At 39.6% G+C, this 113,327-nt stretch overlaps 1 protein-coding gene across 3 annotated transcripts; it reads left to right on the forward strand.

Moving 5' to 3' along the window:
• Positions 1-5,338: 5,338 nt before the first annotated feature.
• On the forward strand, positions 5,339-76,429 carry LOC117406786 (rho GTPase-activating protein 20-like). Of its 3 annotated transcripts, none has more exons than XM_034011098.3 (15): positions 5,339-5,801; positions 42,366-42,448; positions 53,980-54,150; positions 59,025-59,174; positions 59,340-59,381; positions 59,952-60,036; positions 62,267-62,344; positions 62,811-62,877; positions 63,299-63,490; positions 64,091-64,269; positions 69,314-69,475; positions 70,308-70,417; positions 71,272-71,461; positions 72,905-73,019; positions 74,177-76,429. In XM_034011098.3, the coding sequence occupies exons 1-15, from the start codon at positions 5,712-5,714 to the stop codon at positions 76,030-76,032; spliced, it is 3,570 nt and encodes a 1,189-aa protein (XP_033866989.3). In that variant the 5' UTR covers positions 5,339-5,711; the 3' UTR covers positions 76,033-76,429. The 3 variants fall into 3 exon arrangements, with proteins under 3 accessions (XP_033866989.3, XP_033866988.3, XP_058884762.1); XM_034011097.3 differs by lacking the exon at positions 5,339-5,801 and adding an exon at positions 38,975-39,417; XM_059028779.1 differs by lacking the exons at positions 5,339-5,801; positions 42,366-42,448 and adding an exon at positions 39,310-39,417.
• Positions 76,430-113,327: the final 36,898 nt, after the last annotated feature.

Raw genomic sequence — 113,327 nt, forward strand, 5'->3', positions numbered from 1 at the left:
TGTATTTATACAGTCTGGATAATTAATTCACTGCACAGTTCACAGGTACCCAAACTCACACTGAATCGTATTTCTTTGAAGCACACAGATCTTCTTAGATGTCTCTTTCCTCCATTGCTTTAAGCATGCTTACACAGATTGTACTCCGTTAATACATCTCCCAATACCTTTGACACTCAGCTGGTTGAAATAGAGTGCACAATATTTTGCACAAACAGGAAATCTGTGTTAAATGAATTAGTATTATAAGAAGTAGGCCTAATTTACAATAAGCGGCTGCTAAATTTGGCCTGGGTATGTAGAAAATTAGTAATTGCAGGAAATGTGTCTAATATGAGTTTGTTTTACCGAGAAATGACTGTAATTAGAAAAATATTCTTGTATAACACTGAGAGCTTCTAAAGCTGTGAGGACATTTACAGTGATTAGCTGAGACAATCTGTAAAGTTTATGATATTTTATGGTTGCCCAATGCCATTCTCTTCTGATAGTAAAAACACTGTATAACCAAACATGTGTTTTCAGTATGTAGAGTAGGTCCAGGCAGGATTAGATTATTTTACAAACGGTAAAGTACTGCAGCAATGCGAAGTGGGCCATGACTTATCCAACATTAAGTCTTGCAAAATAACTATAGCTTACAAGAGCATGAAGAAACCTAACTACTGCCAATTAGGGCCAGCTTCCAGTTGACAAATGTATCAATTTTTACACATACTTCACTTCATTCTTCAGTACTTCAAACAGTTTTTTTTTTATTTGGCTGGAAACTGAAGTCAGTTTTCCTACTTTTGTTTTTAGTGTTTAATCTAACTGTTGTATGCATTACTGCTGCTATTTAATGCAATATTAATTCTGCTGGTGTTTTTCCTCAAGGAGTATTAGTGTTGATCTTGTTGAGGTCACTGAACATTGTAATGGTCCAAATAGAACCCTAGTGTGGTTTTATGCATATGTCGGCCAGTGGGGGCCAATATTATTATTATTATTATTTGTTTATTTAGCAGACGCCTTTATCCAAGGCGACTTACAGAGACTAGCTAGGGTGTGTGAACTATGCATCAGCTGCAGAGTCACTTACAACTACGTCTCATCCGAAAGACGGAGCACAAGAAGGTTAAGTGACTTGCTCAGGGTCACACAATGAGTCAGTGGCTGAGGTGGGATTTGAACTGGGGACCTCCTGGTTACAAGCCCTTTTCTTTAGCCACTGGACCACACAGCCTTAATGCAATCAATGTACAATAAGAGATTTAGTCACCAAATATTATTATCTGGCTTAAAGAAATGACACAAATAAATGTTGACAAAATAAAATGGAAACTTACCAGCACATATGCAAAATGAACATTCAGAGGAAATCTGGGAGGCTTCAGGACTTCTAGCATATTAGTGCAAACTTTTTACATGCTTGTTTTTGTTTTTAAGTGCACAGCAAGGTACTATATTTCCCTGTTATTTTCTCCTCCAATTTGAATGTCACCTCATCGTTATAACCCATGTACAAGCCTAGAAGGACTGAAGTTCAATGGTCTGCATCCCTGCTGTCAAGCCTATCATCTCGTTTCACCTGGCAGACCCAAACAACGGGTCTTGCCCAACTTTTGAACCCTGACTGGCCAATGAACCCACAGCCCAAGGAAGCACAAAAGCCAATGAAGACCTCTTTGGAGGCCCCTATTCAAGATCAACAACGCAGAGTAACTTGGATTCAGACCAGTGAGCCCCTGATCATATGACCCAATCCTGTACTTCTTGGGGATATGCTTTTACTAGAAGAGCACACATGTTTTGGTTTTGAGGTTGTGCAAAGTTTAAATTTTGATATGAAAGCTGGCTGTGCATTTCGACTTCAGGTTTGTCATGTCGGAAAATATATTTTGCACACCTTTGGAACCAAAAATTGACATACAGGAGATTAATTTCTTTGTAAACTAAAAATGTACAAACTACTGAAACAGACAAATCACTTGCCATCGACTGTCATTATTACTGTATTCCACAACACACATAGGTGCAACTTTATCTATTGTATTATACAATTAGGTATAGTCAAAACTATTTTAAGTTTACCTTGAAATATTCAAATATTCAGATTTGTCTCAAAAGCAGTCATCCTGGTGATCCATGAATTGGGCACCAGTGCTATAGCATAATACTGTTAGTTACTTGAAAACCTTCACAAAAAAGTAATATGATATTCATTTCAAATGTTTCAACTACAAACCCAATTCTGAAATTCTAAGGGCCCAATTCACATGTCCCAAAGGCAAAGATAGCAGGGAAACTTGGTAAAACCGCCTTGGAGACCCATCAGGAATGCCACCATTTTGAAGTCTCCTATGACCTTGATGCCATCTCAGAAAAATGCAGATATGTATCCACTTAGGCAGCTGGAACTAAACTGAACTGGTGGGCTTAAGGCCCCTGTATTTATACAACTATTTATATTACTGGAAAGTTCTAGAAAGTTCTAGAAGTTACTCCAAGTTTACTCAGCACTGAATCTATCTGGAATGTTCTGGAAAATAGGTAAATTTCAAAATATCACTGTCCTGGTCACAAAAGCAAAGTTTGTGGGGAATAATAGCCATTTTCTATACTTTTGAGGCAAAAGCAATTAGGAAATAACACTTACTACCCAGGAACCAAAAAAAAAAAAAAAATTTTACACAGTGTTATATAATCCATGCAATCCACAAAGGTGTAAGATACCTTCTCAATGGAGCATTATTAAAACCAGGAGAAGTCATCTTTAAAAAAAAAAAAAGCTATTAACCCGTGACAGGGAACCGGGTCGCTGGTTCCTGCGCAAGTGTGTGCCTGTAGAAAATCAGCTGTTGGAGACGCGTTGCTAAGCAACCAGTTGAGTGGCAGGCTCGTCCTGAGCTAAAGTGATCGGGAGGTCTGGATTGGCTGGGGGGCGTGCCTGGGGATGCTGCGCAGAGCTCAAAAAGCGGCTGCGCTACAGCTCGGAGCTGCTGCAAGGCCATTGCTGAATAGACGGGCGCTGAGAGAGTTTGTTTACATCCAGGCGGGAAGCGTCCGCTCTGCGGGAACAACTACTACGGAGCCCTTTAACTGCAAGACAGGGCCTGTGAAGGCGATTGCCCAGCCAGGACCGTCAGAATGGCCCGGAGTCGCTGGGAGGCCAGGACTTCAGAAATAACACAACAGAAGTAGGTCAGCTTAGGGGAGGTGAATCCCAAAACAGTATAAACAGGGTTACCGTAGAGTAGTAGGTTCCTGGAGCGGGACGTTCCTTTTAGTGGGACTAGCGCTCGTCATTTTGTGTGGCAAACTTTTATTTTTAGCTTTTTTTTTTTGTTTGTTTTTATTTGCTTTATTAAATGTGACACGACTAGGTCTACCATCGCTGGTACCCTAGTGTCAGTTCGGTGTTAAAATTAAATCTGTTTAAGAGGTGGTTACAGTGCTGCCTTTTCTGTAATTTTACAGAATGTTTTAAGTGTATGTTATTTCCTGTTACAATTATTCTAATTCTTGAGTCAAAATACTACACAATCCTATATAAGAATGTCCTATAGAAGGTCTATAAGCCACACAAATATCCTGTTTCCACTGTCGTACCCGACCCACGAAGAGCCGTGAAAGTTCAGTTTTAGGGTGCCAACCCTGAACCAAGCCATGAAACTACGGCCTGGCAAGATATCTGAGTTTGGCCCCAGGCTGAAGCAGGCCATGGGCGGGGCACCAGAGCCAACCCGTGATGTATAATCAACCCATGTTCGGAATGAGAGAGTTTGCATTGACTGCTTTAATTATTTATTACTTTTGTATTGTGTGCTGTTTTACTGGTAATGAATAGTGCCCTGTGTTTTTCACAACTACGGAAATAGCACGAAATAAAGCGAAATGCAACATATAAAACAAAATAAAACAAAATGCAAATAGAAAATGAAATAAAACTAAAGATCATTATGAAGCAAACATAGAGTGACATTTTTAAATTGGGAGGTTTGTACAAAAAATACTTGCAATTGTAGTTGTCAAGGCTCAGCCGTTACCATAGACATGGTCTGAAGGGAAATGGAATCACTTGCACTTGCGCAGATATATAATTTTGAGCGAGTTGTTTGGGAATTCAAATTGTGATGGAAGAGAAGAGACATTCGTTTCTAAAATGCTTAAACAGCACATAACAATTAAACAACGCTGCAAAGAATTTGAGCATGAGGGGATGTATGCAGCTGATGGTGACAAAATAATGATGTGCAGATTTTGCAACTGTCTGCTGGAATGGGAGTTGAAAGATACCATCATTAAGCATCATTAGCTGTTTATTGCTTGGGGAATGTTGCTTGTACACTATTTTGCATTAGTATGCTATTTTTTGTTTTATTACAAGTTGTGCAAACTTTGCACTGGGGCAAATGCTGTTTTGGTTTTGAATGATTTTGAATGAATGAATCTGCTTTGCTTAGTGTTTAAACAAAGAGAAACCCCAAGCTTTTATACTGTAGCCCTGCGTCAGTGCAATGGGATTGAAATACAATTCCTATCGTTTTTTTTAATGGGTAGATTGCTGTACAGTACAACGTCACATATCCGACCCCCTGTGGACTGGGGTATAGGCGGATATGTGAAAAAGTCAGATTTGCGAACATCTATAGAGAAAGCATTTACACATCCATAAGTAGGTTAGTGAACAAAAATGTTAAAAAAGGAGATAATGTTTAATAAAAAATATGTATGTCATTAAAACATGATGTATACTATGCTATTACTGATATACATCTATTTGAGTTGTTTTATTGATGTGTATCAGTAAAACATTATAAAAAAATAATTTCCCAGGGCTCTATTAATAAACTAAAGGGTTACGAAATATAAAAGATACATTCTTTTTTGCACCTTTGTTTTGTGTGTCTTGTTTTGCATGATAAGTTTATGAATTGATATTATTTTTGTATTCTGAGTTTTTCTATTATGTATTATTTGAGATTTGTGTGCTATTTGAAATGTATTTGAGATTTACTTGTATTTCGTTTGATTTGTTTTAGCAAGACGGTGAGCTCCCATCACCCCTTTTCTCTCACTTGAGTTATATTAATTCTGTACTACACTGGAAGTGTTGTTTTCATGAGCAAGATTTGTGGATTGTGACTATTAACAACTACGCTAACTTCCTTGGATACTGATGAAATTATTTTACATGATCGTCTTGGCCTTTATTTATATGCACTGTCTACCAGCACTCTGCACACATTGAAACACATCGTAACATAGGGCAATTTATTTGGTAAGTCCCACTATCATGGTAAAAAAGGGCGGTATTAACATAAATTAAATTATTCATGAGATCTGATCTGACACCATGGGACAACTGCCATTTGGATGCTCATGATTTACATTAAAAGCAAGGAGAACAGTTTGGAGGAGTGATAATAACACACCTCCAATCTTAACTCCAGTTTTACCACTGGTGTGTGAATCTGCCTTAACACATTTCAAAAGGATCAAGTATATTTCCCCCCAAAAAATATTTTAACCAAATGCTCATGGTCAATCATTTTCAAGCCCTTCTCTTCAAACACATGATGAATCCAACAGCCTGCCAAAACTCCACCCCTTAAATATCAAAGTTCTCTGCCACAGCACTTATCTGTGCTTTGCTGTACTTCACTGTACAGTACAGACAGCAGTGGAGTAAGAGGACTCACCACTGCTTGTCAAAACAACAGGAGTCTATGGAGAGTTTAGAGAAAAATGAAAACCCTGCAATGGGTGGGATTTGTGTCCCTCGCACTGGCAGCTGTGGGGAGTTTTACAAGACAACTGTGAGTACTGACAAATGGTTATACTCTATTTTATAAACATGCATTCAGGGCTACATAATAGAAATGAAAGATAGAGGCTGTGTGGTCCAGTGGTTAAAGAAAAGGGGCTTGTAAGCAAGAGATCCCCGGTTCAAATCCCGCCTCAGCCAATGACTCATTGTGTGACCCTGAGCAAGTCACTTAACCTCCTTGTGCTTCGTCTTTCGGGTGAGATGTAATTGTAAGTGACTCTGCAGCTGATGCATAGTTCACACACCCTAGTCTCTGTAAGTCGCCTTGGATAAAGGCGTCTGCTAAATAAACAAATAATAATAATAATAATAATATATAGCTTCTGCTGAAGAAGCAGAAGAAAAAACCAAACATTCTGCTCATGTGTAAGAAACATTGCATGAATGTAAGGCATATTGTACTGGGCTGGTTTTCTAGTGCCTATGATTGTTATTGGAGTGGTACACAAAAAACAAAAAAGTCAGCTGGAAGTGTCAAATGTGGTTTTAGTAAATCCTGCACATACTATTACAAGTGTGGCACCACTCATTAATGTTTAAAATGTACCTGTAAACTGCATTATTTAAAATAGTAATTATATTTAATATAGTGATTTTAATCTATTAGAATATGGGAGGGGGGGGGGGGGGGGTTCTATTGTGCAGTTTGTTGTTAATCACATTTCTGGCAAAAAGTGACCATTTGAATATAAAGCAAGATTTTAAAATTAGCCTATTAACTTGCAGGCTAAATTCCTGAACCATTACAGATACTACTGGCAAATTTAGACTTGACATAGATGGTATGCTGTATGCTATTGATGTTGTTGTGTCAACTTAATTACTGACAGACAGTACAAAGTCCAGACTGAATTTACAAATATTATTGCACTTTAACTTTTACCTGCCATTAAAGCTCATTAAAACTGCTTTGCAGTGCTTTATGTCTTGCATAATGTTTGACTCTCCAGTTATAGTTTGTGTGCTTTGCTTTAATGTGGAAGAAATGTGTATATCTGTAATTAGAATGCAGTGCAGAGTAGTTTAGCATGCCCAGTACATTTTAACATGTTATACACAGATACAGTTAGTCTAGACCCATACAGATCCATATTTCTTACATAAAATGATGCATTATGACCACCGTTTTGTGAAATTATATGCAAATCATTCGTCTTAATCTATTTAAATATACATGCTTTTGTATGCCTATAAAATATTTGAGAAAATGTAGATAATATATCTTTAACTTCAAAGCAAGGTTAGTTGCAAGATTACACAATTTCTGACAGTTTGAGCACTTCCTCTATTCACACACACACAAAAAAAAACCTGTTCCCCCTGGTTGCTATCCTTACACACACACACACACACACATATATATATATATATATATATATATATATATATATATATGTATACATATACATATACACACACACAGTACTGTGCAAAAGTTTTAGGCAGGTGTGAAAAAATGCTGTAAAGTAAGAATGCTTTCAAAAATAGACATGTTAATAGTTTATATTTATCAATTAACAAAATGCAAAGTGAGTGAACAGAAGAACAGAAGAAAAATCTACATCAAATCAATATTTGGTGTGACCACCCTTTGCCTTCAAAACAGCATCAATTCTTCTAGGTACACTTGCACACAGTTTTTGAAGGAACTCGGCAGGTAGGTTGGCCCAAACATCTTGGAGAACTAACCACAGTTCTTCTGTGGATTTAGGCAGCCTCAGTTGCTTCTCTCTCTTCATGTAATCCCAGACAGACTCGATGATGTTGAGATCAGAGCTCTGTGGGGGCCATACCATCACTTCCAGGACTCGTTCTTCTTTACGCTGAAGATAGTTCTTAATGACTTTCGCTGTATGTTTGGGGTCGTTGTCATGCTGCAGAATAAATTTGGGGCCAATCAGATGCCTCCCTGATGGTATTGCATGATGGATAAGTATCTGCCTGTACTTCTCAGCATTGAGGAGACCATTAATTCTGACCAAATCCCCAACTCCATTTGCAGAAATGCAGCCCCAAACTTGCAAGGAACCTCCACCATGCTTCACTGTTGCCTGCAGACACTCATTCGTGTACCGCTCTCCAGCCCTTCGGCGAACAAACTGCCTTCTGCTACAGCCAAATATTTCAAATTTTGACTCATCAGTCCAGAGCACCTGCTGCCATTTTTCTGCACCCCAGTTCCTGTGTTTTCATGCATAGTTGAGTCGCTTGGCCTTGTTTCCACGTCGGAGGTATGGCTTTTTGGCCACAAGTCTTCCATGAAGGCCACTTCTGACCAGACTTCTCCGGACAGTAGATAGGTGTACCAGGGTCCCACTGTTTTCTGCCAATTCTGAGCTGATAGCACTGCTGGACATCTTCCGATTGTGAAGTGAAGTAAGCATGATGTGTCTTTCATCTGCTGCAGTAAGTTTCCTTGGCCGACCACTGCATCTACGGTTCTCAACGTTGCCCGTTTCTTTGTGCTTCTTTAAAAGAGCTTGGCCAGCACATCTGGAAACCCTTGTCTGCCCTGAAATTTCTGCCTGGGAGAGACCTTGCTGATGCAGTATAACTACCTTGTGTCTTGTTGCTGTGCTCAGTCTTGCCATGGTGTATGACTTTTGACAGTAAACGGTCTTCAGCAACCTCACCTTGTTAGCTGAGTTTGGCTGTTCCTCACCCAGTTTTATTCCTCCTACACAGCTGTTTCTGTTTCAGTTAATGATTGTGTTTCAACCTACATATTGAATTGATGATCATTAGCACCTGTTTGGTATAATTGTTTAATCATACACCTGACTATATGCCTACAAAATCCCTGACTTTGTGCAAGTGTACCTAGAAGAATTGATGCTGTTTTGAAGGCAAAGGGTGGTCACACCAAATACGGATTTGATTTAGATTTTTCTTCTGTTCACTCACTTTGCATTTAGTTAATTGATAAATATAATCTATTAACATGTCTATTTTTGAAAGCATTCTTACTTTACAGCATTTTTTCACACCTGCCTAAAACTTTTGCACAGTACTATATATATATATATATATATATATATATATATATACACATATATATCATAAATCAGCTGGTCACAAAAGGAACTTCACATTTGAGACCACTTGAAGTTGAACTGCCATATCCATTTATTATTTTTGTAAAATATCTAGCCTTTTATTCCTGTTGAAATTTCCCAAATATTATCAAAGACTATATTTAAAACATTGTGGTAGATCTCCCACGTTTAATATTTTACTCAAATCAGAACGTATCAGTGATAAAAGCTGGAGAAATATCTGTAATTGGAAGTAGCCTTACACAGTACAAAATAAAAATGTAAAGTACCTGTCTGTCACAGAACGCTTTCTGGGGTTTAGTGGCTGCAATCTCAGTTCACTATAAATGCAGCTTTTAATGTATTGTGTCTTCTGAATTGCCGGGTGGTGCAACTGATTTGTAACTTAATGTTGTTGAAACTTATTTGGAAATTGGACAACATTTTATGAAAATTCTTAGTGTTTTTTTAACTGTGCTGCTGGATTTGTGAGGAAACAAATAAAATAATAGCAAGAGCAACAACACATTTTTCCATCAGAGTTCTAAACTGAAACTTGTTCAAAATGTACGCAGGTGTCCAGTACTACCTGGATTAGTACTTCGGAAACATTATAAACAAAGGGAACAATGTTACAACTTTAACATAATGTGTTCGTTGAAAAATGAATAGGTCCTGCTAGAAGTAGATTGCAGAAGTAGCATACATCCATGACAACATGCATGCTTAGTTAACTTGGTTGAATAAAGATGAAAGATAACCACTAACTAGAACTTCCATTTTTGCAGCAACAGCCAATTCACATCATATTATGTAATGAACAGGGAATTTACTGTATGAAGATATATAGCAGGGGCCCTTATGGACAGATGGTCATTCTGTATAGGTGGGTTGACTATTGGTCTATATGTTCTATATCAGATCAGTTTCCATGCAAAGAGTTACATGACAATATACTAAGGAAAATATTTGTATTTGTGAAACTAGGCCTATTGTAATAATGAGTTATCTGGTATTGATTATTTTCGAATGTCATTAACACCAGTATTACATGCATTTCAAAGGGTTTGATTCATTAACACCAGGATTGCATGCATTTCAAATGGTTTGATTCATTAACACCAGTATTGCATGCATTTCAAAGGGTTTGATTCATTAACACCAGTATTACATGCATTTCAAAGGGTTTGATTAATTAACACCAGTATTACATGCATTTCAAAGGGTTTGATTCATTAACACCAGTATTGCAAACATTTCAAAGGGTTTGATTCATTAACACCAGTATTACATTGTCACAAAGACGGCCAGAGTGGGTGGTGTCAGACCAGAGAGGAATACACAGACAGAGACGGTGGTGATGATGAGCTGAGTGCAATGGCTGCACTCAGCGTTTATTTAACAAATAAAAGGGTTGTAAACAGCACAAAACAGGACACGGCACTAGTAGCCAAAATAAACAGACATACAAAACGGACTAAACACTTAACAAACGGTGCACGGAGACAAACAAACACGGTGAGTACAAACAACTATTATATTTACGATCTTACTTTCAATTACTCCTCTCTCTCTCACCCGTTCTCCACTCCCGAACACCTAACAACCAGTGAGTGAAAATGTGTCTCTATATATACTGTTGTGCTGGGATTCAATTACTAATTAATTATTCACTTGAATCCCAGCACGTGAATTAATTCTGTGCAACCCCGTGCTCGCATATTATATTTTAAATGCACGTGCGTGATGTGCAATCCCGTGCCTAAATACAAATCTACACTTTTTAAATACACGTGAAACACAGACCCGTTTATATCCCGTGTACCAATCTATACACCAACATTTACACACGCAACACGCAACACATAACACACAATTGCACACAGGGGCGGGGCACATTGCCACATATACCCCCCCTTGTGCGCAGCACACATGGCCTCAACGGCCACCTCCCCCCTTAAAAACCCAGCAGTCCAGGACAAAGTCTCGGGCTGGGAAGGGAGGCTTCAGTGGGCCCATGGCTGGCCATGCTGTCAGCACCCCTGCCGGTAGTGGCACGGCTGACAGCCTGTTGGTCCCGTCCTGCAGCGAAAAAGCTGCGGGGGCAGGTGGTCCCCCGACCTCCCCCTTCTTCGTAGCCGGCAGCTCCCTCCTGTGGGGCTCCGGCCACAAGAACTCCTGCAGCGAAACTGCTGCTGGGGAAAGTGGTCTCCAGACCTCGTCCCCCTTCTTTGTAGCCGGTAGCTCCCTTTGGTGGGGCTCCGACCACAGTACTGCCGGCAGCGAAGAAGCTGCAGTGGGAGCAGGTCTCCGGACCTCCCCCACGATCTCCGGCAGCGAAACTGCTGCTGGGGTTGGTGGTCTCCAGACCTCCTCCCCCTTCGTGGCCGGCAGCTCCCCTTTCTGGGGCTCCGGCCACCGTACTCCCTGCTGAGGTACGGGCAGCAGAGGCAGCTCCTGCTCCTCTGCTCCGGGCGGTGGCGGAGGCAGAGGCAGCTCCAGCTCCTCTGCTCCTGGCGGTGGTGGAGGCAGAGGCAGCTCCAGCTCCTCTGCTCCTGGCGGTGGTGGAACCAGCAGGCATTCACCCTCTGCTGGTGGAGGTGGAACCAGCAGGCATTCACCCTCTGCTGGTGGAGGTGGGACCAGCAGGTATTCACCCTCTGCTGGTGGAGGTGGGAGGGGCAAGCAGTCCTCCCACTGCGGTGGAGGTGGAACCAGCAGGCATTCACCCTCTGCTGGTGGAGGTGGGACCAGCAGGTATTCACCCTCTGCTGGTGGAGGTGGGAGGGGCAAGCAGTCCTCCCACTGCGGTGGAGGTGGAACCAGCAGGTATTCACCCTCTGCTGGTGGAGGTGGCGGAGGTAGAGGCGATGGGGCTGATGCTGGCCACTCAGAGGGAGGCTGTGGCGGTGCTGGCTCCCTCTGCTGTGGCGGCTGGGCATGTGCGCGCCGTGCTGCCTTCAGCAGCATAGCTAGAGGCTGCTGGGGAACACCAGCATCCTGCCCTTCTCCCCCCCAAAAATTTTCAGGGGGTTGAGCCTGTAACTCCTCCCCTTCTGGCTCTTGGGACGGCACCAGCAGGTATTCACCCTCTGCTGGTGGAGGTGGGACCAGCAGGCATTCTCCCTCTGCTGGCCGCTTGGGTCCTACGGCTGTGGAAGCCCCGACTTCCCTCTTTTTGGGCTGTGGACGCACCGACTCCTCCCTTTTGGGCTGTGGACGCACCGACTCCTCCCTTTTGGGCTGTGGACGCACCGACTCCTCCCTTTTGGGCTGTGGACGTTCGGGCTCCCCCCACTCAGGCGTAGGACGTTCGGGCTCCTCCCACTCAGGAGTAGGACGTTCGGGCTCCTCCCGCTTGGGCTGTGGACGCTCAGGCTCCTCCCATTTGGGCTGTGGACGCTCAGGCTCCTCCCGCTTGGGCTGTGGACGCTCAGGCTCCTCCCATTTGGGCTGTGGACGCTCAGGCTCCTCCCGCTTGGGCTGTGGACGCTCAGGCTCCTCCCGCTTGGGCTGTGGACGCTCAGGCTCCTCCCGCTTGGGCTGTGGACGCTCAGGCTCCTCCCGCTTGGGCTGTGGACGCTCAGGCTCCTCCCCATAACTGCGGAAGGGACAGTGGGCGAACAGGTGATCCTGGTCGCAGAGGAGGCACCCCGACGATGGCTTGTTACATCGCCGTGGATGCCTGGCCCTTAGGCGGCACTCCTCCTCCCTGTCCTTCACCTCTTTATCTGTCTCCCGCTTGGGCTGTGGAGGCAAAACCAGCAGGCATTCACCCTCTGCTGGTGGAGATGGGGACAGCAGGTACTCCTCTGCTGGTGGTCCTGCTACCTGGGCTGCTGTTCCGTTTATCGTTGCCTCCAGGTAGCTGAGGAGAAACTCCACACCTTCCTCCAAGGTGTTTGGGGTGTGTTCCTGCTGATAGGCCTCCCATCTCTCACTGTCCATCATCCACAGGGCCTGAACGACTATGGGCAGAGCCTGGGCCTCCAGCCCAGCATTCTCCAGGAACCAGTCCCGCCATTTTGTGGCGTCTTCTGCCATTATATATATATATATATATATATATATATATATATATATATTTTTTTTTTTTTTTTTTTTTTTACAAAACCCCTCCTGGTCTGACGCTTGGAGGCGCGGCTATCCCACGATGACACCACGTGTCACAAAGACGGCCAGAGTGGGTGGTGTCAGACCAGAGAGGAATACACAGACAGAGACGGTGGTGATGATGAGCTGAGTGCAATGGCTGCACTCAGCGTTTATTTAACAAATAAAAGGGTTGTAAACAGCACAAAACAGGACACGGCACTGGTAGCCAAAATAAACAGACATACAAAACGGACTAAACACTTAACAAACGGTGCACGGAGACAAACAAACACGGTGAGTACAAACAACTATTATATTTACGATCTTACTTTCAATTACTCCTCTCTCTCTCACCCGTTCTCCACTCCCGAACACCTAACAACCAGTGAGTGAAAATGTGTCTCTATATATACTGTTGTGCTGGGATTCAATTACTAATTAATTATTCACTTGAATCCCAGCACGTGAATTAATTCTGTGCAACCCCGTGCTCGCATATTATATTTTAAATGCACGTGCGTGATGTGCAATCCCGTGCCTAAATACAAATCTACACTTTTTAAATACACGTGAAACACAGACCCGTTTATATCCCGTGTACCAATCTATACACCAACATTTACACACGCAACACGCAACACATAACACACAATTGCACACAGGGGCGGGGCACATTGCCACATACATGCATTTCAAAAGGTTTGATTCATTAACACCAGTATTACATACAGACGTGCTCAAATCTGTTGGTACCCTTACAGCTCACTGAAATAATGCTTCATTCCTCCTGAAAAGTGATGAAATTAAAAGCTATTTTATCATGTATACTTGCATGCCTTTGGTATGTCATAGAATAAAGCAAAGAAGCTGTGAAAAGCGATGAATTATTGCTTATTCTACAAAGATATTCTAAAATGGCCTGGACACATTTGTTGGTACCCCTTAGAAAAGATAATAAATAATTGGATTATAGTGATATTTCAAACTAATTAGTTTCTTTAATTAGTATCACACATGTCTCCAATCTTGTAGTCAGTCATTCAGCCTATTTAAATGGAGAAAAGTAGTCACTGTGCTGTTTGGTATCATTGTGTGCACCACACTGAACATGGACCAGAGAAAGCAAAGGAGAGAGTTGTCTGAGGAGATCAGAAAGAAAATAATAGACAAGCATGGTAAAGGTAAAGGCTACAAGACCATCTCCAAGCAGCTTGATGTTCCTGTGACAACAGTTGCAAATATTATTAAGAAGTTTAAGGTCCATGGAACTGTAGCCAACCTCCCTGGGCACAGCCGCAAGAGGAAAATCGACCCCAGATTGAACAGAAGGATAGTGCGAATGGTAGAAAAAGAACCAAGGATAACTGCCAAAGAGATACAAGCTGAACTCCAAGGTGAAGGTACATCAGTTTCTGATCGCACCATCCGTCGCTTTTTGAGCGAAAGTGGGCTCCATGGAAGAAGACCCAGGAGGACTCCACTTTTGAAAGAAAAACATAAAAAAGCCAGACTGGAATTTGCTAAAATGCATATTGACAAGCCACAATCCTTCTGGGAGAATGTCCTTTGGACAGATGAGTCAAAACTGGAGCTTTTGGCAAGTCACATCAGCTCTATGTTCACAGGCGAATAAATGAAGCTTTCAAAGAAAAGAACACCATACCTACAGTGAAACATGGAGGAGGCTCGGTTATGTTTTGGGGCTGCTTTGCTGCACCTGGCACAGGGTGCCTTGAATCTGTGCAGGGCACAATGAAATCTCAAGACTATCAAGGCATTCTGGAGCGAAACGTACTGCCCAGTGTCAGAAAGCTCTGTCTCAGTCGCAGGTCATGGGTCCTCCAACAGCGTAATGACCCAAAACACACAGCTAAAAGCACCCAAGAATGGATAAGAACAAAACATTGGACTATTCTGAAGTGGCCTTCTATGAGTCCTGATCTGAATCCTATCGAACATCTATGGAAAGAGCTGAAACTTGCAGTCTGGAGAAGGCACCCATCAAACCTGAGACAGCTGGAGCAGTTTGCTCAGGAAGAGTGTGCCAAACTACCTGTTAACAGGTGCAGAAATCTCATTGAGAGCTACAGAAAATGTTTGATTGCAGTGATTGCCTCTAAAGGTTGTGCAACAAAATAATAGGTTAGGGGTCCGATCATTTTTGTCCATGCCATTTTCATTTGTTTTATTATTTACAATATTATGTTGAATGAAAAATCAAAAGCAAAGTCTGATTTCTATTAAATATGGAATAAACATTGGTGGATGCCAATTACTTTTGTCAGTTTCAAGTTATTTCAGAGAAAATTGTGCATTCTTCGTTTTTTGTGGAGGGGTACCAACAAATTTGAGCACGTCTGTACATTTCAAAGGTTTGATGTTTTCTTTTGAATCTGTGTATACTGATAACACCGTGTAACAAATTTTTAATTTTTTTTTGTTCCTGGGTAGTAAGTGTTATTTCCTAATTGCTTATGCCTCAAAAGTATCGAAAATGGCTATTATTCCCCACAAACTTTGCTTTTGTGACCAGGACAGTGATATTTTGAAATTTACCTATTTTCATACCCACTCCGTACCCACTCCTCCGGAGAGAGAGCAGCCGTCTTTAGAAGAGAGCAGCAAGTCAGAGAGTGAGGAAGACGTTGTAGATCCAGATGACAATTTCAGAGGTGGAGCTGAGGAGAGAAACCCATACTACCCCAACCAAAAAGACCTCAATGACTTGATTAGAGATCTTGGTCTCACCAAGTCCAATGCCGAGCTTTTGACGTCTAAGCTCAAGCAGTGGAACTTGTTGGATGAAAGTGTGCAAGTCGCAGATCAGAGGAAGCGTCACCAACCTTTTTCCAGCTTCTTCACCCGTCAAGATGGGCTCTGCTTCTGCCACAATGTGACCAGTCTGTTCGAGGCAATCGGAATCGCCTGTAACCAGAATGAGTGGCGCCTCTTCATTGACAGCTCATCCAGGAGCCTCAAAGCGGTGCTGCTCCATAATGGTAACAAGTACCCGTCTCTTCCCCTGGCTCACTCGGTGCACCTCAAAGAGGATTACAACAGCATCAAGACCTTGCTGGACGCCTTGAAGTATGATGAGTACGGCTGGGAGGTCATAGGAGACTTCAAAATGGTGGCATTCCTGATGGGTCTCCAAGGCGGTTTTACCAAGTTGCCCTGCTATCTTTGCCTTTGGGACAGCAGGGACACCAAGGCGCACTACCACAGGCGGGACTGGCCACAGCGGACCGAGTTCTCTGTGGGGAGGAACAACGTCAAGTTGGAGCCACTGGTGGACCCCCGGAAGGTGCTGATGCCAATCACTGCACATCAAATTGGGCCTTATGAAACAATTTGTCAGAGCTCTAGATAAGGAGTCGGCAGCCTTCAAGTACCTTCAAGACTTCTTTCCTAAGCTGTCTGAGGCAAAGGTCAAAGACGGTGTCTTCGTCAGACCACAGATAAAGAAGATCCTGGAGTGCAATGAATTCCCCAAGAAGCTCACTAGTAAGGAGAAAGCGGCTTGGAACAGCTTTGTCGCAGAGGTTCGGGGCTTCCTGGGCAATCACAAGGCCGAAAACTATGTGGAGCTGGTTGAGACTCTGGTGAAGAACTACGGCACAATGGGCTGTAGGATGTCCCTCAAAGTCCATATCCTTGATGCTCATCTTGATAAATTCAAGGAGAACATGGGAGCGTACTCGGAGGAGCAAGGCGAGCGCTTCCACCAGGATATACTGGACTTTGAACGCCGCTACCAAGGACAGTATAATGAGAACATGATGGGAGACTACATTTGGGGGCTGATTCGTGAAAGTGATTTACAGTATAATCGTAAATCTCGAAAAACTACTCACTTCTCAATCTTTTGTAGTCATTTTTGTATTACTTTAGTATAAATACATGTTAATTTGGATTCATATGTTGTTTTTTTCTGACTTTATGTGAACGAAAAGACACAAATTCACCCGTTTTCTCATTGGAAATAGGTAAATTCCAAAATATCACTGTCCTGGTCACAAAAGTTTGTGTGGAATAATAGCCATTTTCTATACTTTTGAGGCATAAGCAATTAGGAAATAACACTTACTACCCAGGAACAAAAATTGTGTTACATAGTGTAATGCTGACATTGCACAACACCATCCGAAATGTCCGTCAGCTTTTGTGGGCTGCTTGTGGTTTATTTTAAAGGTTGTGAAAATTGTTCTAAGGGTTGCTAAATGATGCTACCAATGGAGTTTTAATACAAGATAGCCTTTGATTCTAAATTGGCAGTAGGGACAGTGCAGTTCAGTAAAATATTTCAAATTATTTTGTTAAAGGAGATACTTTACATAAAAAGACAATGTTGCACAGAAAGCAGCATAGAAGATAAAACAAGGTTCCCAAACACCTAATGACCATCAATGGCAATGCAATGGCACTAAAATGGCAATTTGAGTCTTGTGTACTAAGGGGTAATGCAAACACAAGGTCAGCTACAAAAGTATGTTTTCATATTGTGACAAACCATTGGCTGGGCTGTATTTTTTCACAATAAAAATGGCTTATTTTACTGCATTTTAAGGTTTAAAAATAGGTTTTTCAAGCTATTTCAAGATTAAACATTATATTTAATAAAGCAGAAACAAATAGCATTGTCACATTCAAAGATGATCATTTTCTCTAGAGTTATTATACAACTTAGAGGCTTGGTGGTCCAGTGGTTAAAGAAGAGGGCTTGTTTACCAGGAGGTTGCTGGTTCAGTCATAGCCACTGACTCACTGTGTGTGACCCTGAGCAAGTCACTTAACTTCCTTGTGCTCCGTGTTTCGGAAGAGATGTAAAACCCAGGTCCTATTGTAAGGAGCTCTGCAGCAGCAGTTGTGATGCATAGTTCACCCCCTAGTCTCTGCAAGTCGCTTTGGATAAAAGCGTCTACTAAATGATAATTAATAAAACAAGTCTTCCTAAAAAATTAAATATTTACCTGAAAAACAGTAAACGCTAAATTGTAGACTGTTTAATTTTTATGTCCACCTTTTAAAAACATTCTGTTTTCACCATCAGTGAATTATCAGACAAAATAAAAACATAAAACTAAAAGTAAAAATAACAACAGACATGTGAAATGACCCCTTCTTGTACAGGATAGAGTGATCTTTAGCAGAAATATTTCTGATCTTTGATGCATGAATTCACATGCAGTCTTTTTTATTGAAGACATTTTAAAGAAATTGAGCAGCTCTATGAAGTGTGTTCAAGCATTTACCATAAGCAAACTAAACCAGCTGGCAGGCTCCTAAATGCAGTGTAACAGGTAGTCTGTCAATAAGGCAAGTGTTTACTGTATTTATTTTTAAGTGATCTAAAATATGTATCAACAGTAGTCTTTCAGAAATGGGAATTTTCAGTGGGAACATATATCATGGCAATGGGTAAATTTCACAGAAATCGTGAAATCCGTGATAACTGAGAAAAAAATACAACCTTAACCACGGGTAACCAATATACCATAGGCCCACCACCCAGGCCTACACAAACACAAAGCCTGCGCACTATAAACCTTTGTTTCAAAAGTGCATCATTTTAAGTGGAAAGCTGAAGGAAAGTTGCTGAGTCTTTCATGCCTGATAGTTACAGTGCATAGATCTAGTTTGAATGTGAGTTGTACTTCCAGATACAATTTAAATGAATAATGCACAACTGGCTAAGATGGCTAGTCTCAAAACATCTACAGTATGTGACATCAATCTGAGAGATGTTAGTAGTGTAACATTGACAGGTTAAAACTGAGAGGTGAAATTCTATTGTTATTTAAATAATCTGTGTAGAGATTTTAACACATTTGTTTTTGGCAACTAATGATTGAAGAGCTGCATGACAGACGCTGCGTGTATTTTCTTGGAAATCCCAGGTCAATGCAGGACTCCCTCATTATAACGTGGTAATCAGGAGCCACAGTTAGGAGGCTTTGCCTGATAATGAGAATGCCAGCGAAATGGCACTATTGGCAAGAAAAGGTTTAATAATAATGAGGGTGCTGCACTGTTGTCTCATGTATAACTTTACATAAAAGTAATATATAAATACATATTGGCTCATCTGATTGTAGATTTTAATAAGAAAATTAAAGATGTTTCATAATGTTCTTTTTTCCTCTGTGCATCCGTGAGTATAAAATTATTGTGATTCCGAACTCCGTTGTAGACAAAGATATTTTATTAGATACACTACAGCAGCTGGGTACCCTACTTTCCTTAAGCACAAGTTATAATAGAATCAACAAGACAATACAATGTTTAGATTAATATAGCTTCGCTTATGACATCACACCTTATTCCTTAACCTATCAGAAAAGACAATTACAAAGGGATGCATATTTTTATCAACCAATGATATCATTCTTCTATCTCCAAGAGAACACCACTTCAAAACATCCTTAGGTGTTTCACTCACATGGCAATAAAACTATAGTTGAAAAGGGAGGATGAGAGAAGGATACAGGAGTAAGCCTTTTGCCTTTTTTCTTTGAAGTTTAAACTGTGGGAAATGATGTTTAGACAGGTACCATTTCCCTTAAAACACATAATAGAGTGGAATCACCTTTCAAGTTGTCATAAAATTTAGGAACACTAAAAACTTCCCTGCCATCTGGCTGCTTCACTTAATATTAAACCCAAATTGTCTGAGCTTAGTCTATGAAATCTAGCAAATTTTTTAACTATCCAGTTTCTCTAAAGCATATGTTCATCCAACACTGATTAGGACTGAGACAATAAAGACTGCTTCAGAGCAGTTTCCTGTCCCCCAGTTTAAAAAATAGCTCTTTCTAAGTCTTTAAAAGAGGATTTACAAAGCAGAGGGGTCGAACAACTCAAGGTGCCCCAAATCTTACCCAACTCTCTCTTATATAGCTACAATTTCCAAGGGAGACAATTCTGTAAGTTTCACTTTTTTCTTTCTGTGATGAGCTGAAATACAGAACAAAGTGATGTGCATTACACCAAATTAAATGTCACATCCTTAAAGAACAATTTACTACAGATAATAAACTTCAATAATATACTTTTATGGGATTTTTAAAAGATATGGCAAGTGCAATCTCTCTGCCATTGGCTTTCATCGTGATGCAAAATTCTGTTATCTTTCAATAACACAAAATGGTACGGTTTGGATAAAAAAATCATCATCAGGACATATTCATAAATGTCACAATTTGCATAAACATGTCACAAATGTTAATGCTCTTGCTCTTCCAGCTATGGTTAACCTATATCAGGAAAACAATACACATCGTGGTAATGCAATTTGTAACGGTTACTGACTACTGCCTCGAGGGTTAAAGCTGGTTTGCAATAACCAGACACCTACTTAAGACTCCTAATTAAAATAGCTTTGACTTGTCTTCTATTTTATCATGTATGCCAAAATGACGCATCCTGAGATGCCTAACACAAACATACTGTAGGTCAAGCAATGTATCCTATATTACAATTGAATAACCAAAGCGAGAAATGTTGCAAGTATCTGTTCATTCGATTGGTTTCAGAGTCATAGGCTTGGTTTATATGCACTTGAAAATCGACTCTACAGTCATGACTGTGTGACAATGTCACACAAATACATCGTGAAACAGCAAAAGGATGTCCTTTTGGCAGCGCGACTTTAAGGGCAGGGTCAATCGCTTTCTCATGTTAAAAACAGCTGTAAAAACCCATGTAAACTGGAGCAGGAACCGTGCTTGTGGCTCACGAGGTTTCAGCAGTCAAGATCCAGTTCTTCTGACTTATATCACGTAATCTCCAGCAGAAAGGCCGTACAAAACATAGACACCACCCAACACACACACACACACACACACACACACAATCATATAAAATATAATTTTTACAAGTTTTAGTACTTAGAATTTATATTTGTGTGTGCGTGTTTATGGAACATCTAAAAGCTACATTTCATTAACACTAGAACTGCATTTTACAATAGATGTTTTTATTTTGAATATAACCGACAATATTCGATTTATATATATACACAAGCCTGTTGTTATCTCTACTGGACCTGGCAGCCATCAATTCTTTCATTTTGTACAAGGTAGGAGGGATTTCATCTTGAAGCTAGCCACAGCACTTCAGCAGAAACATTTCGATCAGAAAACTGCAAAGCTGCAGGCTGCAGCAGCTCAACCTGGATTCTGTGCTGCGAGTGACACACACGCAAGAGAAATCATGTTACTTTCGTTTTAGATTAAAAACTATGTTTGTTTTTACAGTTTTGTATGTGCCTATACCTTTTTACACACTGGTTTCTTTTGAAATGTTTATTTTATTATAGTTTTTAATTTTTTGAAGTAGTGCTTTATATGTGGGAAGTTAGGAAATAAACCCTTTTATGTTTAATTGTTCATTTAAATATGGCGTTTCGGCTGTGCAGATGTTTGATATGATGTGCTTGAATGAAACTTTTGAGTTGTATCCGATAGGTATGTGTATAACCGCGGCGGTTCTAGTGTTGAAGTAGTCCATAAATGTACAGTGGGGGGGGGGGGGGGGGGTTTGAGGGTGGCAACAACAACAACAACAACAACATGTGAATTCATTTATCTTGTTAAATGTTTTTAATTTCATGGCAACCCATGAAGCCTAGATCTCCTCACGATATTCAGGGTCGTTCTTTTCCTACTTAGTAAGCAGACACGGACATTTAAATATCATCTCCCTTAAATGACTATGAATTGAGTAATCAGCATTGGTACGGACGATTTATTTTTTTCCTAAATCAGAACTGCACAGTAACGCATTTACTGAAAAGTAAGGCAAACAGGTTGTGAGGAAACCTGTCATGACTTGTGCATGTAAACGCCGCCATAGATTCCACTTTATCTCAGCTGCAATATGTTCTTATGTCTTTATCTGATTTCTGGCAGAGGCCCAATTTTAAAATACAACAGTTTGTGTCAGTCTAATTTTAATAAATATCTTCAAAGACAAGCGAAAACTGACATACCACATTATTTTTAAGCATTAGTCATACATTTAATTATTATTATTATTATTATTATTATTATTTTAACAGCAACACACATTTAGCCCAAATATGAAGAACAAAGGCAAAAGCGATTTCAGACAGGAATCTAATTGTTGTAAAAGTATAAAATTAGGATTATTCTTCAGAATTTACCTTTACAGTTGTCAACAACTTTAAAAAAAAAAATCATGTTCCAAACATTAAATATGGAGCAACTCAGAACCACCCAGAATGATTGTAAGCATCATAAAAGAAGGTAAAAAAAGAATGATACTGTAAATGTAAATGCCATTTCTTATTTGCAGTATATAACACCATATATATATATATATATATATATACATAGGTGCCTGCTTTCTCTAATCTATGCGCAAGGGGGGGGGGGGGGGGGGGGGGGGGGGGGCGTTGTCAGTTTCAGATCAGCCACTAAGCCAGTGCACTGATTCAGGAGTACACAACTTGGCAGTGGCCCATGCTTCAGTCTTCCCCAGAATGACTTCCTAAGAACGAAATGTCCACTAGCCTAACAAGGCAAGAAGAACAGGTCAGGACTTTACACTGACCCCTGAATTACAAGAGATAGAGATTACAATCAAGGGTGAACCCTGTCAGGTAAACAGTGCAAGGAATGTTTTACTACATAGTATGTTAGATATGAGAAAAAGTTTCTGCTTTGACACTGTGCAATTCAATGACTGGTTATAAATGATTGGCCTCAATTCCTACTTGTTGATAGATGCAGTTACAGAAGGTTTATATCTGAGGAAAACTACAGGAAATTCAAACACTTGTAAGCACTAATCATAAGGAATGTCTTAGTCTGATAGACAAATGTTTTGTCATTGAAAATGACACTCAAACATAAATTCTGAGGGAAAACTATAGGAAGTCAAGTGGACAGCAGTTTTAACAAAATAGGAAAGGCCATCTTTACGTCCCGAGTGGCTGATCCAGTTAGTGCTGCCGCAGGGAGCGTAGGAAGAGTCATACAGCTTGGACAGCGCCAGTTCACGTCCAAGCTGTGCAAAGAGTAGGAGCTTTGCTGGGGACTCCGAAGGGGGTGTCACATTGGCTGTGACGCTCCCAGGGGTAGGAAACCGGCAGAGATTGCTTCTCCTCATCATGCAACAGAGAGCCATACTGGCCAGACACAGAGCACATTCAAAGTGGATAAAAAGCAGGGCTGATCTCTGTTCTGCAGGATCAGTAGCCCACCCACCTCTGCTCTGGATTGCTTGGTGTAAACGCAATTCTGGCTTTAGGCTTGTGAGATCGGAGGACGCTCACACGCCCTCAGAACGTCTGTGCTGTGTGGGGACCCGCTGCGGTGAGGAGAAAAAACATAATTGGACATGGGGGAAAATAAAAGAAAATAATAATAATTGCTCACTCTAAATAATAATAAATAAACAAACAAATAAATAAATAAACACATCATTGTTTTTCACAGGATCTAACATTATTCTTAGATGAATTGTATCATCCCCATCAACCTGTTTAGACAGGAACAGGCTTGCTACACATGTGAAGGCATAAGAGAAGGTTATATTTACTATTTGGAGTGTAGATGTCTTTTTTTTATTGCAATGCATGCGTAGCAAAACCTTCCATGTCACTGGAAAGTGAATACAAATGTGACTATTACCCCAGGGGTAATTCATATTTTTTCAATGCGTAAAACACCCAGCGATGGGGATCAGTTTGGTTTTATTCCACAGTTTAAAGTCACTCAGGATGCATGAATAAGTAAAGTGATTGTATCTAACAAAATAGTTCACAGAGTTGTCAAATGTAGTTTTGAAAGAAAGGCATATTTTAGCAAACATGTCATTTTATTTTATAACATGACATGTGGTATTTCTCTAGGTTAAACAAGTCTCTGTTTGCAAGCCATGTTGCACTTCCTGGGTCATTTCACCTGGAGGGTGTCCTGACACCTTCACTGGCTACTTTCTTGTCAATAATCAATCAGCTGCTTCTCTTACTGACAGATATGCTTTCAGCCAGTAGCATGCTGTGACCCAAAAGACACTGAAGAGGTGAAATGATCTGGGAAGTACAATGCAGACAGGTAACCTGAGAATTAGGCGTAGAAACTACGAGTTTCCTTAATCAAAAGTAGTACCAAATATCATGTTTTACAATGAAAATACATGCCATGCTGTGGCGGGGTACCCCCGCCCCTGTGTGTATTTCATGTTATACGTACGTATGTAGTGGTGCACGGGGTGTGGTATTATTAGTATTTAAAATGTAGATGTATTTGGGCACGGATGTTTCTCAAATAGTTCACTTGCAGACTGTGGCTGGATCTCTCACTCTGGGTTGGGTGTTCAGTGTGGAGAGAACAGGAGAGAGTTGGGGAGAAACAAACCGAAAAAGAATAACAATTGCTACTTGTGCTAAAACAGCTCAACACGATACTTGTTGTGGGTTAGGGTTTTGTTTGTCTGTTTATTTTGGCCAACGTGCCGTTTTGTTTTGTATCAGTGTTCTGTGTGTTCAAACCTTTTGTTTGTTTATTTAATAAATCTGCGCACCAGCCCATTCAACCACAGTACTGTGTATCTGTATTTCCTGGTCTGACATCACCCATCACCTGTCCTGTTCACACAAAACTGCAAATCTGAGACCTATTCAGCTAATGGAAGTGCGAAACAGGTCAAATTAATAACATTATTTTGTCAGCTACAATTAATTACATATCAAAGCAATTGCAAATATTTTGAAAAATATACCGGTACACATTAACCATTTTAGCCCCATTAAGGATGTTTTGGGCATGATTTTTTAAGAAAAAATAAAAGTCTGATCCTTAAAGAGTTAAGAATTGTTTTTTAAAAGCCCTGATCTTTTTTAACTATTTACTATAGTGTTTATTTTTGTAAACTGACATATCAGAAGGGAAACTCAGAGAGAACGTTTTAATATTTGGTTTGTTTGGAAGCAGAATGCGTGTCAAAGAAGTCAGCATATTTATGCTCTGCCTAATAGAAATAAAGTAAAATGATAAATTAGTCATAGATTTCAAATGCACTGCCATTTTCCGCAGGTCACAGTGGTTTAAAGTGTTATTTTTTTAACTCCAGTCTCAAAAGCATTCATCAAATTAGAACTGTTTTTCTTGGCTTTTTGTTACTCTCCCAGCGTGGAAATAAGTTAGATATTTCACAATGTCACCCACCATTCAATGTTTAGCCGACAAGAGAATGCTTAGGCATAATTAAGTCGTTACAGTCACAGTCTTTGATATCGGAAGACATTGTCATCTTTAGGGCCAATGGAAAACTTTTTTTTCTCTAAAGTCATTCTGCCAGAAAGAGTAAATTGCACTGGGGTAATGTGCAATGTGATCCACAATTTATTGTTACGATACAATGGGCCAGATGGTCTGTAATGCAAAGTGTAAAATACATTACCATGACCTACATCCACAGCACGCACACTAGGATCTCATAAAAAAAAGAGAAAGGTTAAATCAAAATCAGGTATTTTAGGTCCTGTATAGACATAACGTGTTACTGTGACACTGTGACTTATTTTGGGCAAATTGTAAGTTGACTAAGATAAAAAGAAAATATGCTGAAATAATTTAGTTTCAATTTAAAGTAATATTGTATTATCTATGCATCCTATAACAATGTGAAGCCTACAACACATCAGAATGGTTTGTTTTGTATTACATGTAGGATAGACAAAAGGAAAAGCCTGCTAGGGATTCATTTGATTTTACTACTGTACTGTTTAAACCTATTGTACATATCTATATTTTTACATAATGTAATGTGTACACAGAACATATTTATTAGGCTATTAATATAATGTATGTTTGTTTTTCTACTAAACAAACATAAATCGATTGAAAACATACAAATACATATATATTACTTTAAATACTGTCATTATATATTATATATGAATAACAAACTAAACTAACAAATAAATACACAAATAAAACTTCATAAGATAAAGAAACTCCTCCCCAAGACCTGACGTAGCAAAAAAATGTAAATATATTCTTAACCTCAAAAAACAAACAACAGGTCCAAACTACAATTGAACTGGGATCTGGTGTTGTAGTCCTGAGAGCTACGCATTGTACATGTAGGCAGTGTAGTGGTTAGGGCTCTGGACTATTGACTGGAGGGTGGTGGGTTCAATATCAGCACTCTGCTGCTATACCCCAGTAAAAACCCAATTATATAAATGGATACCTGAATTTGTATGTAAAATAACTAATTGTAACTCACGTTGGGGAAAAATGCATCAGCCAAATAAATAATTATAAATAGGCGAGAGTAGTGCTGACGAAAAACCCACCTGAACTGACCTTCATTTCATACCTTACGATAAATACCTACCTTTATTCTTAAAACCAGCCAGAACACTCGGTTCCGAAATTCCATTTGGGATGAAAATGATGCACGCAATAAAACTATGTGAGTATAACATAATACTACTGGGTCATTCCGTGTCAATTCAAACAGTCATGTCACCATGCAGCTCAGTTTTGTGAAACATTGTGCATAGTTACATAATGCTAAGTTATGAAAAAATCTAAAGTTTTAGCTCACAACTCCAAATAGTTTCCGAGATATTGCATATAATAACTTGGGGTTTTCCACCCCGCTTTTGTCTCCCAGACGTTGTGAAAAATTGCACACCTTGAAGTAAAAAGCTAATAACTTTTATGATAGGGCTACAATAATTTCAATATTATTAGAGTTTTAGGCATAGATTCCAAAAAACCCCATCAGAAACTCTCCAAGTTATACATGTCATGGCTAAATTGAAGTCCAAAAGGTCATCAATCAGTATTTTTTTCAGCAGTGAGGTAGTTCCACAGATGTGCAAAAATGAAGATGTGGCATAGGTGGTATCAAGTTGAGTCACACAAGGGAGTCTAACTTTGTTAAGAAATTCATTTTGGGATCTTTCTCTATTCCTCATATATAAAAAGCTGTTTTGCCAGGCAGAATTGCATTTTCAGGGCATATTCTATTCCAATTAGGGGAAAGAAAGCAATTTATTGATAAAAATGCTTGAAAATTTAAATAAGTCTTTTGACATATTGTTTATGGTGTATGACTTTGGTTGTGTTTTAAATATTCCTTATGATTTAAGAGTTAAATAGTGTTAGGACAACTTCTATGAATCTTGAACCAAGACAAACCCATGATACCCCCCACCCCACCAAAAAATATTGTAACAATTCACAACTCCTAGCTTAGGTGCTTCAGAGATTTTAAAATGTGTTTACCTTCTCTTTAACTTCACAACTATTGTGCAGTTGAAAGTAGAACAATAAAGGCTTTTACTATGTTAGTTCACATTTATGCAAAAACTGCAATTAACATGTACATTAACAATTATGGTGACTGAAAGGAAAAAAACAGTCTTATTCAATGAAAACTATTTTACAAGGTAATGGAGCTTAACTAAGATTAAACTTGAAGGAATGATTTGAATTTTTTCAGCTTTTTTGTGCTCTCAGGTTTGTACTGCCTCCCACTTCTTCAAAGAGCCCCTGTAGACAGGCTGACAGATTCTAGCAACTTAAATTTTTCTTGTCTTGTAGAAACACAGAGCTCATCCAGAAGTTTTGTTAAATCAGCACAGCCATCACATGCCTTACTGGTCTGTCCAAAATCAAAATGAGGTGTATTCAGCACTCTTAACATTGTTTCTATTTTCTTGGCTTGATAAAGCTTTCTTTTTCTGTAAGTTTTGCGGCAATGGGAAGGCACAACATGTAGCTTCAGGGTCACCCTGTTCATCAATACCAAATTCATCCTAAGATGACTTGGTGTTCATGTTTTAATATTACTCTTCCTCTGCAAGCTCTGCATAACTTTTGACCAGGCTTTACGTCCTTTCCACAGATTCTTGTCAAAACAAGAATTCACTCTCTCTTTGTCACACCCACGTACCCGAAAAAAATAAATACATTTAAAATAGCAAAGGCTAACAAAAAAATAGATTATATATATATTTTACTTAAACCCACATGCCTACATTTTTATAAAAGTTTCCCTTGTGTACTTGTGCGTAGATGTGATTATTGAACATTATATATATATATATATATATATATATATATATATATATATATATATATATATATATATATATATATATATAAATGTTCAATAATCACATCTGCGCACAAGTACACAAGGGAAACTTTTATAAAAATGTAGGCATGTGGGTTTAAGTAAAATATATATATAATCTATTTTTTTGTTAGCCTTTGCTATTTTAAATGTATTTATTTTTTTCTACTACCTGTCAAAAGTTTTAGAACACTTCCATTGTTCCAGTTTTTATTGAAATTTACGCAGTTTAATGTCTCAATGTACTCTGAAATTAAAGCATAGAACAAATAAACAATTGGAGATAAAAAAAAAATCATGGAATCGTTTTGTTTAACAAAATTTAATCTAAATTTGACTCATCAAAGTAGCCACCTTTTGCAGATATAACAGCCGAACACACTCGTGGCATTCTTTCTACAATGGAAATCAAATGTTGTTCGGAAAGTTCTTCCCAACACTGTTGCAGAAGTTCCCACAAATGTGTTGCACTTGTAGGTTGCTTTGCTTTCACCCTTCTGTCCAGTTCATCCCAAACCAGCTCGATGGGGTTTAAGTTTGGAGACTGTGCTGGCCATTCCATGATTTGAAGCCTACCGTCTTGTTCTTTTCTTCTAAGGTAGTTCTGACATAGCCTGGAGGTATGTTTTGGGTCATTATCTTCATTTTTGTGTCAGAGATGGAATAGAAACAAAGACACAAGTATATTTGTTTTAAGTGGCACACTTATATATTGTGGTAGAGTTAACAATGCATGGGAGGATACTGTGAATGAGGCGTATGAAAAGAAGAAACTTCGGTACGCTCAACTAGCTGTTGAAGCAGAACAGCGAGGATGGAGAGTCCAGGTTTGCCCAGTGGAGGTGGGTTGTCAGATTTGTGGCACACTCCACAACAAAAGTGCAGAGGTGGCCAAACCACGGTTCGCAAGCAGCATGCAGCTCCCGGGTAGTTCAAGTGCGGCTCCTGGTGAAATGCTGGGTGACACACTTTGCAGTTCGAATGAACTGAAGAAAGAATAATAAAAACAAAAAGAGAAGAGAGAAAATGTAAAAATAAACACAAATTTATTATGTTTGATCTATGTATTCATTTGTGTTTATTATTCTTTCTTCACTGCCTTCTCTCTCTTCAGTTTCTCTGAGCCTGCATGTTCGCTGCAAGGACATTTTGTCAGTTGATGACTTCCCGCTGGCACATGTGTATTTCGATCACCGGATGTGCAGTTGAATGTCAATTTCATTATTTTGAATTATGTGCTCGGTCATTTTGTGGAGACAATGGCATTGAACAAACCATCCACGATTAATAAATGAAAGTATGAGGCTTTAAGCTAAGATGGGAGGAAGAGTTTGCTTTCACTGAAAACAGTGGTAAACCTGTGTCTCATCTGCAACAAATTGATGTAAAAGACTGGAAATATGATAAATTATATTAACAAATATGTAAAACACCAAAAACAGCATAACGTACCAAATTTCAATGGGCGCTTCCCTGCTTTCTTCAAGTTGTTTAGGCAAGCACAGTGTGCTGTGTACCACTTTTTACTTCGTACCTGAAAATATCACTACACCAGTAATGAGGGTTTTACTGTCTGCTGGGTTATCGGTTGTCGCAGGTAACAATAAAGTTCATAATCTACACCCCAATACCAATGGTACACCCGGTCAGATGTGGCAGAAGTGTCTGGGTTATGGATTCTCAGTGCTGGGCTGAACAGTTACTGTATTTTAGATTGTTATTGTTTCATTAATCTAAATTTATACTAATATTTTATTAAATGTCCAGTTTGAATACATTTTCATGAAAAGACACAAAGTGAAACTGACAGAAACTTACTTGGTTCTCAAATGGTTCGGCTTAATATCCACATTTTTCTTACTTGGATAATGGATAATGTATGAAAATATGTAGTAATTTGTATAAAACATTCACCAAATGAAGGGCATATATTTAATTTATAAAATACAAAATACATTTAGAATAGAAAAAACATGTATTTAGATTATTTAAAAAAAAAAACAACTAAAAAAAAAAATGCAGAGCACTGTATGTTACATATACTAACACATACAATCCTTATATGAACTATACTATAAAATCCAGCAAATGTTATAACCAATCTGTATATAATTTAGATATCAACATATATGTATACACATAAAAACAAATGATGACAAATAAGAGGCATGTAAGTGTAACATTTATAGCTTACAATTGTAAGATAGCAGGAAACCTGAAAACCATGTGCAAATGCACATGGGTTGAATTTAATTGTTTAATTTAATTGTTTTATTAGTGATTATCCCTGCACCTGGTGATTATAGTAAATTAGAGCCAGGTGCAGGGTATAAAAGGAAAGCAGCCAGTCTGTTCTGGGCTGCTATGTGGAGAGCCTGCTTGTTTGTGTGCGTATTACAAAAGGAAAGGTAGTGTAAACCTTTTTCAGATCAGTGTTAAACCTGAGTGGTTTGTTTTGTTTAACTGTTTTGTTTAATTGGCAGGTAAACGGATTAGCTGTCCTGCAAGATAGTTTAGGTTCCTGTTCTGTGTTTTAGTTAAGTGCTCAAAAAAGAGCGAGGTGTTTGTTTTGTTTATTTTGTTTTTGTGTATTATTAAAAAAAAAAAAATAGCGCGTCAGCAAAATCCATTTCTGTGTCCTGGGTTGGTGTTTTTAAAGGGGCAACAAACCGCGAGTGGTGAGGCTCATTTACACAATATACTGTATATGTATGTAGAAATAGTAATAAAAAATATAGTGAGAGTCAATGAGAGGTCCCTACAAATATAGGAATACAAACATGTGTGTGTGAGTGTGTGTGAGTGTGTGTGTGCATTTTTTTCTTTTAATAGAACAGATGTTAAGATTTTGTAGGCAGTAACAGTCCGTGCTGGACGATTTTTAGTTATCCATTCCCAAAGGAGTGGGGGAAAACCAGGCCAACACAAAACTGCCCTGATGGCAAAACACAAAATAGACATTTCTTCTGTCTGATCATCCTGCATTTTTTGTTCTTAATTTGTTACAATCAGTCCATTTTAGTTTAGATTTTCTCACAAGTTTTGTTGCGCTATCAACGATACATTTACGCTGAGCTGTTCTTTCAGCACCACAAAATGAAGCTTGCAGAAACATATGATAGACGTTCCCTTTCAATTCGAAGACGACCACCGACGACATTATGTATGGGATATGCCTGATATGGGATTGCTGAGCTCTCTATACCAGAGCTGCCGATAGGTCCCTTCCTGGGGTGACGCACTCGGTCCTGCCCCCCGTCATCCTGAGGAGCCATTTCTGTTTTTCCTTCTCAAGACAGTATGGTAAGACCTCTGTGTTGAGTTGAGCGTGTTGATAGAAAAGAGCTCCTCGAGTTGAATCGAGTCAATTGTATTTCTCTTGCATTCGTGCTGAAAGCTGGCTCTCCGCTTTCCCGGAATCAACGACTCTGAAAAAGACTTGCCTTTTTCGGTGTGCACGGTGCTCTGTACACGCGGTGCACAGTGCACATGGTGTTTGGTGCCCAGTGCTATAGAGCTAGTGCAAGAACGCACAGTGCTGTGCGGTACACGGTGCACATAATGCTATGGTACTCGGTGCGCGTGATGCTCGGTACGCACGGTGGATGGTGCACATGGTGATCGGCCGATTACGACAGCGCCAGTGCATGGACATGGTGCCGCATGGTACACAGTGCACATAGTGCTCACGGTACTTGGTGCGCACGGTGCTCGGTATGCATGGTGCACACGGTGCACACGGTGTACAGTGTACATGATACTCGGTGCCGACCGCTACAGCGCTAGTGCACGAACGCACGGTGCAGCACGGTACATGGTGCATGTAGTGCTCTCGGTACTCAGTGCGCACGGTGCACTCAGTTCATGGTGCACACGGTGCTTGGTGCACACCGCTACAGTGCTAGTGCACCAGTGCTTGGTATAAACAGCACTCAGTGCACCCTCCGTGCCCGGTGCTTATTGCACTTGGTGCGTGCGGTACTAAGTAAGGACGCTCGGTACACGCGGTATGCCCGGTGTTTAAGGCGGTGTACACGGTGCTACACTAGGGTTCCCGGTGCACTTGGTGCCCGGTATCCTCAGTGATCACAGCCCCAGCGAGTTAGTTCCAGCAGTCTGCATGGTGTGTGTCACTCAGTGCACACAGAGCCAATTGCGCACAGCACTCCAGTGCTTGCTGCTCTTGGGACGCATACTGCTCTGTGCACTTGGTGAGCATAGCTCCAGTGCACGAACAACATTAACAAGCACCATGTCGAGCATCCAGTGGTTCCACCCCTACACATCATGTGGTGTGAACCTGCCACTCCAGGACAAGCACTCACTCTGCATGCAGTGCTTGGGAGTCCAACATGCCCAGGAAGCTATGGGCAGAGAGGATTTTTGCGACCTATGTGCGGCTCTTCAGTCCAAAATATGTTGCTGTAGGCTCAACAGGGCCATAGGGTTAGACACTGAGTCTCCCATGGCCGAGCCGTCAGCAGCACTCGGAGGCCCCACCCCCGCTCCTTCAGCTCTCGCAGAACCCCTCGCAAGGAGATTCCCTGTGCTCAGGCTCCTGCACCTAGATCTCACAGCTGCTCTCCCTCCCCCCAGACGAGAAGGGTGAAGTGTTCGAAACAAGCGAGGGACATTATTTACTTGAAGGAGCAGATGACACAGGTCCTTGTGCTTCTGTCTAAGCAGCAAGTTCCTGCGGTACCAATACAGATCCTGGCACCGCTGCTACCTGCACCAGACCCAGCCACTTAGCCTCCCACGGGAGACCAAGCCGAGCCTGAATCGCAGGAAGAAAGGAAAGGAAGAAGGGGAACCAGCGCCATTGACTGTGACAGAACCTAACTCAGAGGTTGCCTCTGAGTCTAGTTTGCCACCATTGCCCAGCTCTATGCCGGCACTGAGGGGGCGCGCTGCAAGCTTCTTGCAGATCCCCTGGACAACACCGACAGAGCACCGCTGGTCCATATTCCGGACACAGGCAGCGGCTCCTGCGGTGCAACCCTTCCCACAGTTTCCTGACTTCATGCAGGAAGCTCCTCTTGGAACGCTGCATAGAAGACGCGGAGAAACTGGGGCTGGCTAGTTTCCCCCTGGTTCACTCCACCATCGCGGCCTTGGTTAAGGCTCCACTGGTGGGTGGATCGCCCAAGGCCCCATGTGCCCTAACCCTCAATGTAGGGTTACAGAGACACACCTAAGAGGGCTTATGCAGCGGAAGCGCAGGTAACTCACCTAACTAACACGGTGAGTATTCTCACTGCGTACCTTGATGACGTGCTCACGGAGACCCTGCTCCCAGAGCCAGTGGCCACAGAGCTCCGCCTCATATCTAGTACGCTGCTCCAGATGTCCGGCCTTCAAGGGCAAGCCCTAGGCTGAAGCTTGGCAAGCCTGGTGGTAGCTCGCAGACAGCTATGGCTATCGCAAACTAGGGTACCTGATGCGGATATGGTGGCGTTATTAGATGTGCCGATATCCCCTGGGCATACATTTGGTCCCGCTCTGGAGGAGATCCTACAACGCTCCCTCCGGCAGCGTGAGGCATCTCAGCAGGTGGCCGCTCTGCTCCCTGGCACAAAATAGGTTGAGCCATTGGCAAGCCCCACGACCCCACTGTGTGACCTGAGGCACTGCCTACAGGCCTCAGCAGCAACAGAAAACAAACCCCTCCACAGACTGCCAGCAACGCGGGCCGCGGTTCGTCTGCGCAACAGTGTTCCAGGAGGCAATTCCAGGGCCGTTGCTTTAGGCAGCTGCCTCAGAGAGCTTCGCCCCAGCCTCAGCTGATGCCCTGAGGGCCTGTGGCCTCAGACCCCCTTTACCGTACAACAGCTGCAATATTGGCACGCTTGCACCTCAGATACCTGGGTTCTTGCTACTGTACACAACGGTTACGCGATGCAGTTCCGCTCTGGACCGTCTACTCCGAGGAGTCTTGCACACTTCGTGTCGGACCTTCTTCAGGTCTCGGTACTCAAAGAGGAAGTGGCAGCTTTGCTGTGCAAGTGAGCCATCCGTTTCGTAGACCCCACCTCCTGCGGAGAGGGGTTGTACTCGAAATATTTCGTAGTACCCGGGAAGGACGGCGGTTTCCGCCCCATCTTAGCCCTAAGATTCCTAAAGGAAAGGAGGTTCCAAATGCTGACTCATCGTCACATTCTCCAGTCTGTCCGACAAGGCGACTGGTTTACCACCGTGGATTTACGGGACACGTATTTCACATTCCCAGTCGTTCAGTGTACAGGAAGTATCTCTGCTTCGCCTTAAGGAAAGCGTTACGAGTTCTCCGTGCTGCCGTTCAGCCTCTCCCTAGTCACATGTACGTTTTAAAAATGCATAGACGCTATCCTGGCCCCCTTGCGTTGCAGGGGATCAGAGTACTAAACTCTCTAGACGACTGGCTAATCTGTGCTCAATAGGGAGCAGTCGCTCACACGGCAATGCTGATGCAGCATCTGGCGAGACTGGGCCTCACCATCAGCAATGCAAGGAGTTGGCTTTGACTGGTGCAGTGCACAACTGTAACAGGGCGTGGAGCCCTGTACATTGATTTGTATATTTATTTATTTTTAGAACGGGGTCTCCCCCTCCGCCCCTGTGCAAGTTATTGTTTTGTATTTATTTGTTATTGTATTTGTGTTTAGAAATATATATGACGGCGTAGCCGTGTTTTTTTTATTGTATTTAGTAGCGTGGATGGGAAACCCCATCCACAGTAATTTAAAAACCTCGTGCAAAAGGTGGCCATCTCCCGAATTAATTAAGTGATTAATTTGTTGCTAATCAGGAAATGGTCACCTGCATAAAAGCCTGCAGCTCGCTGCACACAGGGGTGTGTTAGGAGCGAGAGCGAGAGGAGCGAGAAAGAAACAAAACTTAAAAAATAGTAACACAGGAACAGTAACAGCCATTGCCCAGCCTGACCTGTGTTGTTTTGTTTGTTTTATGTTTCTAGACTTGTTTTGTTTAAACCTTTTTATTTTGGCTCTGTGAGCAAGTGTTTTGTGTTTAAACTTTTTATTTATTTTTGTTATTTAAAAATAAAACGGTGCGCCGCGTCTTTTTGTTTTGAATCTGCAGTACTTATCTGGCGTCAGTGTAGTTTCCTTCCTGCTTCTGGCCTGACGTCACTGCACAGCCACCCTGTCACAACAACGTACTTGGGACTCCGGGTGGACTCCAGTACGATGCACGCATACCTGTCGGACGACAGAGTAGCAGCTATTCAGGGTTGTCTCTCCCTGTTCAACAGGGATCGAAGATCCCCTTAGCATGGTTCCCAAAACTGTTGGTTCGGATGGCTGCGGCCATATGAGCCATGGAGCAGGGTCTGCTACATATGTGTCTGCTCAAAGCGTGGCTTAATGCGTTCCATTACACCCAAAGTGCGACAGACACCGTCATCTGAGGGTGTCTTGCACGTGTTCAGCGACTCTGAGATGGTGGAGGATATCCTCCCACCTCTGCACAAAATGGCCCAGAACGCTTCTCTTTGCATTCCCGCCAATACCGTTGCTCCTGGCCTTCTTGGAGAAGGTCCAGTTATAGAAAGCGACAGTTCTCATAGTGGTCTCTTGGTGACCCAGGAGAACATGGTTCTTGATTCTATGCCAGCTCTTATGAGGCTAGCCCTGGGAGATCCCGCTTCGCCTGGATCTCCTTAATCAGACAGGAGGCACTCTCTGGCATCCAGAACCTGCCTGATTCCAGTTATAGGTCTGGCCCTGAAAGGGACCGCTGGACAGCCCTAAGGCTATCTGACGCGATGGTAGCTACTCTGCAGAGCACTAGGGCAGACTCCACTAGGTCGCTGTATGCGTCCAAGTGGAAGTATTTCCAGATTTGGTGTCTGACTACAAGTCACAACCTGCTTTCTTGCCTCATGCCGGTTATCTTGCAATTTTTGCAAGAACTGTTCGATGCTTGAAGATCACCTTCCACACTGAAAGTGTGTTTAGCGGCTATCTTTGTGTGCTATGCCCCCATAAATTCAGTATCTCCAGGTGCGCATTTTCTGATGACCTGGTTTCTCAAGGGAGCTCGGAGGTTACGCCCTCCTAGGAGGACTGTCCTCCCTGAATGGAACCTTGATGTTGTACTCAAGGATCTCACGAAGGCCCTGTTTGAGCCCATTCCACAGAGTTGAAGCATCTGTCTATAAAGACAGCCTTCCTCTTGGCTATCACCTCTGCTAAGCAGGTTAGTGAGTTTCAGGCGCTGTCGGTGCACAGCTCCTGTATGTGTATTTGGGACGATGGCAGCAGGGTGTCACTGCATACAAACCCTATTTTCCTCCCCAAGGTGATCACAGCTTTCCACATTAATCAGTCTGTGGAACTGGAGTCCTTCCATCCACCCCTGTTTTCTTCGGAGGAGGATGAGAGATTTAATAGCCCAGTGCAGGCATTGAGATGCTATGTGGATAGGACAAGAACTCTGCGTCATTCTGACCAGCTGTTTGTCTGTCACAGGATACGGACCCTAGGACAAATCCTCTCAAAGCAGCGTCTGTCGCATTGGGTTGCGGACACAATCTCAACTGTGTATGATGGTGCCGGCTTGCCCCCACCTGGGAGGGTAGCCGCACACCCCACTAGAGGGTTGGCTACATCTTGGGCCCTCTTTAGAGGGGCCTCGCTGTCCGATATTTGTACTGTGGCTAGCTGGGCTACGCCACACACTTTCTCCAGGTTCTACCGCCTTAATGTGGTAGACCCTGCCCTGCCTTCATTAGGCACAAGGGTCCTTGAGGGTGTACGCTCACACGGCTAACCCTGGGGTCATGTATTATCATTGTTGTTGTTGTTCTTGCGGTTCTTGTTTTGTATCAACATTAAAAACATACAGTAGTAGGGCCTACCCTTTGCAAAAAAAAAAAAGCTGTATATTGAATTGAATTATTTTCACTCTTACAACTGTATTAATAATTGTGTTTTGTCATTGATTCATTTGCTGTTCTGTTTTTGAGACGTGCAAGTTTTCTCTCACAGTAACTGCCACATTCAAACTCATCTTTTGTGTTGCTGTGAGTGTTTAACGAGAGATTACTAACTCGCAAATCAATGACTGACATCTTTCATGTGGTGAAATAGCATTGTTTTGCAAGTTTGTATGTAGGAGCTTGTGGTTAACAGTGTGCAGGTGCAGGTGATCAATGAACAGACAGACAGGTGTGTATTACTTATATTGTAATCCCCGGGTTTGTCCCAAAATAATAGTCCAGTTTATTATACACCCACACAAAACACAAAACACATACACAAGTCCGTTAGTGCGTGAATTAGTGCTTGTGGTACAAATACAGTTATTTGTGATGCAAGTGCAGTGCTGTTCCGGATTTGTGCTGGCCCTTGGTGACAGCTTCAGAACGTGTTAGCCGTCTACTAATTACAAGACACAGTTAGACAAACAAACAAACTCTCATGATTCAGATACAGAAAACACAGGTCCTTCCGGGTTATTTTTCTCAAACCAAAATGAAGGAACAGATTGCGTTGCTCCGTCCCCTACTTATACCGTCACTCATGACCCCTTGGTAAACGATTGCAGCCCCTCCTCCAATCTATGGCTGCCACATAATTTCCCTTCCGGGTCGATGAGTTAATGTACCGAAGCTCTGCCCCTTTTCTAAATGACCGACTTCTTTTAACCATAGGAATGAAGTGCCAGGCCAAGCAGTCCAGGATACTCTGTTCCTGTTACTTACAGTGAATATGTATGCATATTGTGTGTGTGCATAACTAGAAATCAATGAGACATGGCTTTAGTTATTCATTGACATGACATCTTTCAGGTTCTGAAATACCATTATTTTACGAGTTTGTATGTAGGAGCTGGGCCATTACATGACATAGCCTACTGTACAATGTAAAGTTAATATGTATGCATATTTTTTTGGCTTAAATCTCCTTAGCATGACATCTTTCAAAGGGTGAAATGGCATTCTTTTGCAATTTTTTATGCAGGAGCTATTAACCATTATATGACATAGCCTACTGTACAATGTAAAGTGATTATGTATGCATTTTTTTATTTTTATTGTACAGCATATTTTTCAAATAACACTAGTCATTTCCCATCCTCAGCACATGATTACACACCCTGAAAGAGAAATGTAGACAGCATTAGCTAAATAAGTAAATACACTAGCGTTATGATGGTTATACAATCTATTGCACATTGGTTACTTTAGTCGTAATCTTCAATGAGACACAGTTGTGCTGGCGACACTGTATACTGGCAGGGAGACCGTATTTCGCACCAATAGTGCCAATTGCAAGGTGACACTGTTTAACAGCGACACTATTTTGCATAACACCTGTTCCTAAACCAGCGCAGTTAAACAGGCGAGGGTTCCTTGCACCAAAACAGTAATTATTCACACCGTGAATATAAACAAGTTGTTACTGGTAAGCACTCGACTAATACAAATGTTTAGGCTTTATTATTTGGAAGATCTAGTGAAATCCACTTGATAACAGTCTGCTCCAATGATATTTTGTATACTAGCTATGAGGACACCGAGGGTCGTGTCCTCGGTTCTACAAATTGGTTTGCCGTGTAAAATAGATTTGGAGGTTGAATAGTAAATACCAAGCAGTCATATAAATACTGCAGCTATAGCTTGAAACCTAAGTGTGACCTCGGAAGAATGTCAGCTCTGGTTTCGACGCTGTATATAACCTCTTATATTGTCAGTCATCTACAAATAGGATAGATACAGTAGCCTACTGTAACAAAAAGAAAACTCCTCACGGTTGTGACTTTGACTTGGGATATTTGGCGCATTACTTAAACTGGCCATTCACTGCATGGTAGATATACTTCTGCTTACAGCGACATGCTTATTAAACGAAACCACTGGCAGACGGTACTAGGACCTTGGGTGCGGGCGTCTCTGTCTCTGGAGGAAGGTCCAGTATAAGCAGTGACGATGCGGCGTTGTGGTTTATTTAGCAACAGGGATAGACAGCTTGATCAGTAGAATACAGCAACTCAACATTAAAAATAAAACACTCACTGTGGCTGTCCTGACTAGGAGAACATACTGTACAGTCAGTAACCTGCGTCTGTAGAAGGGGCGTTCACGGTTTGCAAAAACTTCAAGCGCTATTATTTTGAATCATGAAGACCACCTGATTTCGTCAATCTGAGATTTGCAGGACTGTCTTTTCTGTTGCTTTGATGTTGAAATGTGAATGAATCTGGGATTAAGATTACACTGATATTTTTTTTAACGTTCAAGCAGCCTTAATGGAAATGTCACCTCAACAGGGAATTATTGAACAGAGTCGTTCAGCATCTTTAACCGGGGAATCCAAAATTTCTGGTTTACCAGCAGAGGCTAAAAAGGTAGTTTGTAAAGTATAATTTGCTAGCTACTAGTTGACTATTTGTTAAAACGCAATCAAACCATGTTTATTTAAATTCTAAATTGTATGATATTATAGATGAGACAGTTGCATTAATTATCCATGTGCACTGCCTATTATTATTATTATTATTAATGATAATAATTTTAACTTTTGAGTATAATGTTTCTTGCAAATGTATGGACAATTCCTTTTAGAAAAAAAATAAGTTATTTACAGTTGTCATCAACATAGTTCTTAGCCTTCACTCTGAGTTGGCCCCAACTCAATTCAAAGTATATTTGAGTATGTTTAGTATGGGTCTGTTATTTAGCAGTTACTGTTGATTTCACGTGCAGCTAACTTGTAGCAACTCTGAAATAAATGGTTTCTTGTTATTAATTTTTATGACTGATAATTACGACTATGGCTTAGTTTGAGCTCTTGGTGAGTACTGGAGTTATGAAAATGCTACACATTTCCACTGCGTTTGTGGTTAGATTTAGTTACTATATGAAAATGCTACACGTGTCCACTGCGTTCGTGGTTAGATTTGGATTGCGCCCATTTCAATAAAACCACTGTTTGTGTTTTAGGACACGAATTGGTTTCAAACGTGCTTATGAATCTATATAGGGACTATTCAGTGCTAGGATCGTTTAGATTTTGTTTTCAAAATTGTTGTTTAGTTTATTACTTGTTTTATTAACTAGTTTTGCAGCCTTATTTTTTATCTATGTTTTGACGATATATTTGCTACGTGTAAAAAATATTATTGATGTCAGCAAATATTGTTAGAACATCAGCTAAATCTATCAGCTAGACAACCACATACTATAAACGTTATTTCTCAATAGCTATTTATAGCGCAATATATTATTTATTTCTTAGCAGACGCCCTTATCCAGGGCGACTTACAATTGTTACAAGATATCACATTATACATTATTTCACATTATACAGGTATCACATTATTTTTACATACAATTACCCATTTATACAGTTATATATAATATAATATATTTAAATAGCTCAAGAAGTTATTGATATCAGTGGGTATAAATGGCTGTAAGATGTGTCTGTTTAATACATAACAGTATGTCTGGTACTTAAGAGGACTAATGGGTTCAAACTTACCGAGGCATGTCCAACAGCATGACCTTGGGCAAGTCACTGGACATCCTTGACATAGTTTTGTGTGGACAGTATTACAATTATTACAAAATTATCATTCTATTTGTGCTATAGTAGTTTAAATGGTGTTCTGAAATAATGTTTTTTTTTTTAAATTTTATTTTATTTTATTTTTAGAAAAAAACATATTCAATGTGTTCACATATACTGTGCACACTGTAAAATGGATTGAAATAGTTTTAAAACCAATCCTTGTAGGATATAAACAAATATTATACACAAAGATGTTTGGTTTACACACAAACCTTGTGTGCAATTGTATGTTGATGATATACATTTTTGTTGACCAGAGGCATTTTCTGCTTTGGCGTTACTTATTATTATTATTATTATTATTATTATTATTATTATTATTATTATTATTATTATTATTATTATGTCTATACATGCTACACTGTAATGTCAAAACAATTAAGTTTCATTAAATATAGTCATAATTATTCTAAGACATATTTATTAAATGGTTTATAATTCAAATATGTTTATTGGATGTACCAGGTGTCATTGGAATATAACTTGAATGAAACAGACGGTATTAGCTTGACATGGTTTTCATCTGTGCCTATATGAATATTGATTTTGTTAGATCTGCTTTTTTGCCACTGGGCACCGTGCTTTCCTGAAATTCTTTATACACAGTATCAACGTTTCCATTAGTATTAATAACCTCTAGGCTACAGCTTTGATTAAAGTATTTATAATTCAACTGCAGATGTTGCTGAATTTTACACTTGATAGATGCAGTGGCCTACAGTAAGTAATTCATACATTTGTATATTAATCGTGTGTTATCTCTATTATTTAGTCAATTTAAGGCTATCCTACTATGACAAGGACTACTATTACTTATACACTACGAGTACCGCACTATAGGCTACTTCTACTACCAATAAGAATAATACCAATAAACCGTCATTTGCATGTAATTAATTTATTAGTAACAACTTGCCTTCTCATGTAGTTTTCATAACTATACATTTGACTAAGGAAGTGTTAAATATGATACATGCTGTACCGTTTTGTGTTCATTATACACTTATACACAGCATACATTGTCTATAATGACATGGGTCCCTAAAACTGAAACCATTTCTTTTTCCTAATTTAGATATTTTTTAGTCCAAATGTAGTGCTGCTATCTTTGTTTGTTGTTTTGTGCACAGAAATGCACAGAAAACAAAACGCAGTATCCTCTGCTGAATATTTCACATGATGTTACATTCAGTGAGTCTGCTGCCCTATAACTGTTTAAATGATCAAAATATCACTGGAAATTACCCAGCAATTTCAAAGATTTCTCTGGATTCTTTTTAAAACTTGAATATACAGTAATACAATATTTCTTAAATGGGATCTATGAAAGGGTAGTTAGACCACTTCTTCACAACCTTCCAACAATTTGGAGGTAATAAACAACCTATAAGTGACCCGTTGGGATACTGGTACCACATATACCCCTAGGCCACCTACAGGACACTTAGCACATTACGGCTCCACCCTGGAGCAAAATATGGAGACAATGGAGTTTTATGAAACTTTGATTAAAAAAAGGCAATGTGAGTTAGCTAGAATGATAAGAACGTGTAATATTTTACCTGACATAGTTAGGTAAAATATTGAAATGAATTATACAATTCTATTTTTGTGAGATGTGGCAGTTAGGCACTGGAGTTTGTATTTTTACATGTACATTTTAATATATTTATTTTGGTGATGTAAGTTGAGATAAAGATGGTGTGTTTTTTTTTGGTGTAGAAATGGAAGACTCTGGCACAGAGGCGACAGTCTGCACCTTCACTGGTCATCAGCACTGCACTTAAATCCAGAACAATTTCCAGGTATGGAAAGAATCAGTTTCTTCTGGTTTTGTTGTGGTGCTTTCAATTACTGTCTCCCTGCAATATAGTCTTTATAATTTTTATTTGCATTACAAGTCACATCTGCATTAGAACCCACTGTATTAGTAGCAACTACACTCATAAATGTCTTGTAGGGATGGTCAAAATAATCAAGGAAAACTATTTAAATAGAAAATAGTGGTCCACAAATCCTATTTAAAATGCAAAGAGAAAATAGGTCGTCTAGGCTCCCCCCCCCCCATATTTCTACTACTACTATGACTACTACTACTACTACCACTAATAATAATAATAATAATAATAATAATAATGGAGTAAGATCTTTCTCAGCAGAAAACACTCAAGCACCAAAGATTGTGAAGAAAATGGTTAAAACTTTTTTAAAGTTACGAAAGGTGTTTTCCTTTTTTACCTTTTCTTTGTCACTTTAAAGTGTTTTTTCTACAAACCAAGTAATTAGGGCTGTGCATTTTCAGATTTAGATGTTTTTACTGTGGTTTTAATCTATGTTTTACTTTTTGTAAAGATCAAATGAAAACGATCATAATTAGCTTCTAAAAATTCAGAGATCAGATGCTTGCAAAGTTTTCTGTTATATCACTGAAGTCCAGCTTTCTTATCAAGTCACTCTCAATGGATATTAAGGTGACAGCGTTCATTCTGGCCCCTCCTATCACTGAGCGGTAAAATATTTTACTCCTGCTCATCCTGGAGAATGACCGTTCCGCTTCAGCATTTGTAATCCTGCTCATCCTGGAGAATGACCGTTCCGCTTCAGCATTTGTAATCCTGCTCATCCTGGAGAATGACCGTTCCGCTTCAGCATTTGTAATCCTGCTCATCCTGGAGAATGACCGTTCCGCTTCAGCATTTGTAATCCTGCTCATCCTGGAGAATGACCGTTCTGCTTCAGCATTTGTAATCCTGCTCATCCTGGAGAATGACTGTTCTGCTTCAGCATTTGTAATCCTGCTCATCCTGGAGAATGACCGTTCCGCTTCAGCATTTGTAATCCTGCTCATCCTGGAGAATGACCCTTCCGCTTCAGCATTTGTAATCCTGCTCATCCTGGAGAATGACCGTTCCGCTTCAGCATTTGTAATCCTGCTCATCCTGGAGAATGACCGTTCTGCTTCAGCATTTGAAATCCTGCTCATCCTGGAGAATGACCGTTCCGCTTCAGCATTTGTAATCCTGCTCATCCTGGAGAATGACCGTTCCGCTTCAGCATTTGTAATCCTGCTCATCCTGGAGAATGACCGTTCTGCTTCAGCATTTGTAATCCTGCTCATCCTGGCGAATGACCGTTCTGCTTCAGCATTTGTAATACTGATCATCCTGGAGAATGACCATTCTGAGTGGCAATATCAGTATGATGATAAAGTTGATGACCATGACATATATCAACAGTATGTACAGCATAGTATAGAATACGAATTAGCAATACGTATGTGTGGCAAAGTGGTTTGCATAATAATAATTGCAACCGGGTTGATGATTTAGTGTACTGTAGCTCTGTCCCCTTTCTAGATGTCTGACTTCCGCCTAACCCTGGGAATGAATTGTCTGGCCATCCAGTCCAGGGCACTCTGTTCCCTTTACACAATGCCCTCACAGGTCAGGAGGGAGATTTATCACCAATAATCATTCTGTCTCTGTCACAATATGATAAGCAGTTCTGCATATATATTCAAAAATGTTAGTGTGACATACCTGTACAGATGCATAGATAAAGAGACAGCCAGACATATATATGACATCGATATATACCCAGAATCTGATACTCTCATGAACTTCTACTAAAGAATGTTAATATTAAGTTTCAAGACAATTGAATAAGCTGGTCTCCAGATATATGCAACAATGTAAGTGCGACATACGGATGGACGGATGGACGGACAGCCAGCCACCTCCATATATCCCCAGAATCTGATACTCTCACAAACTATGCTAAATAATGTTAATACTGAGCTTCATGACAACTGGAAAAGTGATTGTCCAGATTTATACAAAAATGTGTGAAACACAGATGGATGGATGTCTGCAGGGATTTCATAGCCCAGATAACAATGATTTCAGAACACAATGAGGACAATTCCTGCACTCTGGTTGGTGAACTAATGTGCTTATGTATGTACATTAGTTCTTGTGAACTAATGTTCAAATGTACTGTATATAAATGATTGTATCATCCCACAATTCCTTGTCAGACTGTTAATTATTAAAGCATATTCAAACGTGTTTAGCCATCGCCTCTCTTGTTTTCAACTTCTACCATCATTGCCCAGAATTCCTAGCTACTAGGAGTCATGTGAGTCACATAATATTAACTGTACTCCGTATTTGATATTCACTGCATGCTTCTTCCCCTCCCTGTAAAGCCAGAGAAGTATTTGGGTAGTTTGGTTAAACAACACCAGCGAGCAGACTCAGTACAAGCAGTGACAATTGTGCTCAACTCTGTGATTACTGAGACCACTAAACTCATTGTAATTTAATGTCTCTTTTGAATTATAAACCACAGATTGCTGTTTTGTAGATATAAATCTGAGCTCTGGCCCCGGGGAATATTGCAAATACAGCCTATGTGCTGATCTTGTGCAGATGGCTTTATGATGTAATGTTTGTTGAATATATTGTTTTAACAGACAAATAAGCATATAAGTGTACTTACATAAACATTACTGTTCAATAGTCTGAGTTCATCAACAAATGTAGAAGCAAGACCAGAATAGAGTTTGTTTATGGATGAAAGGAGGTCACTTCCAAGGATTCATTGTCATAAATTGAAAAAAAGAATGAATGTAACATTAGAAAATTCCTGAGTTTGCAATGTATCCAGATGTGGTCTTGTAATGTGATCTACTCAATGTGTGAGAGCTGTGTGCAACTATTTAGCATCAATCATGGGACAGTAGAAGGATACAGTGACTGCACAAGGGGCATGATAGTGGGAACAACTATCTCAACACTGGCTGCATTGTCCAACATGACCATTGAGTCTCATGGGTTGGAACTGCAATGTTTGCAGAAAACTACAACTGGGGAGTCTGGTCACCACCTAGTCATGACCAGGGCCAATAAAAAATGGTAGGAAAATTTGCCAAAAATTGCTGGGATATTTTACCAAATTTTGCGGAAAATTTGTTGCAAATTAATACTGTTGTATTTGTATACTGCATTTTTTCTATTTTATTTTATTGATACATACAAAGAAGAATCAAAACATTATATATTGTTGCAAAAAAAGCAACTTTATTATTTTCTTTCACAAAAACAGAATACTTTCTTAAAAAGGGGCAAAAGAGCAACTTGTATGTATGTACAGTGCCTTGCGAAAGTATTCGGCCCCCTTGAACTTTGCGACCTTTTGCCACATTTCAGGCTTCAAACATAAAGATATGAAACTGTAATTTTTTGTGAAGAATCAACAACAAGTGGGACACAATCATGAAGTGGAACGAAATTTATTGGATATTTCAAACTTTTTTAACAAATAAAAAACTGAAAAATTGGGCGTGCAAAATTATTCAGCCCCCTTAAGTTAATACTTTGTAGTGCCACCTTTTGCTGCGATTACAGCTGTAAGTCGCTTGGGGTATGTCTCTATCAGTTTTGCACATCGAGAGACTGAAATTTTTGCCCATTCCTCCTTGCAAAACAGCTCAAGCTCAGTGAGGTTGGATGGAGAGCATTTGTGAACAGCAGTTTTCAGTTCTTTCCACAGATTCTCGATTGGATTCAGGTCTGGACTTTGACTTGGCCATTCTAACACCTGGATATGTTTATTTGTGAACCATTCCATTGTAGATTTTGCTTTATGTTTTGGATCATTGTCTTGTTGGAAGACAAATCTCCGTCCCAGTCTCAGGTCTTTTGCAGACTCCATCAGGTTTTCTTCCAGAATGGTCCTGTATTTGGCTCCATCCATCTTCCCATCAATTTTAACCATCTTCCCTGTCCCTGCTGAAGAAAAGCAGGCCCAAACCATGATGCTGCCACCACCATGTTTGACAGTGGGGATGGTGTGTTCAGGGTGATGAGCTGTGTTGCTTTTACGCCAAACATAACGTTTTGCATTGTTGCCAAAAAGTTCGATTTTGGTTTCATCTGACCAGAGCACCTTCTTCCACATGTTTGGTGTGTCTCCCAGGTGGCTTGTGGCAAACTGTAAACGACACTTTTTATGGATATCTTTAAGAAATGGCTTTCTTCTTGCCACTCTTCCATAAAGGCCAGATGTGCAGTATACGACTGATTGTTGTCCTATGGACAGAGTCTCCCACCTCAGCTGTAGATCTCTGCAGTTCATCCAGAGTGATCATGGGCCTCTTGGCTGCATCTCTGATCAGTCTTCTCCTTGTATGAGCTGAAAGTTTAGAGGGACGGCCAGGTCTTGGTAGATTTGCAGTGGTCTGATACTCCTTCCATTTCAATATTATCGCTTGCACAGTGCTCCTTGGGATGTTTAAAGCTTGGGAAATCTTTTTGTATCCAAATCCGGCTTTAAACTTCTCCACAACAGTATCTCGGACCTGCCTGGTGTGTTCCTTGTTCTTCATGATGCTCTCTGCGCTTTAAACGGACCTCTGAGACTATCACAGTGCAGGTGCATTTATACGGAGACTTGATTACACACAGGTGGATTCTATTTATCATCATTAGTCATTTAGGTCAACATTGGATCATTCAGAGATCCTCACTGAACTTCTGGAGAGAGTTTGCTGCACTGAAAGTAAAGGGGCTGAATAATTTTGCACGCCCAATTTTTCAGTTTTTTATTTGTTAAAAAAGTTTGAAATATACAATAAATTTCGTTCCACTTCATGATTGTGTCCCACATGTTGTTGATTCTTCACAAAAAATTACAGTTTCATATCTTTATGTTTGAAGCCTGAAATGTGGCAAAAGGTCGCAAAGTTCAAGGGGGCCGAATACTTTCGCAAGGCACTGTATGTATGTATGTATGTATGTATGTACGAATGAATGAATGCAAAACATGCGTTTTGTATCTGAATACGCTTTGAGGAAGACATTTTACTTGAACCACCTAAAAAGTGAAACAAGACATATTAAAACTACACATAGTGGCATACTTTTCTTGAAAATGTAGTTATATTTGAAATAATTTTAAAAAATGTGAATAGTACAGTACAGTGCAGAGTGAACTCTTCAGTGTTCTATTTTGCACGCCATATGAGTACGAAGAAGCTGTTGCTAACCACTGTTACCTTCTAGGGTTGCCTCTTTAAGATTAATGCTAACATATGCAGGGAAAATGGATCCAGGAAGGGACGCATATAAGTATTTGAAAGAAGCATGGCAGATACAACAAGGAAGGAAAAAACAAAACAAAAGGGAAAAATAAATTTGGTAAGAAGGGCAGAACTGATCCTGGGTGAGCATTCAGTGGAACAATTTACCTGCAGCGAGAAATGAATGGCTGGTCTGGGACTATTTTCAGTGTGATGGTGACGTGAAAATTATAAGCTTCTTTTGAGCTACAGGCTTGCAAGTCATCATCCCTTAACAAGGTAGGGATATATTTATATAATTTATGTTGAAATAATATAAAAATATTAACATTTGCAGATGGTTGATAGTTTTTTGCGGGGCGTACTGTTTTTGGCGGAATCCGCAAAATAAATGCAGCCACAATTTTCTGTTGGCTCAGGTCATGACTGATTGAGCCTGTAGAACCTTGGGGAAAGCAATAGAGGTGTTACAGTGGCAATTCACAGAAGCCTTTAAAATTGGACAAGCTCCAACCTCTTTTCACTTGAACAATGCGCCAAGAACTATGCGTTGTGTGCTATTAAGGAAGGCTCTTCTCTAATATTTGGACAATGTAATTTGACACAGAGCAGCAATTTATAGTCAGACCGAGCAGCCACACATGGATGGTTGTATGGAAACTGGCTACAGTGAACATAAACTAGATCCCAAGTGAAAATGCCGCACTAATAAGACTACTAAGAAAACATTTGCAGTACAAAGAACATTGAGCAGACTGTACGAGTTAGAAGACCAACACCCTAGAGCCTGGCCAAGGTAAAAAATTAAATAAAAAGGAGACAATTTACCATAGAAGAGCAGGAAACAGAAAAGTGATACCCTTTAAACTCCACGGGCCTCAACACCTTTCAACCACTCAATGAAATAACAAGAAAAGCTACTTTACAGTGAAAATAAGCGTAATGGGTGATGATTTTTAGTAAATGTTGTACGGTGTTCAAAACTCTCTAAATGCACTGTTGGTGACAGTTTTTGTCTGTTTAGCTTTGCACATGTTTAGTCATTACCTCTGTGAATGAAGGTAGTCTATCTCTATTAAACACTGTTTACTTGTGTGGTAATGTTGTTGTCATACTGGTTGCAGGTAACAGTATAATGCAGTACACCGAGAGTACGTTTTTTTATTCTTTTTAAATCAAGGGTAAATAAGGTGCGGTCGAGTTCACACACAACACATTCATAGACACTTTTTATATATAATCTTTATTGTTTCATGCAAGCATGAATGGTCCAGTGGCAGGATTCTTTTCTTTTCTCAATGAAGCATCCATTTCTTCTCCTACTGCACTACTGAAAGCAATTTACCATACTGAGTCAGGAGATAACACTAGTTATGAGTAAATTCAGTTCTTGCAATTCAAACTTATCTTTTTTCATACTACTCACCCCTTAACCTCACATCCTTTGACCATGTAGCCCACAATCAGTACAAAAAGGTTCAAATATTTGGCAGAGTTGTAAAAATAGGGATAAAGAAAGAGGCTACAGTAGTTGTTTTTTTTTATCCCTCACAAGTTTCACGCTTTGGGCTCAGACCAAAATTACAATAAACATAAATGAACACGAAGAGATGGACAAAACTTGAACATGCTGACATAATGATGAAAATATTAAATTGAGTCAAATTTTCCCTACTTTTAGTAGTAAGTTAAGTTTCTTCAAGCCAAAAATGTCTGTTGGGAAAGCATGTTTCTGAGTAACTATTAAAACTGGCTTCCTATTGCTCCAAAAACATGACATACTGTCTAACACCCTTTAAAAGTTTTGTGTTTTGAACTCACAATAACACCTAAAAATATATATATATATATATATATATATATATATATATATATATATATATATATATATATATATATATATAGTGCTGCCAGATGTGTGGTGTTTCCAACCTTTTGTTGGTTAGGCCTCTGGTATTAAAAGTCTTCAGCTACCTCCATGTGACAGGCCAGCATAGTGGGTGACGTCAGACCAGGAAGACATGCAGGAAAAGTACTGCAAGGTGAGTCGCCAATGCGCTCGTATTTATTAAAAAAACAAAAATAACAAACAAAACAAAAGGCTTGTTGGTTAAAACAAACATTTAAACAAAACACAGAACATGGAGTGCAGCCAGCTGAATAGCAGTAGCATTTACCTTGAGATTGATCTCTCTTATTTCTCTTATCTCCGACTCCCGCAGCGCTCAGCTGCTACACTTTTTATACATGTGGCCGTTCTCAAATTGCAAACAATTAACCAATTTGAAGATGGCCACATTCTCCATGTGTTATTTTTGGCAGGGAAAATAATTGTCTGCTTCCCTGCCAACCCAGAACCCACATTATCTTTTAACAAACACATATACAAATAAATACATTTCAATAATAATATTTCACAATAAGTAATAATAAGAAGAAGAAGAAGAAGAAGAAGAAGAAGAAGAAGAAGAAATAATAATACGAAACAACATATGGGCGGGCGTACCCCTCCACACTCCAATTAACACTCCAACACAACTCTCTATTGTTAGAAGAACAGCCAGCAAGGCTTTGAAAATTTTATAACAATGCAGGGAGTAGTTTGGAAGACTAGACTTTTTTGTATTGTATTAAATTTGCTATCACTGACTGCCTGTTTCCTCACAGTTGCTGTGAATCTAGCCCAGTGAGAAATTTCAAGTTTTTGACCTGGTTTTCCTAGACAGAAAAAAGAAGACTTTTACTGTCAAATACTGCAAAATGACAGGTAAAAATAATCTGCCAACAAGACTATCAATTGGATCTACAACATGACTTGCACTTTCAATGTGACAAGTCTGCAAGTTGTTTGAATGTTTCTGGAGGGATACATGAAAGTTCATCAATGATTACCACCTCTAATTCTTTCAGGGAAGTTGACAGTGGAAATCTGCTTTGAGGTTTGATCTCCAGAATGGCTTCACTTCTGATAATGAAGCGCGGCTAACCCCTTACTATCGGTCCCCTATTGAACTAAAACCGGTCTGTTGTCTTGACCTTCGCGGAGCTGACTTTGAGTCCTTTTAAATTACAGAATAAATGTCTGGATTACCATTTGCATAACAAATAAACCAGTCATGATAGGGGGTACATTTGTAAACCAAATTTACAGAAATATATATATATACATATATATATATTGAGTAATTTATAAACTGTCACAGAAACCCGAGATGGAATTGTTTTCCTGTAACTGACTGAAGAGGCCCATCTATTATTTTTTATAATACATGGATAAAGAAGACGAGGTTTAGCATTACAGTTGGGGTTTTTTTAAACGTAGTGTTTCAGTGCTGTACACATGTTCTATGTTGTTATCCGTTAGTGCTTCAGCTTTATTTGGACGATTGCCTTTACCTTGTTTTAATTTCCTTTTCCTCTCCAATTTCTCTGAGATACGAATGTACCAGCTTTACATCATTTTTTTTAACATATTCTCATTTTGTTGATCATTAATTAACATTTCTGTACTGTGGGTGTTGTTAAGTGATTGAAAACGAGACATTTGTGTTTGAATTGAAAGTGACGGTCTCGAGGAGTCAAATGGGTCAGTTCAAGTATATTTTCCTCTACAGGAATTATTACTTTTTGATGTCACTACTGTGGTATTTTGCCTTTTTTTCGAATGCATACAAATCCCAATTTATGTTTGAATTAACATGTGTACTGAATGTACCCAGATCTACCGAGGACTGAGATTAAAATATAATTTTAAATGCATTTCCTTTATTCCTTATGCCATTCTATTCCCAACTAATCAAACACAAATCACCAAAACAGAGAGTAAACTTCAAGAGCCCTGTCTGCAGCACTGTGAGAAATTCTTCTTGGCACAAACAACAGGGATGGCACATCCATCTGTTGGAGGTTTTGTCTCTCATTGACTGCCCAACTTGAATTACTCTGAAGTGTCTTTTCAACAGGTTGTTCTCAGTTGTAAATAATCTAATGAGAATGGATGAATGCTCACTGGCACAACCACTGTTTGCCTTTTTGAACTATTTAGGGCTTGGGCTGACCTAGGTATCCCTGACTTCCCATTGGTATGGTAACAAGTGCAAGTGTTCCCAAAGAATGATACTCGAGAGCAAATAGCACAACGTGCTATAACTTGTCTTGAAACTGTCCATTAGAAAAAATAAGACATATCTTTTGAAGAGAAGTCAATGCCTGTGTTATGATAGAAAAATCTTATCTTGGGACCCTTTTGTGTTGAATTTAGGAGTAACTGTCTGTGCAGTAATGTTCTGGAAGTTAGGCAAACTTGTTTGGGCATTTGTGGTAGGCCTTTATCTTGGTGTGTAAATACAGTTCTGAATGTAAAGCACACTGTAGTAGTTTTGGCTGTGTGGTATGACTGTGTAAGGTCAAATGGGTGTTGTAATTGTGATACCGCAGGTACAGTAGTCCATCTATGACTTCAAACATAAATTAACTAAATATGAAAAACAACTACAACAGTACATGTATCCCTGTCCTTTTACCTTGGTTTTAAGTTTGTACACTGTGAGTATTCTAGTCCAATGGTCATTTTCCATGTATTGAGACAGGTAGGGATTTAAAGTCTAGATAATCCTAGGTAATTGCACCCACATTATTGACCTACTTAATGTGCTAATATCAATAACAGTGGCATGTATTCATTCCAGGTATGTTACATCTGTGTCTGACTCAGGTGGCTGTATAGGCCCTATAGCTGAAGAAACTGTCACGGTGGAAGGACGTGTTCAGTGAACCAATTATAAGCAGCATAATGAAAGCATTCTGATGAACTGTGGAAATGACAGGGGGTGAAATAAGGATTAAACACTGTTCAGAAACACTGTTAACACTTCTCAATCTAGACTTTGATCATCAACTTATAGTGTATATCGTGAAGATTCTAATGTTGACAGCTATTTCCACGGTATGAGACTGCACCAGCTGCATGATTGTAGCCAGAAAAGCACTTTTAGTTTGTGGCTTGCATGCTCCTGGCCAGATGCCAGACTTGCTGTACATGTCCTGTCACTTACCATTGTTCAAACTGTGAGAAACTACAGTAAGTCAAGTATACAAACGTCTCAACAGTGTCTTCAGTGATTTTAATAAAAAAAAAAACTGAAGCATAATTTTAAGCTTTTGTTGTGATATTTGCTCCTCCCACTGGGCAACCATGGGTGAAAAGATTTAATAGTGGTCCCCCAACCTCAACTTTAATGACTTCATCCTTCTTTCATGCTTTTTTCCATGACGATCCTCACACCTTTAAAATGTCCAAAGCTGTTTTTCTGTCCATAAATCTGTAAGCTGAACCAAAGTGGTGAAGAATGTGCATCTGGTAAAAAGGTGACTTAATATAAATATTTTGAAAGAAAACAGAGACATTTGACAGGTTACATGGAAGGGCTGGATGAGGTGTTGTTCTATATATATTTATGCATGCTGACAAATTGTGTGACACCCTGTTATAACGCAGGGGTTAGAGATTTAGCATTCTAGCAGTAAATTCTCTGCTGGGTGTTTCCATGACTGCTTGTTTTCATATTTCTGACATTTATTAAGTATGGAGAGATAAACTGATCTGGTTTGTTTCTGGACCTGTGGGAGAGGGAAAGGCTGCCTGAGAAAGTTTTTACTCAATTGGGGAATATTACACAAGATGGAAATACATTACCTTTCTCAAAGAAAATGTGACTAGATCCCATTCCCCCTCCCATCAGCCTTACTGGCACTTTATGGAGTCCCGTTTCACATTCCCTTAGTGCATTAGTTGTGACTACTAGTGTCAGATGAATACCCCAAGCTCTAACAGCTGAACAGAGAAGTTTCACCATTCCACCCAGTCTCCAGAGAATAGGCATTTCTCAAAAAAGTGTGCAGAAAGTTATCCCTATAGTGAATCAACTTTATCAAAGCTATAAACAGGAAGGGCCTAAACCCTTGAACTATTTCCTTTGTTTTAAGAAGCATTGCTCGTCCCTGTTTCAAAAGATTAAGGACTATAAAGTGAACTCTTTAAAATGTTATGATCTCCATCTTAGAAAAATAGATACATTTGATCTAGAATCTTAGCCAGACAAGTACCCTCCCATCTCAAAGTCACTTCTGATAACAGTCAAGGTTTTTTATATGTCATTAAATACCACAATGTGACCTTTACCCAGCTTTAGATTTTTGTGAGAACTTTCCTTTTATTAAAAGCATGTCTTTAATTGTGTGTTTTTATGTTTTTAGAGAAAGTTGTCTGTCTCCAATCAACCCAGAGGCATGTCCACTCGTCCAGTCATTTATTTGCCCGAACCGAGTGTTTGTGATGCATGGCCATGTCCAGCTCAAGACAGGTCTGCAGACGCAAGAGCGACACCTTTTCTTGTTCAGCGACATTCTGGTCATCGCCAAATCCAAGTAAGCTCAAAAGAACTGTGATATTGTCATAAGAAATAACTTAATTTTTATTTATTCTAACAAAAAAGAATGTACAACTAGAAATCCAGTAGATAGCTATCTGCAAACTGGCAAAGCCTTACCTGTTAGGGCATGTTTTAAATCCATAAATTAAATCTTAAATTCTTGAGAAAACTATAAAAAACGAAACCATTAAACTAGCCATGAATGTTGGACTAATCTTGACAGTGAGCACTGCAGAAATCAATTTTTGGGAAGAACAAATGTTTCTCCCAGTATTATTATTTATCCATCTGTCCCAGTATTTTTTGGAGTGTAGTATATAATACAAATTAGACAAAATCTTGTAGATTTGTGCCTTGGTGTCTTGGTTCAAAATCACAGCACAATTAATGTATCACAACCAATACAGATTCCGTTTACAGTCAAACAATGATTAAAAGCCTCAATTTGTATTCCATACTTTGTATCATTCCCTGTGAAGTGTCTGTTAGTCACTCTTTCATTTATATATATATATATATATATATATATATATATATATATATATATATATATATACAGAATATATATATATATATATATATATATATATATATATATATATATATATATACACACTGTGTATATAAAGTAGATGAATGAATCACCTAACTCTTGGAAGCCCATGCAGATGCAACTTTTATGCTTTTAATGGATCATAAATATATATAAAATATTTTAGAGGGTAAATGTACATGACAGGCTGAGTTCCACTCCACAAGGTCAGAGCAGCTAACCCTTGTGGCTTTGGACTAGAATAGTCCATGTACTGTGTACAGATGAGTGGTCTTACGGGCCACTCGGACCTTCAGTGGGTGGAAATCCAGCTTGCATCTTACACAACACCCTATACTATTTTTATATTATTAACCAAATAATTAAACAGTATAGCTCATTTTTAATTTATAGTCATCACACCAATGTGTTGCATGGAATTGTACCAAACTGTCAGAACAGTCTATTCCATGAAATATATTGCATATTGAATATGCCATATTGTCTCGTGAACTAAGGCTATGTTCACACTGGGTCCGTTTAGAGGGTTTGGAACGTTTAGTGTGAAGTCTGAACAACAAAGTCCATTTTGGAAACTGTACCGAATCTACTTGCTAAAGATCAATGTGAACAACTGCTGGACTCGGTCCTTTTGCACATAGGAATCAAACCATACACGGTAACCTGACAAGGAAGTAAACATTTTGCACCTAGTTTAGTTCATATTCTGAGGAAATAAGTAGAGCAAAAACCAAAATGTCTCGGGGGGAACTACATTAGGGTTACCAGATTGGCATTGTCCCACTTTTTGACCTTCATTTTTTGCACTGGTAGGAAACAGTAAAATTGTAAAATCATCCCAGTTTTGCAATTCTATCACTTTTTTTATTATAATTTTTTACGTATGAAACTGTATCAGTGTGCTCAGCAAGTTAACAGCAGAGTAATTTATTAGGTTGTGTTAGCACCATTCAAAAATAAAATAAACAATCTTATGGATTATTTGTTTAATCATTCTGATTATGTGAATATCACGTTTAAATAATTATAGCTGATCTATTTTTTTTTTTAAATCTGGCTTTTTGTACATTTAACATGTTTTGACTAGATGACAATAAAGAAAACAAATACACTCAGGGATAGATGAACGAAGATGGGCCAGTCGAGCGCAAACATACCACAATTTGCATTGTATACATTTTGTACTAAGAGTAAATATGTTAATGAAGAGAGCTGCAATATGCTATTTTAAATATTTGTTGTGTCATAGTGAGATCTCTAGCATTGCGAGACATTTTTGAAAGGCAGGTTAACCCCATCAGATTCTATAGTGGGGCCCCCACCTTCACCCCCAAATAAAAAAAAGCTTTCCATAATCATACAGTAGCCCCTCACTAAACCAGACATGTTTGTCTAACATAAGGAGGTGTTGGGTTTAAAAAAAATCCAATGCAATCGCACACACATACATTTCTGGTGCTCAATGTATTTTAAATGTATAAATCATTGCGCTGAAATAACACTAATGTGTTTTGTGTAGGCTACACATTACATTACGTAAAAATATAAATCTGTAAAGTAGGCCTATGCAGTATACATAGTGTTCTGTGTTCTAGTTTTTTATCTTAACATGTTTTCCCGGGAATTTTTCGGAGTTTATTTTGCATATATTAAATAGGGATAAAATCGGTAAAAATGTGTTTAATTGAAACATCAGTAAAAATTGGGAAAAAAAATCCCTTATGCACACTTTACATGTGGAATTTGATGCGTAACAGTTCTGGTTTCTGATTAAATTTAATGTCCCTGGCATGCATGTATGTAGAATCTGTGCAAGTCGAAACCACATTTTCCCCAAGTTAGCAAGTACTTTGCGAACGTTTAGGCAATCGCTGTGCTGACGGAAATAGTATTACAGAAGGTATGAACATGACATCAGCACAAAACAAGCCAGGTTTATGCGCCTTGAAATCATAAAAAGAAAAGAAAATTGACAGAACTGGACAGTCCAAGGCATCGGGAGACGCGTCTAAAATCACATTGGGCACTTCACTGGACACTGGACAATGCGTTCCAGTAAGTTTACCAACTAAAGCATCATCATTTTCTGTCCAATTCACAATTAAGATTGTCAGCGTTAGACAGTTTTTAGCTGATGGACAGACAGTACTGTCGCACAAAGTCACCAATACATACCTCTCTGCAATAAACAGTGGCTGTCCAGCAAAGCACAGTGCTCTGACAAACTCATTAACACAGTCATTCTGCACTTTCATTTTATTAAAGCGTGTGTAAAAGCCACAGAAATGGTTTGCTTGTCTCTCAGTTCACTTTCTTGTTTTAGTTTAATGTGTCGCTTACTTTCAGTACGTTCTTTTATTCTGTCAGCGCGAATATGTACCTCAATGAGCAGTATTTGCAGCGCTGTGCATCCTCTGCCTCATCTGACCCACTTCTGCTATTTGGTTTTTTGTATACTTCGAAACATTTGTCTTCTTTTGAATATTCATAAACTGATTTACGTTTTCTCCCCATTCCTCATCTACTCAAAATACTATATTTTCATGTAAGTATTTTAATTTAGTTTTTGATCAAGTTAGTTACTATACCCAGCATGCCACAATAATTTGACTTTGATTGGCCATTGGCCAACAGAACCAGGTGATAATGTGTTTGTGAAGCAACAGAGAACCAGTCAAGTGCAACATTTGAACGCTATTTGATCCTCTGTCTAAACGTACGGGCTGTATCCTAAGATACAGTGTAGAGCTGCTTATTACAATGTCAAAAATAAAACAGCATTTTAATCAAAATATTGTGTATTTCCTAAAAAAGTAGTATCTAGAAAATACTGAATAGTAGACTAAAAATTGGGTCTAAATCAGTAAAAACCAGGGTTCAGTTAAAAAATAAAATCCTGTAATTATTCGGTAAAATTCAGAATGAACTGGAAATGCGGAAACTAAGTATACAGTACAGTAGTAAAATCAAAATCAATACCTAGTGCACTGTCTTTTAACTTTAGCCTGTAGGCTACCATTAACACAAAATAAATGCTGTTACGAAATACCCTCTTTGCATCCTACAAGTCACTCGTTCTTGCTGAAGACAATGTCTCCTTGTTGCAATCACAACAGCCATGGTTAGGGGATAGTGTTTTTCATACTGACTTTTAAAGGTTTGCTTATTGTGACTGTTTAAAATGTGCTTTCAAAAGTTCTTAACAAATTCATGCAACTGTAAGTGTCGCAATTGCGGGCAGCTTTAGTACTTCTCATTATAATATTTGAGAACCCTCATTTGCACTATCATAAACCAATTTTTGCGAATTTATGCAGGAACGCCCATAATTACATATTGATCTAAGGCTGAACCGCAAAGAAAAACTGCTGCCGCAAAGCATTCCCTAAAAAGTTGCTAACAGCATTGCGCTTGCTTAGTACATTTCACCCTAGACTTCCAGTCGGACACCAGAATCCAAGCCATGCTCCCTCCATTCCCATCTTTTCTTCCTCAATATATAAGAATCTAAAATATGCTATTAAAAACCGGAGCAATACATCAATAGCTGTCGTCTTTCAAGATACCAAGATGACTTGCAGGATATGGTAAACTTCTGGTTCAGAGACCATACGAACCGAGTACACTTGCAAACGGTATTGTGAACACAAACTAACTTGGTCCTGAAAAAAATGGAAAATGACCAAAAAAACTAACTTTAGCGCATCCAAACGAAGTCAGTCCTTTTGCTCACAGTTAAGTGTGAACAGCAAGCAAATTGATACATTGCTTCAAACCAAATGAACCAGACTGTTAGAAACTGACCCAGTGTGAATGCAGCCTAAGTCATGACAAAATCAGCACTGCTCTTGACTCGGTTCAGTCTAATTGATTCTTCAGTATTATCAATACAGACATAAGAAATCTGTAAATCTCTTCTCTTTGACTCATTGGCAACAATGGGATATACAAATGGCAACCACTTAACTCTGGTACCTAGGCAAATAAAATGTGAAAACATGATGCTTTACAGTCTACAAAACTTGTATTGCTTTTACTTTTAGTGTTGCTCTTTTGAACACCCTGCCTGACTTCCTCTACTGGGAACTAATCCTTCATAGTTGTTGTGGGGTTTCACTCCCAGCAGCCAACTGGAACTGGCCACCTCGGTCCTGAAACTCAATCCACCTTCTGAGTGTCTCAGCTGCTAGCCCATATCATCAGAGATTAGAAACCTTGAGTAAATTGGCAGGTATCCACCAGACAACACCTTGCAGTCAAGGTGGCCCTTTCTTATATGATCACAAATAACGTAGTAGCATTGTTAATGTTTGCAGATCAACTTCACACTTCAAACTAAAGAACCATGTCCGGATTTGTGAGATGTGGACCGCGTCCTGCACAGATGAGGTGTGTGAGGGCAGCACTAACCACAACAGGTCCTTTGTCATGGGCTGGCCTACCACCAACTGTGTTGCTACCTTCAGGTAGGCATTCACTGAATATTGCTGACTGCTTACCCTGTCCAATGGCAAGTGACAGCAGTTCAGTAGTAATTCTATATACTGTACTTTGTTGTATATGCATGCTACATTTCTTTATATTTCTTATATTACGGCGTAATAGACTGTGAATGTTGTTGTTTTTTTCAGTTCGGTGGAACAGAAAGAAAAATGGCTGTCAATTATTAAGAGGTAATGACATTTGAATATGTGTAACATTAGACCTGCTTTTTACATGTGTTTGATTCATTTATTTATTTCATTTATATAGCGCCTTTCATACCGAAGTATCACAAGGCACTGTACATAAATACATAAAAATACAATAAAATACAAAATATACAAATAATAATCATCATCATCATCATCATTAAAAGCTAGCAATTATGTTGCATTAAAACCACTAAGATAAAAATGCCATTTTATAAAAATGTGTTTTAAGTTTAGACTTAAAAATACCCACAGACCCAGCTTCCCTAACACATGGAGGTAGTGCATTCCATAGATTAGGGACTCTAAAAGAAAAAGCCCTACCTCCCATATTGATTTTATTGACCCTGGGAACAACGAGCAGCCCCGCTTCCTGTGATCTAAGAGTGTGATTTGGGAGATACGCGGTCAGTAGCTCCTGCGAATAACTAGGTGCTGCTCCATTGAAGGCATTGTCTTTGAAACAGTTTTATGTCTTATCATATTTTCAGTATTAGGATTGTTATAAAGTGTAATTTGTGAATTATTATTTATTCTTTCATTTTTGCATAGCCGAATTAAAGAAGAAAAAGAAAAAGATGACCCTAAAAGCATTTCTTTAAAATTGTTTGCAAGAGATGTTGGGAATGGTACATATGTAAGTACTTTATCAAGATAATCCTTCTGTTTTCTTTAGCTAAATTAATCCTGTGATTTGAAAGAGTCCAAAGAAATGTTAATGTCAGATCCCACCTTAGGAATTGTGTTTTCCACAAGCACTACCTGCATCAGCATTAGAGAGACCGATACTGGCCAGACAGCAATCCTTACTGAGTCCAAATTCCAACCTGTTTGATTCTGTTCTGTTACTGATAGAATAATAAACACAATGGCAAAAGACACATTTCATAAAGTAATATTATTACTGTGGTTTACTTATGCCTTTTTTGTTGTACACACAAATGAAAACTCAAATTTAACTTTAACAAACTTAAAATAAAATAGAAAAGGGGACATTGTACAAAGAAAAAACACCTCACTGTTTTGGTTTTCGTTTATTACAGTAATCATAACAGAAAATACGAGGATCACAACAAAACAAAACATTGATCACTATACATAACATGTGCCTTGCAAGTCGGGCCAGTGTTTGGAAAGGGTGAATCTATATTTTGATTAAGACTTATCAAATCTGAAGCAGCACTTTGTTGATTGTGTTTTTTGAATGTTAATCCCTACTGTCCTACACATCACTTGCTATTTTTGAAACTTTTGCGCACATTCTGGCAAGGTGGCAAATTGGTGCAAAACGTGTTGTGATCATTATTTCTAATATTTATCAACTATGTAATTTATGGTGGACACTGACATGGATTTTTGCCTTCAAATTCATGTGCAGCAATGGTCGTTCAAATATTCAGATAGTTTCTCTGCCGCACTAAAGAAAATAATAATGCAGCTGTTTTCACGTCTCATTGCTAAAGTCTTCTCTCGCTGATCAACCAATGAGCACTGACACAAAGTGAAATAGGTGGAGATTTGTGACGCCTACCAAAATGAAATCTGATCAAAATGAAAGCTCAGCAAATCAACATGCAGTGATTATACTGACGTTAATGCTGGCCAATAGCAGCTAACAGAAACGGAAGGAGCATGAGGAATCAAATGCAAGCAGCACTGACTGCTCTGAATGAAAGCTGCACAGTGGCCGCACACAATGCAGCTGGTGGCATTGTGTAAGATTGGACAGAATTGGATGAAAAGCAGATACAATAAGTCCAAGTACTCAGTACTTTTAACCCCTGTGTAGACCCAATATCCAGGGCAACCGTGATTCAAATGACTAAGGTTATTAAAGTGCCCTGGAGGGAAAATGACTATTCCTCTAAACTCTTCCATGTACAGCAAAGTTTGTTGGCCACAATGGCACAGTAAAACATCGAATATTGCTGCTTTTGGATACAGAAGCACTTGCCTACTGTACAGCCCTCTATCAAAGTCTGAAGACACAGAAATCCTTTAATCAATCACAACACAAAAGTGTGTGTTACATATAGCAGGTGTTTAAAACATTTTTTTCCAAGCCCTCTAAGGGGGCAGAAATAATTAACAATAATTGTTTATGACAGGTCAGTAGGTATCAGAGTGATATATTTTATTTTCTGTGTTTGCAGATGACTGCACATTAAACTCTTTGTGTTACATGCTGATTCAGACTATGGCTGTATCATGCAGTGGCTTGGCTGATCAATAACTGGGGCTTTACTAGGTCAAATTTGGCCCCATTTTTCACACTGCTGCTATGGAGCCAGACAGCCTTTAGCTCTTAGTTGTTTTAAGTGCAGGAATAACAGATGGAAAAATCATGTGTGGAACATCTTTTGATAATTTCTTAATCTGTTCTGAGCCCTATGGCATCTGCACAGATTGTGTTGTATCATTTTGTACACTCTTCTCCCCCATATAGACAGCACTATATGCACGACTACTCCTTCTTCTCCAATACTACCAGACCAACACCATTATACAGTTAGAAATTACTCCTAATAAATGAACAGTGAAACCTGTCAACAATAGGACTGAAGATTTTTGTCATTTTAAGACAAAGATGGTTGCCTATTCAAAGTGTCATTTACCTGGATTGAAAAAAAAATATTTCTGGGGTTTTACATGTTACAGAAATATATTTTATTTGCTGCCGTGAAGAAATATTTAAACTTTCTGTCTAATGTGACCTTGGCAAGCAAAAACCCGCCGGATGAAACACAGCGTCGCCTTCTTGTACAGTGCGTATGTCAAACACAGCATGTGCTTGTTGTTTTTCGCATTAGGCAGTGGAGTACATTTTCTGAACTGTTTTCATATTGAGGTTTGTCTTCCCTGTTTAGTCTAAGACTCTTCCGGTTGGGAACACAGACACAGCCTCTGATGTGATCAAGATGGCGCTGCAGCAGTTTGGTATTACTGTAAGTTACTGTAAAATTCCCAATCCCAGTGACTACTATAGCACTGAAAGCTACATGCATAGCCAGTTCTGTGATATGCAGAGGTCATCACTGGAATGTGCTCTTTTTCGCTATATGGGTTCTTCTCCTTGTTTGATTTTTTAGGACTTCCTTAGGGTTTTTTTTTTTTGGTAAGATTTAAACCTGCTCTGCTAGCTTAAACCTTCAGAGTTTAGAATGTATTGCCCAGGTTGTCATTTGATTAGTTTATCAAAGGAAGTTCCTGCAAAAAACAAACATACTGGGCATATTTATAAAATAAATCATGTTCAGTTTCAGTAGACGCATAGATAAAGTGTAAAACATTTGTTAATATCAAGATGCATGTGCCTAGTTGTCAGCTGTATTAATAATTCAATCAACCATGTGTGAAATGACAGTTTTTATATACCATGGTGTTAATATATATATTGTTTTCCTACTGCAGGGTTGTGTAAAAGATTACCAGCTTTGGGTCAGCTCAGGCAAAGAAGATGCTCCATATCCTCTTATTGGTAAGTACACTTTAAATAAACCCAAATATAATCTTCGCCACTAAACATGCTTGAGAAAACAGGGACAGGCAAGCTCAGATATATATATATATATATATATATATATATATATATATATATATATATATATATATATATATATATATATATACACACATACAGTATATATAATGATTAGCAAACCTCTTCATTTAGCCTTATAAAATCTTATCCAATCAAGGGTGAACTAAACAAGTTAATATAACTCTAAATAAGGGTTCTGAAGTTGGAACCATAAACTTCCACAGGTCAGAACAAATGCTGCTGCAGTGGAAAAATACTTTTTGGGGCCATTACAGGTCTTAAAATGCAGATGATTTTGTGCTGTCTGGATGACTTGCCAAGGATATTCAGGCATGTATATGTCCCTGTCTACCTCCAGGGCACGAGTATCCCTTCAGTATCAAAACGAGTCATATGCGTGAGCCGCTTGCACAGATGCCAGCAGGGATCAAGGACACAGCCTTCCCTCAGGACCTCCAGGGGACCCTCCTTCTGCAGCAGCTGCCCCTGGAGACACAGTACCAGTTCATACTGAAGCCCAGACACTTGGCCACATCCCAGCAATTAACTGGTAAGCCCTACTGTACCTCACAGAGGACCCATTCACTGAGAACACCGAATATTGGATGCCTGTTCTGCTGAATTGACAGAAGGAGGTGGCGCCCAGCAAAGAATTCAACTCACATGAGGCACATTTGGGAGTTTCTCAAAAACATATTCTATTTCTGTGTTTTTAAGGAGAAGTTAAGAAGCTGGGAGTTGTAAACTGGACCTCAGGGGAGAGAAAACTATTTCAAGGCAACGCAATCTGTTTTCTCAAATTCCACAAGCTTAGGTTTAGTCAATTTACATTTGTCTTTTTTTTATAAACCAGCAATAGTACCCATTACTTAAAAGAATAATAGAGTACAACTTTTATTACATTTACTTGCTGAGCCATGTCTGCATGGTTCTCTTCCATTTCTAAAGTGGCTTGACAAAACAAATAGCCCACAAGCAGGTAGAGTTTATCTTATTCTACCAAGCCATAGCAACTGCTGTCAAGCAAATACTGAAATTGTGGTTTGTCTTGATGGAAACGAATGCCCCAACTCTAATATCCCCCCCTCCCCCTCATCCCCCTCATCCCCCTCATCCCCCTCATCCCCCTCACCCCCCTTATCCCCCTTAGAGCCCAACCAAAAATCCTTTAAGAGGAAGAGGTCGATTATCAACTGGGCCTTCTGGCGTGGCTCTGGGACTCAGCTCGACAGCATGCCTCTGTCTCCAACGCCTCCCACGCCAGGCAGACTCTTTGGGCTGCCACTGCAATCCATCTGTGAGGGTGACAATCTGCCCAAGCCAGTCATGGTAAGGAGAACCCACTGAGTGTAGAGTGACTCCTCACTTCACTGAAATGCCAGATGTTTTAAAGTTTATCAAATTCTTCAAAGTGCTTTTAGCCCTAACCCCGTGACACTGAGTTATGTTTGACAATTTACACTTAGTGTGATTATTTACACTATAATTGATGTGGTGTCACAATCAATCAATCAATCAATCTTTATTTTATATAGCGTCTTTCACAGTGGACCACCATCACAAAGCACTTTACAAGATGCAGTAACAACAAGAAAATTCATAATACTTTAAATACAGAGAAATGCATAATACATGATATACGGAAAAAAAAAAAAAAACCAAAAAAAAACCAATGCATAATACATTAAATACAGTGGAAAGTGCATAATGCATGATAGTAGCATAATACATGAAATAGTAGCAGCAACACAGCAGCTAATAGCAGAAATCAGGTTCAAAGAGGATGGAGGGCAATTGAAAGTATTATAACAGGATAGAATTTCCACATGTTGGGTGGGGCAATTTAGCCAAGGCAGGATTTACCCCAGTTAACAGAATCACAGTTTAATACCTCTAACTGTTCTGGCATAATGGGAAAAGTGACTCATACTGGACCTTCAGCACCACTGTTGCTGCACTTGATACTCACTGAAGATCTGACCCATCCAACCAACCAAGTACTGATTAGGCCCAACTCTGCTAAGCTTCTGGTATAGCAGCTCCATTTCAAAAGCCAAGGGACTCACATTTAAACACTGCTTCTACAGTAGTTCAAGTTGAACTAGAGTTGCAAGCAACTTTACGGCTTCCAAGCAGTTATCGTGAAATTTAAGCGGCTTGGTTATTATAAATGAAGCGTTATCACAACTGTGATAACTGTCAATTTTGGCACACATATTGGAATTATTGGTTAGTAGGCTATTTAAATTGTACTTGGATGCACACAAAATTCTAAATAGTATGCAGTCATATAGACTTTGAAAATAATGCATATAAGAGGCTAACATTGTTCTAAATTCTAGATCGCTTTGTTTGAGTTTGTGTGCATGTGTGCGTGTGTGTATGAGCGTGTGGTGCCCTATTCTTAATTTTGCAATGTAAAATAAAGTCTACAGCATGTATTGTTTTTTGTATATTTTAATACTATCAGGGGTGCTTGGCAAATAAACAATTCACCATATGTAATTGTCAGCAAACTGCTACTAGGACATAACACGTGCACGATTCATGAGTAACACCACTTGAATCCTCTGCCGAGGAATTATAAACAGGACAGAGAGAGAAGCTGGAACAGAACCCAGAGAGACAGTAGAAATGGAGCATTTATTGTGCTCTGCAGGTAATAGACCTTTTGGAGAGTTGGCTCAAATACAGAACAAATTATTTCATAATAAATCACATCCAAAGTTATATGATATCACTCAATAGTTAACCATCTGGCCCAACAAACATTATATCTGGCTGAATCAAAAACATCATATTGCACACTTGATAAACGGATTATAGTTTGCACATAAATAGTAATTATTGCACATCAATTGTACCCCAGTTATATTGCACACCTTAAAAACCCTTTGCGGTCCATTTATTCAGCGCGTCTCAGGTGCGTCAGGTCCAATTTATTTTCACACGCGCAGTTTATTTTAGACGCGCCGTTTTAAAGTATTTTTTTCACAGTAAAACAGGTTTAACAGGTTTAAAAGGCCCTGCATATCAACAGGACACTCAGTACTGCATCTCCAGCCCCACCGCACCCCTTGTTCGCTATATTTTTCAAAAAAACTCTTTAATAATAGTACATACCGATAAATCATCTCTTGATCACTCGTTTTATCACCAAACTCCTCAATAATGCGATCCAAGTTATTATTTTATTACTATAACATCTAAAAAAGGCTCTGCAAATGTCTGTGATATTCTTTGAGCGCTGGATGCAGAAGCAGCTATCTTGTTTGTTTATGTCTGTGTCATCTATGTGGTGTCGGGGCTATCAGTATTCATGAGATACACCCTTTTTAGGCTTCTCTCAGCTCCTATCGGTCTCACTCGGCCATTGAATGGTTTTCTCGGCTTTTTCCGGAGAAAAAACGACTAGAGACCTGTTTTTTTGCGTCTTTTTGATGATGTCGGACAGGGTCCGATTTAGGACCGCAAATGGTTAATCATGTATATTACACATAAGCTAGTTATATTGCACACCTTGGTTAATCATGTATATTGTGATCAGTGAAAAAAAAAAAACTCCATACGTCTTTTAAATACACTGACTGCTTCGTTGCCACCTATTGAGGATTTGCGATTGTGGTTTTTATCAGCTTACTCTTAATTATAACTATGAATGTAGTTATGAAATAAAAAAAAATAACAGACGCCATATCAGTAAGTATTTTTGTCAGTACAGTTTACTCATTCACTTGAATTCCGTATGTAGATACTATTGAATCAGAGCCGATTTATCTCTAAACACAGCCCTATAAATACAGCTTAATATAATTAAAATAAACGGTAGAACGTAACTGACATCTGCCATATATTAACATTCTGCTGAAATTATATTCATGGTAACTTTAATAAAACGAATTTGTTCATAGGTTTTACAAACTGCGTATAATCTCAAGACTTTGAATTTTCCAATTGACTTGTCAAGACATTGTGGCAGTAGGTTTATACTAGAAACACATACAAAAAACAAAGAGGCATTATTGCAGGCAAAAGTCGAGGCGTGCTAGTTTTTTAAATAATAAAATAAAAGGTTAAACAAACACTTTGCTCAAAGAGCGAAAATGAAATATAAACAAAACAAATCACGAACACAATACACCACAGGTCCTTTAAGGTCAGGCTGGGCAGTAGCTTTGACGGTTCCTTTTTAAGTTTTGTTGTCTTTCTTTTAATTCTACTCTCCACTGTTGCTGTCGTTCCTTCTCTGAACTCCCCAGCACGAACTGGATGCGCTGGAGGTTTTAATACAGATGACCATTTCCCGATTAGCAACTATTCAAAAATTTAACTAACTCGGGAGATGGCCACCTTCTGCACGTGTGTGTGTGTGTGCGCGCGCGCGTGCTGCATTTTTTTCCCCAGCGTTGATGCAGCTGCACAGTTCTTCAAAAAATGTTTTCTTAGTTTACAATATGTGTCTTTTTATACTGTACTGTATGTAAAATATCAGGCTTTCCAGTGTATTTACTGTGGTTTAAGTTACACCAGTTAGTGATACTGATCGGCTAGACACCAGGGAAAAATGGCTGCTTTGAAAAATATTTTTTCCAAGACTACTCACGTTTCCATGTTAACAGCTGCCATTTCAGGGTAAAAAATTGGTGAAAACTGGCATGTCACCCATATTGATTGGCTCTTGGCGGTCATGTTTGCTGATGTAGGAACTTTTCCTGACTAATTTTTTCAGAGGACAGTACAAAGATAACGTATAACCAAGATTCACATCAATCGGCCAAAGGGCTCATGAGGAGTTGTTGTTTAAGCGTTTTACACAAAATCCAACAAAGCTGCCACACCATGTGACCGATCCATTTTTCCTTAAGTAGAATCAATCGTGGACATGAGCGCACTATGTACAACATTTTTCACAGCTGTACTATTTACCGTTCATGAGAAGAAGACTTTTGAATATTGTCCAAACTTTTCATTAAATCCAAGATGGCTGCCACACCATGTGACCAAAGGCCGCCATATTGACCAGGACACAACATCACATAGTCCTCAACATCCGTGTCAAATTTTGTGCGTTTTGGTGCAGCCGATAAGAAGTTATACGCAGTTTTATAGCCAGTTGCGTATGTTGATGATGTCATGCAGCGTGGACGCCATGATTTTCACAGTAGCAACTTCCCTTGAACAAGCGTAACAGATGACCATACTGAGATGTTTTATTCAAATTTTTGTTTCAAACAGACAAGCGGTTTCAGAGAAGAAGATGTTTTGAATTTTGATGATTTTATATTTTTATGGTAATTTTATGTCATTAATCAATGTGGTTGCCAAACCACAGAACCAATCAGCTTCATATTAACAACAGTTAATCATGGACTATCCCTCAACATGTATAGCAATTTTCAGAACTCTGCAGCAAGCGGTTTCCGATACACAGGCGTTTTAACAAATACCGCAAAATCCAATATGGCTGCCGAACCATGTGACTTGCGCAAATTTGCTGAATATCACCGACTATCATCCATCGGCATCTACCAGTGTACCGAATTTTGTGAGTTTTTGAACATGTTTTGGCAGAAAGAAAAAAATAATAATAATAATCCTAACAAAAACAATAGGCTTCCCCAGCCTACGGCTTGGAAGCCTAATAAAGTTGTCAGGGACCCAAATGTATAATTTGTATTCACTGATATTAAGAGGCGCTAGCACTGGTTGGACTTGGGTCATTGTTCAGTCACAAGAAGAACCTCATTGTGCTAGTGTCATACGTCCAGGTAACTGTGCAAACACAGTGTAAGGTTTCACATACTGTAGGCTGTTTCACATACTCTGCTTTGTACTGTAAATCAATAAAATACTTCACAAGGTAATTTTATACTTGAATATATACCTACTGTACACATTATGTCATAACTTTAAACATGCTTTAAACAAAAGCTGTAATTAGACAAGGTTGACTTTTGTTTTATAATACTACTAAATAAAACAAGCTAAAGCAGTGGTCTCTAGTTCATGATAGTGTACCCGCATAGCCTGCTACATTTATATTGTGCACCACATTCATATGTAAATCTCCTCTGTGTGGATCAAGTCTGGCTCTCAAGATGAGACAATATAAGGGTCAATTATTGAAAGTCTTTGAATTATTACGAGTTAACCCTTTACCCATGGTAGCTATTGTAGCAAAAAGAGATTCATACAGTACCTCCTTGCAGAAATATATTAAATTGCTAGTTGCAGCTTTATATATTTTTTTAGTTATCAGAACTGGGTTACCAATAAACCCAATATCAAAGGTTGCTAATGAGAGCAAATAATAGCTAATCTAAAACTGTTGAAGGTTAAAATATGATTGTTTTTATCCCTCTCTGATTTTAAGGACATGCTGGGCTTTCTTTTTCAAGAGGGTCCATTTACCAGAGGCATTTTCCGACGCTCTGCTAACGCAAAAGCCTGCCGAGAATTAAGGTACAAGCTGAATTTGGGAGCTGAAGTGCTTGTTGCCTGTGAATCTGTCTTTGTGACGGCTGCTGTGTTCAAGGTATTTCAAAGGCTTTTTGCAGCTCAATCAGAAATAATTGAAGGGCATTCACCCCATGGCATGCTTTATTTCCACATCTGCTCACATCAATGAAGTTTAATAACATTCAGTGTTACATATTAATGATACAAATACCATTAGGTGTTCCTGTGCTGTTTTGTTAAGCTTTCACCTGACAACCTGCAGCTTTTCTTAAACCATTCAATGTGTAAATGCCATGCTGTGGGTGGCAGAGATCTGAAAATACTAGGGGGGGGGGGGGGGGGGGATGGTTGAATGATGAGTTAATAAGCTAATGGGGGAATAAAATCATTTAAGTTACATTTGTAAAGAGCTTGGCAAAGCATTTGTGCTTTGATCTAACTCACACTCGAGGTATTCTGTCACTGCATTCAGAATCGCATTTGTTTTCAGTTCTGCCTACTTGTAGGAGTGTAAAGAAAATAAATGTAATTTTTGCTTCTAGAACATATACAAGTAATAGAGTAATTTCAGTAGTCTGTCACCAGCCACTTAGGTGTGGCAAGGTAAACAAGAACACCCTAAAGGAAAAAAGTCAATCAATTCAGATTTTGCATTTTGCTTTTTATGCAGAAAGTGTAATGTTTGTTCTAGTTTTGTTTAGTTTTTTTTTTAAATTGTGTTTTATCTGTATTAGAAAAATTTCAAATTTCAAATTTCAAAAATTGCATTTCAAATAGGGTCAAATAGTTTTTTCAAGTATCTTGTGTTCTTAAATTTGGTATCTTCAACTAGCTTTAATTTGATGACCTGTCGATATTTGATGGGTTTAAAATGCACATTTCACATTCTAGCTTTCCTTGTCAAACAGGACTTTCTCCGGAACATTCCTGGCAGCATCCTTTCTTTAGACTTCTATGAAAAGTGGGTCAACGTGATAGACATAGAGAGTCATGAAGAGAAGATACAAGCCATACAAAGGTAATTTTTAGTCAACACAAAACATGGGGCAGGATCTTCAAAAACCAGTGTTACTGTATGGAACTCATGGTATAGTAACGAGAGCTTTAGTAGCAAGTAATTTTCAAACAAAATGTGTTAAATTTCTGTTAAATTTCTGTTTCAAGGTGAGTTATAGTCTTTTGTTAATTAAAACCCTCTTTTCCAAGTGCAAATTAATGCCTGATAAATTATGACAATTAACACGGATTTGCTTTAAAATTCCCAAACAACCAAAAGAAATAGTCGCAAGAAGCACTGCTTGTTAAGATATTAACATTATTTATTAAATCAACATAATTTCAGAAATCACGTTAGCATGATTATTTCATAACGAGATAGATAACGACCTCTTGAAAATGCCATAATCAATGCTACATAACGATTTGTTGATTAACACTGGAGTTTATCATTTATGAATTTTTGAAAATCCTGCCCATGGTTTCCCAATATGTCATCGATAACTGCCATTGTTCACTATGCGTAATACTAACATTCTTGAAAGCAACGAATTGGTGAATATTGCAAACATTTCAAGATTGCACAATGCAACAAGTAACGCTGAATGAAAATGAGTTTACTTATCCTAAAGAGTACATATACCTGTCATAACTACTGACTGCTGAATAGTGTTAATAATGCCTATTGTACAATTTCTGTTTCCACTTGTATAATAGATACTGTCATTTTCCACATTATAGATTGAATGCTATTAATGAATAACATTGATGTAAAAACCCAGGCTTAATACGACCGAAAAAGATAAAGGATGAAAAACTAAGAAAACACTTTTAGTAAATGAGGATCTTAGTATGTTCTGTATTCTTCTCTTACAGGCTTATGGAACAACTCCCAAAAGCAAATGTGCTCCTGCTGCGGTATCTCTTTGGGGTCCTGCACTGTATTGAGCAGCAGTCAGAGGAGAACCAGATGAACGCATTCAACCTGGCAGTTTGCATTGCTCCCAGCATGCTCTGGCCTCCTTCTACTTCAAGTCCAGAGACTGAAAGTGAAGGCACAAAGAAGGTAAAGAATTTGTAAACCCTTATCATTCCACCACCATGCTGACATTTGAAGCGGAACCAATAGAGATAAAACTATATTCATATACCATTAGAACTCTTGGGCATGGGTTGCATGTCACGCAGTGAGCCAAGCCATTCATTGCTTCATTTGCTTTTATATAGGAGAGAAAACACTGCACTTTCCCATTCATCAACCACAAACAACGGCTGAACTTTATATATCTTTTTTTATATTTTATTTGGTTCCCGGGCATTAAAGTAAAAGTCAAACTGTCTTCATCAGAGGTAACAAACAGATGTACAAATCTCACTACATCTTTTACAATTATGAATTTAGCACTCATGAAACATGCCAGGTTGGCAGAGGTCATCTATTTATACACAACACAGACACCCCATGGGCTACCAAAGTGGTTACAGATGTATCTAATGGGAACTCCAGCAGGGCAGCAGTGTGGAGTAGTGGTTAGGGCTCTGGACTCTTGACTGGAGGGTTGTGGGTTCAATCCCCAGTGGGGGACAGTGCTGTTGTACCCTTGAGCAAGGTAGTTTACCTAGATTGCTCCAGTAAAAACCCAACTGTATAAATGGGTAATTGTATGTAAAATAATGTGATATCTGTATAATGTGAAATAATGTATAATGTGATATCTTGTAACAATTGTAAGTCGCCCTGGATAAGGGCATCTGCTAAGAAATAAATAATAATAATAATAATAACTTCTACAAACAATAGGTTAGGCTCCAAGATCACTGAATCTCTAGTCAGCTTACACTTGATTTTAGGTTTTCCAATGTATAGTACAATGCAACGAAACCTTTCCACTGCAACACTTTATTAAAGCTTCACAACTTGACAAGAATCAACACGAGGTCGTATATATGAATTGTTATACTTCTTTACATGTTAGGTATAGAGTGGCAGAGGTTATGTATCAGGAAACACCATGCAGTTACTAAGTGGTATTCATGACAACAATAACTATATAAACAAATAATAAACAAATGAAGTACATGTGAGTTACTGGCTGTCCATGGTGGCCCTACAGTACACCCTATTGACAGTGTCATGGCAGGTTTATATTTTTGGTACAAACACAGTATACAGGTGCACAGTTCAGTTATACTTAAACAAAATAAAAAGTTAGCCATCCTGGAGTTGGTCCATTGTTAGTATCAGTAAAAAGGTTTGTTGGAACTTATAAAAAAGAGTATGTACTGTCCAGATTGAGACGCTGGAAGAAACATACCATTAAAACGAATAAGCTTCGAAGCAGATGCAAAGCATAAAGTGTTTATTGTCAAGTAGCTGTAAGGTGAGCAAACTGCTATTAATATTAGTCTCCGTAAGTCGCCTTAGATAAAGGCATCTGCTAAATAAACAAATAATAATAATAATAATATCATGTTGTAAATTAACTAATAGACTATTTTCTGATTTCAGATTTCCATGCTTGTACAGTTTGTAATAGAAAACTGCAGTAAGATTTTTGGGGAAGACATTGTTTCACTGTTCGGGAGCATGCCAAGGAAAAGCAACAGCAGTGACCATGGCTCAGGTAAAATAAATGTTTTGTTTCATAACTGTTGGCATCATTAATTAAGTTGCATTAAGAAGCTGACAGAGGTTTCCTTCACAGTTCATTCAAATTAGCTGGGACTAGATCCGTCTCTATATTTTAAATTAGATTTATACTCTGCAGTTGATGCCACAATGAGAAGTATATCTTGATGTTTATTGTATTGTTGGAGCCATTATCAAACATATGGGCCCTAATTACAAAATTGTAAGGGTTGTTATAAGGAATGTTTTAATAAAATCGAGTGCTTAGTTTATAAAACATTTCTTCACTGTTTAACCTATGAGAATGTAAACACTCATAATTTATTTATTTGATCAGTTTTGTGAATAGGGACCACAATTCTAATACAAAAAACTACAGTGGGCAGGTGTCTTTTACTTTGTTTTTACAATGCACATTAAATTGGATTTGCTGTGCACTCATTAACATTCCAGTGAGTAGTTTGCTTTTGTGGGAACACCCTCTTCTTCCAGCCTGGAAATGTACTTTCCACTTTATCAATTTATGAGTTCTAAAAAAATGCATAACTTTGTCAAAGTTACTCCGAGCTGAAGGTTGGTATAAGTGTAATCTTCAAGCTTTGTTATAGCTCAAGAGGGGAAACACTTTTTCCCTCAAATGGTTTACCTTCAAAAATGACATATTCTAAAACTGGATTAAGTTGCATTAAGTGTAACAAGTTAAATAACTACAGATTACAACTTTGACATATAAAGGAATTCTGCCTGGGTGTAAATAACAATTTCAACTATAAACTATAAACAGGAAGCTGAGATGTGTTTTTTTTTTTTAAATGCTATAAATTGTCTTCTTAAATAGTCAGGTGTATAAACATATTTTCTGCTGAAATGTAAATGTCTTACTTGAAACTTTCTGGAATCTTAAGGTGCTATATTAGAAGAGCTGCTCTAAGCCTGCTTATCTTAGGTATAATTATACTGTAAAAGTATTGGTCAGTATTATACCATATCTAAATTCAGAAGTTAAACATATTGCTCTTGTATTTTGCCAGTGTTGGTCATGGGAAGTGGCTTCAAGGAGGCTGTATGGTATTAGATGCACAATGAGAAAGATTTGGGAAAATAGGATGGCAGCAATAAAGAAAATGACAATACATTTTATCTTTGTTCTAGATGTTTCGTCATCCCAGATGAATGACTCTTCATACGATAGTTTAGAAAATGAGCTGAATTATGATGTAGATTCTCCTTTTTTGGATCTGCGGCGTAAATGTGGGCAAGATAACCGAAGCAGGGACTCTGTCATTACCTTAAGTGACTGTGACTTAGACCAGCCAGAGAATGAAGACATTCATCTACAGCTGCCCCCTTTGTCAAGGACAAGGAAGTTTTCTCCTGAGGTGCATCAAAACAGGCCCCATAGAGAATATTTGGAGAAGGACTTACTCTGCCCAACGGGATTAAGGAGACACAGACGCTGCTCTGAACCGACAATAGGTCTCCAACCTTCTAACTTCGATCAGCACTTTGAGCAACATGAGATCGTTGCACGCAAGGCCAGCTACGATGCAGTACTTACAAACAACGAAGAGGACTATATCAAACAGCTTCGCTCTTTACAGCTGGAGGGCCAGGAACTCATCAAACGCAGCCTGAACATGGGTATCGAATTGGGGAATCCAAGCCCTTCCAGTCCTAGTGATGATGGGAAAGACTTGCAAAGAACTTCTAGGCTTAATCTTAAACAGCCTCCTCCATTGAGACTTAACCTCTGCTCGACTACCAGCTGCTCCAGTTTGTCTTCTCCAGGCACCTCCCCATCTAGGTCCTCCATGAGTTCCTTGGACAGCACCTTCTCCCAATACTCTGACTACTCAGTGTTCGCTCCCACAGAGCCCTGTGTCCGCAATGAATCTTTAACACTGAAGAGTCAAGGGGACTGCTCTCCTCATTCGCCTACCATTAAACAGTTATCAAACCAGCTCTCCCCAAGTCAACATTCTGATTTGACCACGTGTTCCTCTCCTAAGCCAGAAAAAAGCAAGCTAGCTGGCTCTCTGAAGGAAAGCCACGAATTGGTGTCTCAAAGGAGCCCCCTCACTCTGCACCCTAATAGATGGTTGAAGAGCACTACACCTTCCATGAGAAGTTGGTCTTTCCGTAAAAAGGAAAGTGGGAGCAAAAATGAAGAAAAAAACGAAAGCTCTGCCAGGTCCCCGGTTTCTGACAAGCCAAAACCTCCAACAGGAATGGTTTGTCAGGAAAGTGAAAGACAAGCCTGTCTGACCTTTGCGCCTAAAGAACCAGCAAATGAAATAGATATAAAACAGCACTGCCCGCCATCCTACCAGGAAGCTATACATCAAATACAGCAAGATGTGCTGAAAGAAAAGGGACTGACTGTAAAGGCACTTACGCTACTGCATGAGTGCGGGGGCAGTAAGGCTGGCAAGAAGCAGGTGGACAGTTCAAGACCTCCTACACTGAAACTTGACAAGAGGTTACCTGCAGGTAATATCCACATCCCACAAACAGTGTTTTATGGAGAGAGCGCTTGCTTGGGTGTTTATCCTATGAGGGGAAAGCAGTCACAGTCCTTTACTTTAGCAGAGGATCGTCCGAAGAGCCAGGCTGCACACCGTTGCTCAGAGCCGGTAGTCCATTTTGCTACAGGAGATTGGACCTCACCCCTGGAGAACCACCAGAGATTGGCAGGCCAAGAAAGCAACAGCACAACAGCAAAGAGCTCTCAGGATGTTAAACTCAAAATATCCAATACAGACCCTCATTGTAATGATATGGAGCCTGTGAGTCGCAAAGTGGAGCCTAACTTTTGCTTATCTCAAACTGCCACTAAGACAGTCAAGGAATATTTCCTCCAAACAGATGTTGAGAACTGCTTGCAGAAAACACAGGAAGTTGCCAATGCAGTGATTCAAAGCAAAAAAGAGTGGGAAAATAAGCGATGCAGCGACCCAAAATTTGAAGACTTTGACCAAATGTTTTTCGCTGAAGAGTCTTATGTCTAAATGAAATGAAGGAATAACTATATCGTAAATGTATTGTAAATAACCGACAACTCGTCTATCACGTCAAATTTGGTTCTTTTTTGCTACAAGTGAACTGCCCTTTACAATATAAATCTAGTTTTAAAATGGTAAATCTATGTTAACTTTGGATGCTTTTCAATGAGTACATTGTGATGTTTGCAGTTTTAATGTAAATAGTATTCTTGTTTCACTGCTGCTATAATGCATAAATATATGATTTTATTATTGTAATACATACAAAACGTTTTTATTTGAAAAGTATTTAGAATGGTATACATGTGTGTATAAAATGCTGCAGTAAGCTGTGCTGTTGTTGTATAAGCTGTAAGAAATGAATGTGTATTTTTGTACTTGCAAGTCCTGCTGCTGATTTATAAAATATATATATATATATATATATATATATATATATATATATATATATATATATATAATTTGCTGCAAATGAGCACCGTTTCTACTGTGTACATCTGTTGTAATGTAACTGTAATAAAAACAAAGCATTGTTCTGGAGTAAACCTTGTTTTCAGGGAAGATCCAAATAAGATTCACTTTTATTCTAGTATTCTGGTCCAACTAAAACTGTATTAGCTGTGTATAAACCTAAAATAAAGCAAGCAGCAGCAGACGTTTCTGTAAAGTATAAAGTACTGAAGTTGCTTTCTAACTGAAAAGCACTTTCTAGTTCTGTTATCTAAGCCCATATTTGTTTTTGTTACAATCCTTGAGCAAAATATACTGAGGACCTCTTAAGAGCCATGAATCACTGTTAACCAACCCATGGAGTGCTCTTCAGTTATCCAAAGACAGACAATAGAGTTGCGTCAACAACATGCTTCAGTGGTGAGTCATGTAATATACTTGCAGCAAAGCCTGTATATTGAATTAAACAAAACAACTATTTTGTTTAATTGTTCATGTTAGGAGAACAGTAAACATTGGCTACATTATCAAGTACAATATAGGCATACAGCACTACCTGGCCTAAGCTAACCCTTGACTACGTCACTCACAAGCATCCCATACTTTTGATAGTTCTATGAGAACCAAAGAACCAACCTGGAATTACAACTCCTGACATCTGTTTTTTGCACAACAGTCTGTAAAAACAAAGATAAAGTCATTTCCAAAAAAATGCATTAGGTTTTTAAAACTTGGAAAGCTATGCCCATGGTAGAGTACCTTTGCATAGTTTTAAGGGACAGTCCCTTATACAATTGTACTATATTAAAAGCAAAGTATATTAAAGCTTAATACAGTTACACAGTAAAATAAGTAAGAATCGTAAAGCACAGAGGGGTATGGTTAAAGAACATGGCATGTTACGTATGATACATTTATCATAAAAGCATTGAGAAAAGTCTGGTAAAAACTGCACAATAACTGTGCAAAAGTGGTGCTGTATTTGTTCTCTTAATCAGCTATTTTTACAAGAGTGCTTATATATATTTTAGGAAGGATGATGGCAAGTACTGTAAAAAAAAATATATATATATTTTGGTATACCAGCAATATATTGTATTACCCTAAATTAATTCAGAATGATCAGCAGACCACATGATTACCAAACATCACAGACCAATATATTTGATACAATAGCACACAGGTCCTGATATGGTACTGCAATTGATAAACATTGAATTATAACAAAATATGTTAATGTTTCCACTGTAGTAATATCCTATCAATAGCTCGTGCCATTGTTTCTGCCATTGTTATTATTATGTGAATAACAGAGTAAATATAATAAGCAACTAACTCTCTTATCCAGTTACAAATGTTCAGTCCCATTGGTAATTGGTTAATTCAGGTTTCAATGCAACTACTGTATATCCATATGCCACAAAAACAGCTTCTATAGGTTAGGACAATTGTATTTTAATAGTAAATTACACTATCAAAAATAATTGCAGTGATGAATGACATTGTAAAAGATAGAGTAGCTCGCTGATTCTCAGGACCGCTGAGGTCTTTTAGTCAGGACCTCCAGTATACACAGGTGATATCATTTATACAGTGGCTCTCAAAAGTATTCACCCCCCTTGGGCTTTTCCACATTTTATTGTGTTACAACATGGAATCAAAATGGATTTAACTTTTGCCAACACAAAAAAATCCATAATGTCAAAGTGAAAAATAAAATCTACAAATTGTTCTAAATTAATTACAAATATAAAACAGAAAATAATTGATTGCATAAGTATTCACCCCCTTTGCTATGACACACCTAAATAAGCTCTGGTGAAACCAATTGTCTTTAGAAGTCACATAATTAGTTGAATGGAGTCCACCTGTGTGCAGTTAAGGTGTTTCACATGATTTCAGGTTAAATACACCTGTCTCTGGGAGGTCCCACAGTTGGTTAGTACATTTCCTAATTTCCTAACAAAAACTACATCATGAAGATGAAGGAACATTCAAAGCAAATCCAGAATAAGGTTCTTCAAAAGCACCAATCAGGGTAGAACATTTCCAAGGCATTGAATATCCCCCGGAGCACAGTAAAGTCCATTATTAAGAAATGGGGAGAATATGGCACAACTGTGAATCTGTCTAGAACAGGCCGTCCTCAAAAACTGAGTATCCGGGTGTCAACTCTAAAGGAGTTACAGTCTTCCATGGCTGAGCTGGGAGACACTGTGCATACAACAATAGCCCGGGTGCTTCACAAAACTGGCTTTTATGGGAGTGTGGCAAAAAGAAAGCCATTGTTGAAAAAAACTCACATCAAATCTCGGCTAGAGTTTGCCAGAATGCATGTGGGAGACTCTGAGACCAAGTGGAAGAATATTCTCTGGTCTGATGAGACCAAAATAGAGCTTTTTGGCCTCAACGCTAGGCGCTATGTTTGGCGCAAGCCTAACACCGCACATCATCCTGAGAACACCATCCCTACCGTGAAGCATGGTGGTGGCAGCATCATGCTATGAGGATGCTTATCTGCGTCAGGGCCTGGAAAGCTCGTGAAGATAGAGGGCAAAATGGATGCAGAGAAATCCTGGAGGAAACCTGCTGAAGTCTGCAAGAAACCTGGGACTTGGGAGAAGATTAATCTTCCAGCAGGACAATGACCCCAAACATACAGCCAAAGCCACACTGGAGTGGCTTAAAAACAAAAAGGTCAATGTCCTGTAGTGGCCCAGTCAAAGCCCAGACCTCAATCCAATTGAGAATATGTGGAAAGAGTTGAAAATTGCTGTTCACCAAAGGTCCCCATCCAACTTGACGGAGCTTGAGCAATTTTGCAAAGAAGAATGGGAAAAAATTGCAGTGTCCAGATGTGCACAGCTGGTAGAGACTTATCCAAATAGACTCATGGCTGTAATTGCTGCCAAAGGTGCTTCCACCAAGTATTAACTCAAGGGGGTGAATACTTATGCAATCAATTATTTTCTGTTTTGTATTTGTAATTAATTTAGAACAATTTGTAGATTTTATTTTTCACTTTGACATTATGGACTTTTTTTGTGTTGATCAATGGCAAAAACTCCTAATTAAATCCATTTTGATTCCATGTTGTAACACAATAAAATGTGGAAAAGTCCAAGGGGGGGTGAATACTTTTGAGAGCCACTGTATGTCATTTGCAGATCTGTTTGCTTAACAAGGCTCCAGGAGAGGAATATCAATGTACAAAACCTCTGGATGAAAGTGCAGAAATTATTTGGATATTTTTATGATTTATTATTTACCAATTTCCATAAAAACATTGAGATTTATTACTGTCATGGAGATAAGTAATCTAAACATCCACATAAAAAGCACTGTGTGTCAGCTCAGCACCAAGGCAGATGTTGTGAACCTGGAACTATGAATAAAATACAAATTGGAAAGAGTTGATACATTTCAGGAACTAATAAGAAAGGTATTTTGGGGTGGGGATGTCAATGGCCAGGTTTCCACGCAGCTTAGAAAGTCGTCTTTTGTCGTCTGCAGGCTATCGACACCACCAGGCTTGAGCATCCAACTGAAGTAAAATCTCTTAAACCTAATTAATTCATTGAAGAACATTTATTTTAGAAGAACGAAAACACGAAAAAGAGAAAAAAGTTGGTTCCACAAAATTATTTCAGTCTATGTTAGAAATATTTGTAAAATGGAATTGAGATTGACGGATCTCCAGTACTTTTGTCCATGCTGACTGCGCTCTAAACAATTCATGAAGTCACAGGACATTGCTTTTTGATTGCTGTCTATCAGTCTTGTTACATCTCTATCCGGTCAGTCAACACTATAAATCTTCAATCTTTACTTTTAGCCAGCTCACATGGTGGGGTTAACCCGTGACTCTGACTTAGAGGTCAATACCCTAAGCTTACCATGTGAACTGGGCTCATTGTATTGCATCTGATGTCAAAATCTGTTGGGTCTATGGCTTTTGAACAATGAGTACGATGAAAGCAATTGAGGCCTTTAACATCATTACGATGTACATATAATAAAATTTAAATTCTGGACTGCATCATTACATGTCAGATTACTATGATTAATACTGGGTATAAAAATGTGGTTGCTAGTTCTTGGGGTTAAAGTTGGCCTGTAAAGGAATTGCTGTTGTATTTTTTATGTTAGCTGAAACCAAAATACACAGTTCATAATTCCATAATAAAGCAACAGAACCCTGATTGTGAGGGAGGCACTGTAAGTCTGTCGCTGCATCAGTACAGTCAAGGATAGCTACCCAAGCAATGCGCTTAGAAAGTGACGTTGTGCCAAGCCAGTTTCAAAGACAGTTTTACCTCACTATTTATGATATGATTGCTTACAGGCACTGTACAGTACAGCTGAAATATTGAGCAACCTCGGGTTTGGATCGCCTCTGTCATTTTGTGCCTTTACACAACAGGTTTGTTTTAAATATATTTTGGTCTCAATGGGATTCAACAGTGTTTCGAGAGAGAGGAGAATTAACTGTAGCACATGAAACAAGACCAATAGGTGATCTTACCTCAAGTTGTTGTGGCAGGCACATATACAGTATGTCAATCACATTTTATGGTTGATTACAACCACTCCAGTGTTTAAAAGGGCAGACAAGCTCCAGGAGAGTGTTAGCCAGACAGCATTAATAATGGAACAGGCATGGTCTGAATTACAAAAAAATGTGCACTGGTGAAATACTTTGTATCAGGAACCAATGATACAAAACTAATCAAATGAGGGTTGTTACATGAAGAGTTGGGCTTATAAGTGGATTTACAAAGCTCATCATTGTATAATATAATAGAGGCTTGAATTCTAACTACTTATACTTCATATAGGATTTCCAGTGTTTTCAAGTTTTTTTTTTTTTTTGTCATTGGACAGATACCAATTTCTATCAACTTTCATTTATCAATTAAAACATACTTTAAAGTCATAGTTTGCTAAATATATTAGGACACTGAACCTAATTAAAGAATGTGTTGACTTGTTTATAAAAAATAAGTAACTTTAAATGTAATTTGAATTGCTTTTTTTTTACATTTTCCTGAATATTGAATGCTGTTTGCAATCATTTTAAGTGGTTCTGATATCTATTGCTCAAATATTGAGTTACTATTATTATGTTTCTCAGAATCTGCCATTGCTTGGCTTCAAGCTTGCTCTGAGCTTGCTTTGAGCTTGTTTGAGCTTGTTTGAGCTTGTTTGAGCTTGTTTGAGCTTGCTTTGAGCTTGCTTGAGCTTGCTTTGAGCTTGCTTGAGCTTGCTTTGAGCTTGCTTGAGCTTGTTTGAGCTTGCTTTCAGCTTGTTTGAGCTTGTTTGAGCTTGCTTTGAGCTTGCTTGAGCTTGTTTGAGCTTGCTCTGAGCTTGTTTGAGCTTGCTTTCAGCTTGTTTGAGCTTGTTTGAGCTTGCTTTGAGCTTGCTTGAGCTTGCTTGAGCTTGTTTGAGCTTGTTCTGAGCTTGTTTGAGCTTGCTTTCAGCTTGTTTGAGCTTCAAGCTTGCTTTGAGCTTGCTTGAGCTTGTTTGAGCTTGCTTTGAGCTTGCTTGAGCTTGTTTGAGCTTGTTCTGAGCTTGTTTGAGCTTGCTTTCAGCTTGTTTGAGCTTCAAGCTTGCTTTGAGCTTGCTTGAGCTTGTTTGAGCTTGCTTTGAGCTTGTTTGAGCTTGTTTGAGCTTGTTTGAGCTTGCTTTGAGTTTGTTTGAGCTTGTTTGAGCTTGCTCTGAGCTTACTTTGAGCTTGTTTGAGCTTGTTTGAGCTTGCTCTGAGCTTGTTTGAGCTTGATTGAGCTTGCTTTGAGCTTGCTTTGAGCTTGCTTGAGCTTGCTTGAGCTTGCTTTGAGCTTGTTTGAGCTTGTTTGAGCTTGCTCTGAGCTTGTTTGAGCTTGATTGAGCTTGCTTTGAGCTTGCTTTGAGCTTGCTTGAGCTTGCTTGAGCTTGCTTTGAGCTTGTTTGAGCTTGTTTGAGCTTGCTTTGAGCTTGTTTGAGCTTGCTTGAGCTTGCTTGAGCTTGTTTGAGCTTGCTTTGAGCTTGTTTGAGCTTGCTTGAGCTTGCTTGAGCTTGCTTTGAGCTTGTTTGAGCTTGTTTGAGCTTGCTCTGAGCTTGTTTGAGCTTGATTGAGCTTGCTTTGAGCTTGCTTTGAGCTTGCTTTGAGTTTGTTTGAGCTTGTTTGAGCTTGTTTGAGCTTGCTCTGAGCTTGTTTGAGCTTGATTGAGCTTGCTTTGAGCTTGCTTTGAGCTTGCTTGAGCTTGCTTTGAGCTTGCTTGAGCTTGCTTTGAGCTTGTTTGAGCTTGTTTGAGCTTGCTTTGAGCTTGCTTTGAGCTTGCTTGAGCTTGCTTTGAGCTTGTTTGAGCTTGCTTTGAGCTTGCTTTGAGCTTGCTTGAGCTTGCTTTGAGCTTGCTTTGAGCTTGCTTGAGCTTGTTTGAGCTTGTTTGAGCTTGCTTTGAGCTTGCTTGAGCTTGCTTTGAGCTTGTTTGAGCTTGTTTGAGCTTGCTTTGAGCTTGTTTGAGCTTGCTTTGAGCTTGCTTGAGCTTGCTTTGAGCTTGCTTTGAGCTTGTTTGAGCTTGTTTGAGCTTGCTTTGAGCTTGCTTTGAGCTTGTTTGAGCTTGTTTGAGCTTGTTTGAGCTTGCTTCGAGCTTGTTTGAGCTTGTTTGAGCTTGCTTTGAGCTTGCTTTGAGCTTGTTTGAGTTTGTTTGAGCTTGTTTGAGCTTGTTTGAGCTTGCTTTGAGTTTGTTTGAGCTTGCTTTGAGCTTGTTTGAGCTTGTTTGAGCTTGCTTGAGCTTGTTTGAGCTTGTTTGAGCTTGCTCTGAGCTAGCTTTGAGTTTGTTTGAGCTTGTTTGAGCTTGTTTGAGCTTGTTTGAGCTAGCTTTGAGTTTGTTTGAGCTTGTTTGAGCTTGTTTGAGCTTGCTTGAGCTTGTTTGAGCTTGCTTGAGCTTGCTCTGAGCTTGTCTGCGGACTCCTAAGTGCCAGGACTGAACAGCTTTCCTCACTCCATTCAAGCAATGTGACACTATGACATTCCAACTACTCTGTATGTACATATAGACTGAGACAGTAGGTGGGGTTAACAGAGTTGAAAGGTCATATTGTGATTTTAATGGAATGAGGTAGGCTGTCCTGGTAATTCTCTAGACAAGCTCAAAGCCAGGTTAAGGCAGATTTAGAGCTCATAATAATAACTCAATATTGGATCAACAGAAGGGCAATGTAAAAAAATAAAATAATGATAATAATAATAATAATAATAATAATAATAATAATAATAATAATAATAATAATAATAATAAATTTAGCATACAGTATGGTATCTTTCTTGACTGTTTCTACACTTAACGGAATATCTTTTATGGCATTGGTAATATGTAATGGCACTAATGGTAGCACAAGAATAGCTACTGTATAATGGTATGAGTCAATGGTTGAATAGTAGGTCACTTTTTTGTCAACTGTAAATCCTTTGGTGTACCATGGTACCATATCAGAACCAGTGTGCGCAAAAAATGTCCCAATTCCACGGTGTTGCTATTGCTGGTAATGCTGTGGTCTGCTAATGGTCCTGCTAAGATGTCTTCAGGGCGTGTGGCAGAGTGTCCCGCCCCTATGTATTATTATTTGTATTTTTGTTTGCGGCGCGGGTAAAAGCGCTGCGTCTTTTATTATTATATTTAAAAACCCTGTGAGGATGCATGGCTGATCAGCTACTGATTATTTAACTAGCTGACAGTCATGCATCCTTACCAAACGCGTGCAGACTCTGGCCGAGAGATAATAAGATAATTAACAACTAGTTAATCCCTCGGCCAGAGTATATAAACCTGCAGCTCTCTGCACTCGGGGTTGAGTGTACAGAGGAGAGTACGGGGAGCGGAGAGAGCGAGCGAGCAACATTTAAAAAAACAATTGCTAAAACGTGCTGGATTATCCAGCACGACACTTACTTGTTTGTTTGTTTATTCGTTTGGCCCTCGTAAAGTCTTTCTTAACCAAGATCAGAGCTTTGTAGAAAAGAAGCTGAAACTGCCGACCACTGTGTGTGTAGCCAGGGTTGGGGTTGTTTAATTGTATAATTAATAAGGATTAGTTCAGGGATTGTAGATCCATATAAAAGTATAGCGAGGTCTGTAAGCAGGACCTACATTGATTAGAGTAGTAGTGCTCGCCGTATTCACTGCACCTTTGGTTTCATAGTTTTGTTTTGAATAGAGCTTTACTTTGCCTTTGGTACACTTAGGTGTATGTCTTCCGTGAGCTACCATTGCTGGTAGCGTCACATGATTGTTTGTGTTGTATGTGAATAATTTTTTTTTCTATTATTACAGTAACAAAGAATGAAAGAGTGAATGACTGAATAGCTTATACGCAAAATGCCAGTGTAACAGGGGTGTTCTGTTACTGTGTGGGTATCCGCTGATAGACGAGAGAGACATAGTGGTCAAAAACGCTACTCAGACGTCCAGGTTTTATTAACAAAACAAACAACCGCGTGTCAATACCAGTAATGGTAGAGCACGTGCACAACACAAACACAGTGTGATAAATCCAAAAAGTCAAAACATTCAAAACAAGACAATGTTCTAAACAACTAGAAAATAAAAGTTGACCAAACAGTGGTCAATCACTACTCTCCTAAAATGGAGGTCCCGCTCCAGGAACACTCTCCCTGATACTTCCTCTCACACTTGGGTGGGATTAAAATCCCCTGAGATTTTCCCCTATTGCTTCCAGTACTAGCGATCCTGGTATACACACAGTGATCCTAGATCCAGTGATCCTGGTATACACACAGGATCAACATAGCAATACATTTTTCCTTTTAAATCTTTCTCACCCAGGTTAGCACATGCAGTCGTGAGGATCCTACAGCCAAACTGGGAAGATAGGAAACAGCAAAGCATGGGTATTGTTATAACTTATATGGATGTGATACTGTTTTTTTAAGGAAAATGGCAGTGTATAATGAATACAAAAGCATGATTCATATTGGGTTCCTATTTTGAGATCAGGTCTGTGACCTACATATTGTAAATCCTTCACAGTGGACCAAAACCTTTTATTAAGGTAGTACTCAACTATACCATTACCTGCTGGCTTACAGGAAGACCCTGACAATAAATAGGCACAGAATATACAAATAACTAAGGATGGGTTTTCAGTGCTCATTATATTAAATTTTCTGTGTTTATTTTTAGAAATGTGTACACATTTGGGACTCCCGAGTGGCGCATCCAGTAAAGGTGCTCCGCGTGGAGTGCAGGATGTGCCCTATAGTCTGGACGTCACGAGTTCGAGTCGAGGTTATTCCTTTGCTGACCGAGGACGAGAGCTTCCAGGGGGGGGAGGGAGGGCTAGGTCAGCCAGGGTGTCCTCGGCTCATCGCGCACCAGCACCTGTAGTCTGGCCGGGCACCTGCGGGCTTGCCTGTAAGCTGCCCGAGAGCTGCGTTGTCCTCTGACGCTGTAGCTCTTGGGTGGCTGCATAGTGAGTCTGCAGTGTGAAAAAAAGCGGTCGGCTGACGGCATACGCTTCGGAGGACAGCGTGTGTTCGTCTTCACCCTCCCGAGTCAGCGCAGGGGTGGTAGCGGTGAGCTGAGCATAATAAAATAATTGGCGATTCCAAATTGGGAGAAAATAATAAAAATAATTGGCAACGACTAAATTGAAAAAAAAAAAAAATGTGTACACATTTTCCAAACAGGAATTGACAGGTTTATTTTGGCATTGTTCAAAGCACTCTTCTGGAGTTTTGATGTGTGGAAGCTTTCTCAGAACTGCAAATGTAGAAATCACAGTGTGCCTATACCTACTATTGCAATAAACACAATAAACTGCACTATTATCAGAGACACAAAATAAGTAGCAGTTTGTGGTGTTCTTTCAATATTCCTATGATAAACACTTGTTTCATTGTTGTTTAGTGGAAGTTTTATCAGTGTTTATAACCTCAAATCGTAAACCTTAGAAATAGAATAGAAGCACTGAGCAAGAAACAGTTGACAAGATTTGGGTATACGAGTGGCAAGCATATATGTGAGTGCAAAACAACTTGGCTCTGCACATTTTGGTTTTATATGGAGCTATGGGAAATGGGGATGAACTGTCAAGGTCAACATATTTTTTATTTTTAACAAGTAACACAATGTGCTGTTGTGCTTTTTTAGTGTCCATGACAGCCATTGTCATTTAGACACTCCCAATGTACAGTAACAACAATGAGAGATCTCGCCATGTTATACAGCAGACACTCACACTGGGATTGAACCGTGCTCAAATTCATAATTTGATTGTATACTAAAAATGCCTAGTCTTGTCTTAGTTTCAAGGTTTTCATACATATATTTCATCAAAAATAAGTATAAAAAACAACATCTGAATAAAAAATATAGACTGCTGTAAGTATTTGACATACTTATAAAGAACTCTGAAATGTAAGTTGTTTTTTTACAGCTGCTGTCAGCATGTATTGTGATAGCATGGTCCAGATACCTGGTTTGGATTAGCGAGTGTCTGTATATTATTGTTATTATTTTAAATTGCAATGTGTAATCAACCTTGAATTAAGTGCAGTCTCTATAAAAGAACGTTCTCTTTCTGATCATGCAGGTTGCCCTGTTGATCAGGGCCGGCCTTAGCGCAAGATGAGCAAGGCGGCCGCCTAGGGCCCCACACCTAACGGAGCCCTGTGCGCATCACAAATTGTATGACGTCTTCAGAGTCGAAACAGTCTCGTGAGTATTATGTCAGCCCCTCACAAGTACGAGTCGTACCATTGTAAAAGGAAAATAAAAAATATAAAGAAATTCAAGTCAAGCGGCAACAAGGAGCTCTGCTGCCGGATCCAGACAAACCAGCAAATAAAAACCTGCTTCGGGAAGGAAATGAATCCGATTCAGACTCTTCACAATAATCATCTTCAAAATATTGATTTCTGCTTACTAATGTAACGTTACCACATTTGCACTTTCTGACTGACAAAGTGGACGTATTTCCTCATGTGAGTCATAAGAAAATTTATTTAAAAAAATGCAACATCTAAGAGTTAGCTGTCATATTTTACTATTCTTTTGGAGACATTTAATCAAGTCATAGTAGATGTGTTTTTAATTAAACAGCTTATAGAGGGTGCCTGGGGGTGAATGTTATTCAGAGAGGAACATTCTGTTACTCTGGTCCTGAAAATATTGCTCTTTCTTTAAATTGAGATAACCGATAATGTATTTAATTGAAAGAATGAAATTCTGAAGTGAACATTTTTGGTTAGAACCAGGTCATCAAGCAGTATGCTGGTCTAATATTTCATTACATGGTTGTATGTCTAGGAGGTATTCCTTTCTAGGCCCCAAACAGAGAGAAGACTTTTCACAGAGCTCCCATCTGGGGATTCCTAGAGTGGAGTCACCTAATCAATTTACAGATTGAACCAAAATAATAACATTTTAAAACTAAATTTTGATCCCCACTTTCTGGTTCTTTTGTAAAGACTGGGTTTGTTTTACGGCCACCAGGATGATTGAATTGGATCACGCACAAGCTCTTCAAGTTTTTCTGTTACCTAAGGGATAGTTTATTATTATAATGTTTAAGACCAACCTGTTGACTAAAATATATTGGCCAGCTGAAACCCAGCCAGGTCTTTACAATACACTCTGTGTATTTCAGCGGTCGTATTTAATATCATATAACTTACAAATATGTTAATGTGATACAGTGGCTCTCAAAAGTATTCACTCCCCTTGGACTTTTCCACATTTTATTGTGTTACAACATGGAATCAAAATGGATTTATTATGAGTTTTTGCCACTGATCAACACAAGGAAAGTCCATAATGTCAAAGTGAAAAATAAAATCTACAAATTGTTCTAAATTAATTACAAATATAAAACAGAAAATAATTGATTGCATAAGTATTCACCCCCTTTGCTATGACACACCTAAATAAGCTCTGGTTAAACCAATTGTCTTTAGAAGTCACATAATTAGTTGAATGGAGTCCACCTGTGTGTAATTAAGGTGTTTCACATGATTTCAGGTTAAATACACCTGTCTCTGGGAGGTCCCACAGTTGGTTAGTACATTTCCTAACAAAAACTACATCATGATGACGAAGGAACATTCAAAGCAAATCCGGAATAAGGTTCTTCAAAAGCACCAATCAGGGGTAGGATATAAGAACATTTCCAAGGCATTGAATATCCCCCGGAGCACAGTAAAGTCCATTATTAAGAAATGGAGAGAATATGGCACAACTGTGAATCTGTCTAGAACAGGCCGTCCTCAAAAACTGAGTATCTGGGTGGCAACTCCAAAGGAGTTACAGTCTTTCATGGCTGAGCTGGGAGACACTGTGCATACGGCAACAATAGCCCGGGTGCTTCACAAAACTGGCCTTTATGGGAGAGTGGCAAAAAGAAAGCCATTGTTGAAAAAAACTCACATCAAATCTTAGCTAGAGTTTGCCAGAAGGCATTTGGGAGACTCTGAGACCAAGTGGAAGAATATTCTATGGTCTGATGAGACCAAAATAGAGCTTTTTGGCCTCAACGCTAGGCGCTATGTTTGGCGCAAGCCTAACACCGCACATCATCCTGAGAACACCATCCCTACTGTGAAGCATGGTGTTGGCATGGTGCTATGGGGATGCTTCTCTGTCAGGGCCTGGAAAGCTCATGAAGATAGAGGGCAAAATGGATGCAGCAAAGTACAGAGAAATCCTGGAGGAAAACCTGTTGAAGTCTGCAAGAGACCTGGGACTTGGGAGAAGATTCATCTTCCAGCAGGACAATGACCCCAAACATACAGCCAAAGCCACACTGGAGTGGCTTAAAAACAAAAAGACCTCAATCCAATTGAGAATATGTGGAAAGAGTTGAAAATTGCTGTTCACCAAAGGTCCCCATCCAACTTGACGGAGCTTGAGCAATTTTGCAAAGAAGAATGGGAAAAAATTGCAGTGTCCAGATGTGCAAAGCTGGTAGAGACTTATCCAAATAGACTCATGGCTGTAATTGCTGCCAAAGGTGTCTCTACCAAATATTGACTCAAGGGGGTGAATACTTATGCAATCAATTATTTTCTGTTATGTATTTGTAATTAATTTAGAACAATTTGTAGATTTTATTTTTCACTTTGACATTATGGACTTTTTTGTGTTGATCAGTGGCAAAAACTCCTAATTAAATCCATTTTGATTACTTGTTGTGACACAATAAAATGTGGAAAAGTCCAAGGGGGGGTGAATACTTTTGAGAGCCACTGTATAAATGGGGTGTCAAAGCCTTTGATTGGTGGAGGGAGTTAGGTGAGTGTGATAACTGTGTGAAACAGTTAATTTTTTTTTAAACTTAGTAGTGAAGGCAAATACCCATCCTATGTTTGTGTATTTTATTTTGGCGGTATGCTCAACTAGCCACTGAAGCGGAACAGCGAGATTGGAGAGTCCGGGTTTACCCAGTGGAGGTGGGTTGTCGAGGATTTGAGAGTTTTTTTTTCAGAGACGTCGGATTCAGTGGCCAAGAGTTGCGTCTCATTCTGGCTGTGGTTGAGACGGAAAGATTCTGGCTGGGGATCTCAAGCACAATAGAAAGAAAGAAACGCTGATGTACGGGTAAGTAAGCTGGGCTGAGTTGAGTGGGGGACGGAGGGGAGTGATGCTGGGACGCCAGAATCACTGTCGAACCCTCTTGAGGTGTTGTGGGCTAGTCGACGAAACACCGAGGATGGAAGGTGCCCACTTGAAGACCCCAGAGATGTACCCTACTTAGCTCAATCCAGACGGTTGTCATGCTGATGCGCTGGGGAGACCGCACTGTGGTTGATCCCCAGAGCCAGCATCGCAGCCATTGTGTGTGCTGATGCGCTAGGGAGGCAATAAGCTGATCCCTGGAGCCAGCACTACACTTCAGCCATCAACACCAGACAGAAGGATATCTACAACATCATATGGAAGGAAGCGCAAATAGATGGAGACACATATGGATCACATTAGTTTACTGTAAAGCTACGTCTTAGTTGGTGCTTATCTTGGCGAGAACTGAGTTCAAATGAATATGAAGTTTTAACATCTACTCTCGTGTAATGGAAATCAGCCCTTGCACTTAAACTGTAGCTTCCTTGTCTCTGAGTCTCTTTCCTGCCAATACCATCAGGGTCCAAAGCGCTATCCTAGCACAGTGTGACAGACAGACAGATCCCATACACCTCCACTTTATGAAACACTCAATAACACTAGAATGTCTTAAGAAATTTCATAAGAATTGGACAAACAGTTCTGTATATATATGTAAACATGCACAGTAATTGTGACATACTGACAGTCAGACAAGCAATAGACAACTTCTATTAACCCCCATATTCTGATACGATCGATAACTTTTGAAAAACTATTTACTGTATATTTAAAAATGTAAGTCTGTCAAACAGACAGACAGACATCTCAATGTAACTCCAGATTATGATGCACACAATTATTGTCCTAAAGGTCCTTAGCAATTTTATGACAATTGAACAAGTGCATCTCTAGATATGCAAACCTGAGTGTGATGTAGTTGCACTCCTCTCCACCAGGGGCGGCCGGTTAACAGTGCTCGCTTGCTCGCTGAACTCCCAGTCTCTTATTAATGAATTGTGCTTCCCTTCTTCTGGGTGATGTGTGTTTCATTTCCCCCCTCTCACGTGACACTGGCACATCAACAATGCCTTTCATACCATCTATTTGATGGGCTAGAGCCAGGCTGTTCTCGATCATAAATGTGAGCACCAAAATCTGCTTATGATTGGCTTAAAAATGTCTGGATGGAGTGCAACCGGTTAGCGAACAGCAGCGTAAAGGAATATCCGCTAGAAAGTGTCCTGAGGGCATCAGATAATTCTAGGGCATTTGCCATTTACTCCCACCTTTCACTTCCAGAGCTCGGCAACTCTACGAAATCAAGCCACCCTGTACCTAACCCAACCTCAGCCCTAACCTTAAGCAACCCCTGTTCTAAAACCTAACCTCAAACCCAATGCCTAACCCTAAACCTAACCATTAAGAATCAGCTGATGCCCTCAGGACACTTTCTCGTGGATATTCCTTCGTGCTGCGAACATGGTGATCAGGCGAATAACACGCATGTGCCAGGACAACAAAAGCTATAAATATGAGCAGCACGACTTTGTCTCTTCTCAGTCTTGCATGGTGTGTTACTTTGTGGAAAGACAAAAAACATTTAAGCTGTTTAAATATTCAAATAAAATTATCTAAGTCTAATTATCTTTGTCTGCATCAAACTTTAAATTAATATTTATGAATACTCTTATTTGTTCAACTTCGTTCTTTTCAGTTTTAATCTGCTTTTATTTTGCGCCGTGTCCCTTTTTCTCCTGAGGCTGCTTCGCTTCAGCATTGTTTTAACTTAAGCTCAGTAATATCTTGCTGTGTTCAGCAATTTTTCTTAGTTTTTTTTTCTCGTTAATTTACCGACCACTTCTGCCTGTTTGGGGTAATTGGTTATTACATATACCGTACAGTATATGTATTATTTTAATATTATTCATATAACATTTTATATTATTATTTTTTAATCTTGTTGATAGCCACATCAGGCTTTTTTTTTTTCTAGAAGTTTTTAAATTGCTATTTTTTTTTACTGTTTGTTTTTTAGATGATTAGTCTTTTGTTATGTCTCTATAAATAATCTGCTGGTTCCTGAAAAAAAAAAAAAAGTTAATACAGTGTTTGGTTTTTTTTTTGTCTTTTTTCTCTTTGGCCTTAATTGTGACTTCCATTTAAGGTCTTATTTTTTCCTGTTCTTGGTCTTTGAACTTTGGATTGATTTAGATTCAGCGACAACTTAAATTTAAATAAAAACACATTTAAATGTTTGAGTACATTTGCTGTGTTTAATATATTTGTCTTATTTCACATCTCACTTTTTAGATTTTTTTTTTTAAATGTATGAAACTGAACAATTAAATGCTTTAGCCATGTTATCAATTGAAAAAGACTGACATTCCTGACTTTAATAATAAAGTAATTGAAAAATTTGCCACGATAAGACATCGCAGAGCAAACTTTTTGTATCGCTTCCAACAAGAAACAGATCCACTGGACAGTATTATAAAAATAACAAATGGGTTAAAAAAATCCAAGCAAGTGACAACTTCTTTAGCATCACTGTGACATTCTAACAATATGTTTTTAGTCTATTTCTATCTGAATTGTTTATGGTAAATTCCTTATTTTTTCCCTAATGCATATACAGTGTTTTCAATTAATATACCGGTAACAAGAAAAAAAAGTATTTTGTATTTCTCAATAACAGCCTTGAACAGTATTGATCATTTTATGGCTGGGTAGGGCTGGATTATAATAAAATGTGTTTCAATATGTTTCCATACACGTAGCAATGGCGTTCAAACAGGAGCTTCTTTGTTGGTGTCTGCTAACTTGTTTAACCACTCTATAAATCCACTCTCAAATGAAAATGTCCACTGAGCTGTAAAAGAAAATGCCACAATACATTAAATCCCTAATGGAATAGGTACATTCCAGATGAGCAAGCGGTGGGCCACAGCTGAACCCTGAGGTTCTGACCTCTAAAGTCTTTGCCAGCAAATACTGTCTGAGACAGTTTATCCTTTAGATGCCTCCCTCTGATACAGGCCACCTGACCCTTTATCAGGATAGCCAGAGACTTTGAAGATCGGCATTACTAGCAGGGCACATTCCTTCCATCAAAGCTGACATTTTCTCTGAAGTTTTTTTTTTCATGCAGGGCTTTGGGAGTCTACAAGAGCTTGACCTTTCCTGGCATCAAGAGGTACGAGGTCCTGCCTCTAATTTAAACTCACAGTTCTGCCCACCTATGGGTTTCTACCAAAAAACTAAATACCATCGCCCTTAAACTCATAAAAAAATAGAACATAGACCTCTTTCTTTATGTGAAGGTAACAATTAATCCTCAGCGGAAACACACTTGCAGGATAAATACAGAGTTTAATGGGGAGTTTAAGTTGAGCTCCTGGGGAGACCGAGTCAATTTTACATGACAAGCTGAATGGCTGCCAGATAGACCTTTTAATTTAGAGGGAATTCCTCTCATCAACAGATCCTGCAAAACTGCAGTATTAGTTCAAATGGAACAAGTCATGGGGTTGAACCCATGAGGCAGACACCACATCTGTAAGACGCTCCACTTGTACCCGTACTGGGCATTTTCCAAGGTGTCAAAAACCCTATTGGACAGACCCAGATGGCTCAATGCAGCTGATCAGGGGCCAGACCTAGAGCTACAAGCTTAATGCGTCAGAATGCCATAAGGTCCCCTGTGCATGGCTGAGCAGGTCACGGCGCTTGGGCAGTCTCCACAGCTGACTATTCAGGAGCTGCATCAGGGTTTAAAGGGTTTAAAGCTGCATCAGGGTTTGCCATTCTACACAGCCCAGGCTGGACACGTTCGCGGTGACGGCCTCCCTTTTGGTGACATTGCCCAACACTACGCCAAGGTACAGGTGGGCAAGCTGTTTGCACCAAGATAGTTCCTATAGACAGTGATTAAACACCACCAATAGGCAGTCACGGTTCAATGCAGGCTGAAAAAGACTTGCACAGGGTGCATACGCAGAAGACCCTCAAGCCCAGAAGTTCTGGAATGTCATTACCATGAGCGCTCTGTTGAGTTGAATAGCTCTAAACATGCGGCTATTCTCTGCACTCTGCCGTCCAACAGAGTAGACAGCATGGACCCGGAGTCCAAGCACACTCCTAGATAGGAGGCTGTCTGAGAAAGTGTGAACTGGCTCTTTGCATGATTCACCGTAAGCCCCAACCATAGAAGGTGTCCAATGAACAGTTATGTGTGAGTGTATGCCTGAGCTGGAGACTGGGCAGAATGAACTAGTCGTCCAAGTAATACTCTGATACCTTTGCATCTCAGTGGGGCCAGTATAGCTCCCTGCATGGGAAGCTAGAAAGAGGCCAAACGGCAAGACCCTGAACTTGTACACTGTTCCCTGAAAAGCGAACCACAGGTACTTAAGTGTGACGGATTTTATGGGATTATAGAAATATTTGAACCTCCTTCGGCTCAGAAATGGGTTGACCTGCCTGAGGTCGAGGATTGGTCTGAGGCCATGTCATGGACAGCTTGGTGGTGACGTCAGACCACGAAGAGAATGGACACACAGGCAAGTACTGTGGGGCGAGACGCTAATGCGCTCCTTTCTTTGTTAATTAAATCACCAAAACAAAACAAACAAAACACATTAACAAAATAAGAAGAAAGGACAAAATAAAAGGACTACACAAAACACTACAAACACTCAAACAATCAAAACAAATACTGTGCGGTACAGCACTCAACTCTGTAACAGTTGTTATCACTTATAGCTCTCTTGTGCTTACATTCCACCTCTGAACATCCAACCATGATGAGCAATCGAACTCAGGCACATTCTGCACGTGAAGTGATTTGGCAGGGAAGGTAGTTACTCCGTCCCTGCTGACACCCAGTGCACACCAAACATTCACTTTAAATAATAACAGCACATAAGTAGATTGGTTCCCTTTTTGTTTAAGTGACGGGACGGACTGCACTTAAACAAAAAGGGAATCGGATGAGATCCTCCCAATAGTACTCAAAGAAATGAAAGAAGTTATTTACAAACCGCTAACCAAGATCATGCAACAGTCTCTTGACACAGGGGTTGTACCGACAGACTGGAAAATAGCAAACGTAATACCGATCCACAAAAAGGGAGACAAAACCGAACCAGGTAACTACAGACCAATAAGCCTGACTTCTATTATATGTAAACTTATGGAAACTATAATAAGATCTTAAATGGAAAATTACCTATATGGTAACAATATCCTGGGAGATGGTTTTAGGAAAGGGAGATCGTGTCTAACTAACCTGCTTGATTTTTTTGAGGATGCAACATTGACATTGGATAATTGCAAAGCATACGACATGGTTTATTTAGATTTCCAGAAAGCTTTTGACAAAGTCCCGCATAAAAGATTAATTCTCAAACTGAACACAGTAGGGATTCAAGGAAATGCATGCACATGGATTAGGGAGTGGTTAACACGTAGAAAACAGAAAGTACTGATTAGAGGAGAAACCTCAAAATGGAGCGAGGTAACCAGTGGTGTACCACAGGGATCAGTATTAGGTCCTCTGCTATTCCTAATCTACATTAATGATTTAGATTCTGGTATAGTAAGCAAACTTGTTAAATTTGCAGACGACACAAAAATAGGAGGAGTGACAAACACTGTTGAAGCAGCAAAGGTAATTTAAAATGATCTAGACAGCATTCAGAACAGACACATGGCAAATGACATTTAATAGAGAAAAGTGTAAAGTATTGCATGCAGGCAAAAAAATGTGCATTATAAATATCATATGGGAGATATTGAAATTGAAGAAGGGATCTATGAAAAAGACCTAGGAGTTTATGTTGACTCAGAAATGTCTAGACAATCTAGACAATATCGGGAAGCTATAAAAAAGGCCAACAAGATGCTCGGATATATTGTGAGAAGTGTTGAATTTAAATCAAGGGAAGTAATGTTAAAACTTTACAATGCATTAGTAAGACCTCACGTAGAAAATAGTGTTCAGTTCTGGTCACCTCGTTACCAAAAGGATATTGCTGTTCTAGAAAGAGTGCAAAGAAGAGCGACCAGAATTATCCCGGGTTTAAAAGGTATGTCGTATGCAGACAGGCTAAAATAATTGAATCTATTCTCTTGAATAATTGTCTCTGTCTTGAACAAAGAAGACTACGCGGTGGTCTGATTCAAGTATTCAAAATCCTAAATGGTATAGACAATGTCGACCCAGGGGACTTTTTTGACCTGAAAAAAGAAACAAGGACCAGGGGTCACAAATGGAGATTAGATAAAGGGTCATTCAGAACAGAAAATAGGAGGCACTTTTTTACACAGAGAATTGTGAGGGTATGGAACCAACTCCCCAGTAAATGTTGTTGAACCTGACACCCTGGGATCCTTCAAGAAGCTGCTTGATGAAATTCTGGGATCAATAAGCTAATAATAACCAAACAAGCAAGATGGGCTGAATGGCCTCCTCTCGTTTGCAAACTTTCTTATTTTCTTATGTTCTTATAAGACAAAATAAACAAAATACGCACAGGGGCGGAGTGTACCCCGCCACAGGCCACCATCCCGCTTGGGCATGGAGTAGAACCCGTTCTCCAACTGGATGGCGTGTACCATGTGAATAGCCCATTTTAGCAGCAGAGTTGCTACGTTCTGAGACACCACAGAAGCGTCCTGCAGACGCCCTGAAAGGGAGGTAGACCGTGCTTAAACTGCAATGAGTAGCCAGTTTGAATAGTAGTAAGCATCCGGATGTCTGTGGTGCAAGGACGCCAATACTCCAGATGGTTCCCTGAGAAGGGGCCCTGGGCCTGTGACAGCAAACCCCCTAGGGCCGCTGCTCACCTTGTGGCTTGGCCTGAGACTCCTGCCTCTGCGCCGATAGCAGTCTGGCTGCAGGCGCAGCTGGTGGTGCCAGTCCCTGAGGCTGCTGGTACAGGGATAAAGCACCAGGCATTATGCAAATAGCAGCAATGCAAAGTAAGAATGTACAGTCGCTGCCCCAGCTGCTAAAGACAGCATCAGGACTGTCAACAAGGCCTGCTTGGTACTAGACTGGGATGTAAAAACCAGTCGGTAGCAGGCCTGAACCAGACAGAAAGGAGCAAACGTCTCCATCAGGCACGCCTGCCCTGATTTTCTTGGGTGCGTGGCTCTCCCTTGCCACAGAGCCATGGGGTGAGGATGCAGCCACCTCTCTATGGGAGGGTGATTGGGAAGAGCACTGTACAGGTGAGGAATGCAGAGCGCTCTGTAGAGCTGCAGGATAAACATTACGCTTGGAGAATGCACACAAAACTCGGTTTTAGCAGTGCCTCCTTTGCGTGCTGCTGCCTCAGGCAGGAAGAGTATCTGCTTGTCCACAGGCAGGCTGGCCTTGCATATGTAACAGGGATAAACCCAGTCATTATGCAAATAGTAAGAAATGTACCATAAGACTGTACAGTTGCTGCCTCAGCTTGCTAAAAACAGCAACTGGACTGTCAACAAGGCCTGCTTGGTACCAGATTGGGGACTGTTGGTTTGGTACCGGTTCGGTGCCTGTAGCACCAGTTAGGTACATTAGGGCGCAATAGGGCTTACACATCCCCTACGCCATTCTAGACCATGCTCCAGCCAAGGCTGGACGTGTCTGCTCAAGTAGCAACGCTGCTGTGTACCAGGATGGGTGCAGTGTACAGAACTGTAAATATTGCTTCCTCAGTCTGCAGACGTCTGTGATGCATTGACACCAGTACTCCAGGTGACTCCAGGTGACTGAAAAGGGGCCCTGGGCCTGTGGCAGCAAATTGCTAGGGCTGCTGCTTGGCTTCTTGCTTAGCCTGAGGCTCTTACCTGTGCGCCTGATGGCAGAAGTTCCCCTGTTGTCCAGCCACGGGAGGGTTATGAAAACCCCCTCTGGCCATGGCAGCTGGCTGTGTTGGTCTGTGAGGTGCCAGCTGAGTAAGCCCACTTAAGGATAACTTCTGAGACCCAACGCTTTATTTGGGCAGGTAGAGTCCTTATTAAGGAGTGCTAATTTAGGCACCTGCACCATAGAAGCGATGGCTGCATCCACTGGAGGGAACTCAGCCAAGCCGAGTTTCCCTGTGTCATGGATGCTATACAAGTCCCCATAGACCGGGAAACAGCCGAAGCTGTAGTCGGATGACCACAGGATGAGTGTACCTCAAAAAGAAAATCCAGGTGCACTGGGGAGGACGTATGAGAAGGAGTAGTCTCATCCTCAAAAATGGACTGCTTCCGCGTCTCGTCAACAGGCCATGGGACTTGTGAGGCTTCAGTAGCCCTCTTAATCAGAGGCAGAAGTTCTGCCGACAGAGAAGGGTGAGCCATCAGCACTGCACTGTCCGTGTCCACTTCCTCAGAGGGTAACTCCAGATAGCCCATCTCCTCAGAGGCAGCGATGGAAAGCAGATCGTCTTGCTGCAAGCCTGCGTTTGCTGCCCTTTGCTGCTCCAAGAGAACAGCGAGGGCAGGTGGAGCAGTAAGCTCACGAAGCAGCTCAGCCAGTAGTGTGCCCTGCTGGGAAACAGCTGCCTAGAGATTATCAAAAGCAGGAGGAGGAAAAGGCAGGGGATGACAAGGAGGACCGTTCAACTCTCCTGCTCACCCTTGACACAGCTCCCTCAGAAGAGGATGCAGCCATCCCTTTAAGATATGATCCTGGGGAGCCCTGTCCAGGTGCTATAGAGCTGTGCTGTGAGACAGCCATTTCTCTAGCATACTGTCACAGACAGTTCTGGCACAGACAGTTCTAGCAAGTCCCTTTTGTGCTATAAGTCATTGGATCATTTTGCATGGAAGGCCTTGGTTGCAAGGATGTACGGTTCTTTGATGGACCCAGATTCAGTTAAAATGTGTTTGCACACTGATGATGGGAATGAGAATGTAGAGATGGGAGCCCAGCTAACAAGATTTAAGTTTTTGCAGGTATCAAGTAAAGACCCTGGTCACCCACACCTCTGATGTAAAATGCTGGATGCACAAGCCTGTTGTGGTGTTCGCAGAGTCACTTCGAGCTGAGCCAGGAGGAGAACTTGAATCTTGCTAGGAACAAGCTGACTTATTAGATATGGATTGGATGCTATAGAATGAAATACATTGCTAATAGTAATGTTGTAGGATTCTGTATTTTGTATCCTTTTGAATAAGTGTAAGGTCTGAAAAAGAGAGCTCCTGGTATCAAAAGGTCAGGCCGACCTGCTGAAAGTTCCAAACCTCCCTTATCGGGCAAAAGCATCTTTTTTAATTAGACTCAGAGCCTCAAATTATTCTGATCCAGCGAGAGCAGAATGGCAAACTCTATGGAACAGAGTTAAAATTTATTATTATTATTATTATTATTATTATTATTATTTATTTCTTAGCAGATGCCCTTATCCAGGGCGACTTACAATTGTAAGCAAATACATTAAGTGTTACAATACAAGTAATACAATAAGAGCAAGAAATACAATAACTTTTGTTCAAGCAAAGTACAAGTGTGACAAACCACAATTCAATAATACAGCAGATAATAGTGATAGTTACATCAGGATATGATTAAATACAAAATACTACAGGTTAAACACTTGGCAGATTACAGTATTCTGAAGTAGAGGATTAAATGCAGTAAAATAGGGGGCAGATAAGAGCAAAATAAAGCACATTTAAATGAAGGGTGATAGTGTCCCAGGATACAAACAGAGGAGTTCTACAGGTGCTGTTTGAAGAGGTGAGTCTTAAGGAGGCACCGGAATGTGGTCAGGGACTAGGCAGTCCTGACATCTGTAGGAAGGTCGTTCCACCACTGCGGAGCAAGGGTGGAGAAGGAGCGGGCTCTGGAGGCAGGGGAGCGTAGCGGAGGTAGAGCCAGTCTTCAAGTGCAGGCGGAGCGGAGAGGTCGAGTGGGGGTGTAGGGAGAGATGAGGGTCTGGAGGTAGCTGGGTGCAGTCTGGTCAAGGCATCTGTAGGCTAGTACAAGAGTCTTGAACTCGATGCGAGCGGTGATCGGGAGCCAGTGGAGTGAGCGGAGTAGTGGAGTAGCGTGGGCGAAGCGAGGCAGAGAGAACACCAGGTGGGCTGCAGAGTTCTGGATGAGCTGGAGCGGACGGGTGGCGGACGCAGGGAGGAGAGATTTAGAGAGGTTGAGTTTGAGGTGATGCGAGTGCATCCAGGAGGAAATAGCAGACAGACAGGTAGAGATACGGGAGGAGATGGTGGAGTCAGAGGTGGGGAAGGAGAGGAAAATCTGAGCATCATCAGCATAGAAATGGTATGAGAAACCATAGGATGCGATGAGGGGGCCCAGGGAGCGGGTGTAGAGAGAGAACAGGAGAGGACACAAGACTGACCCTTGGGGGACTCCAGTTAAGAGAGGGTGAGGTGTGGAGGTTGCTCCACGCCAGGTTACCTGGTAAGTGCGGTTGGAGAGGTAGGAGGAGAACCAGGCCAGAGCAGTGCCAGAGATCCCCAGGTCAGCGAGAGATGATAGTAGAATAGAGTGATCAACAGTGTCAAAGGCAGCAGAGAGGTCGAGGAGAATTAGGAAAGAGGAGAGAGAGGCAGCTCGGGCACACTTAAGTGAGTTGGTGACAGACAGGAGGGCGGTTTCAGTGGAGTGAGCAGAGCGGAAGCCAGATTGGAGAGGGTCAAGCAGAGAGTGGTTGGACAGGAAAGCAGAGAGCTGGCGGTGTACAGTCTGCTCGAGGGTTTTGGAGAGGAAGGGTAGGAGGGAGACAGGATGGTAGCTCTGGAGGGAGGTGGGGTCGAGGGTAGGTTTTTTGAGGAGGGGAGTGATGGAGGCTTTTTTGAAGGCAGAGGGAAAGATACCAGAAAGTAGAGAGGTGTTGAGGAGGGAGGAGATGAAGGGGAGTAGAGCAGGAGCAGCAGCTTGAAAGAGGTGAGTGGGGAGGGGGTCCAAGGCACACGTGGTGGGTTTGTGACCCTGGAGCAGGGAGGAGAGGTCAGAGTCTGAGAGGGGCAAGAAGGTGGAGAAGGAGGGCGAGTTAGTAGGGGATGTAGTGGGTGTAGGGGTTGGAGCAGGAGGGGGTGTGGGGGAGGGAGAGGTGTTAAAAAGTTTGCGGATATCTGAGATTTTAGAAGAGAAGAAGGAGGCGAAGTCATCAGGGGAGATAGAGGAGGGAGGAGGAGGGGGGGAGGGTTTAGCAGGGAGGAGAAGGTAGAGAATAGTTTACATGGGTTGGTAGTGGAGGCTTGGATTACAGATTGGAAATAAGCACATTTAGCAGAGGAGAGAGTAGAGGAGAAGGAGGAGAGGAGAGTGCGGTAAAGGTCTAGGGCAGCAGGGAGTTTGGTTCTCTTCCATTTCTTTTCAGCAGATCGCAGTGCGATTCTTGCCGAGCGGAGCGCTGAGGAGAGCCAGGGATGGGGAGGGGAGGGGCGAGCAGGTCCGGAGGTGAGGGGACAGAGGGAGTCAAGGGATGAGGTGAGTGAGGAGAAGAGGGTGGAGGTAGCAGAGTCTACGGAGAGTTGTAAAAAGGGGTCGATAGGAGGGTGGTGAGAGAGAGCAGTAGTGGCAAGGACAGAGGGGGAGAGAGATCGGAGGTTACGGAGAGAGGTGACAGTGGGGGTAGGAGGAGCAGGGAGAGGGGGGAGAGACAGAGAAAAAGAGATGAAATAGTGATCAGAGAGGTCCAGGGGGGTGACAGAGAGGGTGGAGGTGCAGCAGGCCCTGGAGAAGGTGAGGTCCAGTTGACGGCCAGCTTTGTGGGTAGGAAGGGACGGAGAGAGACAGAAGTCGAAGGAGTGGAGGAGAGGGAGGAATCCAGCAGAGTGGCTGGGGTTGGAGAGATGGATGTTGAAGTCACCCAACAGGACAGTCGGGGTAGACAGAGAGGGGAGGGAGAAGAGTAGATAGTCGAGTTCATCGAGAAAGTGAGCAAGAGGTCCAGGGGGACGGTACAGTACAATTAGCAGGAGTTGACAGGGAGAGGTTAGTTGGACTGCATGAAATTCAAAGGTATTGACAGAGAGTGAGGAGAGATCGGAGGGGACAGAAAAGAGTAAGGATGGAGAGAGGAGAAGACCCGTCCCACCTCACCGTCCAGTGAGACGCGGGGTATGGGACAGGACGTAGAAAGAGGACAGGGCAGCAGGAGTAACAGTGTTATCAGGGGACAGCCAGGTTTCAGTGAGAGCAAGGAAATCGAGCGAGAGGTGGGAGGCAAAGGCAGATATGAAATCAGCTTTGTTAGCAGAAGAGTGACAGTTCCAGAGTGCACCAAAGAGTGTGCGGGAGGGAGGGAGAGGCAGAGAAATGAGGTTAGAGGGGTTGGAGGAGCAGCAGCGGAGGGAGGGCAGAGGACGAGGATGGGAGGACAGAACAGGGATGTGAGAGACAGTCATAGCAGGACAGGCAGGACAAAAGGCACAGTAGGAGCAGTGGGGTGGAGGGTACAGACCTGACTAGTAGATAGCTTCTTCTAGAGCCCCGTTAGGTTCGGATCTAGTCGAACAGCGTCTCAGCGCAGGCCTCCCCTTGCTGGACTCCCACAGCTAGACTCCCGGCTCTTTTGTTGAGGCTCTTCGGTTTGCTGGCACCGAGATAAGCTGCTTGATTAAATGTTACACCTGCTTGGCAAAAGAACCAACTAAACTGTGTGGAAACCAACCAAATAGCAAAATCAACTGCTAATCAATTTAGCCACTCACCTGGTACTAATCACACACTAACTCAGCCAATTCAAACACCACCTTACAATGTCACTAAATGTAGTTAATTACTTGAAGCAGGAACTTATCTATCTGCCACTGTCCCAGAAGCAATCGAACTAGGTTCTTTATAGTAAGAAAAAACAAAAGTATTTAAATAAATAAGAAACTTAATATAATAACTTTAATAAATACATGAGGATGTTAGTGTATATCAAAGTAGAACCAGTGTTGGAAATGACTCATTGGTTTTGGCCGATGAAGTGGGGATTTTTTGATGGTCAGCGATTTAAAAGCCAAGATCCTCTCTATAATGAGCGATCTCGTTAATATTAACAAACAAAATACCTTTCATATAACAGAAGGTAGGAGTTTATATTAAAATATAACATTTTTTTCTGTATATAACAGAAATTAATTAGAACCTGGCAAGAAGAGATGGGGACACAGAGCATAGGACAATTTTACTGAATTAAGCTGGTTAAGATTGGTTTAGAAAATGCTTACAGTAGTGTCTCATATTAATCAACACTAAAATTGGCAAAAAGAGAGATTGTCTTAAAACCTGCTTCAGTTGGATTTTGTATGAACAGAGAAAAAGGTCAGACATAGTTCAGTCAGAATAATACTATTACATTAATGGTAGCCTGTATTTAGATGAAAATAACTGGACCTTCCACTAAAAGCTTAAAAGACTTCATAACAGATCAATGGAGTAAAATAATACTACAATTTCTAGGAGTGACTGTTATACTGAAGTAACTGAATTAGAAATACATCTTATAATGCCATTTAAAGTTAAGCTGTTGAAAGAACATATTGAGAGTTCATTGTAACAGATGCTTATCATTGACAATGTTGTGAACAAACTGTTAAAACACATTTGAGATAATGTTAATTTAATTTAATCAATTTAAGAATTAGTTCAGTTTCGGTCTCCAACTAAACAAAAAGTATTTTAGACATTACAATATCAATTAAACTAAATAATATAAATATTTAGTTTATATAAAGGTTTTACCGCAATAAAAAACAGGAAATGTTAGGTTTGAATATAAGACAATAAAGTGTAAACTGTATTTAATAACTTTATTATTATTATTATTATTATTATTTATTTCTTAGCAGACGCCCTTATCCAGGGCGACTTACAATTGTTACAACATATCACATTATACATTATTTCACATTATACAGATATCACATTATTTTTACATACAATTACCCATTTATACAGTTGGGTTTTACTGGAGCAATCTAGGTAAAGTACCTTGCTCAAGGGTACAACAGCAGTGTCCCCCACTGGGGATTGAACCCACAACCCTCCGGTCAAGAGTCCAGAGCCCTAACCACTACTCCACACTGCTGCCCCTTTAGTACACAATAGACTTACTGGAAGAAAAATAACCTAGCCTTTACCTGCTTGCTAGACCTGGAAAGTCCTTTTTGGCAGTCAAAGCGAGATGTACTTGTTGTCAGCAGTTTTGAATCAAAGGCCTTTCTATAATGAGCAAAATTAACTCTTCATTATATCATAGAAATTAATGAAAACTTGGCAGCCAAAGCAAGCATTTCATTTAAATTAGAAAAGTTATCTACAGTATCAGTTCTTATCAGACAGGTAGTGACTTTAATTGGGATGATGTTTGTGAGCCAAAAATGACTTCATGCGGTGAATTTGGAAAAGCGCTTACAGTGGAGTTTCATATTAATTAAAACACTTGGCAAGTAAACGGGGTGTCTGAAACCTGCTTGTGCAGGTGCATTTTTAGAAACAGAGGGAGGTCAGGCTTAGTCCAAGCATGGTACAGTTAATATAAGGCTATTATATTTAACATGTTCATTATAGCCTAAATTTAAATGAAAATAACTGAACTAACCATTGTATGCTGAGCAAGACACTTAACCGCCTTGTGCTCCGTCTTTTGGGTGAGACGTAATTGTAAGTGACTCTGCAGCTGATACATAGTTCACACACCCTAGTCTCTGTAAGTTGCCTTGGATAAAGGCGTCTGCTAAATAAACAAATAATAATAAACAAATAATTAGTGGTTTTACTCATCAAAGGCTTATGATAAACCCCTACAGTCTTTGTCCAATATCCTGTTAACACACATCTGTATATGAAAGTAAACTAATCTGAAAAGTTGACAAGATATGTTGCTGAGAGGGAATATATTGTAGACCCAGGTTTAATCCCAGGTATAATCACACAAAAAGTTGATGTTATATATAAAACAGCATCTCTTTTAATACACTTATAAACTTGTATCGTATTGTATTGTATCGCAGCAAGGATCCTGTGAACTTTGGTTCACCTGACTTTTTAGAGAAAGGAGGGGTTGAAAATGAGAACGATGAGATCATTTTCCAATATTTTGAATGTTGTTATATAGCTCCAATTAGTTTTAAAAAGAGTTGATCGGATCCTTCTAGAATATATAATTAACTCAAAGATAAGAACTGTCAAGGCAGATTCATGATCAGATTTAATTGAGACTCCTGTTGTATTCAATGGAGGGAAAATCCTATATAAACCCAGAGCAAGACCCCATTCGATACCATTGAACTTGATCTTGCAAGCTGACGTGGTCCATGCTCTGAGGGTCTCTGAAAAACTGATTGCTGTTCAAACTGATTCATGGTCGTATTTAGAAGTCTCTGCCTTTTGAAGACAGTTCTCATTTTCAATATATCCTACACTACACTTCCATATACTGGAAGGTAAGCATATATTTTAATTTATATATCATTTATATTGGATGTATTGCTATAAGGTATAGAAATTATGTTTTAGTCTTAAGATTGATATATTGAATGTTCTAGAATGTAGCTGTGGGTGCTTTAGCTTTTTGCATGACTGGCCTGAAGGATGAATATATAATAACCATATTTGTATTACTGTATTGAAGTACTAATCTGTTAAACCTGTAAAAGCAGTGGATTGAAAAGATTGCTTATTAATTGGGATTTACGGTGGTCTGCGCAACCAATCAATCCAATTAAAGCATTTAATAAACCAAAAGGGCACTACTACTGCTCTGATTCGTTAAAACTTAAAATTAAATGAGTCTGTGTGATTTTCTTGATTATTAAAAAAGTTATCTGGACATATAGCACGCCCAGTGCACGAACAAAACCACTTACAGGAGTTTAAAACATCTCTGTCCTCCTTAAACGTCTCCTGAGTTTAAGAGTGTGCTCAGCGCATATATATATATATATATATATATATATATATATATATATATATATATATATATATACAGTACTGTGCAAAAGTTTTAAGCAGGTGTGAAAAAATGCTGTAAAGTAAGAATGTTTTCAAAAATAGACATGTTAATAGATTATATTTATCAATTAACTAAATGCAAAGTGAGTGAACAGAAGAAAAATCTAAATCAAATCCATATTTGGTGTGACCACCCTTTGCCTTCAAAACAGCATCAATTCGTCTAGGTACACTTGCACAAAGTCAGGGATTTTGTAGGCATATAGTCAGGTGTATGATTAAACAATTATACCAAACAAGTGCTTATGATCATCAATTCAATATGTAGGTTGAAACACAATCATTAACTGAAACAGAAACAGCTGTGTAGGAGGAATAAAACTGGGTGAGGAAGAGCCAAACTCAGCTAACAAGGTGAGGTTGCTGAAGACAGTTTACTGTCAAAAGTCATACACCATGGCAAGACTGAGCACAGCAACAAGACACAAGGTAGTTATACTGCATCAGCAAGGTCTCTCCCAGGCAGAAATTTCAAGGCAGACAGGGGTTTCCAGATGTGCTGTCCAAGCTCTTTTGAAGAAGCACAAAGAAACGGCCAACGTTGAGGACCGTAGACGCAGTGGTCGGCCAAGGAAACTTACTGCAGCAGATGAAAGACACATCATGCTTACTTCCCTTCGCAATCGGAAGATGTCCAGCAGTGCCATCAGCTCAGAATTGGCAGAAAACAGTGGGACCCTGGTACACTCATCTACTGCCTGGAGAAGTCTGGTCAGAAGTGGCCTTCATGGAAGACTTGCGGCCAAAAAGCCATACCTCCGACGTGGAAACAAGGCCAAGCGACTCAACTATGCACGAAAACACAGGAACTGAGGTGCAGATAAATGGCAGCAGGTGCTCTGGACTGATGAGTCAAAATTTGATATATTTGGCTGTAGCAGAAGGGAGTTTGTTCGCCGAAGGGCTGGAGAGCGGTACACGAATGAGTGTCTGCAGGCAACAGTGAAGCATGGTGAAGGTTCCTTGCAAGTTTGGGGCTGCATTTCTGCAAATGGAGTTGGGGATTTGGTCAGAATTAATGGTCTCCTCAATGCTGAGAAGTACAGGCAGATACTTATCCATCATGCAATACCATCAGGGAGGCATCTGATTGGCCCCAAATTTATTCTGCAGCATGACAACGACCCCAAACATACAGCGAAAGTCATTAAGAACTATCTTCAGTGTAAAGAAGAACAACGAGTCCTGGAAGTGATGGTATGGCCCCCACAGAGCCCTGATCTCAACATCATCGAGTCTGTCTGGGATTACAAGAAGAGAGAGAAGCAACTGAGGCTGCCTAAATCCACAGAAGAACTGTGGTTAGTTCTCCAAGATGTTTGGGCCAACCTACCTGCCGAGTTCCTTCAAAAACTGTGTGCAAGTGTACCTAGAAGAATTGATGCTGTTTTGAAGGCAAAGGGTGGTCACACCAAATATTGATTTGATGTAGATTTTTCTTCTGTTCACTCACTTTGCATTTTGTTAATTGATAAATATAAACTATTAACATGTCTATTTTTGAAAGCATTCTTACTTTACAGCATTTTTTCACACCTGCCTAAAACTTTTGCACAGTACTGTGTGTGTGTGTGTATATATATATATATATATATATATATATATATATATTGGAACAAGATTCGCACTCACTCGGGTTCGTGCCCCTTTAAAAATACGACCCAGCACACAGAAATTGATTTTCTTGCGCGGTTGCGCTAATTTTTAATAAAGACAAAAATAAAACAAATACACAAAATAAACACCTAGCTCTGTACGAGCACTAACTAACACACGGGAACACCCTTCCTAACACGGGACAGCTAAGCTGTTTTCCTGACTTTTCAAAAAACCTCAAACTTAAACACACACTGGTTTGACACCGCACTTACTTTTTCTCTGGCTACTCGGAGACAGAGCACCTCTTCTGCCTCCTTCTACTCAGCAGCCTCGAGCAGACTGCCTGATCTCTTTTTAAACCCTGCACCTGGGTCTAATTCCCCCAATAAAGCCCAGGTGCGGATGATCATTAATAATAAAACAATTAACAAAACAATAAGCAAATTAAATGAAACAATAAAGCAATACAAAACTGTGCATTCTCACATGTTTTTCTTTCTTTGCAGGGAGGTTTTAACCCCCTCCCTGCCGTCTCTCACAACCCGCTATATTACAATATATATATATATATATATATATATATATATATATATATATATATATATATATATATAAAAAGAGTATGTGCAATTTCTGACAGTATGCTTCGAGAAGAACTCACAGAAACTGCGGTCTGCGAGTGCCTGCTTTGAATGCTCCGTTCCTAAACAGGAAGCGCACCTGCCGTGCTTATCTTCTATTGGGGGATTAGCCTTGCAAATGTCACATGGGTAAAACCCTGGCATGACGCAAGCAGCAATCAGTGCACAACTGTAACCTCTGCCGCCTCAGTCTTATCAAGCTGCCGCTTCTATACAGTACTTTGCAGCAGGCGCAGTACACAGTATTTGCAACCAATCTCAGACAGCACACGCAGCAAAGCTGAATGGTGGGCACTACTCAGCCATTTTTAAAGACGTTTCAAATTCATAGGGTTGGCGTCAAGAACACCTTACATAGATTTTGTACTCCCTGGGTTTTTCGGCAGTTACTTTAAGTTAATTATAATTCATGCTGTGTAAAGGCTTCTTTTCTTATTCCACTGATGTTGAAATCTCATAATTACTTCTTCGACGATTTTTACCTTCTACCTTTTGATCTATATTTTGCCATTGATTTTCAATCAGTTTGACTAAAAGATGTGTATGAAATAATGTAATTGCAGCATCAAGCCATTTTTGGGTGGAACAAATAATCCAGATTCAATAACATAATATGATACTTCACTAGCTTTCTTGAATTAGGAGCAGTGGTTGTGTCAGATTCCAGTTCTTGGAATGCTACTTTGTTTGCACAAGCACTTCTAACATTCCAGTTTTCCATGAGATTCCACTGTTCTCAAAGTTTAGAATATTTTAAACACATCCTTAGGAAGCGTGGTGCTTCTTGAGCACATCTGCAAGAATGTTAACATAGTCCACAGGGAATCAACATTACAATTTTTGATATTCACAGAGGCAGGGCTAGTTTATTTTGTGAGCACAAAGTAAGTTAACAAATTGTTTCCTAAAGCATTAGTGTAAGAAATATTTTTCTTGGACCACATCCAGCTGCTTATGAATAACCTCAACAAGCATGTCCAGAGCATTTATTGCCAGCCCTTTTGTATTTGACTTCCCTTCATTCTGACTTGAAAGAGAATACATTTATTTGGACTTGACAGAGGAAAAAATCCTACTGTTTAGAATATGATAAACAGTTCCCTTTGATGTTGACTTCAGCTTTTTTAAAGTCCTGTACATACTGTACAAGTGGAAAGCTTTGATGAGAAACTGGATATCAAAGGGAATTATCCCAACACGTCAAAATATTAACAGATTACATTAAACATAAGACAACATTGATGATTTGTTTTTTTAAAAATACTATAAAAGGCTGGATTAGTTTGCTACCAAAATAATGTTGTCTCTTTCAGCTTCATTTTATCAGTGTAACAAAAATAGCAAGTGAAAAAGAGCAAATAGAAAGTTACATTATGTAAACATTTAGAAAATAGACACCAATTATAGTTGAGTGTAAAGCATGTTTTTGAAGCTTTGTAGTGGATGTTTCTTACAAAACATTACCAATGGAATGGTTTTTCTCAATTTTAAAACATACATTTTATTAGGAAATGTTTTAAGTGGGGGTTGGCTTTCAGTTTTTCAACCCTTATTTATCATTTAAAATGTGTGAGAAAATGTCTTGAATTACTGATGAACAGTTCATACATTTGGCACGTCAAATACAATTGATAACTTGAAAACACAAGCCTACTGCATATACCATTGTGTCTCAGATAAAATGGTTGTCTTTGGCAGAACTCAGTATCTTCTGTCCCATAACAAAGACCTTCAATGACAATGCAATGTTTTTTTTTTTTTTTTTTTTACTAAGAGGTAGCACAAATGCAACTATAACAATATGACCATGTCACAAAGACGGCCGGAGTGGGTGGTGTCAGACCAGAGCCAGGAAGTAACACACAGAGATTGGGGGTTTTGGTTAAGCTGAGCGCGTGATCGCGCTCAGCATTTAATAAACAAAACAGAAAATAAAAGGTTTGAACAGACAAAAACACGGGACACGGCACTACACGCCAAAATAAAAAGACAAACAAAACGTACTAAACACTTAACAAACGGTGCACGGAGAGACAAACAAACACGGTGAGTACAAACACTTCTAGATATTATTTTTACTACTTTTACGTTCTCCTTCTCTCTCACCCGTTCTCCACTCTCGAACACCCAACCCTGAGTGCAAGAAATGTGCGTCTATATATACTATTGTGCTGGGATTCAATTACTAATTAATTATTCACTTGAATCCCAGCACGTGAATTAATTCTGTGCAACCCCGTGCTCACATATTACATTTAACCAGCACGTGAAGTGATTTGTGCTCTCCTCGTGCCTAAATACAAATCTACACTTTTTAAATACACGTGAAACACAGACCCGTTTATATCCTGTGTACCAATGACTATACACCAACATTAACACACGCAACAGACAACACATAACACACAAATGCACACAGGGGCGGGGCGCATTGCCACAGACCAAAAACAGATACTGCTGTGCTACCATACCAGGATCACTGTGCAATATTGTAGCCACATCAATTGTGCTGCCATTGATTTAATTATACAGTATGTCCTGCTTATTGAACTGCTAGGGTTTCTTTCTGGTAATAGATGCTGATATTTTAATGTTATTGAAATAGTAAATCTGTAAGGACATACAAGACTGGAGAAGTGACCTCTACTCTAGATTGTTATACAGTGTAGTTATATAGTCACTTATTGTTGTGTCCTTTTGAAAATGATGCACTGGCTGGTTTCAATGTTCTAAATTAAAATATTTGTACACCTCTATAACAAAACCATTTCTTACCCAATTTGAAATGGACAATTCAAATGATACTCACTGCTACAACCCTCTCTCCGATCGAAGACTGACCGCCATTTCTGCCCTCAAGTCATTCATCTTATTTCACTCGACAGACATAAGCAACCAATCTACTGAACCCTGGAAGGGAAGAAACAGCCAGGGAATTCTCTTCCATTGTACAAGTGTTTCAGATGTACACGATTTAAAAACGTGGACAGTGGTGTAATGCCTCAAGAGAACCCTCCTGAATTGTCTGGTTAGATGTTCCTTTATGCACAAGTGAAACATTGGTGATACATTCTATACATATCAAGGAGCTTCATTATGTTTTTTCTGTTATACTCCAGAATGTAACACACTGTATAACTTTAAGAATTGTAATCACATTGAAATGTAGTGAAGACAATCCATTTTATGTGGGTATATAGCAACCTAAAACCACTTCAAAGGGTTACCCTTTTCTGTTTTAAAACTGGTGGTGTCTGTGTGTTGAGTGGGAAGCCAAATTGGCTGCTGCAGTTTTGTTTGCTAAAAGGGTCAAGGTAAAAACATAGTTCCTTGGAGATGCATCCAGCATATACATTGTGTTAAAGGTAAGGGCAGATACTAGAACATCTTTTCCTATTTTAAAGAAAACTATTTCTTTAAATTAGGATACTGAAACTGGAAGCATTAGTAAACATGACCCAATGCCAGTAACACTGTCCTGTTGTGATCTGCTCCCAACCCCACATCAAATATATTTATTTTCTAAGAAGTGTAAGCATTATCCTCTGATGTGATGCAGTTTCCTCATTTTCAGTATGGAGTACCAGCTCTAAACACCCCATTTACCTAGTGCCTTAAAAAATGACTGTAAATACTACATCAAGACTCTTCTTTTCATTGAAAACAGGTATGATAGTAAACGATGAAAGACTGTTTACACAAAAGTTTTAAATGTTTGCTCTATTAAATGTTGATTTTACAGGCATAATGTTGAATACACTGTAAACCTGACTTATAATAATGCAACACTCCAAGAAGGGCTCATATGTTCATGATTTAAATGGCAGAAGTATTAATATCACTCTTTGGATTACTGTGTTAGGAGGTAAAATGGGCTAAATAACTTATGTATGAAGTTCTGTGTAGTCTGACACTGTGGTGAAAGGAGAGAAAGTGGTTCATGAGTGGCTGGAGTACAGTAGGAAGCCCATGTGATCATCTTAGACAGGGTCATCTTACTGTCAATAATAGAAAAGTACAGACATGGTTGTTACAGCATTGCGATGTTCCATGGAATTTAATATATATGGTGAAAACGTTACATAACCCCGCACCCCCCCCCCCATTTCATTCCCTTCCCTTCCCATTCCCCTACAGGTCTGTTATCACATCATGTCACTATAATGAAGCTTGCTGCTGACACAATGTGTCTTTTAAAATAAAAGCAGGGTTATAACAGGTGTTAAATTTTGTCATGCTTTCTTATGAATCAACAGCACTATGAAACAAGTCTGATATTAAAAGCATTTCTTGTGTGTTTAACTGTATGAAATAACGGATTTCTGAATAAACATGCTACCACCCCCGAGAGAACTCTTTATTTATTTATTTTTTTACAAGGAATCAATAAAAAATGTAAAAAATGTTAACAAGCCTCAAGGTATATTCTGTGCATTCTTAATGATTCATGACACATTCCTATGATTAACTAGTGTTCAGCACTATAAAGCAACATGAGATGATGCAGAATTTTGCAGACTTATTTTTCGGCAGATTTTACCTAGAATGCAGTTAGCATGAAGGGCTTAAAGGACACAAAGACTGCAATCCTGAAGTAGAGGCAATGTTTTCAGACCTATTGCATATACACATGATTTATTTATTTTATTTATATATATATAAATACACACACACATATATATATATATATATATATATATATATATATATATATATATATATAATACACACACACACAAAAGTCTTAGACATGTTGCATTTTTCTACTCTGATGCATTCTGAGCATCAACAATTTACTCAAAAGCCTCCACTAGTGTTTTATACTATTATAACAACCTTGACTTGCATAAAGAAAGAAAAACACTGAGTGAAATAGCTCGCATCACTTGATTTTCGAGGTGTGGTATCCGAAGCATAATCAACAAGTACAGAGAAACATCATCTGTAATTGGCAAACCCAGGACTGGAAGATCCAAAAAGCTGTCTAACAAGGATGAGCAAACTTGAAGATAATATCCTTAAGGAATAGAAAGAAGACGTGAATTGACAACAGAACTGGCAGAA

The sequence above is a fragment of the Acipenser ruthenus genome, chromosome 8, assembly GCF_902713425.1.
Source record: "Acipenser ruthenus chromosome 8, fAciRut3.2 maternal haplotype, whole genome shotgun sequence".
NCBI lineage: Eukaryota > Metazoa > Chordata > Actinopteri > Acipenseriformes > Acipenseridae > Acipenser > Acipenser ruthenus.

Bases quoted from the DNA above. Each gene is read 5' to 3' on its own strand.
- LOC117406786 (XM_034011097.3), top strand. From the start codon at position 39,319: ATGGAAATGTCACCTCAACAGGGAATTATTGAACAGAGTCGTTCAGCA. The intron at 60,037-62,266 runs GTAAGTACTTTA...TTCCCTGTTTAG, and splicing joins ATGTTGGGAATGGTACATAT to TCTAAGACTCTTCCGGTTGG. The intron at 64,270-69,313 runs GTAAGGAGAACC...TCTGATTTTAAG, and splicing joins ATCTGCCCAAGCCAGTCATG to GACATGCTGGGCTTTCTTTT.